This window comes from Megalops cyprinoides, chromosome 20 (assembly GCF_013368585.1).
Source record: "Megalops cyprinoides isolate fMegCyp1 chromosome 20, fMegCyp1.pri, whole genome shotgun sequence".
NCBI lineage: Eukaryota > Metazoa > Chordata > Actinopteri > Elopiformes > Megalopidae > Megalops > Megalops cyprinoides.
The window spans coordinates 14,809,175-14,953,353 of NC_050602.1; the positions used below are offsets into that span (position 1 = coordinate 14,809,175).

At 40.6% G+C, this 144,179-nt stretch overlaps 8 protein-coding genes and 1 long non-coding RNA gene across 11 annotated transcripts; 4 read left to right on the plus strand and 5 right to left on the minus strand.

Annotated features, from left to right (window-relative positions):
* Window positions 1-1,920: 1,920 nt before the first annotated feature.
* LOC118795693 (protein ENL-like) lies at window positions 1,921-14,395 on the minus strand. 2 transcript variants are annotated; one of them, XM_036554372.1, is made up of 12 exons: window positions 14,304-14,395; window positions 10,196-10,376; window positions 9,737-9,819; window positions 7,156-7,299; window positions 6,661-6,786; window positions 4,533-5,168; window positions 4,231-4,321; window positions 4,019-4,130; window positions 3,432-3,531; window positions 3,222-3,290; window positions 2,710-2,781; window positions 1,921-2,443 (listed from the first exon to the last, which is right to left on the minus strand). In XM_036554372.1, the coding sequence occupies exons 1-12, from the start codon at window positions 14,313-14,315 to the stop codon at window positions 2,315-2,317; spliced, it is 1,755 nt and encodes a 584-aa protein (XP_036410265.1). In that variant the 5' UTR covers window positions 14,316-14,395; the 3' UTR covers window positions 1,921-2,314. The 2 variants fall into 2 exon arrangements, with proteins under 2 accessions (XP_036410265.1, XP_036410264.1); XM_036554371.1 differs by having other exon boundaries at window positions 3,213-3,290.
* A 1,808-nt stretch (window positions 14,396-16,203) lies between these two features.
* Window positions 16,204-20,068, minus strand: LOC118795310 (alkaline ceramidase 1-like). Its single transcript, XM_036553716.1, has 6 exons — window positions 19,976-20,068; window positions 19,211-19,325; window positions 18,003-18,141; window positions 16,803-16,940; window positions 16,544-16,681; window positions 16,204-16,381 (listed from the first exon to the last, which is right to left on the minus strand). The coding sequence occupies exons 1-6, from the start codon at window positions 20,066-20,068 to the stop codon at window positions 16,204-16,206; spliced, it is 801 nt and encodes a 266-aa protein (XP_036409609.1).
* Window positions 20,069-24,283: 4,215 nt separating this feature from the next.
* Window positions 24,284-28,783, minus strand: LOC118795744 (acidic leucine-rich nuclear phosphoprotein 32 family member B-like). The gene is made up of 7 exons (XM_036554450.1): window positions 28,581-28,783; window positions 27,609-27,758; window positions 26,903-27,025; window positions 26,059-26,230; window positions 25,245-25,384; window positions 24,995-25,028; window positions 24,284-24,526 (listed from the first exon to the last, which is right to left on the minus strand). The coding sequence occupies exons 1-7, from the start codon at window positions 28,632-28,634 to the stop codon at window positions 24,420-24,422; spliced, it is 780 nt and encodes a 259-aa protein (XP_036410343.1). The 5' UTR covers window positions 28,635-28,783; the 3' UTR covers window positions 24,284-24,419.
* A 3,541-nt stretch (window positions 28,784-32,324) lies between these two features.
* On the plus strand, window positions 32,325-45,653 carry LOC118795981 (coiled-coil domain-containing protein 39-like). The gene is made up of 20 exons (XM_036554804.1): window positions 32,325-32,414; window positions 32,722-32,841; window positions 33,197-33,343; window positions 33,911-34,069; window positions 34,518-34,610; window positions 34,715-34,843; window positions 35,128-35,319; window positions 35,770-35,873; window positions 36,510-36,642; window positions 36,995-37,189; window positions 38,359-38,523; window positions 39,100-39,237; window positions 39,626-39,834; window positions 40,132-40,255; window positions 40,368-40,527; window positions 40,774-40,880; window positions 42,762-42,902; window positions 43,796-43,975; window positions 44,686-44,777; window positions 45,439-45,653. Exons 1-20 carry the CDS (start codon window positions 32,325-32,327, stop codon window positions 45,641-45,643), a joined length of 2,883 nt encoding a protein of 960 aa, XP_036410697.1. The 3' UTR covers window positions 45,644-45,653.
* Window positions 45,654-48,577: 2,924 nt separating this feature from the next.
* LOC118796156 lies at window positions 48,578-49,568 on the plus strand. Its single transcript, XR_005005841.1, has 3 exons — window positions 48,578-48,619; window positions 48,818-48,906; window positions 49,202-49,568. It is a non-coding gene; the product is annotated as an uncharacterized LOC118796156 (long non-coding RNA).
* A 2,903-nt stretch (window positions 49,569-52,471) lies between these two features.
* On the plus strand, window positions 52,472-62,740 carry eif2b5 (eukaryotic translation initiation factor 2B, subunit 5 epsilon). 2 transcript variants are annotated; one of them, XM_036554235.1, is made up of 16 exons: window positions 52,472-52,647; window positions 53,332-53,456; window positions 53,678-53,863; window positions 54,464-54,641; window positions 54,986-55,066; window positions 55,178-55,255; window positions 56,046-56,358; window positions 56,797-56,942; window positions 57,038-57,182; window positions 57,593-57,694; window positions 58,128-58,235; window positions 59,596-59,686; window positions 60,025-60,148; window positions 60,265-60,390; window positions 60,986-61,096; window positions 61,449-62,740. In XM_036554235.1, the coding sequence occupies exons 1-16, from the start codon at window positions 52,483-52,485 to the stop codon at window positions 61,518-61,520; spliced, it is 2,151 nt and encodes a 716-aa protein (XP_036410128.1). In that variant the 5' UTR covers window positions 52,472-52,482; the 3' UTR covers window positions 61,521-62,740. The 2 variants fall into 2 exon arrangements, with proteins under 2 accessions (XP_036410128.1, XP_036410129.1); XM_036554236.1 differs by lacking the exons at window positions 60,986-61,096; window positions 61,449-62,740 and adding an exon at window positions 60,522-60,627.
* A 105-nt stretch (window positions 62,741-62,845) lies between these two features.
* Window positions 62,846-65,388, minus strand: LOC118795970 (mitochondrial ubiquitin ligase activator of nfkb 1-A). Its single transcript, XM_036554792.1, has 5 exons — window positions 65,280-65,388; window positions 64,552-64,687; window positions 64,249-64,336; window positions 63,990-64,110; window positions 62,846-63,841 (listed from the first exon to the last, which is right to left on the minus strand). The coding sequence occupies exons 2-5, from the start codon at window positions 64,666-64,668 to the stop codon at window positions 63,343-63,345; spliced, it is 825 nt and encodes a 274-aa protein (XP_036410685.1). The 5' UTR covers window positions 64,669-64,687; window positions 65,280-65,388; the 3' UTR covers window positions 62,846-63,342.
* Window positions 65,389-72,908: 7,520 nt separating this feature from the next.
* On the minus strand, window positions 72,909-75,273 carry dnajc19 (DnaJ (Hsp40) homolog, subfamily C, member 19). Its single transcript, XM_036554785.1, has 6 exons — window positions 75,112-75,273; window positions 74,393-74,444; window positions 73,865-73,938; window positions 73,633-73,712; window positions 73,455-73,525; window positions 72,909-73,273 (listed from the first exon to the last, which is right to left on the minus strand). The coding sequence occupies exons 1-6, from the start codon at window positions 75,112-75,114 to the stop codon at window positions 73,203-73,205; spliced, it is 351 nt and encodes a 116-aa protein (XP_036410678.1). The 5' UTR covers window positions 75,115-75,273; the 3' UTR covers window positions 72,909-73,202.
* Window positions 75,274-130,158: 54,885 nt separating this feature from the next.
* LOC118795357 (transcription factor Sox-2-like) lies at window positions 130,159-132,133 on the plus strand. Its single transcript, XM_036553787.1, has one exon. The coding sequence runs from the start codon at window positions 130,749-130,751 to the stop codon at window positions 131,688-131,690; it is 942 nt and encodes a 313-aa protein (XP_036409680.1). The 5' UTR covers window positions 130,159-130,748; the 3' UTR covers window positions 131,691-132,133.
* The last annotated feature ends 12,046 nt before the right edge of the window (window positions 132,134-144,179 follow it).

Sequence of the window (144,179 nt, forward strand, 5' to 3'; positions counted from 1 at the left end):
AAAAAATAAAACGCTGTAATACTAAGCCTAAAACAAAACAGATTTGGGGAGGCTGTGTTTCTTTGTATAATGACATGATGCCAATAAAAAAAATACTAAAACAATTAAATAGAAACTTTAAAAAAGATTGGCAAAAAATCAATTAATACTATTTTGCAAGTAAATATTGTATAAAATTCTTAAAAATACAGTTTAGATAATTGCGTAAGTACTGAAGTCACCACAGCCAAAAGTGCAGAGGTATATAAATAAAACATTGACTGTTAGTAGATGAAGGGGGGGTTTTCTCTCAGAGTCCCGCCACAGAGAGCTGCTGCTGCCGCTCACTCCTTTCTGTCCCCTCTTGGTTACACAAGGGACTCGTTGAGCGCTGGGTCAAAGGTCAAAGTTCATGAACTCAGACTTGAGGAGTTAAAAGTTCACACACATACAATTATGAACCAGAACACACACACACACGCTCACACATGCTCACACACACACACACGCTCACTCTCCAGCTTGCACTCGCATTTTGCAGTTGTTGAGTTCGGTTCGTCAAGATCATCTCCCCAAATGCAGACAGGCTAAAACCTAAAACAAGAAAGGCTAGCTGGGCACTGTGAAGAGCTGGAGGCTGTGCTTTCTTCCATTAGACAGACACTTTGAATGGCCAACCCTCCGCTTGCCAACAAGAGTGGGGTTCATGTCGCTAGCCTAGCAACAGAGTGGATGCAACCATTAAAGCTATTAACATCATAATAAATAGGCATTTCCATGAACTGCACGCAGGAGAGGGGGCGGGGAGGGGGGAGAGCATTTCAAGTGTGAAGGGTAGACTGAGGGGCCATAGTGAGTTCAGATACCATCAGCGACTAGAGATAGGCCATCCATTCAGCTGAGGGTTAACCCATCTGACTTTAAATGTGAGATACTGAGTGCTATAGCCACCATATGTGCAAATAGGACTACAGAAGTACTGGCTGTGTCACAGGCTACAGCTTGCACACGGGCCCAGAATTCCAGTGCTCCTAGAGTTCAAGTCGACCTATGTAGTTTTGGGTCACTGTAAATAGCTTTAAAATGGAACACTCCATTCGATCCATCAGACCTACCCTCACAGGAGGCCTCATTATTATTACTTGCTGGCTCTTTTCAGTAACAGGCCTTCAAAGGATAGGGCAACCCCCTCCCCTACTTCACACACATTTGGAGATATCTGAATTCATCTGCATTGCCTAAGGAAGCCCCCGTTCTGAGTGGGGGTCCGGTTGCTCGCCTCTTGTGGTGGGTGACTGATTCTCAGTTATGTCAGAGGTGGACTGATAGCTCGTAAAGGCACACAGAAGGCAAGGGGGGGTCTCTCGCTGGCCCTGTAAGAAGCTGTATAAAAACAAAACATGTACATTCATGCCACACGATCCTTAACCGATCTCAGCCACCAAATGCCCCAAAACATCAATGCAAATAAAAGAAAAAAATACAAAAACATGAGCCACTTTAACTGACTCGGACGCTTATGGCTGTTTCTCACGGCTTCTTTCTGCTTCTAAGAATTTCGATAGGGTCCTCCACTCCCCCCTTCGTGCCCCTTATGTCTGGAAGTGGAACAGGGGGAAATGGGCCGGGGGGGATGGGGGTTTGGGGCAATGGAGCAGGGCTGAACTGGCTGGACGGAGAGGCACCCACTCTGGGCCCTCGGGGGGGAGATGGGGGGCTGTCTCACAGGGGAGAGCGGGCCCAGGCACAGCCGCTGCTGGAGCTAAAGCTTTGGTGCAAAGTGTTTTAAAAAGAAGTCATCAACTGGACTCTCTAAGGCGGACCCATGCACTCACAGGCGCACACACACACTCACAGGCGCACACACACACACACACACACACACACACACACACACACACACACACAAGAAAGACAGAAGTCCAGACGTTTGGGGGAAGGGGAGGGGGAACAGTACTGAGGTTACAGAGGAAGAGCAGAGGGGGTGGGCGGGGGGAGATGGGTAACCAGACCAGTCCACAGTGCAACCCGCTATGGCTATCCATTCAGCAGCCTGGCCCCTGGGCGTATCCTCGAGTGCAGGCGAAAACGGCCGACATTTCTCCATCCTTCACTAAATCAACAGTCCCATTTTCTCGTTCCTCTCCTAGCCCCTCTCTCTCCCCCTCCGCTCTCCTCCAGAGCCTCTCTGCAGTTTAGTGTGTCTGTCTCGTGCTGCTAGGTTATCTCCTGTCTGTCTCTCTCTCTCTGTCCTCCTCTCACCGCTTGGTGCCAGTTCCACGGAGAGAGGCAACGGAGGTGGAGAAAACTCCGCCCCTGGGAGGGGGACATCCTGTCACGTGGCGGTGGCCTCCAGGTAGCTCTGTAGTTTGCGGACAGTCGACTCGTCCAGTGAGAAGAGATCAAAGTCAAAGGTGGTGTTGGTGACGTTGAAGTGGCCGGTCTCCTCGATGAGATTCACGATCTGAGTGGAGAGCGCAGGAGAGGGAGAGCGATGTTTTAAATGGCAACATTTTCATCACCACAATGATTGTCCTATTCAGTGTAAATAACATTAGAGGCAACATCACTCCGACTACAAGAACAGCACTCAGCTCATTGTTACAGCCGGAAGTGTCCAAATTTAATGCTCAGCTTGAGACACAGAGGAACCACATGAAACTGGAGCAAGCATGCAGTGATTAACAGCAATGGTTACAAACTGAGGGTCAGCTGAAAACTGGTTCTGACCTGCTGTAGGACATTTCTCTCTCTCAGAGCCATCAGTCTGCGGTGCAGGTCCACTAGCTCCTCTGTGTAGGCCTGGGGAGAGAGAGAGAGGGCCACAAATCAGGCGTGGGTGGGAGCGGGGACAGTCGACCTAGGCTAGCCCTATGTGGATGGGGAGAGGCAACAAGATACGACACACTGGGTGGAAGAAAGCCACGCTGCACTGAAAAGCATGGATGAACACTCAGCCCACTGTGTGTGATCTGTGCACATCAGGTACATTATGTACAGAAGAATGAAAGAAGCTGGTGAGCTACAAAGTCAACCAAGGATGAGATTTACTGCATGTTTTACTCATCAGTTAGCTAGTTTTGCTTTGTATAATGCCTGCTAAAAGTATCCATATATGGCGACTACCTGCACCTCCTCTTTGAAAAACTGAGGGACAGTTGTGTAAAATGGTGGCCAATGGTGGTCATGTTGGCAAACAGGAAATACAATGTAAAAAAAAAAGCTTGATTTACCCTTCCTACCTTGTCGTATCCCTTCTTCAGCATCTTCTCTGGTCTGGTACATGGGTCTGGACTCTTCCTCCCAGAGACCTGCAGATGAAGGGTGGGGAGCAGGAGAGAGAGGGAGTGAGGTGGGAGAGAAAGAAAGGGAGAGGGAGGAGAAGTTTTGAGTACATATTGTTCTGAACTCCATGCCACAGAAAGAGCCTTGTTGTAGTCGTGGCCTTTTACCTTGTTGTTGGAAGAGCTGTGTTTCTGTGCAGGGGGCGGGGCCTCACGGCCCGGGGGGTGGGACTCGTCACTGCTGTCACTCTCGCTGTCCAGACTCATCCTGGGAGAGGAGGACAGGGCAGGTCAGCCTGTGCGGCCTTACTCACAGCACTGCTCCTCACAGGAGCGGGTGGCAGTGTAGCATAGTGGTTAAGGAGCAGGCCTCGTAACGGAAAGGTTGCCAGTTCAATTCCCTGCTTGTGCACTGCTGCTGTACCCTTGGGCAAAGTATTTAACCCAGAGTTGCCAGTAAATATCCAGCTGTATAAATGGATAACATCACCATCATCAACATTTTGTGTCTGCTAAATTCCAACAATGTACAAGTGTAATGAGATGGATGTCTGTGGACGTGTATGTGTGCGCGTTTGAGTGTTTGCATGCATGCACTTCTCTAAGCTCTGAAGGTCACACTGACCTGGCCCTCTCGATTTTGACAAAGCTGGTCTCAGTGTAATGGTTAGAAAGCCTGCAGTGCATTCCTGTGTATGATCATGCGAGATTGTGAATGTGTGAATGTGGGAATGTGGGGTGGGAGAAGGGCTGACCGGGAGTCACGATTGGGTGGGTTGGTTTTGACGGGTGTCTCCGCCTCCGAGCTGCTGTCGTCATCGTCCGACTCCTCCGACTGCAGGTCCTCCACCATGGAGCGCAGGGGCCCTGAGGAGAGGAGAGGGGTGGAGTACAGAGTCAGCCACAAGCCAGGGTCACTCAGTGACACACAGACACCTGCCGATGGAGCCAGACTCAGCGGCCATACCTTGGCCTTGCTTCTGCGAGGGCTCGAAGTCCGAGTCCGAGCTGGAGTCCGAGCTGGAGGTGGAGTTGGAGGGGCTGGAGGGCGCCGATGGCTTTGGGGAGAAAGAGAAGAATGTCGGCAAGTCAGCAGTAAACCTCAAGCACAAGCACTGTCAAGAACGTACATTGTACTAGATTGTATGTTTGTATCCTTTCATATTTGTAACACTTCATGAAAACTGCGAGAATAATTTCAGCCCAGGGAGGGAGAAAGTGCTGAATTCTAAAGCTAGCAGTCCAGCTGCAGGGAGTAACAGGCCTCACCTCTGACTTCGAGGAGGCCTCGTCTTCGGAGTTGGACTCGTCCGACTCGGGCGGCTTCTTGGACTCCTTTGCCTCCGACGTCTCCGTCTTCACCTTGACCCAGCGGCCCTTGTCCTTGGGTGGCTTCTTGTCCGAGTAGGTGGGCGGAGCTGAGGAGGAGGAGGAGACTCGGGGGGAGGTGCTGGAGAAGCCCCCGCCCCCGGCGCCTTTTGGCCCCTCAGGGACCCCTTTTTTCTGCTTTTTGACGCTGGATTTCGGGGACTCCACAGCCGAAGGGCGCTTGCTGGGCGCCTTGGTCTCCAGCGGGCCCCCTCCGCCCCCGCCCCCACCAGTCCCCCCACCTTTGGGAGACATGCCCTCCTTCAGGGTGAGTTTGGGCTCTTTGAAGGCCGCCTTGGGGGGGGCCTTGCCCTCGTCCTTTATCTTGAGCTCGGCGGGCTTCTTGGAGGATGAAGAGGAGGAGGATGATGACGAGGGGTCCCGGGCGGGCTTGCTGCTGCCTCCGTCACGGTCGCTCTCACCCTTGGACGCAGACTTACTCTCGGAGTCCTTGCGTGGACGCTCGCGGTGCTCCTTGGCCAACTTGTGGGGCTTGGGCCCCTTGCTGCTCCCCCCACTGCTGTCTTTACCGGGTTCCTGGAGGGTCATCCATTACAATCAACAGCAGCATTAAAACACAGCTCCCATACACACTGCCACACTCCCAGGCCAGCCGTTAAAACAACAGCCCTGCCGGTCACTCGCTAAGTTCATATCACTGGCATTAACCTTGTCCAGCCCTTCATAAACTTTAATGACCAGAAGTGTAATAAACCGCTGCTGTGTGAACCTGTGGGACTTACTGCATCCATTCTACTTACTGACAGTCAGAAAACTGGGGTCAAATTTGAAACAAATACTGGATTCTGAAGAAAAAAGCATCCTCTTACTTACACACAACTACATGCAACAAATGAACTTTGAGTACTTCAGTAACTATACCGCTCTCATGCAACACTCAGACTAAATTACAACAAAACCAAAGGCCTGGTTACGAAAAATCAAGCTCAGACGGGGGTTGGTGGCTTTGTTTTGCTACTGTCTGATGTGACGCAAATGGAAGATGGAACTTTTTTTTAAAATTAGATCAGACATCTTAGCAAAGAGAGACTGTCACCAGAACTAACACAACAGGGTCAGCCTCACTCAGTGCTCTGGCGCCATTCTGCTCCCCACAGTCTGTCAGTTCAGAAAGCAGTGAGAGGGAATCACCTAGCCAATTAAAACTGAGGGTGACCAGGCGGCAAGGACTCCAGGGTTACCACCATTACCCTCAGTGGAGCCTCTAGGGAGCTCTCTAATGACCACAGGTATTAAGCTGTAAAGATTCATTCTCACTCGAAAGGCCCGAACGTGAAGCTAGTCCTAGACTGCACAACACTGAAAAATCTAAACACTGCCTTATTCTAACCTTCTTTATATAGAATATTAACCTTTCAGCACCCCTACATAGTATTTTTAGCTGAAACTCTACCCTTCTAAGGTTCCACAGGGAGCTGTGGGATGACCAGGATTACCATTTCCCATGAAGTCTCCCTGGTCCCTTTTGATGTTAATAAGGAGGTCAGTCTGGAATGTTATTGGCAGACTTAAGTTTATGGGCGGATTTAGATTTCAGCCTGGGCACCCTATGTTCTGACGCTGACTAAAGGACCACATCCTTCATTACAGATTGAAAACTCGGTTCTTTTAATAAAAGGAAGAAAAAGATACAGTTTGTACATTGTGCTAGCTCAGCAGCTGCTTAGTTTTTACAACTGCTAACATGCTTCTTAAAGCTCTTACTGATGCACTTTTCAAATGACAGGTTGCGTGATGATACACTGTAGCGTGCTCACCTTTATGTTACAGTATAAGTACTTCTCTCATGTTCAAGTGTAATGTTTTGAGACAAATGGCGCAGGACGTACACGCTTTGTATAAATGATATTACTCCAACTATGTTCTTTCTTAATTTAGAGCAATTAATCCAGTGTTTTGACTTGCATCTGCTTTTAACGTAAAAAGATTGCCTAATGCCTCAAAGATTGTCATGCAGCAACCTCCTACACAGTATAGTCTGAGGTTCTGCGGAAAAGTCTAGGCTGACCTTTGACCCATGGGAGGGCTTGGTCTTCTTGGGGTCGGAGAAGGCTGAGAGCGGGATTGTGGGAAGCATGGGGTAGTCGGGGCTGGGCCTGGACACTGCCTCTTCCCCCTCCGGCACCACCATCACCTGCCAGGGAAGAACAACATTCAGGGAGAAGAGAGAGAGATCAGAGAAAAGGAAGAGACAGGAGAGAGAAAGCAGGGGATGTCTGAGGAGAGCCAGAATATTACTTTGATGAAAATGATGTTACATGCTGGAATAGAGTTTTTGTATTTATGCCTACAGTTTCTATTACTGTCTACAGTCCTACTAAATCTAACCATGTAGAGAGAATCACAGTAAATCAAATGCTAAAATCGCATCCAACAAGGAGCACACAGACCAAGGAATTCAAACCAGAGTATGCAGACACAACAAAACCACTTCCTTGAGATACAGAAAAAAACAGTCTTTTGAAACATTTGAGGGTGACACCCCTTGCCCACACAGACTCACCCCGCCAGCTTTGACCAGCTTGCGCCGAAACTCGCGGGTGGGGTTGTTGAAGGTGAGCTTCTCGCAGCGCAGGTGATTGACAGGAGGGTTTCCCTCCAGGTTCAGGAACAGGTCGTAGTTGAAGCACACCTTCTTGGGCTCCTCCTGCATCCACAACAAGGTAAAAAGACACGCTGCTTTAATGGCAGTAAACACCACAGAATTTAGTGTAACATGTTCTGCTCTGCACTGACGCTAGGGCAGCAGTGTAGCATCGTGGTAACAGGACTCGTAACCAAAAGGCTGCCAGTTCGATTCCCTATTGGGGCACTGCTGTTGTATCCTTGGGCAAGGTGCTTAACCCAGAATTGCCTCAGTAAATATCTAGCTGTATAAATGGGTAACATTTAAAAATGCAAGTCGCTCTGGATAAGAGCGTCTGTTGAATGTAATATAAAAAAATGTAATGCTCTGGGAAGGCTTTGTTAATGCTTCTCTCTATCATGCCCACTAACCAAGCATCAATTTGACTTCATAGAGCAGAAGTAAAAATCTCATATGAAGTGAAACAGATTCTGTTCATGTTGGTGAAATTCTGAGAGACTGGGCATGAGGAAGTCAAGACAGCAGAAACGGTGAAACGATGAAACCTCAAAATATGGCCACTCGTTTTCACTTCAGGGAATCTATACGTACACAGTATGCAACTATAGCACAAAGTGAGAGCGAACACAGCAGCACAGTGATATAAGTATTGCCCGGCTGTTGCGTGTATTTTTTGCAGCAGGGAAAGAGAGAGAAAGCCTATCAGGAAAGAGCCACGCAGCCTAAGCTACACAATAGCTGAAGCCACGTCAAATAGGAGGACTTTGGAAAAGCAAACACATCAGAGATAAAAATGCAGACGGAAACCCGCTGGTAAAATATGGAGGGTGCCCGACTCCCTTCTTTAGAACTCACCATCTCTCTGTCCTATTGCTCGCTCTCTGTCTCTCTCTGTCTGTCTCTCCCTTTCTCTCTCCCTCATGTGCAATGCACTCATATAGCTGTGGCGTACTCGGTTTCCTGTTCCCCTGTCTGCCTGTCTGTGCAGTCCGTCTGTCTCGGCCAGGGGAGAGAGCTTCGCTAGAGATCACAGGCTGACGCTGGCGGATTCCGCAATTCCTAATCGCTACATCTGACAGCTCATCCTGTGCCTTCCCTCATTCTGCGGGGAAAAAAAAAAAAGACCAAACCTCCCTTCACTCAACCACCTCTGACCCAATACACACACAGCAAACTGCAGATTCATGACACCTCTTCTTAAATGACATCACTTGGTGTGCAGTCCTGTGGGATTCTGGGAAATCTGAGGGCAGAAATGTGGCACACCGTACCACCTCCACCTTTGTCTGCCTAGAAGATGCAGGGAATGGTGAGAAAATGACAACGGGCTAATCTACCCCACCGAAATCAGCGAGTCCACCCAGCTGCCACCATACTGAAAAACACTGTCCGGTCCAGCGTTAGAAAGGCCGCAGAAAGTACAGTGCAATCCTGTGCCGCTCTGCAGACGCAAAGTGAGAACGTACAGAGGAGAGGTGAAGCAGGAGAGCGAAGAGGAAGCTGTGGTCAGAGGGAGAGAGACTCACACATGCTTGGGCTTAACCAACATGCAGGGTGACGAAACCAAAACAGACAGAGACAAAGCCCTGTGCCCTCACTGCATTGCAATGACCAGTTGACTGGACCTAGCGATTAAAATGGTGTTCCCCACTCCTGCTTGTGGGGACTCACTAGGTATGCTGGCATTCATTAATGCTCCTTTGAATGAATTATGCCTACTGTGCTGCTAACTGAATGTTGATCTAGGCAGCACATGTTTTTAGAGCTTTTGCATTTTGGCATGTTAGTGTATTTCTTCAACTCATCTTCTTGAATTTTAGGAGTGGTGTCATGATTAATTGAGCTTAATCCTAAACACTACAACAACAAAATGAACCATTCATCTTCACACAAACCCATACAAATGGTTATGGCATCAAGCGGACAAAAATGAACGGAAAAACATCTTTACTTCAATCTCGCACAAACACTTCCAGCAACACTTTTAGGTCACAGTGAACTGAAAGCAGGTAACCATCCAGAGATACTGACTCAGTATTCAATCATTGGCTGAATCAGACATGATGACTTGAGCTCAGCTCTCATCAATCCCAGGATGCATTTCTCCTCCACTGTTCTGAGCCAGGTCACTTCTGTCTGCTCTCTTTAGCATGAGCGCTGGCCAGGTTTGCCTGCCGTTTGGCAACTGGTCGTCAGCACACAGTGGGCGGAGCGTGGCCCTGGCCCCGGCTTCCCATCTGCCCCCACACACAGTGACATTTGACACCTGACTCAAGCCCTCCAATGCGCTTTATTACCCCTCCATCTCCCTCCAGTGTCACTCCAGCTGCCCCCTCCATTACTGCAGTCCTGGATGAGGCTGGCCCGTTCCGTAAGGCCCGCGTTTCCACAGAAGTGCACATGCAAATCACACCAACCGAACAGCCACCCACGCCTTCAGTGGCCAGGCTCTGGTTGGACGTACCAGAAACGGATGATCTGCGTTTTTAATACTCACCTTGTTCTTGAAATAAACTTCGATGGGCATGAGGAAGCCGGCGTACCCAGACTCCTCCACTTTGTACGGCGGCTCTTTGCACACTTAGAACACAGAAAGGACATTGACAGCAGATTAGTGACAGACACTTGAATCATGCCATGCTGTCAAAAAAGACAGATGCTATCAATTTTAAGAAAATGTAAATCAAAGAAGCAGGAAATTATGACAAAAGCACTACATATCTCTGTGTCTTCAAGCATCCAGCCTTCACAATACTCATTTTAGTAATGCTGGAAATTGTTATGCAGTAATGGTAATCATGTTTCACAACACTGCAATCACTATCTATGAATCAAATCATTTTAACAGTCTCCCTGCTACCCAGCAGAGGGTTTTTGGCATGCAATGACTTGGTTATGACAGTATAAAGAGGAAAGGGTGGCCAGCTGCTGCAGGAAAGCGCTCTGTCAGACCCACCTCTCTTGGGTTTGGGGAAGCTCTCATGTAGCCGGAAGACAACTTTGTCCACAAAATGCTGGATGTCACACATCTCAGGCCCCCGGACGAAAACCATCCAGTCGTGAGTGAAGCCCTCCGAGGTGACCTTCTTCCGCAGCTGAGCGCGGTGTCCCAGCTCCAGCTTCACCTGAACCGTGCACTGGGGGACAGGGAGGAGAGCGAGTCTGGGTCAGGACTGACATTACAGAACACGACCAATGTACTGAGAGAGTCTGGATTTGTACTGACACGACATAACACGAGAAACTCACTGCAGAGAGAGAGGGAGAGAGACGGAGAAAGAGAGAGAGAAAGAGGGTTTGGGTTAGTACTGACTGACAGTACAGAACATGAGAAACTGCTTGACACTCAGTACTGAGTCAGTACCGACATTATAAGGCACGAACAAGCAAACTAACAGACAGGGGGATGCCAGTACATACACTATGAAACAACAGTGACTTACTGTGACACAGTGAGAGAGAACTGTATAACTGATAATACAGTGGGGAATATTCTAAAAATATTCTACAATCTAGACTGGTGGCATCCCCAAGTCATATGAATAATGGAAAATGAGACATTTTCAATGGCTGGGTCCTGAACTGTAGTAAACCAATAGGATGTTGAAGGACCCTGCCATTACTTTGAAAATAAGCACCACCCTACCACATCTTCAGAGTCTGTGCCAACATGCACCTTACCAGAGCTCACCAGCCTAAGCAAGACCAAGGACAACGGCCAGCATATTTAAGTGGCCACACAGTAACATAATGGCCACAAGGCGTCAACCTTGTGTGCTACTGCATTTAGCTAAAGTGTGGCTAAAAGGAGAGGCATGTGTGCGAAGAAGAATACTGCTCTTTCTCTCTCTCTCTGTTCAGAGGAGAACACGACATGAGAATGACTCGAGTTCAAGACGGGCCCCCTCTCGTCTCGTGAGAAGTCAGAGAGGATCAGGACAGCGAGTCGGGCATTGATGTGAATCTCTCCAGTATTTGGGCGCAACCCTCCCCCCCCGTGCCGAACCCATCTGTGCCTGCACAGTAATGCCTCTTACCTTCACGTCATCGCCTGTCAGCCCTCATAATAAGGCCCCCCCCGGCCTCGGCTCCTTAAAATAACAGCGGCACCAGTGGAGGCGCGGCCTCTGAGAAAAATCCTGAAGCCGTTCAAGAGTTTGGCCAGCTATGCTTTTCAAACCAAGCACAAAAAAGAGCTGAGGACTTCTGCAAGGGCCTAAAGTATTTTAAACTACCGCTGAACATCAAATGTGACCCACTAAGGGTTCCCTGGTCTTCTGATACAGACATATCAATTTTTTTTTTGGACCAAATTAAAAAAATAAACTGGACAGACACTTGACTTACATCTGCAGATCACTTGTGCTGAGATATAAACTTGTCCTGTAGGTCCACAGCCTTATAAAAGAGGCTAGTTATTCGTAACACATTAGTCACAACCTTCTCACACATGCTGGACCGGTGACCATTTCCTGCCCGTGCAAGCTCAGGCTGAGCCAGAGTAGCTTTAGCAGCTCAGTAATGGACAGGGAAACCACTGACCCTCAGGCAATGTGGATGACTGCTGTCAGTACAGCACCTCAGTACAGAACATCCTGGTTCAGAGGAAAAAAATATAACCCTGGTTAAAAAAAAAAAAAAAAGAGCAGGCCCTGAAGCCACACATCCGGTTTCAACAAATCAAGAATGCCCTAGCAGAAATGTGCATCCATGACCAATCACTTCATATATCAAGAAAATAATTATTATTCATTACATTACTGTCATTTAGCAGTCGCTCTTATCCAGAGTGACTTACACAGGATACAATTTTTACATGCTATCCATTTGTACAGCTGGATATTTACTGAAGCAATTCTGGGTTAAGTACCTTGCCCAAGGGCACAGCAGCAGTGCTCCAGCTGGGAATCGAACTGGCAACCTTTCAGTTACAAGCCCTGCCTTACCACTATGTTACACTGCCAAGCTGCTTACAGCTATAATTAGACTACCTATCGAAAGCTGTAAAGGTTAACTGATGGTCTTTGTCTTGTTTTCCTTCCGAAGCAAATTAATTAATGGTTTCAATACAAAAAACCCTCCCCTAAATGTGTGTCATCTGGGGCCAGTGTGTGAAGACAGCACGTCTCTGAATGAGACACCACATCACAGAGGCTGCTGCAGAGCCTCAACCCCCTCTGCAATTAGGGCTACGGGAAAAATGGGTGTTTCCACCAAAGTTACGCAGAGGTCTTCTCAACCACTATCACAACCAGCGATGAACTGGCGACAGAGGTTGCCTCTCAGGTAACCACCAACCAACAAGGATGAACAAACATCCTCACTCCAACAGGCCTGAAAGTCTAGCATGTTCTCTCAAACTCGCTCACTGTAGTTGTGCCACCAGTAAAACCATTCATACCCACACCTAAAAAAATCCATAAACACTCAAATCATATGCAAAATTTTACATGGTCTAGCCAAACGTAAATGCTTCCTGAATGAGACCCTGCTTCACAGTACCCTAACCATCGAGCTGCTACTGCAAGCTACTGCAAGTGAAAGCATCAAGCCGCCAACAATCATCTGCATCTTCAGTTGCACCCATTTCGTTTAGTCAGTCTCAGAAGCTAAACGCACTAACAAAGAGTGAACATTAAGCAGGCATTAGGGATAAGTAAACGATATTGTTTCTCTTGCTGCATCAGGATTAAAAAGTAAGTTGTCCACCATTGCGTTAACTATCAAAGATAACAGAAATATAATTCTCAAACTGTGTACATAACAAACAACTTTAAACATGAATATATGAATGACGTGACTTTTTATTTCTTATCCGCTCTGTTTTCGATCCAGCGGCCCAGTGTCCGTCCCTTCCAGCGGTGCACAGTGCGCCCGCGGCCTTCCTTTACAAGTCGGTACCCCCCCTGCACACACACTGATGACACACACACATATGCAAAACCCGACGGTGCTCAAGAACCCACAACAGGACACGAAGACAGCACTTTCCTTCATTTGCAAATAAGACTTTTAACTGTTTCGATCTGAGCCAAGTATGCTCGGAAGCGTGCTCAGCGCCAGTGTTAGAAACCATAGGGTGCTGCTTAGCCAGATAGCCAGTGCTAGACTAGCAATCTAGCAGATTGTTCAAAACAGTCAGGCTCGTCAACAGCCAATGAGGCCAGAAAACGTCCACCTAATAAACTGACAAGCAAACAACTTGTTAAAGAAATGCCGGCTTTGTTCAAAAAGTGAGCTAACATAGCTAGTCATGTTTCTGTAGACGCACAGCAGGCTACCTACTTAGCTAAGTTAGCGAGCAGCAAATAAAAGCACGTTAAAAAACTTCAAAAAAGGTAGCAAACTTGTGAATATGTAGCTAGTCAGTAACCCTGACTGAAATGAAAACGACAGTACCAGGTCCTTCATTAAACTGAAAAAACAGGCTGGTCATCTATAGCTATGTAGTTTCTTTGCAATTATTACGAGTACATAGCTGCCCCGCCAATTCACTGCACAGACTAGCTGGCTCGTTGTCTCCAACAAACAGAATGAATTAACGTTATCTATGTAGTTTAGTAATCTGCATAAAATGGCCTTAACTGATCTACGAATGAAGGCTTATTCCATATCTTTTGGAATGGCCGAAAAGCCGTGTCTTTAACGTCACCCCCATCTCAAACTCTGCTATAGCCATCTAGCTAGTCTAGCAATTTTGCCCCGCCTCACTCTAACTAGCTAACGCTAGGCTAGTTGCATAGTTGAATCAGGGCAATGCTACCATGTTGGCTGTCTAGCTAGCTAACTATCCCCGGGCTTTTCGCACCGCAATCAGTGGAAGCCAGGAGCGCTATTAGTTAGCTAGCTAGCTAATTCAGTGGTTAGCTAACTAGCTACCTGTTTGAAACTCCCGAGGCCTGTCCAGTTTAGGGACCTATTTTTGTATGCTCCGATTTTATGTTTTCTGTCAGTAGAGCTAGCTAGCTGGCAACAAAGCTACCATCTGGGCTTGGAGGGTGACCCTCTCTCAATCTTGCCAGTGTGAGTTGAGATCACGCCAGGGTATAGTGGCATTGCTTTACCTGGTTCTCCATGATTCTCCGGCTTCAGCGATCGCTCTATTTATTTACAGCGGCGTTTGGTGAGGTTGTTCCCGACGCCTCATTGTGTGTCAATCCAGCAGCCGGAAGTCACACAGCATACCCCCCTCCCCTCTCTCCGTGCACCCATCCAAAACGGAAAGTTTCCGCGACCAATTGCTCCGTGCAAAGCTTCGGCCGCCGGTGATGAACTACACCAATTGCGGTATTGTCCAGGCGGGACTTCCTCCCACTGACAGACGGCAGTGGAATCCAACCTCTCTATAAATCAAACAGGGGGCGGAATAGCAGATGGCAATGATTACTAAGGATGCGCTAAAATAGATGGATTACTAACTTATGCGGTGAACGTCTATATATTTAGAACAGATAAAGTAATTTTACCGAGACTATATCTTTGGCGTTTTCCAGCAGAGAATGTTGCTTGTCATGGACGCACTTAGTCAGCGTTTGCTTGCAGAACAAAATGAAATTGCGGAAAATATGAGCTCCACAGATCTAGCATGAAACACAGTTGCAGAAAATAAAATAATCATTAGTGTATGACTGGGGAAGAACAAATGTTTTTGGATATGTAAAAAAAAAAAAAAAAAAGAATATTCCCTCAAAAGTCACTACACTCCAACACAATGATGAAAATCCTATTATTCTGTCACAAGCAGTGCATTAGAGCCACAGTTGCACTGAAAGCATCCAAACTCTCAAGAGCCAAACCTAGTGAAGGCCTGCGGGACAGGAGACATGGGCTTAGCAGAGCACGGCTGGGCCAGTGAGGAGGGGGCTGTGAACAGGGTCTTTGATGTGGAGTTAACAGGGTGCTGTGGATTGACTGAAAGCCAGGACAATGTCCCACTCATGCTCCTCTCTCCATGTCCCACATACTAAGTCTTCTTTTGGCCCTTGTCACAGCCCTACTCACCATTCATTAAAATAGTCTTTGGGCTTTTGCTTTTCTGCCTTTTTCCCTGTCTTGAATCCCTGTACTTTCAGGTTTGTAAACCCAGAGAGATATCGCACTGTTAGCGAACACAAAATTATATTACATCAAATGTTTTTCAGTTACTTGACAGAATTATCTTATCTATAAATGATCTTATCAATAAATCTCTCCACTGTACTCACTGATATGCGCATGGTATACTGCTGTTATATAACCAGCAAGAAAGTTCAAAAAGGTATCAAATAGCACTATGTAAAACATGAGCCATGCACCTATAAGCATCCTCCAATACAGGCACCCAATTGCTATTAAAATCATATAGTAAAACATGTACATCTTGAGTTTTCAGGTATAAATGAAGCAAAAAAAAATTCACACGTTGAAATTAAGGAGTCAATTTATTTGCTTTATTATTTTAAAATTGTGCATTCAAAATATATTGTATTTCCAAAACCTCTCTGATTAGTGATGTTTTGCCAACGGCTGTATCGATCGTTCCATAGTTGTACTCTTTTTCTCCACTAGGTGCCACTGTTTCCATTAAAACGGTTCTTTATATATTCTATATATCCTTAACATTCCATAATCATAATTTCAAAGTTTTATAATGTTCATAAATAATACTTGCATTCTATTTCTAAAACTCCCACTAAGAGAGAACACACACTCACTTACCTACTGTATAAATAATAAATACATGCATTTGCTCATATTCCAAAAAAAACACACACTACAGAGCTAACCCCCCTCCCATATCTGTCTCGCTCTTTCACACACACACACACACACACACACACACACACACACACACACACACACACACAGTCACACGTACATAAAAACAGGAAAAAGATCCTTTTTTCCCGAAGTCATACATTATCCAGTTCGCATGGAGAAAAAAACCTGTCTTCAAAAAAATCTTCTGACTCCACACATTGTTCTTCAGCAGGATTTCTTTGTCTTGGTGGTGCCCTTGAGGACGATGTAAGGCAGACCTATGGCCCAGCTATCCCGTGGCCAGTACTGTAAGTCTGGCAGGGAGTATGGGATTTCATAATGGGCATCTATGTAAGACATGAGGGCGCTGCCATAGGCTGTGGCCATCACAATCAGGATGTGCCTGGAGGAAGGGGTAGAAAACCGCATTCACTCATGGACCAATTACTAACACACAACATCACAGATCTCTGTGTCTCTCTCTCCAGCCTCTCCTTGTCACCTTTCACCCATTCCCTCCACTTTCACCACTCCTTCTCTCTTTGTCTCTCTTGCATTCTCTCACCAGATAGCATGCAGGTAGCAGAAGTTAATCTTTTGCCAGAAGCTGCAGCCGAAGCGATCGCTGATCCAGCAGGAGATGGCCAACACCCACAAGCCGATCGCCTGGAAGCCCAGGCGCAGCGCCCTCCGGTTTGTGCAGCTGTTGGGGTGAGGGGACAAGTAAGAAGCAGCAAGTCAGAGACAGCATGTTATAGCTGATAAATACTACACGTTTCTGTTGGCGAGGGGTTATTTGTGTGTGCAAGGGTCTGGTGCTCTACCTGCGCATCTCAATCCCGAGGGAGTAGACAATGTGTAAAGCGAAGCAGTTGAGAGCGTAGGCATTGATGGTGGGTTTTACGAAGGAGGAAAGCGTGGTGACAACGGTAATCACCAGAACTATCCGTGAGAAAGAGGACCTGCAGGGAAGAGAAGGGACCACATGAAGCCAACATGCAAAAAAACTGCTAAAACATACTGCAATACATATGCTGTGCAGTGCACAAATACTGAAAGCACACAATAGTAAGCCTAAAGAAGAATGGACAAAATACATAAGTACAAGTAAGTGGTACTGTGTACCTAGGGCTTGGGTTAGTGTAAATAGTGAACTTACACATATACATAAATATGAAATCTTTAGGTGCATACAAGATAAGAGCTGAGAAGTATGGCAGTTGAGAAACTCTTTGATTGAAACCGTGTCTGCTTTAGTGATTTAATCTCTGATTCATGAATGTTTTGAATATCCGTGCAGTCTATTTCATGGTATTTTATGGGTAATATGAATCTTTTTTGGTCTTAAAACACACTCTTTACCAAAACCAATAGTAACATTACCCTCCACAGCCCATTAAAACCCACAAAGCCACAACCACATGAAACTGAAAACCTAATTCATAGGTGCCAGTTTGGCAAGGCACCACCACTCAGCAAAACCTTAACCCCAAACAAAGACCGGATTTCGAAGAATCAGGATGATACATTAGAGACTACTCAATTCAAGTCTTCACCATAGCACAGAAGACCAGCCAACAGTTTTCACAATTACTCTAGTTGAGACAGCATTGGTTATTGTTTTATAAGAGAAGGTGCCCAATATATTTCTGACTAAACTTTTGACAAAAACAATTTCTTCTTTTGAATATTATCACTTTGATGACATTTTTTCTGCAGTCTATTTTTTGTTACTAATCTACACTGCTCAACTTATGTCAACAAACAAACAAACAAACCTTTTACTTCTGTCCACCCATCAAATGCAGAATAATTTGTCATGTATAATTTTAAAATGATCAAGCAACAGGGCCAAAAAAGACTCTTCTCCCACTCTGGTTGTAGACAGAAAGGAAGTAAATGACACACCTGCTGGCAATAACCTCTCTCTCTGTCTGGTGAAAACATCACGCTGTTCTTTGTATATCTCTCTAAAACATCATTATTAGTCTTTTAAAAATATGCACATATGGTCACGTGATTACCTGTCCTTGACAAAGGAGGGGAAATGCCTGCGAGGGAACCAGAGGGAATAGCCAATGGCTATCAGCCACAGGATGGCCAGCTCGTCCAGAAACTGCCCCACAAGGCTCAGGGTCATGTGGAAGTACATGGAGAAGAGACCTGGAGAAACAGAATGAGGGAGACGATGGAGGAGCCGACTGGGAAGCAGGGCTGCAGTGAGAGCTAATAAGGGAGGCAAAAGATCAGAAACAGAAAACTGCTGTCATTTCATTACGTTAATGGCATTTAGCAAATGCTCTTATCCAGAGTGATTTACATCAGTTAGTTTTTTACAATGTTATCCATTTATACAGCTGGATATTCACTAATGCAGTTGGGGATTAAGTACCTTGCACAAGGGTACAGCAGCAATGCCCCAACGGGGAATCAAATTGGCAATCTTTCGGTTCGGAGTCTTGCTTCTTAACCACTGTGCCAACAACTGCCACCCCTCATGTTTCCAGTTTATAGATTTTGGCCACAGATCTAGTAACATGTATTCATCCAACTGACATTTACTCACCCATGTGGCTGTGTTTACATTTTTTATGCAAGTTATCAAAACGTGATAAGACTAGCATGCCTCACCTGCTGTAATGCTCATGACTTGCATTGCCTAAATATGGCACCAGATAACCCAGTGCAATTTCCCAGAATGGAAATATAAAAACTATAGGAACATTTTAAGACTACAATTTCAAATGTGATGAGTTTCCCGAGCACCAGCATTGGTTAATGGTTTGTGAGTAGAATACTGGATTAACTAGCACTTTGTAGGCTCCCCAGAGTGAAGTGGTGGATCATAAAAGTATATATATGATTTGCCAGTATATCTGGCTGAACCTGATGTGCAAGGTGCAATGTTTTAGTAAGGCTTTTGAAATAAGGACAACAAATTATTATTGGCTTTATTGAATTTATTTTCCATAAATTTCATCAATATACACCTTTTCATTATTGATGTAAATAAAATGACAATTAAATGGAAACCAACGTTAATAACAACTGCCAAAATGAATTGCTACCAAATACATTGTTGTTAATAGTGATGGCATTCTTAAATTTACTAAATAATATTCTTCAGTCACTTGTCTCAGTAAGGAAAAAGTAATTTCAACAAAGACAGCCACAAGGCCAAGCTCTATGGTAATTTGGAACCAGCCCCTGGAAGGACATGCTGTGGACTTACCCACAAAGATCATCATCACCCAAACCAGGTGCACAGCCAGGCTCCTCTCCCGGGCATAGGGGTGCAGCAGGTACAGCATGATGGGGGACACCACGAAGAATATGATATTGCTCATCTGCAAAAGGACAAGAAGCAAACACACTGTCAATTGAAGAGCAAATAAAAGACAAGGAAGCAAGGGAAAAGAGATGGGCAACACACATTGATGACCTCATAAATATTGGTCAATTTACTCTACTGCCGATGAAGACCTCCTTTTTTATCTACAAATCCACTCAACGGATTTTAAGTATTGATGAATGCTAATGATGTCATTTTAATAAGGAAAAAGACATTGTAGACACTATATGTTGCATTACTGACACTCAGGATGTTAATCAGGATGTAAATCAGGATGTTAATTTGACTAAATACATACTGTCACCAAAAGATCTCAAAAACCAGAGTCTTTACTAAAAGACTGGATTAGATTTATTCACAGCAATTGATGGTGAAGCCTGCTCCATAATGGCTGACACTGTAACACTGAAAGGCATTTGACAAACAAAGGTAATCATATTTAGATATATGTCAATTGTACTGTCCATCCTTGGTCAATAGTGTCAGCTAATTCACAAAATATGATCTGTGTACTCAGCAGATGGCTTACATTTCATATCATTGCTTAAACATTTTTCAAGGCAATTGATACCTTAACGAAGGGTATATCTTCAGTGCCCTCCCCAAGACTTGAACCTGCAACCGTCTGTTACCAGTCAGTCTTACCGTGTTGAAATACTCAGCTACAGTTTCAGAGTGCCGGTAATTGTCTTCACACCAATCCACCTCTGAGCTCTCATAGGAAAATACACCTGCCATAATAGTTTCTGGAATCATGAAGGAGAGAGAAATGCATGTTTTTCCAAAAAACTCTCCTCCAATCTCAGTTTCCAGTTCAGGAGCCCTCTTTGATTGTTTAGCTCATGTGCCAAGTTTGCCCAGTTCTTCACAAATCACAGGTAGCACCTACTGGATTTTGCATTATGGCAGTCCCCCCAAGAGGCAGTTACAGCAGACAAGTACTCCCCAACTATTCTACTCTTATAAATATTTTTATCATGTAGCTGCTTATTTTTTTAAATCCGTGTAGCAAAGGAGCTTTTAAAAACTAAACTGTGACAAAAATTATTGTAATCGTTCCCTGCACCTCCGACCATTCTTGTTGCTCAGATTTATTAGATTTATGGGAGCTTGTCTCTAGCGACTATGACAATTTGCTATTTGACTTTTCTATGCCCAACAATAAAATTGATTGAACAACAAATTCATTTATCACTTGAAATTAATTTAATCAAAATTACAACTAAGAGTCATAAACAAGTTAAAAATGTGATGACAAATATATAATATATTCAGTATATTTAACTTATTCACTAGCACGAATACAACTCCTCCTGTCTTTACCAGAAAATGTATTACCTTATTGTCGAGATCTAAAATCCCGATTAGTATTTAATTAACAGCGCAGATATAATTTATTTAATTCGGTTGGAACAAAAACCAGCAAACACTGGTTATCTGGGACGAGGAATGAGACTTACTGTACTTTACTGGCTAATTATCTAATTTTTAATTATGCAAAAAACGGAAGACGAGATTATGTGTTTCGCTATAGTATATGAAATTCTGCTAACGAATATAATAAATATACATAAATTGGAAACGAAAGCTATTCAATAATTACTACAACGTTTAAATGTTGATTAGCCTGCATGTACAGTAGTAGCATCAGCGTTACTATTAGTTACCAAAAACAATGTGCAAAGTAGCACTACTACCCCAAATGTGCACTATAAACGCGTAACACACATATACACTGTCAAAAAAATAAAGAATAAATTCAATCTGGGAAACAGCTCAGCCTTACAGGACTACAGGTGCACATTTTAAGAGTGAAAGTGAAGCTTGTCAATGATTTCACTAACGTTTAAAAAGAATATTGTGATTTTACCTCCCAGGCAAAGTTCCGACACTCGGCAGGTATCGGCGCACCTAGAAAGCAGTATTAAGCAGTGGACAAACGTTTCCTGTTCAGGTACACAGGTGCACCTCTGACATCACACCCTAGTTAAGTATGTCGACACGCCAACGAATTATTGAACTCGCTGTCCCAGTAACCTAATCGCAATTAAGCTGTACACTCCCGAAGTTTTAGAATTGCGCTTACAAAACTGCTTTTCATCGAACGCTACATCGGTACCCAACAGATTAATTCCGATTTTTTCAGGTTTTAGAACATCACAGCATGACAGTTGAGATAAATACACATACATGTTTCACACAAGTTCATTCTTTCATTAAGAACGTTTTTAAGTGTTAAAATGCAATAGTTAGGAACCCTGGTGTGAATCTTTTCTCTACAGACAGAAATGTTATAAAATTTAAAAGAAGGGAGGCTATGTCTCATTTTTCATAAGATTGCATTGCTCAGTACTTCCTTTCTCACTAAGCTTATGCAGAATACCACATGTGAATCTCAGAGTAGTTCTGGAAATGGAGCTGGCCATAAAGAAGGGTTGTGACCATCAAGCTGATGGGCACATAGACAATCATGTCACTTTTGTAAGGTCTGACAAAAAATAAGGCTTTGAGGTGATATACTACCATCTTAAGTCTTTTTATAAAGCAGGGGGATCTTTGGTAATGGAGTAATGATGATTGACAAACTCACAACTACAGTCTGACAGTTTTGTCATAGACTTTGATAATTTCATTTCTGCACTTCAACTAACATTAGGCTTTAGTGTGGTAAAGACGACAGATGAGTGCATTGCATACATTCAGATACTCTATATTGCTGCAGGCTACAAGTCAAATCATCATCAAGTATGACAAATAATACTTTGTTTTTATAAAACCTTGGAAACCTATACATTGCTATGGAAACAACAGATGCACTTAACAGAGAGAGAATGAAAGGTGGGTCAGAGGCCTAACTTGTCTGCTGTTGGGTCCAGTAAAACCAGTAGCTCCTGCTCCTACAAAGGTAGACAAAAGGAGATATCCTATGGTGGCCAAACACAGCATACCATCTTACATTATAGCTAAAGGCAATAAACTACATCACTAAAGTAGGTAGCAACCGTGCACTGGGGCATTAATCAACAGATTTCTAGCTGACAAGACCTTTGTGAAAAAGTAGTTCCATTTTCATAGCTTTCCTATGAACAATGTCTTTTATGCAGCTCTCTGTACTACATAATGAGCACTTACAGATTAGGTTATCCAAACCAGATGCCCAGTTTTCGTCATACCCAAGTGATTTTGCACATAAATTTGGATCTTAGAGGATCTGCTCTCTTAACCCTTCTCAAAACTTTTGTCTGCTGGGTTCCACCAGGCAGCCCTGATGTCATATGAAGGTGTCACTTTCATGTCACTCAGCAATAACACACACACATACTTACTCTCAGGTAAGGTATAGCCGTGACAAATAGCAAAAGTATTCTTGAAACCATTATTAGAATTTATGGGAGAGATTCTGAAACCCATAAGTCAAAATGACTGACAACTACAGAATAACTGAACCAGGTCATCAAGTTCAGATCAAGTAAATCAGACCATTTTTGACTCAGAAGAACAAGTGAACAGGTTAGACAAGTTAGCGTTCAACCATGCTTTTGTGCTCATCAACTTACCCTTAGGTACTGCAAGACTTACAACAGAAATAACCGAGAAGTTTTCAGCCCTGGACACCTTGTTTTCTGTCAGGTACAAGTTCAACTAACTTGTTATAGGTAAAGATAAAAAGATGAATTTAGGGAGAGTTTTCATGACAACAGCTAATAGTTGCCATCCCTCACCATGAGGATTTCTATATGCATGAAGTTATTCAAAAATGTGAGATCTCACTTTGAATCTTCAGGACATTTTAAAAAATATGCTTCATGCATAAAACTGAATGAACCGTATTCATTCTGTCCAACTTAGCAGATCTACAGCTTCCAGTATCTCTTCTTTTAATGTACAGGGCTTTTGCCAGTGGATTTTCTACCAGTAAAATTGAATTAATAATTGAAAATTATGACCCTGGGTTCAGTTTGCACTGCATTCATCTTAAATCTACCAACAAGCAAGTGAGATGACAGGCACTCTTACGGTGTCAAGCTTCATTCAGAAATCTGTTCAATGGGGAGTGATAAACTGAGAAATCCTTTGTGCTTTTTAAGAAACCCTGATATAAACAGAAATGCCTGTATGACAATGTCATGTGAAAGTCCAAGACAAAAAAATAAGACTACAACTCACTTCTACACAACTGATCCGGTTATTTTAATAAGACATGCTATAAAAAATGTGACTAGAATTGGCATAAAAACACAGTAGAATGGCATTAAAACAACACGTTATCAATCTATACAGTATTATTTACATATTCGGTGCACTTGGAACAATGCCTGCATTGGGTGCAGGGTCTCACTGTTCTCCTGTATGGGACTGATACAGGACCACTGACATGGCCATCCTCCTCCTCCTCCTTCCAACCATCTTAATACTGAACACCACAAACATCAAAGTCATGCAGCTTCAATGAAAACTAGTGCAACCTTTCTGAGAAGAATGTTGTCCCCCATCCCACCCTGTCATAAAAGACATTAGATGAACGCAGTTAGAGAAAACTGTAGCCGAGGTGGAAATATTTCATTGCTGTCATAGCAAAACCTCATACCTCTTTTTTACCAGTTGGAATTTTTCTGTATGAAAATCCAAGCACATTTGTGTATTGTAAATGTTTCATCAATTGCCCATAAAGTTAATTTATTCATTCATTAAAAAAATGCTCACAAATCACAACCAAATAATAACCAAGATTCCTGAAAATGGTATTTTTGGAGGTACAAGCTTTTGCCATAAGGCAGATGACATTTAACAAATAGATATGACAACTTTGAAACAAGGAAACCCCTAAAGTTTTCAAAGATATGTACAAACGTGAGGGTGACCGGTGAGAGGTTTGATTTCAGCTTGTGTGGTAATTGTGTGTGGTAAGAGGTTTGATTTTGACTTGTGTGTGGAAGGGGAGCATTTAAAAGAGCTTCCCTTCAGCCTAACCTCCTCACCCCACAAACCTGCTCATGTCTACCCTGCTCTTTACTCTGCCCCCTCATCCCTTTGGTGAGAAAAAGAATCAATGTCTCTATACAGAGGGGCTGCGTCCAACTGATGGACCTCATTCTTCGTCATCACCATCATCGCTGTCATCATCGTCATCATCATCATCCTCCTCTTGGTCCTCTCCATCATCTTCCCTCTTCCTCTTCTCCCCACGACTGGTTTCTGAAAATCAAGGCAGAACACCACATCCTGACATTTGTGTCTTATCTGAGTTTGTGACTTATGACCACTGCACCAGATGCCAAAAAGGACCATGTAAAAGTACCATTTGGATTTTAAATATACAAAGTTAAGGCAGAATTAACTTCCCTTGTACTCCTAATAAACAGGTAGCAGTGTTGTGTAGTGGCAAGTAGCAGGGCTCATAACCAAAAAATTGCTGGTTCGATTCCCCATCGGGACATTGCTGTTGTACCTTTGGGCAAGGTACTTAATCCACAATTGCCTCAGTAACTATTAAGCTGTATTAAATTGATAAAATTGTAATTATCATGTAAAATGTAATTCCCTCTGGATAACAGCATCTGTTAAATGACACTAATGTAATTTAATAAATTATCACTGAGCCAGGTCGGCAAACATGAAATAATATTCAACACAAACCTTCTTCCTCTTCATCTTCCTCGTCACTCACTCCTTCCTCATCATCTTCCTCATCTTCATCCTAGAAACATACATGTAATGTCATTAACCTGCTGACCTCATTCAGAAAAAGCATGCATTTGGTATTCAATGTTGTGAACTTCTGTCTGGAGCTTATTTCCACTGATTTTCAAGACAGGTGAAGAGTTTCATTACTGTACGATTGCCTTTTCTGGTTTAGCGGCAGAAAGCTGGCACAAGCCTAGGATACAGTGAAGCCCCTTTCTAGTCATCTTACATCATCCTCAGCTTCAACAACATCGTCGTCGTCGTCACTGTCATCTTCTTCTTCATCATCCTCTTCATCACCATTTACTTCCACCTCTTCCTCATCCAGGTCTCCATCTCCTTCATCTTCATCTTCACTCAGCTCATCTTCTACAATAATAAAAGCAATCATTAGGACAAAGCTCAGATCAGTAATTTCAGTGCACCTTCACTGAGCCTGTTGACTAATAATGCTATATGTTGGTCATAACTGATTTTAATTCACAAGCTGCATAAAATAACAACCGCTGCATCTTTAGGTTAAGATTTTACATGCAGATCTTCTATATATCAACAAAACCCTTATGTGATACGAACACACTACCACAAAAAACTAAGCAGAAAGATTAGACTCATATTAGCCTAAAAAAATGTTTCCTGACCTTGAAACTCGTGTATCCCTGTTGGAGTTTTGCTCCAAATGAATTCTTTATTGAGAGTGATTGAGCTTGCCGGTATTTAACATCTTATCCTAGTCAAAAAAAGATTTGGTCGTATGTTGCAATTAAAATTGGGAGAGTATATTACTTCATTATGGTTGGTTTCATGTGCATAAGACTTATGACTGATCAATCTTAAATCAAAGTCAAATTACATAGTGAAGATATATCCTTATTTTTATTTTTTCAGTCATATGCATACAGGCTCTCCTGGACAAAGATTTGGAGGAGGGGGAGTATGCACTCAGCAAAACGACAATGTAACTAAAGCACGGAAAATCATCCGAGTTCCTATCATCGTCGTGGTCAGAGAGCTGAAAGTGCAATCTGCTGGCACTCTCTCACCATCGTCTTCAGGGTCATCAGGGTCAGAGTCCAGGGCCTCCTGGTCATCCGCATCAAAGCCATCCAGGTAGGTGATCTGGGGAAGTAGCTCCAGCACACTTTCTCTGTAGTCCAGCAGCAAGGTGACCTCACAGTTAAACAGGTCCAGGCTGCTTAGCATGCTAAGCTTTTTCTGCATGGGGACAGAGGGCATTGACAGCAAGTAAGGTGCAAGTCAGAATGCAGTGACTGGATGCAAGCCACACTTCATCTGACTCCGAGTGCATTCTAGACCACTTCCTTGCTCCCTTACGTGATGCCTCTGTTATTTGAGTGGAGATGGAGTAATCGCTCCAAAAATGCGGTCTGTCTCTAATATCTACACCACTGTCATTCTGTCTCACTTTCAGTGTTTCAGCGTTCTAAAATCTAACTGTACCAAACTCCACGTTTCACTAAGATGGTGAATTGAAACTTCATATCATTATTGATTAGTTGGGTCCAATCAATTCAATAAACTGAAGACAGCACATTTCCAGAGATGCAAATTGCAAATTAAAGATAGACAAAAAGGTAAAAGCTGGCCGGTGGGGGAGAGAGAATGGAAAATTATTAAAAATGAAAAAGAACAGTGTTCAATATCACCACTGACTTAGAATGGAGCAAACTGGAAGTTGTTTCATTCTTGTATGATTAGTGGAAACAAGACAAAGAGTAAGGAGTCAAATCTGTTAAAATAAGGATTGAGCCTGGGAAGCCCAAAGTCTTGCAAATACTCTCCAGCGCTATCCAGCTGCATTGACACAACATAAGCGTGCTGTGTCTGGCACATGTGTACACACATGCAAAAGCAAGGAGACATTACCAGGGGCTCCAGGGTACTGAGGTCTTTGATCTTGTTGCCGCTCAGGTTGAGGTGTGTGACACTGGGTGTAAGCTCCGCCAGAGCCTCAAGACCGCCTGAGATCCGGTTGTCACTCAGTTCCAGCTGCGAGTGATTCCAGCACATGCATCCAATCAGCCAGCCCAGAGGTGAACATAATGCAGCATAATGCAAAATGGTTATGAAATGTGTTTGCAAAAACCAAAAAAAATCCTGTATGTGCCAAGCAACAACTGGTTGTCAACTGCAAATACTACAATGAACGTGGAGGCTCAGAACGGCACACACACTTTATGGAAAATGGATGGCAAAAAAAAAGTTCCGCTAAAAACATTTTAAAAATTGTCTTATCAGATAAGTCTTATCACCCCAATTCTGCATGTACATTCAATATGTAAATGTATGTAGCTACCAATGCAACTTGACAAACACAGACACCCATTTACCTTCTAACATGTTAACTTTTTCCATAAAACTATATCAAAAGAAAAGAAAATGTATGTTCCTCAAATTTGAATAAAGAAGTGGACCAAGTCAATACAGGAATGTTTTCTTGTATCATTAATATATATATTTAGTACAGTCACAGTAAAGTTATGAAATTAGTTCCTAGAAAAAAACACATATTACAATTTAATGAGTAAAAAGAACAGAACTTTCATCAGACCATTTCCTCTGTATTTCTTACCTTTCGGAGCTTGGGTAGTTTAGGGAGATTATCGAGGGAGACTAGATTGACATTGATCATACTAAGGAATTCCAAGTTCTGAAATTCAGCAGTGAGGCCTATGATCTTCCCATCATCAGAACGACAGTTGTCCAAAACCAACTCTTTCACCTGAAAATAAGAGAGGAAAGAAACAAACGTCACATCATCCACCAATTTCGATTAGATGGGGAAAGCTGCCTTTTGATAGTCAAACCGTTGAAAAACAAAGACATTGCAAGCAACAGACAATTTAAATGACTACATCCAACGTAGAAATCATTAAAGTGGTAGTACACTACTACATAATGTAGGTGATAACTATCTGAACGGTAAAGAAACTAAACTCAATATCTACCCCTGGGTCCCAGGAGAAACTGGTCCTGTGTTACTGGTTAGTAAAACAAGTAATGTGGGTTAACGGTGACCATTCGCTTGCTAGAGCCTTGATATATAACATTACATCAATTATGTGACGATATCGATTTACAAATTCTTTAAAAACAAAGGATAAAACAACAGAACTCTGTGCTAACCACGCCTCCGTGGGAACAAAATATGAGAACACCTTGTTATGTGAGCAAGCTAATGGTAGATAGATTATTTTAACTGTAACGTCACCTACTTCTCCAATAAAGCAAACGGGTGGTCAGATTGTTGTATCGACGTTAGTTAGCGGGGGTCACCACAATGCATTTTTGTCGCCTCCAATCTGGTGCAGCGAGTCCCTAAAAGCTAACTCGATCGGCTATTCTGACCATGTGCGCTGAATGGCGAAAACAAACGCATGCTGCTTTCTTTCTCTGTCCCCTCCTGATCGCTTAAGTTACCTTGCTTCTGCTAACCGGCTACGTCTTACTTCGAAAGACATACAATAAACATTCTAGTTACACCCCAACCAAACACCATCGATGCGAAAAAGCAACTTGTAGCCAGCTAGCCGGCTAAATTTACCTCAGCTGGTTTCCTGTTCCTAAGCTCTAAGTTGATTCTTTTCTCCATTTCCATGTCGTCTGTTCGGTACTGATAACCTAGAAAGCGAGTTACAGGAGTAATCTAACTTATACTTCTGGAAGCTGTGTAATTATGGTCACAAATATAGTGACTAAAGTGGCAAACAATGCTGCCGCGATTGTCTGAAGCAGCGAAGCAATACCAACGCCGGCAAAGTTTCTTCAGAGTTGCGGCTACACGTATTTTAGGCGCCAAGCGGCACTACACAAGATGGTAAAGCAGAGCGTAGTCAATACAGCGCACACGACCGCCCTCATGGGTTAAAACTGCGCAGCGCAGCCAGCACACGCAACAGGCGACCGAGTTAAGGACTGGGATCCCATCACATGTGTGCCACCAAAAATTAATTGCTGGCGAAGTATAGCCTTTCCAAGACTATGGCCTTTTTTGATCTTTGTGCTGTATAATAGAGTTTCGTAGGGTTTCTTATAGAAGCATCCATCGAATTTAATTTTCACAAGCACAATTCACGGCAGCACGATAAATGGGCAAACCTTTGCACTTTCTGCCTTATCCTCTTGCTATGCTGATTTCTTCCCCTGCTTATAGGCTACTTGTACTTTTTTTTTTGCTATATTGTAGCAAATTCCCCAGTACGCACTTTGATCCTGTATGCACTCAAATGATAATAACAAAATGCTGAGTATATTTCAGTTATCCTAATCCTTATAATTTTGTCATCCATCCACATAACACAGTAATCAAAGTGATGTTTATTTCATACGTTACGGTTATTTGATTAAAATGTGTTTTGATGCATATGAAGTTGTGACGTGTTGCGTGTTGGCGTCTCAACAGTATTTCAGAACTTAAAATTTTGAAATAAAAGCTCAAAGTTTTTTTTTTTTACTTCAATTTATCACATTCGTATGCAATGGTCCACTTTGAATGTTCTTGGTTGATTTCACTCTTGATGGGAGAAGTATATTGCGAAGCCATAGACTTTATTTTCAAGAAATAAACATATATCTCAGGAAATAATAAATTATATTTATATACATTCAGCCCAGTTGATTTTTACCCAGATTTTTTAAACTTTAGTCAGCCTAATAGTATTCTAGCTGCGTATCTATTACTCTGAAAGGGGCGCAATACCCACGTTTCACCACTGAATGACGCTAATTAAATGAATGAACAGCAAAGCTCTGTCAAGTACTGGTAATTGCGGTTTCAGACTGCCCTTTGGTCAACTTACACAAGTTGCAGTTTTATCCATTTATAAGTTGGATCTTTACTTGAGGCAGCTGTGGTTTCAGTACCCAAGAACATAACAGCAGTGGCCCAATAGGGAGTCGAACCAGCAACCTTTCAGTTACAAGCACTGCTTCTTACCACTATGCCACACTGCTGCCTACTGTCAAATCTAAATTATAGTATAAGAAATAATAAGGATTGTAGCAATTACCAAGCAATTTGTAAAATTTGTCTTTCTACTTCATCATAGAGTGACTCGAAATGTATGTCTCCAGGAGCAAAACAAATTTAAGCTTACTGGGTGTTGTCAGAAAAAAATTCTTGTAGAAAATGAAATGTTGAACTCATATTCACACTTCACACATCATTGTGCTTTGGGGTCCTAAAGCACACATACAGATACACAAACAATTATGTAACTGTAGGCTACTGAGAGAGACCCTGGTGGTATATGAAGTTTAGCCTTTAGTGTTAGTGAAGTATAATTTGTGTGTTTGTGGTTCATTTTTATCTGTGGTGGTCCTTTCTTGCTCTGTCAGAGACACAGCAGCCAGTGGACTGACGATTTGACTCCAGTGATGAAACAAAAGCTTGTTCCTCATTTGCAGCTGCCATGTATAGTTACAGCGTAGACAGAACCAATGCCTGGACTCTAAGGTTCCTTGACAATGATGGTTGAGGCGTTATACCATGCAATGTTGCCAACTTATGCTTCTATAGTCACAGAATAGTCCAGTGTACCACAGGTTACTGACTTTTGAGTTTGCCATGTACTCTATATGAGTGTAAGTAGAGTGACCTGAATTCCTGCAGTCAGGAAGTTACCATGTGCAGGTTTTGCCAATTCTAAAAGAAAAAGCTAGTCAGTGGTGTTTTTGACTGTGGATAAAATTTCTGACAAGGTTCTTACTCTTGTCTGGTCAACTATTATCCTCAGTGTAATTGAGATGGATTTGATTGGGTTATCAGATAAAGAGTTTTGTCATAGGGGTTTTGTTGTGTCTCTGAAAGAATTATTGTCACTATGGAAGTTGGATATCAGTGTGACCAGTGGTGCCTTCCTTGATGCACAAAAGCATGTGCCTTTGTCCTGTTGCACTGTGGTAAGGGTAACCAAACTATTATTGTTGCTAATTATTTTGATTGTTCACAGCACTACAATGAGTTCCGGAGAATGTCTTTGTGTCCAGCGGTTCATTAGTGAATGAATATAGAGTAAATTGTATAAACCTCTAAGCCAGTACTTTTAAAAGTAAAAATGTCACATGTTTTTACACTTTGCATTACCATGGCAACAATGGCACCTACAGGGAGCTCATATCTAGAAATGAAAACATTTTACTTTGTCAATACAGTTTACCAATTAGTTTACCCTAATTCTTTGTTCATCTCCCAGCTCCTAATTCATTTGCCATGGGCCCTATGTGGTCCACTCTGTCACATGATCAATTTAGTGACTAGCTCAACCTGTGATTTGCATCACATAGCTCGTTTTGTACTTGGTTGCCTTGAAACATAGAATGACTCATCTTCCCAACAGACTCAACTATGTCCACTCTCCCCGACAGGTTGGTTGTTTATGAAAGATTATAACCTGTCATACAATAGTAGCTAAATGTATTATAATTCAACACTTATTTAGCTTTTTTGTTATCTTTGCTCTTTCATGGGCCATAAAATCACCAGGGATAAAAATTAAGTACCATAACCTGAAACCTGAATATTCAAAGAAAATTGTGACTTGAAGCAGCAGCACAGACCTTTTGTAAAAGATCTCATCAACAGCAAAGTGTCGTGTCACCCTTGGGAATATTCCTTTTCAGCAAAGTCACGCCATTATACTTGTGAGTAATGTTTTTTTTAATTTGATATGAATCAAGGCCTTTACCAGACAGCTTTGTCATTGCCATACAGAGAAGGAATTTGAGGAGGAACAACTGAGCATTTTCCGCATTTTTTACGAAATTGTTTTTGCTTATAGTCAATAACAGTCATTGAAAACAATTTTTGCTTTCATTTTTTGTGCAATTTCCAGGGGCAGTTAACTGGTGCTGTTACTAAACACCTACTACTGTTATCGAGTTTTGGATCAGATTTTACATTCTGACATGTTGTTTACTCTGTATCACAAAAATAAACCAGGCGTTCCATACGCACGAGTTTTACGCACCAGAAATAAGGCATTATTAAACGCGTTGTACAAAACAAATCCTCGGTGTCTTTGTAAAACAGTATGATAAAAGAAGGCCCGTGGGATGCAAGCCACCGATAACTACTAAGTGATATGAGCGCTTCGACATTAAGGTTCAGTAACTACTGCCCTCCACCGGAGAACATTGCATGTACATTTTCTACATCCGGGCAGGCCGTTGCTATGGGCGCTTTTGGAAAACAATGTTTAGCAGCACGGAGAAATGGACTTTAGTTCAGCAGCTATTTTCTAAATAGTATTGCGATCTGTCTTTGCTATTATATTTTACCACAAAGAAAATGTCAAGCGCAGTTTTATACGAGATAGGCTGGGATGAAGGTTTTGCAATTCCCGTGGCCAATGCAGAAAATAAAGCATTACAGGAACAGGTGAGTTACAGGGATGTTCTGTGCAAACAGTTTAACTAACAAACGTCTGGTTGCAAACTAGCTATGCAGATGTAGTTAAAGGCACATATACTAAGTTACATTTAAACACGGGCATTTAGTTGTGATTTGCGTCATAAATATTTATAAGTACGGCAACTAATGACAATTAACACTTGTATTTTTGCATCATCGACTGCTACAGAAAATGAAAATAGCAATGATACTGTGCCAGGCGATACATCTGTTAGAAGTAATCTGATGTGCGTGGTTGTTTCTCTCCTACCTCTGTCTCTTTTGAATTACACAGGTGCAAAGGAAACAAAAAGAAAATTCGAACTTGGAGAATAAATTCAGGGAGCACAAAGACAAGATCCAAGCCTTATCTGACCATCTGAAAAATGTCAGACAGGAACTTTCTCACACCCAGGTACACTTTTCCATACGTCTGAGATTACGTTCCATGAATAGATGTTGACAACTAGTGTTAAAGAAGAACATTTTGCATTTGAAATAGCTTATGTGAGCAAAATTGAATTATTACTAATCCCTTTTAGCAGGGGAAATTCAAGAACAGGTAAATCAGAAGTTTGACTGGACTGCACAAGCAACAGATGAATTAAGATGCTAATGAAACGCTGATGTTGGCAGCCAATGCCACAAGAAGTAACACCTTAACAGTTATTGGGTGATAACGTGAATTGAAACATGTTATGCTTAAGATCTCAGTGTGTGCTCTTTGTGTGTGTGTGTGTGTGTGTGTATGATTGTCTCTGTGTCTGCAGGCACTCTGCAGAGCTGTGGAGAAGGAGACAGAGTCTGAGACGCATTTCAAAGCTGTGGCAGAAAGAGAAATGGGCCGCTTACGGCAAGAAATCGCTCAGCTGGAGAATGAGCTGGGAACACTGAGGGAAAGGAAGAATGACCAGGAGGTGAATTTACACCTGTTTTATCACAGTTTAAAAGACATAAACAAGCTACTTTGTATACAGCGACATTTTGGCATTATTATCTCCGTAGCAGATACACTTTTTCATGGTGACTTGCAGCTATTTGGTTACAAGTACAGTTCCTTTGTGTCACACTATGGCTCAATTTAACACTAGTCTTCCTTACTCAGACTTACGTGTCATTTATCAGTGGTGCATTTGATGACCTGAGGGTTTTTTGTGACCAGTCTCACACTAAAGAGCAAAGTGTGCAAAGACTATATGAACAAAACAAGAGGAATTTGACACCTTTCAACATAGAAAAGAGGCACGTGAGGTCAAACCAAATGCATTTCTCATACAAAAAACCCTGTTGTACCAGGCAATGTGCTATAGAATTTCATCAGTTTTAATATTATTGTCCTGAACTGTCTATATATTATGGGTTGTAAAGAATTAAGGGGGGGGGGGGGGGGGGGGGGGTAACAAATGCAACACTTCATAGTTTCCTGCTATACCTGTGACAGTGAAAGTTAAATCTGCCTCTCTGTTAATTCTGCTTTCTCACAGAACAGTATCTTCAAAGCCACTCAGAAACTAGAGGAGCTCAAGACCCAGCTGAACTGGGATCAGCAGACCCTGGACACCTGGCTTCAGGAATCTGCACAGAATGATGAGGACACCATGGCCATTCTGAAATATGCCCAACAAGATGAGAGCAGGATAAAGGTGAGATATATGAGATGTGTGAGTTTTTATGGCTCTTTCACATGGAATTACAGAACAGGATACTATTATGCCAAGAAAAAGTTGGAAACATATCAGTAAGTAATAAAGACAGATGATCCCATAGATGTTCTTCTTTCACATGTTCTCATTTAATGTGACTTGCATAAATTGTGTTTTACATTTTGTGCATTTTACTGGAGTAATTCTGGTTGAGGACTTTACTCAAGGATACAGTGTGCTTCACTTAGCAACTGAAGCTGCAGTCCTGGGATTACAAGCCCAGCTCCCTAACCTCCACCTTGCCAGACTATGCATAGTGCTGATGTACAGTCTGTTGACTCATTATTTAGTAATTACTTAGTGTTGCTTTGCAGTATACACTGAACTATATAAAATAATTGAACTTTATAGTATACACTGAACATTTGTTTCACATTGGGTGCTCCAGGAGCTGACTCTGCGCATTGAGAAGATGACCATCGAGGCTAACCAGAAGCGCAAGGCCCTGGAAAACGAACGGACCGAGACAATGACAGCACAGGTTAAAAGACAGTTTAATCTTCAATCTCAGACCTAGATAGGCTGCCATTTCTCATTGTGTGTTGCCAGTGCATTGTTTACTCATCAAGGTTGTTCTGAAAACAGATTGGGCTTGATAAGACTGCGGAGACTTTGCGTCAAGCACACATGGAGCGCCAGGAGCTCATTCGCCAGTGGGAGAACACCATTGATCAGATGAGGAAGAGGGATCATGAACTACAGCAGTGTGCACTGGTAACCAGCAGAGGGTGCTACATAGTCTGCTATCACTGAGAAATGTCTGGAACAGGCTGCATACATTTACGTTAGTTACATTTACATTATTGGCATTTAACAGACACTTATATTACATAGGTTACAATTTTTTTTACCTTTCAGTTATGAGTCCTGCTCCTTATCACTATGCTATACTATGCTACACTGCCACCCCATGCTTCATACATGTCAGACACACTATGAATTTCAAATTGGTGGGGGAACAAACACTCACAATGTAATATTTCATGGCTTTCCTATAGTTAATCTCCCAGATGAACCAGGAAGTCCGGGAGAGACGGGGCTTGGTAAAGGAAAAGAGGAACTTCCTGGACAGCCAGGTGGACAACAACAAGGAATGCGAGAAGAAAATCGCAGCTGCGGAGCGGCTGGCAGCCAAACTGAGGGCAGAATTCCAGGAGCTGGAGAACAACCGCACTCGGCTGCAGGATGAGGTGACGAGCTTGCGCTGTAACCTGTCGTGGGTGCATTCCCCTAGTCATGGGAACCGCATTTGCTGTATTTGTGGCTTCTCCATGTGTCATCCACGTACCAACAGCAGTATGCATCCCTTCTCAGGCAGAAACTGAAATCTTAGTCAGCAAAATCTGCTGCATACATATGATAGATAATAGGTGTGGAGAATTTTAGTCAACCATCTCTGTTTGGTCTACTTCTATATGAGGCGGGCCACAATGCAGTAGGTTTCCCAGTTCTCTTTAAACCATGAGTGCTCTCAGAACTAATGTAAGGGAAACTAAACTGGTTCAATAAAGACAGTGGTCTACTGAATCAGTACCTGACTAGGGGGAAGGCATGTAGACACTGCAGTTCTCCTGGACTATGGTTCTGTCAAAAGATTCTCTCATTCTCTTTGTGCATAAAATTCTGATTCCTTTTTTCAGTTGGAAAGCTTGAGGGGAAATGTGGACCAGGCGACCACAGCTGTAGAGGCTACGAGATCCAAGCTGGCTGGAATGAAAAAAGAAATTCAGGACAAAACTAAAAAGTAAGCAGACTTTCATGTGTTGGAGATCAGTGGTAGCTGCATAGCTGCTGAGCGGATCACCTGCGTCATAGCTGCCTTTGTCTTGTTTAACAAGACTGCACTCCCTGAGAGACAAAACCAGAATAATGCTGTTCCCACTGTGGAAATTCCCCTCATTTCATGTGATGAATATCATTGTCCCCAACAGCCAAGTACTGTCACATCAAAAGACAGAAGTCACAGAACACTATCACATTGTAGTCTAAATGTGCTTTCCTATTTTGTGGCTAGAAAGCATGAATCACAGTCTTATTAGAGACCTGTCTGTGACCTTTGGGCTGCTAACTTCTGCATCGCTTGTTGGTGATACACAGCCTAGATAGGCTAATGGAAGACAGTCATGACCTGTTGGAATGGGGTTGAAAAATTCTTCTTGATGTTGGTATTTGTTGTTTGTGTGACTACTTTGGTAGCTTTTTAAGTTATCCATTTTATAAAGTGGGAAGAGTATTAAACAATCAGCTCTGACCTGAAGCACGTGTATCACATCAAACCAAACACTTTCCGGGTGCCTGCAAGGAAAAAATCATTGTCTTGCTGAAATTATAAACATGTTATAAATGAAAACTCAGTACAGTGTATGATGACTGTGTGCAGGTTGGAAAACACCAAGCTCCACAACGCCGCTCTGGAGGAGAAGCTGGAGAATGTGACGGAGTCGGCCGTCAGCGTGGAGGAGAGGGCTGCGCAGTTGGAGCAGATGCTGAAGGAGGAGGAGCAGACCAGCAAAGTCAGTCTCCAGTTGTGCGCACAAACACAGCGGCCCTGCAGCCCCTCAGGAAGGGGAAAAATTACAGCATGCTCCTCTCACAGGCAGCACATGTCACTGATGCGCTTTTTGTGTTTCTAAGCCATTCATTTTCATAACAAGGGCTTTTTCCTATTTGAGATTAATCCCCCCCCCCCCAAAATAATAATTGTTTATGTGTGAGTTGTATGTGTAGTGTAACATTAGAATATTGCTGTTGTTACCTTTACAGAAAAATGAATATGAATCTTCATAATTTTCCTGCAGTTGTGTTTTATAGTGCATGTCACATTTGGGTGCTGTTATGCATGGTTTAATGTCATCCTCTTCTCAGGAGATCGAATCTCAGTTGCACCGGCAGCAGACGATACTGTCCCGCAAGACGCAGGAGTTGCAGACGTTGAAATCCAAGGAGAAGACCGTGTTGGCTGAGATCTCTGGGACCCGGGCCACCTGCTCCAACCTCAGCAGCCGGCTGAATAAGATGGAGCAGAATTCTCTGAAACAACAGGAGATGATTTACAGCAAGGCAAGAGACCAGCCTTTTCTCAGCAACTTCCTTGTACCCTTCCTTGTTCTTGAGCGAAACCTGTGAGTGCCTGTAGAGAGAGCGAGCCAAGAATGCCAACTTGATTTTCCAGTGACCTGTATCATTTCGAAGCATGCCGAATGAATGGAATGTGTGACATTAAGTGAATATAAGCATGCTTGCTATACGATACCAATCAGGATACAAAGGTCAAGATGGAGAGTATATCAGGAAATATTAGTATTTCATGTGATGCGCATGTGGAGAAGCTGGCAACAGTTCTCACAAAAATAAGTATAAAACAGCAACCATTCAAAAATAAACTCAGTAATTTATTTTCAAAACCAACAACCAGAGAAAAAAAAGAAACCAGCTGCAGCAGAAAATGGGCCTCCCTGCTCTCCAGCCATACACCTGTATTTAATTGGCCTTTAAATAGGCAGGTGTGGCTCCTTAACCAATGGGCTGGGTCACATACACAAATACAGTTATCACTTGACAACAATCCTGCCTGGAATGGAATTGACCAATGAGCTCAGTTATTTAGAAGGTTGGAAATGGAATACAACAATCCTTATACATCCAACAAGTGACAGTTTGACAAACATTTTAGAGGAAAGGTGAAGGTTCTCCTTCACAACGCAGTATGATTTTCAGTGACAACATACAGTTCAACACTGTATCGACACTCATAAATATAGTTTCTACAAGCAGAATGTAAACTTTAATGCAACCACAGTTGTGCATGTTGTTTGACAGTTTGAGTAATTTGCTCCTCAGTCAGAAAATAAAATTGAAGTAGTAGGAAGACCGAAAAATTACTCAGCTCTTGTTAATTTACTGTGATGCTAATATTGAGAGGAGGGTTCAGCCTGAGTTTTTAAGCTTGGAATTTATTAATAATGATGTTTTTTTCCTTATTTTATTTATTTTGTCTGCTTGCAACTGTTCTTGATAGCAATGTGCAGTTTGCATTTGTACGTAAGTCTCATGCTTTTAAAGTTGCTAAGAATGAAGACATTCTCTATGAGTCTTTCATATTAGTCAGTAGCAGTAACTGTAATTTCACTAACATGATCAGTAACATTCAGTAGTGTTCACAACTAGTGTTCAAGTATTCTATTTGAGTGCGTGAACTTGCTGCTGACGACTGTATGTGATCACTACAGGACTTCCAGATCCAGCTCCTGGAGAAGAAGCTGTCGCGACTGAGAGGGGAGGAGAACACGGAGGAGGAGAGAGCCCTGAGGGAGAAGGAGTCCGAACTGGCCAAGACCCTGGAGGAGGAGAAGAAGACCGCCAAAATGCTGGCGCAACAGCTGAAAAAGCTACAGGTGCTGCATAAATTGTTCCCGTTTCACTTAATAGCACTGCATCTTCAAGTGAACACCGCTCAGGTGTTCTGCAGAAATTAGTTTTTAAACCCTAAATCAGTGCAGCATACACAATATTACAATTACAATTGCTTCAGTGGTAATTTCTTACAGCATATTTGCAGGAATGTAATAAGGAAACATTTTCCTGCATATGATTACTTGTTTACCTGCTAATTGGGATTGCTGCCATTAGAACAGCGAAAGAACATAATGGAAAAAACTGATTAGATGCGTGTCTATTATTACTCATCATATTCTGTTCAGAAGCCTAATTTGAATCCATTGGAAGATAACGCCTTTAATTTTCACACATCTTATCTTAATAGGGTTTTCAAGTCAATCATGTCAAAGGTTATTTGAAAAATCTAGTACATAATACAAGGCTGATTTAAATGTTTTCAAACCTCCCCAATGAAAAATCCATCTTAAGCTCCTTGTTACAATATCACGAGTGAGGCGGTCTTAGATTTTGACCAAGACCTTTCCTTTTGCCTTTTTCAGTTCAGCATTTTACCATGTTATCCTTGGTTTCAGGATGAGATCCGCTGTGCAAGGAAAGACACTGAAAAGACCGGGGCTCAGAAGAGAGATCTCACTGAGAAGATTGAGGAGCTGAACCTCTTCATCGACACTTCAGAAAAGGAACTCAAGAAGCTCCGGCTCAAAAAGCAGGTGAAGTATCCTAAATGAGAAAGTGATGCACAATAATATGCTCTCCATTCTCCCCAAGGCATGTATGAGGCCCTTAGGCTGTCACAATATGAAAGTAAAAACTGGTTGTGATTGAATGTGCATGTACCAAGCATTTCTAATTCAGTGATGAAAGGCCTGTTGACTTGGTGTGTGATTGGTACCTCGAATGCAACACTTTCCCTCAGGTTGTTTTATTCTGTGACTTTTTCCAAAAGGTTCAAATGAATACAAAGCTTTAATTGGACAAACATGCAAAATTCCACTTGTATGGTGACCTGTTGATCATTACAATGAAAACAGCCCTGGGTGCACTTAAACTGTGGGGCAACTGATCCAGCTGTGCCTATGATTATCATCTGCCTGAAAGGATACCATGGTGGAAGACAACATTCTCAAACTGGAAGTCAAGCATCTGAGGGACCTGCTGTACGACAAGGCAGACAGCGTCCTCTCCCTGGAGAAACAGAGGCTACGGCTGCAGACGGCCATGAAGGAGAGGGAGGTGGAGATCAACATCTACAGGGAGATGCTCCAAAAGCAGGTCAAAATCGCAGAGCAGGAACGTCAAAGGCTAAGGTAAACCTCCCACAAATTCATTTTCAGGAATTCAAGTAACACCACCTGCCTACATATTTAAACAGTGACTGGTTGTTTTTCTTAATTGTCATTTTTTGGTTTTAAAAGTTAATGTAAAACAACCAGAACAGTTCCTGGCGGTGAATGAATAACTACCCTAACATTACAAGGTCAGGGTTCTTACCATGCTTACAAATGGCTTTCATATCATAGTATCAGAATTATCGCAAATAATCAGAAATGCTCATATTAGCCTGGCAAAAATGACTTTTTATCTCCCCCCTGTGTGACCTTAAGTGCTGAAGTGCACGAGAGACTCTCAAAAATTGACAAGATGAGGAGGAAGTACGAGATCTTGACAGTTTGCATGGCAGCCCCTGAGGGAGAGGAGGAGAAGTCTCCGGCTTATTATGTGATCAAGGTGAATGCCATCCAAATAGGCAACACGCCAAAAATGCTGTCCAAATATGCAGCTAATAACCATCAGTGACGCATTGTTGAATGTGTGATTTAGGAACCTTTACCTTTACCAGGCTGCGCAGGAGAAAGAAGAGCTCCAGCGCAAAGGAGATGATTTGGATGCCAAAATTCGAAAGGCAGAGAAGGAAATCCAGGCTTTGGAAAACACCCTGCAGGTTGTCAGCAGTCACAACGCAGCGTATCGCAAGGCGTTCAGCAAAGTCACTGAGTCAAGTATGTAATGGCATTTTTCAGGCACCCAGCTTCCTGGAACTGTCACTCAACACTCTTGACACTTGGAGTGCTTACCGTCCCTCTTTAACCTTTACAAAATGTATGTGCGTAATAGGTGTTTGCAGTTATCGTCTACGGCAACATTCTTTCAGTGTTACTTATGCTGCATTGAATCAGTCAGAACTGCAATGACCCAGTGCACAAGCTTCATCAATGCATAAGAGTATTACGTCATTGTGTGTCCAGGTGAGGAGTATCAAAAGAAGCTAAAGCTTGAGGAACAAAAGAGGGCCATGGATGAGAATTATCTCTACAAGAGAAGGCAGATCAGAGAACTCCAAGAAGACATTCAGGTACACCTGTTTCCGCAGCATATCCACTTGATCTACGTATTGCTTTTTAATGCTTTTTCCCTTTTTATGCATCCCTCGTTTTGGAATCACCAGTGGTCTACTTGTCTCCTCTCATTGCAACTATCTTTGCACTCACACGGGAGTGTAAAAATGAGGCAAATAGCCATTATGTGGATTTAATTGAGAACAAAACCATCCCATAAATAGCAACAGATAGTAAGCACCCTAGGATTGTTTAATGAGAAAATAAAACACAGGAAATCTACATGAAGGCATACTGTGCCAAGCATTTACCAAGCAGACGTAAAACTCAAACTGACACTTTCCCAAGGGCCCATTTTCAAATACGTAGGGTCATATCTAAAGGACAGCATGTGTTCTGCAGGTAAAAACTGGGTTGGGAGATGTAGAAACCCAGTTGTAATGGGTAAAATTTGTAATGAACTGTCTGTCACCTTTACCCATGGTACATTATATTATATTATTGGCCTTTAGCAAATGTTCTTATCCAGAGCGACTTACATAGGTTACAGGTTTTTTTTTTTATCTGTTAGCCATTTATAGAGCTGGATATTTACAGACACAATTCTGGATTAATTAGCTTACCCAAGTGTACAACAGCAGAGACCCAGCAGGGAATTGAACCAGCAACCTTTCAGTTACAAGTCCTGCTCCTTACCACTATGCTACACTGCCACCCATGATACCTTTGTAACCTAAATAAATGAGCTGAGATGGGATTTTACAAACTGAGTCCAGTCAAATTTAGTATTTTGCTGAATATACTAAAGTATATTATGTGGGTGCCTTATAGATGAATGTATATTTTACAGCCTTTGAAAAGCAGATGTTAATGTTTTTGAGCACAATGCATCATCATTCAAACTTAGCGGACAAAGCTCAGTAAAACTTAATTTCACAGGTGTAACGTTGTCTGCTTTTGTTCAACCTTGTCCTTGAACTCATACATTACAGATGGTAGACATACATGTCTTTGGCATATAAATGGACATAGATAGTGAGAATGATTAATCGATTGATTCATTGATTTTGTCATTGGTTCAGCTCTGACTTTTTTGCCATCTTCATTTCTTCAGCCGTTCCCTTTAAAGTACAAAGCGGCTTTATTTTGCACATGATTGGATTCCAATTTCTGCTCTCATGTTTCACTTGCTTTCAGTGGTGTCTTGTGATGTATGTGTCACTAAGTGCAACAATAGAGTGTCCCTTTGGAGTAACTGATAGTATTTTCAGAGCGACTGGAAGATTACCTGCTTTGCTTAGTAAATCAGTTAACTTTACACTGACAGCAACCACAGCGTACCAAGATATATTTCCATTGTGCCCTTTACTTTAATAAATCTGGCCTCTGGGTGAATTTTGTATTGAAAGTTCTCATTAGATATACATAATTGAAGACACACTATCAAGTGGTGCCCTTTAATAAATAAAGAGTACATAAGGAATAGAATAGTTTTGGACAATATGCACTTACAAGATATCATCTTTGGGGCCTGAACAGCAATCAGCTGTGAATTTTGACAAAGGAAGATACTGTGATAACTGCCTTTCAGCAGTGATGCATAGTTATGTGGTGCTTTCGCTTTGACGCATTTTTTTATGACAAGATCTAGATCAACAGGTAGTGGGAGGGCGGGGCTGCAAATCACACTCGGATTCTTCCCGTAAACATCAAAAATGCTCCTTAATTTATTAGTCTGTCAAACATACACTGTGTCTGGTCCCCATGGATTCAGGAAACAATAAACACTGGGGGTGGAGGGGTGGGCGGGGGGGGGTCACCTTTTCATGCTTGTTTAACAGCTTATTGTGTTCTACGCTGCAATCAAAGGAAGCAACGCACTTTTATTTCACTTCCAGGGTATGAACAATGCTCTTGATGGCCTGCTGAAGGAGGAAGCCGTGCAGCACAAAAAGACTGACGAAACTCAGTCTCAGCTCCTGTCCCTGGACAAAGAGCTCGGCTCTCAGAAAGAAAAGCTTGACAGGGTCACCAAACAGGTTTGCCAACACACAAATACACACACACCTAACTTTATTTTTCTCCTCTGTTTATGCATACATGCAGTGAAATGCAGGGGAGTGGATGTGATTGAGGGATGACATTCAGTGAGACTGATTTAGGAGTGACAGAAATATAACACTTTTACACTTGGTGTGCATTACACTTGCCACACTTATATCGATGTCTCATATATCTAGTATCTCATATATCTCATATATTGAGTTACAGCCTCAGAGTTAGTGAAGCCTACTCTGGATGTTGTCCCATATGCAGTATTTCTACAATTAAGTAATTCTACAATTGGTTCTGACATACAGGTGCACTGCACAGATATATTTTAAGACATGAAACCAAGCACTCTAGTCCTTTTTTCCTAAAATGACCTATATTTATATTTATATTATATAAATATTGGCTGTTCTTGAACTAGGTACCTGCATTGTACCTAATTCAAGAACAGCCCACATTCATAAAACACTCCAGTAAAGCAACAGTGGTGGCTTTATCAAATGTTTACTCGATGTTTTAAAATCAACCTGTACCTTTTTTAAATCAACCTGTACCTTTTTTAAAATCAAATGTCCCTTTTGCTTATTTTTGTTTGCAACTCCCTGTTACTTGCATGACCAAATATGTTTGTAATTTTAATCACAATTAATCCTAGTGAGAAAAAGTGAATTACCCCTAAAAGATATTATGGAAAAGTCAGTGTCAAAATAGCTTTGGAAAAGAGCTTTCACACATATCTACCAAAAGCTAACTAGGCATTCAGTTTGCCCATCTGTCCATTGAGAAAAGTCTTACTGAGTTTGACTTGCAGAAATGTTTTCTTAATGCAGTCTCTTTACTAAGGGGGGATCATTTGCCTAAATTTTCTCTCTCTTAACAGTGTTCGAAACTTACCAGGGAGATTCGGTCAGCCAAACAGACCAAAGGGAAGACCTCGGAGGAGCATGACATTGACCTTCGTGAGCTGAAGGACTTCAACAAGATGGTCAACAAGGTGCTTCTGGAAGCAATGGATGAGCATCCTGACCTGAGATCAGTGCTGCAGACATACTTTCAGGAGGTATAAACAATGGCATCTTCAACTGTAGGAATTCCATGAATGCCAGTGGTTCAGACTGGAATGTAGTCAAACTCTGATCCACATCATGAATAGAACACAGAATAGAATAGAATTAATTAGCAATATGTACACTTAACAGAGGATAATAGGTTCTACCCAAAACCAAAGCCACAAAATGTACAGTACTAGTCAAAAGTTTGGATACACCTTTATGTCTTTGTTTTATTTTTTATTTTCTTAATTTTATTATTTTTCACATTTTAGAATAAAAGTAAAGACAATTGACTACGATTATGAAATAACACAAATGAAATTATGCAGTGACTAAAAAGTGTTATAAACAAATCAAAACTATTATCTATCTTAACTATAACTATCTCATACTTTAGATTCTTCAAAATAACCAATTTTTTTATTAAAAAAATGGCAATGAATTCATACATAGGAATCTACTTCAGTATTTATATTTGTCTATGAAACAAATTTCAAGCATTTAAGCATAAGTCTCTAGATAAAAATGTCTTTAAATGCATGTTTGTTATTATCTTAATCAGGTGTGTCCAAACTTTTGACCGGTGCTGTATATAATGTGTAATATATATGTAATTTTCAGGAAAAAGTTAATCCCATTTAACACATGCACACTCTTTTCTCAATCTGTGTAATTTAGAGTGAATTAGTGAAACAGAAAATTCTACATTTTTTTGAAGGCCAGCCTGCCCCTGCCAACGTCAGTGTCCACGTCAGCCAGTCGGCAGGGCTCAAAGCCTTCCTCAGCTCGGAGTTCTGTGTCGTCTGCCAGGTAAGACCTAAAGAAGAAAAGCGACATTCAGTCTAGAAGCTTGCACATTTTGTCCTTAACTTTGAATGGCAAATTGAAGCAAGGAAACAATTTTTACCCTTTATAAATATCTTTCCATTAATATCAGTGACCATCGAACATGTAAAATAAAGTAGTAGAAAAAAATGTTTAGACTAAAGCATTAAGTTGAATGTGAGTCTTACTCTAACCACAACCATATCAGCCCTTACAAATCCATTTTTCATTTGGACACCTTTCTTTCTTAAAAGAAGGTCAGACTAAGAGTCCCTGTCCGTTTCCATATGTCTGGTGTTTCTGTGTGCCAGGCCAGCTGACTCTTCCTGCAGCAGTACCCCCAGGGCCGACGTGCCCCAGCCTACACCAGCGTCCATGCCAGCCAGTAGGCAGGGCTCAAAGCCTGGCTCTGCACGCAGTTCTGTGTCCTCTGTCAGGTAAGTACTAGAGACCTCCTCCTGAAACACCATGCAGCCGTACAAAATAGGCAGTTACTAGGGAGCCACCTTGAATTAGGGCCATTCTCATTTAAGGAAGTTCAGATTAATACGTTGAGGTTGGGCTTCATGTCTCATGTCTCCCTCTGTGTGTTGGGCCCTTGCTATGTCTATGATGTATCTATATCTATGGTGTTTTTCTGTCTCAGGTCATCTGGCTCTTCCTGTGGTAGTGGACCCAGGGCCTCAGCCCTGCAGTCTCCCCATGTGACGACGGTCGACCTGGGGCTGCAGCTGGCAGTAAGGAGCCCTCCCCTCAGCGCCGCTTCCTCACACGACTCCAGTCGCGGCAGCTCCGCCGCCAGCAGCACCAGCAGTGCCCGCAGCCAGAAGTCCCAGCGCAAAAGCCCATAGAACCACCACTGTCCACTCAAAGAGCTCAAACGCTACTAAAGACATGGAGCCATCAGACACATTGAGCTGGGATATTTTCTGTATTTTACTTAATGCATGTGAAGACCTTTCACCACAAGGGGTGACAGCATGCATTTCAACTGAAATGTGCATCTTAATAGTTTCCTTGTTTTAATTTCCGTGTCTTGTTCTATACATTGCAATATCAGCTATAATTGTATAATCATGTAGTTGAGCGAATGGAAGGTAGTGAAAACTGTTATACAACCAATGCAATATTCCTTCATACATTCTTCCGTATTCCAATTTGCTACTGTACCTATTAGGTGTAGTTCAATCCAAAGCATAACTGAATGTAGTTTGCCTTTGTTCAAAACTAGCTGGTTTCATCCCATGGCATTTTCCCAAAATGTTTGACATTTTTGCGGTTAAAAAAATCACTGACTGACTGAAAATTTAAATGAGGGCAGATGTGATTTTGGATCTGACAATGATCAGGAAAGTCTGTTCAGTTAGATGAGGAGAGGGAACTGGAGATGATCTGTTGAGGGTTGAATCTCTGTAGCCACCTGCTTAGTGTGAAACTCAACAGGGGAATGGTTACCTCCTGTTGTGTTCCAGTAACACCACCACACAACATGAATCACCAAGGAGATTTTTCTCATGGTCATTGCTGAGTCAGATGCTGAGTTTCCATTGTAATTTAAGTAGCCGGGGTGCTCCGCTGTTTAGATACTGTAATGATGGAATATCCTGGATATGCAGAGCCTGTGATAGGTCTTTTGCTGCACTGGCTGCCCGTGTTATAGCCTCACATTACTTCCCATTCAGTGAAGGTCATTACCATCACAGACCCTGTGTTCTTTATGCACCATCCAGTGATGGTTTGTACATTCTGAATACTGAATTTCAGTCTGACCCAGAAAAATAAATAGCAACAGCAAGCAATCTATGCAAATGAGCTAGACAGTAGTATGCCACAAATATAACAAGAGTTTTATTTTTTTTTGTGTGTTGAAGGTTTTGTCTTGAAAACTTCCTGTACCATGAAGGGGCCATGGTACTTGGTACTGTTTTTCTCAAATCAACTGATAGACATATGGAACATACAACTGACAGCCTGTGTGTGAGTGAGCTTTCTTGGCACTGTATCTTGAAAAGTCAACAATCTTCTATTAAATAATCTAGTATCTACATTATTCAATTATCTATCATGTTTTGTTGAAAATCCTGTAAAACTGGATTGTCACTTCAGTTATTCAATAGCAGTGAGAAAACCTGTTAATTGTTGTCTGGGAAGGAGATGGACTGAAAGCTGTCAGATCGTATCTGTATGTGGGTATGTCTGCATGAGACTGTGCATGTGGGTATGTGTGCTGGCGACTGTGTATCTGGTGTACTTTTTAAACAAGAGAAAAGAAAATTGTCAGCACAAACAGTTTGATAATGTACAATAAATATTAATATGGTGTCTGAAATGGATGACAAAATCTATCATATCATTAAATGTCTGTTTAGATACTTTAAAAAAATTATTTATTTTGCACGTTGTGTTCTCCATATGCCTTCCTTGACAAAGATTTGCCAATAAAAATGAATACAGCAAAAGCAAAAAAAACACCATAATATATCTTTTGGCATTTGTATGAAATATAATTTAAAAACAGCGCTGATACTTTGAAGATATGAAACAATACTTCCTTAGGCCCCGGCTAAGCTAAGATGCCAATGTACGTATAGATAATATAGTATGCCTATTTTGTGTTCCGAGAACATTTTACCTTATCTATACTTCGATCTTCTCTCTGCTGTTGGTTGTGCCTTCTAAGATTTCCGGGAGTGCCTCTTGCATGTGAAATGGCAACGCCCTCCTCTGGAGACGAGTATATGAAACCTACTTCCTCCTACTAAAGAGCAGATGTTCCTTTGGCCTCTCTATAGTGACAGTCTCTGTTTTCACAGATCCACAACAAAGCAAAATGTTGTTTTTTCTTGTACTTATAGGATATTTTTCTTTATCCTATGGACAAACTACACCAGGTAAGTCTTACAGCAGGTCCTACATTTCAGTTTTTTCTAGGATCTTAATACATTCAAAGTAACATTAAATGTATTTCTTGACAAAGTAAGTCTGGGGAAATTTGTCAATATTTTCATGAAACCAGAGATATGGTCTTAAGACAAAGAGATGGAATTGAATGATGGAAATGTTAAAAAGATAAGTTTTAAAATCCAAATTCCTGTTAGCTAGTTTAGGATAGTTATGATTTCCAGACTGATATTGAAGCCATGATTAATAAAGTTTATTTCACTGTTTTCAAGCGTTTTCAAATTTTATTTTGTGTGGAGAACCTAATCTTAGACCAGTAGCAATAAATGAAATTGAACACCCACTGTCTGCAGACAGCAAGAGTTTTAAGTGGGTTATGAGTTCAAGTATTACAGGGTTATAGTTTCCCATTGAGAAAGCCTTTGATTATAAAACTGGTAAGAGTCCTATGCACAATTTTATAAGCATGTAAATATCTCTACCAAATCTATCTTTCTGAGCATTAAATGATGTGACTTAAGTCATTGGACTTAAGTCATTACAATTTTACAGGGATTCCAGTGATTTACTGTATTTTACTGTAATGATTTAAGTAAATAATTATAAAACCATTACAAAATCCATAGAATTCAACAGATAGAAGATACATTGGCCAACACTGATTTTGCTTGCGTATTGATTTCAATTCAATGTTCTAATTCCAGGAATTCCAACAACAACCTCTCTGCCACCTGACACAACAGCAGCTGCCCCCCTGATCACAGCAACCGCAACAACTGGCTTCGCCATTACTCCTACTCCAGCTTACACAACACAAACAACAACACCAACAACAACAACTCCAACAACAACTCCAACAACAACAACTCCAACAACAACTCCAACAACAACTCCAACAACAACAACTCCAACAACAACCGTTCAAGGTAACACCACCATGTCTATATGTATGAGGTGCAGTTATCCTAACTGCACTAATCCTGCTTGCCTAACTCCGCCTTCCAAAAAAACTCCAGATTTGAGTGTAGAAACATATACCTTGTTGTTGATTGTTCTTTTTTTTGTTTGATTTTTTTGAATTTTTAATATGCATCTTCACATCAAAAACATCCTTTTTCTTCCAGTCTCTCTTCCAGTGGTTTTTGGAATGCAGGTGTATGTCACATCCACAGTTGAACTTAATCAAGAAACAATTCAGCCGTTTATAACCCAGGTATGTCGACAGCAAAGTTCACAAATGTGCTGGCTAGACTGGCAAATGGGGAAAGCAGTGAGAAAAAAAATTCAGAGGATAGCCTCAGATGATGTGACTCTACCTTTCATAAACACTCACCCTGCATTGTTATTTGCTCATCATAATTCAATGATTCTGTTTTGGGTTTCTCTGTTTAAATGGAAATGTTGAGGGTCATGGTGTTGGGGCCTCTCTAGATCACTTATTGTTTTAATTATGATTTGAAGAAAAAAAAAACAGAAATGTTAATATTTTTCTTCCATTTTTCTTTCAGTTGTCATATATCATCCACCAATATCTGATTGGACCCTATCGTATCACTGTGAAAAATATACGGCAAGCTTGACATCACATGTTGTTTTCTCTTGGACAATCTCACATTCTATAACTTAAGAAGCCACAATGAGGTAATTGTGCACAGCAAGCCATTTATGCAATTAAAGTGAGACTAATGTGGGCGGTGGTGGTATTTTAAACTCCTTGATTACTTTTCAAATCTATTAATTTGGACACATTTAATTGGCCTTGTAATGCTGTAGTATTATATCAATAATTATTATGTGCTATGTACAATATGATAATACTTTATTGTCAGATTTCTCTGAAATTTGTTGTGCATCACAAGTAATACCTTTCATGTCCACTGTATTAATGGAAATAAAAAAAAGTTGCTGTTCATCTGTCATTTGTTGTCCATTAATACATGCACTCACTGAAAGTTGAATTTGAAAGACTGTGATGATCAAGCTTTTATTTTTCAAACATGCCAAATCTGTGCAAATTACATAAAAAAACAAACCATTTAGGTTGTTATGAGTAACCACATGAGTGACTTGTGTACTGTTCTGCACAGTATTGTGGTAGCAACACATTTTTGTTGACTTTTGCTGATGATGATGGAATTTTATGTGGACAAGTTGCTGGTGGATGTCTTAGAAAATGAAACATTTATTCAGAGTTGATTTTTCAGTGTTGAATGATGAACCTGTTATGTTGAAAATGTGGTGTTGAATGAATGTTGAACTTCAATCAGTGTGCCATGACACAAGCACCATTTGTACATTAAAGTTGAAAATTTAACAGTTAAGATACACTTATGTCCTATTGTGCTGGAAGTTGCTCTGGATGAGAGTATCTGCTAGATGAATGTAATGTAATGTAAAGAGGATGTTTACCCTCAAAATGTTCCCCTGTTTGGACCTCCAACACTGAATGTAAATAACATCAGTCTTCTATAAAGTGAAAAGTATAATACACCCCCATAAAAGTGTTGGAAACAGAAAGGGAAAGTAACTCTGATATGAAACTCATATGAAAAATGCTGTTTTTCATATGGCTAACTTTAAATTACATCTACACTAGCTAACGGATTGTGTTTGGTGTAACTGACGCTATTGCTATGCTAGCTGAAGTGGAATTACAACCAGCTCCATGCAAGCTAGGACAGCAATAAGATAGCTAGATACATGTTCGCTAGACTAATTGTAGGTTGTTGTGGTGGGAAATGGAATGAAATGGAAATCTTTGCTCAGGGAAGAGGTTGGTAGCCAGTTCCTCCTTGTGCAACCTTGAACTTCAGTTCATTACCTTACATCACATGCATTTAGCAGACAATCTTATCCAGAGCTAAATCCAGTACAAGAGAACAGAAGTGCATCCATTCAAGTTGGATGAGCAATAGTGTCAGACCAGGCTAACAACACTCCCAGACCAGTGAGTGTGAGCACAACACCATTAAAGCCTTACCACAAGTTAACTTGTACTAAGCTGACTAGACAGCCTAAAAACTAAGGGGAGCCATGTACACATGCTACCATACACACTGCAATACTATATTTAAAATAAACCACAAATAACATAAGTAGCAGGTATTAGTGTTGGGGACTGAGGTGGAACTGAAATGTAGTCTGAAGAGGTGGGTCTTCAATCTGCGTTGGAAGATGGTCAATGATTCCACTGTGAGTGACCCCATCAGGATGGGACAGTCAGTTGCCCCATTGTTGCAGAGCACAGTGATCTTGGTGGAACGTGGGATTTTAAGACCGATCGTAGAAATAAGGGGGTTGTCCCATTCACTGTCCTGTATGCCGGCATCAAGGTTTTGAACGTGATGTGAGCGATAACAGGAAGCCAGTGAAGTGAGGTGAGGAAGGGTGTGACATTTCTACCTTTAGGGAGGCTGTAGACAAGTCATGCAGCTGCATTCTGGATTTGCTGCAGAGGTTTGACGCAACAGACAGGAAGACAAACGAAGGGGGTGTTACAGTCGTCCGGGCGTGAGAGGACCTGAACTACGAGCTGCATAGAATACACAGTGAGGCAGCGGTGGATCATTCAGATGCTGTACAAAAAGAATTTTTGGATCAGCTGAAGAAGAAGAAGAACACAAAGACTATCTGGAATATTCATGCTTCTAAATTGTTCTGGAATCAGAATTTATGTATCAATGTGATGTCCTACACAAGCAGAAAACTTACATTCAACTGACATGGTATGTATGTAGTTTCAAATCAGATGACTCCATTAAAGTAGTAGCACCTCCAATAATTAGATAGTAAACAGAAATGCCAGATTACCAAATAAAAAATTCCACTTACTTGGGTTATTGGTTATCAAAAACAACCAACCTGATACCTGTGTCTGGAGTGCACTGTATCTTTACAGCCAATTCAGTATTTTGTTATAATTTGACATTTTAATTCAGATTTACCAAATTTACAATATTATACACTTTTGTGCCCAAATAAACCAGCAGAATGACTGAATAAAGTTTTTTTCCCCACGCAGTTTCATTGTGTTGTCATGTACTTCCTACTCTGTGTTGATTTTGAATCTTTTATTCATGTTCATTGATATATGAGAATCTGTTCAGTTTCAGGTAATTTATCCTTGTCAATGCATTACAATTATGGAAACGTAGACAATGCAATAAGATGCATTTGTTAACATTATTTTAATCCCCAATGGTTGATTTAAATAATTTCAACAGACGTTTCAACTTTATTTCGGTGAAACCATTTGGTTTATTTTACCTTAGTCCTTGCACGTAGATTCAACATTACTTCGATGATCAAAGTGATATTGAATCGACACTAAAGATCAACGTTTATTCATAACTGGCGCTGATTCCCCGCAGATTCAAGGTTTCTTTGCTATGACGTTATTAACAATACAGTACTTCCATTTCGACGGCACAATAAGCACAGTATAAACTGTCACCGGACTGAAAAAACTGAAAACGACAATGACAATAATCCTTGTGTTAATAATGCTCCAAATACACCTGTCTCACTCAGAAATTATCGTCCAAATTTGAATAAATAATATTTCATCTAAAATGGATTATTATCTAGAATTCTAGATGAACTAGTTAGCTGGAAATCAAATGCTGTAGTAGCAATGGGGGTGCTCAGATCGAATTTCACGTAGCTTGCTAGCTGGACAACTCTAAAGGGTTAAATTATAAAGGCGTTTCAGTTAAGTGGAAACTGGTTTGTCCCAGACTGTACGCCGTAGTTAGCGGACGGACAGGCAAACTGAAGACGAGTGACAAACATGGCAGGCAGAGTTGGGAAGCAGAGTCGTCCCACCTCTGGAACTGGAAATGCCAACAGAAAAGGTGCTGCCGACCAAGAAGAAGAGGAGCAGCCTCTTCAGGCTGTCCTAATTGCCGACAGTTTCAACAGGAGATTCTTTCCCATTTCAAAAGATCAGCCAAGAGTATGTGTGCGGCGTGAACATATGCCGTGGGTGCATGTTGGTGGTGCCGATTGACTGTTCACATTTGATAGTGTACACATTCGCAAGAGTAACTGGCTAGCAAACGTTAGCTATTTCCCGAACTAGCTGGATGCTAGCTTGCAAACGTTAACGTTTTTGTCGTGATGAAAAAAACACACTGTGTATCTGTTTGCATATGTGATTACTTTTGGTAGCTAGCTAGCTAGCTAGCAGTTTAGCTAGCTAAGTTGCTAGTTCATGGCCAGCTAATACAATTTCAGCATGTTGCTGTCAACATGCTTTCCCAGTAGCTAACGTTGGCTAGCAGCTTTAAACTGATTATTGTATTTAATTAGATTTTAAGATGTGATTTAGCTCACTGTACCACTTGTTAGCGAATCTGGTGTAGTAGGTTTTCATACAGATACCCTAGCTTTGCAACTAGTTCTCTCCTTTGCCCGTTGCTACCCACTTTATCATCAGACACAACCCGCATTATGCAGATAAATTAGTTAATACCTGATAAAGACAGATATTTGCCATACACTGAAACGACCTTCACAGTAACTAGGAAAAAAACATGATTGGTGGTAGTGTGCGCATCCTTACCATTCTTTCTCAACCTGACTGACGTGGCTAGCAAAATCAAATTAAAATAATTGTCATCATATTTCTGTCGTTAAGGCTCTTCTGCCGCTAGCCAATGTGGCTATGATCGACTACACCCTGGAGTTCCTCACTTCCACTGGTGTCCAGGAAACCTTCGTCTTTTGTTGCTGGATGTCCAATAAAATAAAAGAGCACTTGCTGTGAGTATCCGTCTTTCAATGCCTGCACGAGCGAGATAAGTGTGAAAGTTCCGTATGAGCAGAACAAATCAACAGATTTTGAAATCATTTTATGATAGTTTTTTATTTCAGCATTCTTGTTGTGTACGCCTCTGTTGAGTATGCGTCCTGACTTGATCACTTCCTTCCTTAAAAATTCTTGCTGCTTCAAATCTGCTACAATAAACTGTCTTCCTCAACAGGAAGTCGAAATGGTGTCGTCCCACCTCCCCGAACACGGTACACATCATCACGTCTGACCTGTACCGCTCCCTTGGGGACGTGCTGAGGGACGTGGACGCCAAGTCCCTCGTGCGCTCCGACTTCCTTCTGGTCTACGGGGACGTGGTGTCCAACATCGATGTCACCCAGGCCCTGCAGGAGCACCGGTGAGGAACCGTGGGAGAGTCGGGCAGCTCAGCCGGGGGATCAGCGGAAAAGATGATCCATCAGAATGCTCTGTCACACCTCTGTGACTCAGTCACAACTTTCAGAAAAGTCTGTTTCAGATAAAGACGGCATATGTACCCTTTGAATAAATTACAGATCATTCGGTGATATTAGGAATGACTCTAACTGAACAAGTGAATGAATACATACGCTTTTGCTGTTAGTCATTGCTTATACAGAAAGAATGAGAGTCTCACACAGTCCTTGGGGATGTTGTCCTTCATACAGTTATATAGAGTCTTTAATTTACATCAATATTCTTCAATCTAAAATGGATATTAGCTAGATGGACTCGTTAACTGGATATGAAATATTAGCAATGGGGTTGCTAATATTGAATTGTACAAGTATTAAATGAGTTGCAGTGCGCTTCTCTGATAGCAATACGTTTTTCATTAAAAGTTATGCTATACATATGGATGAGAAAATGACAGTGTCACTTTTCCTCATTTTCATTTCCAGCAATTAGAAATGTATTCAGTGATCTCTGTGTTGCTGCTGTAAGGGTCTGGCATGTTGCTGTCACTCTCTCCTGAAAGGCACCGCCGTAAAGTGGAAAAGAATGTCTCGGTGATGACAATGATATTCAAAGAGTCCTCGCCTGGCCACAAGTCCCGCTGCGAGGAGGACAACGTCATCGTCGCCATGGACAGCAAGAGCAGGCGCGTGCTTCACTACCAGAAGACTCACGGGCTGAAGAGACTGCAGTTCCCCATGGTCTGTTAGTCCCTTTATTTAGACATATTTCTCCGGGGCCTATCCCCACCATGTCTTTAGTGCTACACAGCAGACAAAGCAGTTTTCCTGAGTTTAGATTAAATTTGAGTAAGATTTTTAAACTTAGTTATTTTCCGAAAACTCAAAACTAATCTATTTGTCTATATGTCTATAGTTCTATAAAATGTGTGCATGCGAAAAGGTATTGAAATAAAGGGTTTCTCAAAGAGTCCTTTGTCACATCTAGATAGAAAGATCTTCATGAGTGGATAGGAGAGTAGTACTGCTGAATGCCAGTGAATGTCATGTCAGTAAATAAATTGGATTGCTCTTTGTATTTGAAGAACATATTCCACAGTGGGAGTGATGAGTTTGAAATACGACATGACCTTCTGGACTGCCACATCAGCATCTGTTCCCCGCAGGTGGGTCTGTGACTCGGTCCTCAGCGGTTCCTCTGAATAAATACACGCGTGATAGGTTCAGAAGGGGGAAGTGACGGTACCCAAAATCTGAAGAGAAGTTTTGTTTTCCAGGTTGCAGAGTTGTTCACAGACAACTTTGACTACCAGACAAGGAATGACTTTGTACGTGGGATCCTGGTCAACGAAGAGGTAAAATATCGCATAGCACCTCAGTCATGTAGTCACAAAAACATGGAATGAAGTACTTTAAAGGACAACTGTGGTTGTTCTCTGAAAAGTAGTCAATAGCTGACCTTAAATTCTTTTGTATGGTGTGCATTATTTTTCATGTTGTCTTATTGGAATTAAACCAATTCTTGAAGCTTGCTTTTAACAAAAATATGTATCCCTCGGGCTTAGATATAACTCCCCATTGGAGTTAGACTTATATTTAACACTGTCAGCTCTGACAAGGGTAAAAATGGGGATCAAAAAATGATCAAAGAGCTGTTGAAAGCATTACTTTGCATGTAAGACAGTTCTAGACTTTGCTTTGAGAAAAGGTTGCTTGGGGGCATATTGAAACCTAACTGCAAAAAATTGAGATGCTACTTGCCTTGAGAATGTCTGGTATTTTTAGGAGACAGTGTCTCCACAGTTTGGTATTGGTAGTGTGAATTGGGTGATGAAAGGTTGCAGCCTCTTCAGCAACTACAAGACAAAAATACTTGGTGTAGGTTTTTCAGAGTGTGTTTTAATGGCATGTGGGACCATGTGCTGTGTTCAGTTGACAAAAAAAGGACTCTTCAGTGATGTGTTTGGTCATTGGCCTGAAATGTAAATGGCATACTGTTAAAACTGTACTCCCCTTTTTTTGTGAAGGGCCAGAGCAGAGAGGAAGCCATTCTTTTTTCTGTTAAGATATGTATGCACGTGGGTGCTGATGTGTGCTATATGCTCTGCAGATTTCTGCCTCTCTAAGTTTTCTCTCCGCTCTCAGATCCTGGGGAACCAGATCCACCTGCATGTGACGGCGGATGGCTACGGGGCGCGCGTGTCCAACCTGCTGATGTACGACGCCGTCTCCTCGGACATGGTGCGGCGCTGGGTGTACCCCCTCACCCCTGAGGCCAACTTCACCGACCAGGAGGGCCAGGGCTGCACGCACTCGCGCCACAACGTGTACCGCGGCGCCGGCGTCAGCCTGGGCCACGGCAGCCAGATGGAGGAGAACGTGCTGATCGGCCGGGAGACCAGCATCGGCGCCAACTGCCACATCTCCAACAGCATCATCGGCAACAACTGCACGATCGGTACAGTCTGCGCAGTTGCCCCACCCACGATTTGGCAAAAAAAATACATTTCACTGCGCTTCATACCTAAAACTTAATAAGCAGTATGAGGAGCATGAGCGTGCAGTGAAACTGGTTCAGCAACAAGGAGATTAGAAATCGCTACAGTGCCGACATCTTATTTGATGGGCGGCAGAGTAGCTTGGTGGTAAGGAGCCGGACTTGTAACCAAAAGGTTGCTGGGTTGATTCCCCACTGGGGCACTGCTGTTGTATCCTTGGGCAAGGTATTTTACCCAGTAAATCTCCAGCTGTATAAATGGGTAACGTGCAAAAAATTGTCACCTATGTAAGTCGCTCTTGGTAAGAGCATCTGCTATATGCCAATAATGTAATTTAATGTAAATGCTTCCTTGCAATTGCTAAGCCATTTTTGGCAAATGTGTGTGTCTCGTCTCAGGGGACAATGTGGTCCTGGATCGGGCCTACATCTGGAACAACGTCCGCATTGCCAAAGGATCGAAGATCACGCAGTCTGTCCTGTGCGACAGCGTGGAGGTGAAGGAGGGAGTCACGCTGAACTGCCAGTGTGTCCTGGCGTACAACGTGAGTGACGTTTACACCAGCTGTCACAGCTGTATTACTATAGAGCAGTAAGCCAGACTAGGACTGGAAGAGCTGTCTGTGTTTTGTGCTTGCAGGTGGTTGTTGGCCCGAATATTTCTCTCCCGGAAGGCACCGTGGTGTCGATGCATCACCCTGATGAGGAAGAGGAGGAAGATGAGGACGAGTTTCTGAGCGACGATGCTGCAGTCAGCAACAGCCAAGCCAAAACAAAACTCAAAGGTGCTTGAATGTATTGCAGTATAACATGATTCCCCTCTTTGGTATTACTTTTATACGGATCGGCACACCCATCCAATATGTCGGTGTCCCTAGACGGAAACTTCATTTTGTAGCAGAAAGTTATTATTTAATATATTTACCATATTTACTTATTTTCAGAAGTGATGAGCCCACTTCAGTCTGTTAGGTGGCACATGTCTATCATAAAACACCCCACATCACAACATTTTGATTGGTTCAAATTATTTGTGGCATGACTGAGGGACTGAAATTTCCACCCGCTGTGGAGTTTGTGAAGGCTCCGTCTCGCGTGACGGAGTGCGGTGTCCTCCAGGTGAAGTGTAGGTGGAGGAGATGTGTTTATCCAAAGCGTCTGTGAGATGAGAGAAGGCCTGTTTGTCTGGTTTCAGCCTTCAGTGCTGCCGAAGTTGGCACAGAGGGCAGAGGCTTCATCTGGAGGGCGAGCAGCCTGCCGGAGGCAGAGGAGGATGAACTGGCACAGTCCCTATGGGGTAAGAGTGCCAACAGCAGAACCTCGCCCCTGTCCTGAGTATTTCACCAGGAGAACAATCAGCTGTCATTCACTGTTTGCTGTATTATGCAGTTGGTTAGCAGGTTTCTTGTGTGCTATACATAGCTTACATGTTTTGCATAGTAAGCATTTCTGTAACTTAATATTTAATTAAACGATTCAATGAAAGGTGTATTGGGTATCAGGTTATGTCCTCTGCTCAAGAGCACAGCAGGAATGCTTCAGTCAGGATATGAACTTTTGAGTCTTCTGGTTCAAGGTCAGGTCCCTAACCTCCACGTCAAACTGCTGCTCGCATTCGTGACTACTGTGTACATCACAACAGAAAGCGAGTTTCGTCTCAAGTACAGCACTCTACCCACGGCTGCTGTTCTAATATATTCTCTTTTGTTGTCGTTCCTGTATGCCTCCAGGGCTGGAGTTGAACCCTGACCCGGAGAGTGACAGCGAGAGTGAGATGAGCGAGGGCTCGCATGACCCGGGAAGCCGTGGAGTGTCGCCCGAGCTGGACGATGTCAAAGGTGAAAGCCCACGTTGTCCTCAAGTATCAGGAGAAGCATCTCGCTGTTGAGGGGTTTAGTGAAGCTTGGTGGCCCTGTATTTATTTCTGAGATGCAGTGAGAAGTCAGGGAGATTGTTGTCAGGCGCGTTGAGACGTCTGAGAATGTTTGTTTTATTTATTTCTGAGACATAGTGAGCTCGAGGTGCCTATTTCTGAGTGTCAAGGTTAAGTTTCCCCATATTTAGAATAATTTGGGAATGGTAGTCATATTGCATATGAAGTATACTGAACATGAGCCGAATTTGGCTGAAAACACTTTGAGAAATGCATGCAGCATCACATGCTTTCTGTTGCCACATCACAATGTTTCAGTTTCATAATATGCCACACCTTTGAAAGACCACATTCTATGTACGTACTAAAGCGCAGGGCTTTAAGATGGCCGCTTATTGATATCAATACTTTGGGTTTCAGAGCTTTTCTTTCAGATGTGTTTCTACTGACTTATGATTTGTATGTGTCCATAACTTAAAAAAGTACTATGGATCTGTACTCTTCAAATGAAAATCTAAGGACAAAGATTGTTTGGGTCCATAATTGTGATGGTTATTATTTCCTTTCAAGAGAATTACATTTATGAAGTTTGTTCTGCCTTTCCAGTTACCAATGCCAAGCAGCACCATCTACTGGACAAACATGGTTTTACAATATAAATGACTCTTCCAGGAAGAGGACCACAAAATGTAAATGTAACTCTCCACAAAAAATAGCCATCATGGTTTTGGACCCAAACAATTTTCTATTTGCAGTTTGAGGAGTACTGCTCCATACTACTTAGAGAAATTACATACTACAGAGAAATGACATTATATGCTGTTTTGTTTCATTTTTTAAATTATGGGGCTTACAGGCTTAAAACTGGACTTTTGGCTGTCAATTTGAATTTCTTGGGCCCATAAATATTACTATACCAAAGCAAGTCCAAATCTGAGCCACAATTTGAAATGTTTGATTTTTACAGGAAATATCAGAAACAAAGATTACAATAACAATTTACTTACAGTACCAGCTAAAAGTTTGGACACACTTTCTTTATTTTAGCAAGATTTGAGATTAGTGGGTGTCAGGCCCAAGTCTTTTGAGATAAATTGACTCATGCATATATGTACTGGCTGAAATGAATTCTGGAGAAGTATGGGGAATCAGACACATAATGTAGTTGTGCAGACTTCAGTTTTCCCTGGTGCAAAAGTATTTATTTATGAGATACAGTGAGAAGTTAATGAGACAATTCTGTGTGCCTGTGAAGCGTCAGAAAGAGGTGAATTATCTATGAGATGTGATGAGAGATCATTGACACTGTGCATACATGTCTTCAGTATTTCAGACAGAGGTACTGGGGACATTACAGAGAGGCATGGAGGAGAACATTAGCTGTGACAATCTGGTGCTGGAGATCAACTCTCTGAAGTAAGAAATCACTCCCTTAGAAAGTTATCTAATCATGTGAATCTGAGTTGCATTGATTGTGAAATGCAGTGTCCATTACAATAAATCTAAAATCAGTCTAGTAGAAGCAGTATAGTAGAAACTAATCAGGTGCAAATAATTTGTGTTGAATTTGGTTTGATTTGATTAATTTAATCAATGGTGTGACTGAGATTAATCATGAGCCTATGAGCAGCCCCTGGGAGGGGAAACCAGCCCTGGAGTTTTCAAAAGGAAAAAAAAAACATACGGTGGTCACACGTGGGTCTTTTTGATGAACCATTTCACGGCTGACGAGGACTTGTGTGCTTTTCTACCAGGTATGCCTACAACATCAGTCTGAAGGAAGTGATGCAGATCCTGACAAAGGTGGTGCTGGAGTTCCCTTTCCAGCAGCAGGGCCCCCAACTGACAGCCGCCCAGTACTGCTCTCTGCTGCTGCCGGTGAGTGCCTCCTAGTCCATGCCCTGCCTGCTATACCCCATCCCTCCCTGCCCCCTAAAACTGTCTGTCGGCCCCCCACACCCATCAGCACCAACACCTCCCTGCTCTCCTTCCAGCTGCTGAAGAAATGGGCTCCTGTCTTCAAGAACTACATTAAGAGAGCCCAGGACCATCTGGACTGCCTGGCAGCCATGGAGGAGTTCTTTCTAGAACACGAGGCCTACTGGGGAGCCATGGTGAAAGTGAGTCACCTGGGGGCACCCCCTAGTGGGGCACGGTCTGGACATGAAGATGTTAGATTGACAGGAATCACGGGAATTTGACTGAGATCCTGTAAAATCTGACTCCTGTCTATTTTCTGTACATCCTACAGGGCCGCTTAAAAGTGGACGTGACCAACCTACTGCAGATTTCTGCCTTGTTTTGCTTAATTTGTATCTTTCCCTACAGGGAGGGCTGCCTTATGTATATGTGACAGATTACCCCAGAATTTATAGTATTCAAAACCAAAACTCTCATTGAATTGTGCAACTTTTATTCCACACTCAAAATGATCATGACATCTCTGCAGTGTAAAGAGAAAATACAAATAAAAGGTTCTCAGTAAGAACAAAGCCTCATTTAGGGTACATTATATTTGTCCCTTAAACGTAAGCATCTTTATATCGTGAAATGATATTGTGCTGTGAAAACGTACATGAATGCATATGGAATGATTTTAACTAGTAGCTGTTATAATTAGCTGATATGGTTCTCTGATCATTGTGTTATTGGACATAAGAGTTGTTTGTAATTGGGTGCTTTGCTGAATGTGTGTTGTGTGTGCTTTGGTCCAAGGTCCTGATGAGTGTCTACCAGCTGGAGATTTTAGACGAGGAGGCCATAATGCGCTGGTTCTCTCATGGCGTCACTTCAGATAAGAGCCGCCTACTTCGCAAGAACCAGGGGGTGAGCCAGAGCAGGCACTATTTGTGGAGTTCAGAAATGTAGAATGAACCTCCTCCTAACCAGGGCTGCCAGCTCGATGGAGTTGAAGCTCTTTTGATATGTTGCTTATGGCATGAGATTGACATTACTTGAGTAGTTTACTGAGGGCAAAAAAGTCATATTGTTCTCACATTTAGATTGGTTGCATTTCCAACACAGCCTCTGTTCAAGTGTAACAAAAATAATCTTTCCATACCATTTGTTTACTCATCATTATCTGCTCTTTTGCTTTTTGTGCTACATTCATGTGATGTTTATCGCTCAGAATGGGAGAAAGCCCCACACTCAGAGTAACTCTCTGTCCCCTTCCCAGCTTTTGAAGTTCATCCAGTGGCTGGAGGAGGCAGAGGACGAGTCATCGGAGGAGGAGGTGGATGCCGCGTAAGCTGGGGGGGGGACGTCTTGGGAACAGCCCCTCGGAGTGGTGGCCCCATACCTGCAAAGCGAGAACTGGGGTCACGTGGGGGTGTGCGGGCAGGCCTGTCAAAGGAGCCTGTGGCGTGTGGTATTGGCTTGCATTCAGTTCTCTTCTTGTTGGGTCATTGCTTTTTTAACTTATTTTGTACAATGCAGACTAGCTTATTTCAAACAGACATGAAATATGAAGGTAGAAAGGGCTCTCTGTGATGATCTGATAGTGAGCCCTTTTCCCACAAATGAACAAGGTGATCTTTTTAGTGAGCATGTTGAGTAAGAATGGTTATATTATAATAACTGCATTGTAAAAATGTTAACTCAGCAAAAAAGGGATACCCTGCTGGCACCAAATTCATAAAGATACAGCAAACTGCAAGATAGTTATTTTTGTCATTGCCTTCTTAAACACTGAGGTCCAAACCTAAGGCTGAGGTATGAACAACTCAACCAAATACATTTTCTGTTTAATGAAAATGTAGAGTTATTTAAGTCTGGTCTTGAATGAACTGTGACTGTTGGGATAAAATTAGACATATTATGGATTATTGCTGTGGTCATCAAAGCATAACTACATGCTTTGCTCAGACAGTTACTGCCAGTGGCATATTACAATTATAACTCCCCTCGGTGCCTTTTTGGATGCTATGAATTTTAATCTGTTTCAGACAACAGTTACCCGTAGGCCAGTAAAAATGTCTTGCAGTTGATTTTTGTCAGTTGCCTCTTGATATGTGTGCAAAAAGGGTGAATTGTAGGTCAGGTTTGGCTAACTTCACTCCTGGACAGGCTGATATCTTTCAGTCAGCAGCTGAATGACACCCAGCATAACACGATTCAAGCTCCTGATTGATTCTTCATTCCTCTTGTGAGATGCAGACCTCAGTTGTTGTGAAAACCAGCTCTCCAGGACTGAATTCAACCACTCCTGCCCTACATCATTGCAGTTCATTCATACTATAATATGTAATGTCAGTCCCCTGAAAAACAAAATTCTAAAGACAGAAAACTAAAAATTAAATAATATCATGGAAAAGGTCGTGTTCCAGATGTATTAATCCATGGATCTACAGTGTGGATGGGTGGTGAAAATGCAAGTTTCCATGGGTAAAATCAGCAATTATGTTACCATGCCATACCACAGTACTTTGCCACTGTCCTTTGACATTGTAACCTGAACATGGCGCTCACTGATGCAATAAAATTCTCAAAAATAATGTTAGAGCCATCTTCGTTAATGTTTTTTTTTTAAAGGTTTTATGTCAAATTATTTAAACTCACAAATGTGGACTGTAATTTGATTTATTCACATTCAAAGCATTGATTGGAATCAGTACATATTTGTTCAGACATGCCCACAAAGTCTTGTTTATGCAGTATCCCAGAGTCCCTTACAATTCCTAGTATGTAGTGCAGCTTAAGTTTCCCATTCACCAGATTGGTCAGTTCTGGGGTGATTCATAACATTTATCTCCTGATGGAGTGAATATAGATACCATAATGGTTGTCTTATCACCTGAGATTATAACCTTTGGTTGGTTTTTGCAGCCAGATCGAAACAGAAACAGACATAGAAAGGAAATGCAGAGGCAGAATGTTGTTTAAATTTGGCTTTACCTCCTGGTTTTCCAGTGTATACTAGTAACCGTCCCAAGTCACAGATGCTCTGACCATGTGAACCACACACTGGGACAGTGGTATAGCGGGACATTACACCACTGATAAACAAAAATGCTAAACTGTTTCAGGTTGTGTTGCAGCTGTGCACCAACACAACTGATGTTACTAGAGGCCTAGTTCCCGGGCCTGTTGTTATCCCGTCCCCGGTACACCCTGTAGAGGGCCCAGGCAAGCAGCGTGGCCCCTGCGAGGCCGAAGAGGGCTGTCAGAACCTTCCACATGGTGGCCGTGTTCTGATGCATCTGCAGAAACCCGCGATAATCAGTGGGTACGAGGAGGTACTGCCGGCCATCCTGAGGGGGCTGCAGCCTCAGCACGTGACCCTGCTCCAGGACCAGCTCCCCGAAGCCCGTCAGCGTGGCCCCCACACGCAGCAGCTCCTCGGTCTCCTCCAGGGCGACTGGCTTCTCTCCACTCATCTCCTGCACCAGGATGTTAACCAGGTCCTCCTTGGCATGCTGCATGCGCCGGTACACCTGCTCCATGAAAGACCCCGCAGCCTCCAGTGGAGACTGCACCTTCACGGACACCTTGCTGAAGAGGGCCCCTGGGTACACCAGGCTGAAGGGCACCGCATTGTTCGTCTCCTTGGTGTTGATCTCCCTGGGAGTCCTAACGTATGGGCAAGCAGAGCAGACTCCAAAGCCTTAATGGTTCTACAGTTCCATCAGTTGAAAAGACAACAGCCAGAAAACGGGATATATCCTCAGAACAAAATCTTTGATTGAAAGTCACTGTTACGACAGAGAGCTATACTGACCATATGTTTGTCTTCGAGTTCCAGAATTTCCAGTGCTCCCGCACAACCACCTTCTGTACCACCCCAAAGCATCGTGGGACATACTGACTGGCCAAGGGCTCACCATCAGGCTGAACAACTCCTAAAAACAAATTCATCTGGTTAGGTTTAATTATAATACTTATTCTACCTTTACAATCATTACAGGATTGAGCTCGTTAACAGGTGAGACAGTTTACTGATTTCTCAAAGTAGTTCTGTCATTCTATAACTTTATTACCTTCTATTGCAACATACTGCAGCCGTTTTCGTGGTGAAGCCTTTACTATCTTTACCAACTCTTCATCGGGCTGAAATTTCGGTGTTTCCTTATTTTTTGAAGGAAAACAAAATATGGTTATTTTATACACTTGAACTATTTTAATTATTCACAGCAATTCCCTTGTATTGTCTAAACTTATAGCGAGGCACGTCACAATTATTTTCTTTGTGAGCAATGAACAGAACATAGAAAACTATCCGAGTAAATCAGAAAAATAGCAGGGTAGAATGTGAAGACACTGACTTTATCTACATATCTTACCTTGATCCTTTGTATTTCCAGTTTCTTCTGTTGGTATAAGTGATAAAACAGGCCTGAAAATGCAAAGCTGGACCCCACACAGATGAGTGTTAAGGGGCTGATTTGACTGTCATCCATTGGGCGTAGTGTAAACAGGCTGCAAAGGAAAGAAGTGTATCGTTCAAGTGCAAATTAGCAAGAAGGCTTTTCTGACTATTAGCCCCTTTCCCGAATTTCATATCCCAGGACGAATCGTTTGAACTTTAAATGGACGTAAAAAACCTAAAACCTGATTATAATTTTTAAATTAGTTGTATTTTCTGACTAACTCGATGTATCAGTGAGTACAACAACGTGGTAATGGTAGTACATAGATAATTCGGTTGATAAGTTCTTTCACTTGCACCACCAAATATGCTTTCGTCTTGCACAAGCTCTCAAAGGCAATCATTTTTGCGTTAATAATGACGATTGTTTTGAACAACCTCTTCCGAACTGAAACGATTACCTCGTTTTGTAATTACAGATAAAACACTGTCCAGTACTACGAACGTTATTGTAAATTAAACCATGGTAATTCATTTACAACTCAACATTAATTCACGCCGACTAGCTAGCAAGCTATTAATCTGGTGCTGGATATCTTTGGTTACATTAGCTAATTGTATGAATAACTAGCTATAAGCATGTGATCGTTGTAAATGTAATAATATACGCCTCGACACAGATTATAAAATAACTTATTTCACCTCTTATAATTTAGAAGATAAATGCGTTCCAATGCTCCCAAACATTGGGTTCAATGAAAGTAAAAGTAGGTCGTGTGTGCTTTTTTCGTTTCGTTTCCGTGTTTCTCTCGGCTACTGTGTTTTACTATGAGAATGAAATGTGTGCCAAAGTTTACCACCAGGGGAAGCTTTTCAAACTAGTTTGTATGACCGGGTTACCGGGGTTAAAGCTTTGTCGTCACCAGACTACTCCAGACAAGTGGAAACCCGATTTTTCCGTCTTTCTACAGTAACTCAGCGTGCATGTTTTTGTCAAGTTGTGATTGTTGTAAAGCCAAATGCAAGATAGACTGAATATGATGGGACAGAGTCTGCAGGATGCAGAGTCTTAGCAAGACAGGTGCATTACCTTTAGGCGGGTTCCAATCACCGCAGAATGTAAACAGGTCAGGTGCTAATGCTTAGAGCTGTCGGTTTCATGTCGGCTCTTATTGTGAAGGATACCTTATAGTCAGCAGCTGACTGATACCCAGGATACCATAATTCAAGCTTCTGATCAATTCTTCATTCCTCCTATGATTTGGAGACCTCAGCTGTAGTGAAAACCAGCTCTCCAGGACTGAATTCAACCGCTCCTGACCTAAATCATAAATAAAACTGTAAAACCACTTTAAAGGGTAAAGCAGGGGTGTCCAAACCTCTCCTGGAGGGCCACTTGTCCTGCATGTTTTAGATCTCTCCCTGCTCCAATACAGCTGATTCAAATGATCAACTCGTTATGAACTCCTGAAGCTGCTGAATAACAAACTGATCATTTGAATCAGCTGTGTTGGAGCAGGGAGAGACCTAAAACATGCAGGACAAGTGGCCCTCCAGGACAGGTTTGGACACCCCTGGGGTAAAGCATTAGTTGGAATCAGTACATATTTGTTCAGACATGGCTACATCTTACAAACACTGTAAAAGAGGGACACAAGTGATAAACATAGTCTTGTTTATCAAGTATCCCAGAGTCCCTTACATAGTATGTTGTGCCACTTAGGTTTCCTGTTTACCAGACTGGTCAGTTCTGGAGTGATTCATTATGTTTATTTCCTGATGAAATTAATATAGATACCAGAAACCATAATGATTGTCTTGTAGTTTAAATTAGGCATTACTTCCTGGTTTTCCAGTGTATACCAGTAGCCGTTTCAAATCACAGATGCTCTGATCATGTGAACCACACACTGGGGCAGTGGCATAGCAGGACACAAAACCACTGATAAACAAAAATGCTAAACTGTTTCAGGTTGTGTTGCAGCTGTGCATCAACACAGCCCATGTCACTAGGGGCCTAGTTTCCGGGCGTGTTGTTATCTCATCTAGTCAGCTAACTGTATTTAATAGTTGTAAATGCTGTATACGTCTCAACACAGTGTTTACCTCTTTAATCATTCAGTAGATAAATGCGTTCCACTACTCCCATGCATTGGTTTTCATGAAAGGAAAAGTAGGTAGTGTGCTTTTTCAGTTTCTATTCTGCATTTCTCCCACAATTTCACTATGAGAATGAAATGGTTTCAAAGCTTACCACCAGAGGAAGCTTTGCGAAGTAGTTTGCATGGCCGGGTTACGGGGGTTAAAGCTGTGTCGTCATCAGGCGACTCCCAGTAAGTGGAAACCCAATACGTCCATCTTTCTATAGTAACTCAGTGTGCATGTTTTCGTCAAGTTGTGATTTTTAAAAGCCAAAATGCAAGACAGTCTGAATATGGCAAACCCTGGGCCAAGGAGTAGAATGTGGTTTGAAAATTAGGACTTGAAGTGAAAACCTAACTGCCCTGCTTTTATTTACTGGCCAGGGGAAATATCTCCTGCAATGTAAATGTAATTGATACCCGATATGTCGTTTGCATCTCCGATTTGGCTTGGGAATCACTGATAAGTCTTCAGGAGGCAGAATCTTAGCAAGACAGGTACATTATCTGTAGTCGGCCGCCAACCACCGCAGAATGTAAACAGGTCAGGTCCTGATGCTGAGAGTGGCTCTTTCATGTTGGCTCTTATTTTTTTTTTAACTGATTCTGTACCCCATATATTATATAGCTTCTTGGATTTGGTAGAAGCTTACATGTTTGGTGTTACATTGTCCTCTTTTGTAAACATTTTAAGAGAGGCCTGGATGTCACTGGAAATATTATAACAAAAAAATATTAAAAATTCATTTCATATTTTCATTTTACAAGATAGGCAGGTAGTTTCACCCCTTATGCTTGTTTGCCCCACTACAAGACAGGAAACATTCAAGCATTCAAGTCTGTGTTCATTGTTCATAAGTAGAACATATTTATTTTTTCAAAATCAGACCCACAGCAAGAGAATAACCTGCCATTAAGCAATGAACATTCCAAGGAACAGCTAATCCATTTTAACATTCCCACAACAAAGACTGCAGATTTTGTCAAGCTTTTACTTTTATGTTAATTTAATAAAAAATGGTGACAATGTTTACAGGTATAGAAAAATACAAAATGGCAATAAAATATGCGACAGCAGATTTTCTGAAAATAGCTGACTGTGTCTGCTTCAGCCCTGCATTGGCTAGATCACAAAGAGAGATATGGGGACGTGACTCTTGGCTTTCCTTCAGATTTTAACGACAGCTATGTGCTAGTAATTTAAATACCACCCTGGCAGTGGGCAACAGAAAATTAAACTCGTTTTTATCTGAAAGCCACTGGATTTCTATATATCATTAGCATGCATAGAATTTGCACACTGCTATTACTCATACTGATGGAATGTAAGAAAATAATACAGCAGCTCTGCTGATGCACAAGTGAAATTCTCAGATAAAAGCACCATCCGTTTGCAATTTTCTGCTAACAGAAACTAATTCTGGAAAGCCTCTTATTAAAGATGAGACTCATTTGGTTTATATTAAAGACTGGCATAAATGACATTGGGATTTCCCAAACAGATTTGATGAGATGCGCTGTATTCTGTAATGTTATTAGTGAATTCATATTTCATCCCATTTTAGGTAAACCATTTAATGATTTCCATTGCCTATTTAAGAAGTAATGGATGAAAAAGGTTCAGGTCCAAATTTCAATTTTTGGTAAACAGATAATAACAGTTCTAAATGGAGAAATGCAATCCTTGGACAGAAAATGGACATACATGCTTAAAAATGAGGAGAAACTAGTGATTTCTACATTCTTGCACAGACAGTTCTTTGGAAAATCCCAGAATCCCATGTTACTGTGATGTCACTGCAAGGGTACATGTAGGAAATGTTTATGCAGAGGAGGGCCTTTGTCCCTAGCAATAGTGATACATCGTTGATTTCTGCACAAACCTATGCTTGAAAGAGTAGATCAGATGCATCAGTTATTGTGGAAAACTTTCAAAACCACCATGTCATGCATTTGCACTGCTTTGTATGGTCATATTTGTTTCTCAGTTGCAAAAATAATTTTCATGAAAACTGAATATAAATGAAATCTTAATCACGATATTAAATGGACACGTAATATATTTCCTGGTCATTGATTTTTCTAGGACAACTGAACAAAGCCTAACACTATAGTCAGTCTGTGCAATTATTATATTACATTCACTTCTGAATTACTTTATAATATAGCATTGGTAATATCATTCTCATGAAGCTGTTGAATGTTTTAAGAGGTCCCTATGAAGTTATGCTTTCTGTAAAGTGTGACCAAGTATTCAGTTCAGCTGTCTTGCTTATGACCAAGCCATTTTTTTCCTTAGTGTTTGTTAATGGTTTAGCATTACATGGGACAGGGACTTCTGGCATGTTGTTTGGAAATTTCATTAAAATAAAACTCTCAGTGTGATCAAAATGACACTTTCTTGAGCTGTTCCCACAGTCCATAAAGATGCCGAGGACAGTCCCATTTCATTGAAGGAGAAGAAACAGTGGAATTAGCCTGAATCTAATTACCAGAATTACCAGCCACACTATCTAATGTGAAAACATCCCTGTTTTTTCGCTCTCATTCATTTTGACTGCTGTAGCAATTAGCTTTGGCCTCTCTAAAATGCCACCCTTTAATCATCCCAACACGGATGTGATTTGCCAAGCAGTTTAATCTTGGTTTAATGAAAAACTAATGGACACACCACAAATTACTTTTTCCTGTCAGTGAAAAAAAAATCTTCTGCTTTTGAAATGATCAAGAATATCCTTGATAATGGCCAGGGCAGTCCTCTCTGCTCTGATGTACCGAGCAAACAAGCTCTTTTACCAGACTCTCCATTCAATAAAAAGCTAGCTGCAATTAGCAACAAAGCAGTGAAAATCTACCATAGCAGCAGGACTGCTCTCCAAGACACAAGCCATCCGGCAGCCATCATTGTGTTAGAGTCGGGTCTGAAGCGTCAGGGTTGAACAATGCAGTCTGATAAATTACTCTCTCAAAACAGCTGTACATCTAATTTTCAATTATAGCTATGAATGGCCCACAGACCAGAAGAAAACTGCACTCGCAAAAGAAAGTGGAAAGCATGTGGGTGTTAGCTCTCTTCCTAATTTGGCTTTGGGTGTTTTGTGTGATAGAGTATGACCTTTGACAATTTATGGAAAAAAATGTCAGTTTGGAGTTTTTGAATGATCTTTTCTACTTTTTTCATAATAACTGAATCCCCATTCTCCCAATACCTATGGAAAGCCATACTATAAACATGGCTAACACTGATGTATCAATGAACAATGTGGAGGTAAAACAGATAAGGATAAACTTCTCTTTGACTGTCGTGAGACAGACAACAATGTGCAGATTCTACTCCCAAAACATGCAAGTTTTACTTCTATTTTGGTGTTGTCTTATTGTCATTATACTTCTCTATGCCATGTCCTGTAACAGTCTGACAGTTTCACCCCAAAGGACTGATTTCTGTACTGAAATTTTAGTTTGTATGAGAAAATGTGATGACTACTGTTGTTGTCCCATTTACATAATAGACAATTTCAAAAATGTTCCCCTTTTTTATATATTTGAATTTCTCTTGCTGTTTCACACATACATTTTAAGCCTATTTTACATTTTTAAATATTTTAATACAGCTGTGCTTACATTCTTGGCTAACCAGTGGTCGGTGTTATAACAATACTTCAACATATGAATTTTAATACAATGAGAGGTGGTGCTGATGGTGAGAGTATTGGGCTACAGATCTTTTGCTTGGAGTCTGAGGAAGGGGCTGCACCTTGCTGGAGGCTGCGGTTGCTGACAGCCCTTTTTTGGACATCATACGTGGGAATATACAGGGAGGAGATGGCTGGAGGAGGGATGTTGTTAAAAGCTGACACAAGAAGGAAATGGTGAGGGGTCTCTTTACTTGAGGATGGTACAGGTTTGATGATTGGGTGGGGATTATCTAATAATTCCCCTCCTGAATCTTTGCTTGTAACTTCAGTTGTACAAACATGCAGTGGGCATGGACATATATAATATATGGACATATATAACTGCTAAACTACAACTACCACCTTTGCTCAGTCAAGGTATAAAAAAGTGTATGGTAGTAAGGAGTATGGTTTGTACTCCAAAGGTTGCTGATCCAACTCCCAAGTGTGCCATTTCTCTTGTATCCAGCTGTAAAAATGGATGAAGTGTATACAAAGGAGGAATGTAAGTCACTCTTGATATGAGCATCCGTTAAACAAGTGTAATATAAATATAATCCCTTTATTGAACATTCAGCTCTAACAACTTTCTTACCTGCAGACAGTGGGACAATATATTAAGGTATTAAATACATATTTTTGAAACAATGGACTGATCTCTTAAATTTGATAGTTTAGTATAAAAATGAAAGACCTTTAAATCTACAAAAAAGTCATACACTCCTCAGAATTAACAGTTTGGATTAACTGAAGTATCTTTACAGTTTTGTGGCATTTGTGTGTAAATACTTAACCAACAGAGGTCACTAAAGCACATCACTATCACTCCTATCACCACATCTGACAGCAGCATGCTAGTATACAGGTGACCATCCATGCTTGAAACATTAATTCAGTCACCTATTGCCATTTGGCATTTCCACCTGAACTCACATCTCATAAAAATATTTATATTGAATTTCTGTTATCCACACACCCATAAACATTAATTGAACTCTTGTTGTTTTGTTCTTTCTTAATTTATGTATGTATCATGCTTATTCTTGAGAAGTCAGCATCCACTTATGAAATGCTGTGGTTTTATGACAATTTAATTGTCCTGCAAGGCTAACTCATTATGCTAAATCTAAAAATGACATTCTATCAGCCATTACCAAAGTCTGTGGATATCTAAAAAATGTACAATATTAAAGACTTACTTAACACTACATTGCAGCATCTGTAAAAACAATTAATAACTTAATAGCACAAATTCCAATTCTGGTAATAAAATAGATTTTGAATGATTTCCATAACTAATGGAGATGCATCAAATTTAATCAGTATGTATTAATCCAGAACACGTTGTTGCATCTGGGACTGGTCACCATTAATAGAAATGTATCTGCATGGTCCTGGCTCTTTAATGTCAGCATTGGTATCAGATTACAGTCTGGGCCTGAACCCCACAGCAGTAGGATCCAAGGACAAACAAGAACTGGAGAGTCTTCAGTTCCTCATTTAAAAGGCATCTAGGACCATTTTCCTAAAGATGGCCTTTAGTACTATAGTTTTTTTTTTTCCATTTAACATTTGTATTGGATTTAAATTTGACATGTTTTTAATTGCACATTAAGAGCAACGGCTGCTCAGACTTTGCAGTTAACCACCACAGAACAGCCTTGACCATATGGCACCCTGCGTATTATACAATGTAGTGTTACAACCATGCAGGGGAAGCGGTTAGGAGTCCTGTTTTTCTGTTCTCAAAACAAGCATCAATTTGGGAACTTCTACTGAACTGAGCCCTACATATAAGATGGAAGTTGTTGCATAGGGCTGCAGTGCCCGCGGGCTTTTGTTCCAGTCAGGCGCTTAAACTGCCTCATTTAGCTAATCAGTGTCTTTAACTGAACAGATACGGCCTCCCACTCCAATGCTGAGAGCATTTGAGACAGCTGGATACCCTGCTGGACTGTGGCCCTCCAGGAATGGAACAGAGTAGCCATGGCAACACTTGAGCTCATGAAAAAATAAGTCATATGCAAAATAAGCAACTCCTGCACATTACATCCTCTATAAGACTTGTTGTATTTGCAACCTGGCAAACAGACTTTCATCAGAACATGTTTAATCAGCCTGCAAAATAAACATTATTCTGACTTAGCAAGTCATAGTTTACAGGTTGTGTTCCTGTTCTTTGACTTACTTTGATTAGTCATTGATGAGTGCTTTTGTTTGATGTGAAATATGTTTTCATTCATGTAGCTAAAATAAAATGTGATTTTCCATCTTTTCAAGGCTTTCTTTCTTTCACAAATGTGCTGAGATATTTCCCACTTCACTTGCATTCAGCATCAGTCATTCTGAATCATCATGATGAACAACTCAGTCATGTCCAGTGATCTAGTTCACTGATTCTCAATCCTGCTCCCAGGGCCCCCCCAGCTCAACTCATCAGTGGCACTTTTGATTAGCTGAGCACACCTGATTTAATCAAGTTAATCATACTAATTTCAATCAGGTGTGTTTGGAGCAAGAATAGATAGAAGATATGCAGGACAGGGGGCTCCAGGAATAGGATTGAGAAATACTGATGGTTAATCATTTCTGAATGGAATCTTTTCTCCTCAAGTATGCCATAAGCAAAAGAAACCATCAGTAACAGATTATTTATAGGATGAAAAATTAAAGACCAAAACCAATAAACAAACCTTGATATTTATTGTTACTAAAGGGACACTAGATATGAATTTCACTGAAGGTTGACTGTGGCAAAAAAGGATTAAGCCTCTCTGATAATTTGTAGTGCAATGTAAAGTGAGGATCTATTTCTTAGCTTGCCCATCCAGTAAATCCTTAGCTTCATTTATTTTAGCAGCAAGGTATGGTGATCCTCCTGCAAAAATGGGGGAGAAGGATAAAGAGAAGGAATCAGTTGATCAATAGGAGTTTTGGTCCTATTCTATCCTGTATGACAAGTGGTAAAAATAAGATGAAATGATTATTTCCAACAACTACTTCCATATTCTCAAAACTGACAATCATGCTGATTACTGTTCATTCACAAATGGACGTACCTCTGTCTGGATGATTTAATACCATAATTTTTCTATGTGCTTCTCTTATTTTGGCTTTGTTAGCAGTGGGGCTGGAAAAGATAAAAAATGTTTAACATGTAATTTAATTTAATTGAAAAAAGTACAAAATCTGAAAAAAAAAAAAAAAAAACTTCAGTTGACTGACAGCAGTATATACCTGACTCCTAGAATAAGTGCAGCTTCTCTTTTGGTCATTTTTGGGTCAAATCCACCTCTGTAGTACCCGGCACCAAATGCCTGGAAAAAAAAAATGCAACCCATTTTTTTTTTCCAACCAATTGCTTAACAGTCAAATGCTCTTATTTGAAATTATGGTGTACGTTCGTTAGAAAACAAAAACGCCAGATGAGTCAGTTTATCAAAGTGTTAATCATGCAGAGTGGTCTCACAGATTTGGGAAGATTCTGTATAGCCTGCTTCACTTGTGGTTCCATGTGTTTCATGGCCTGTATAGCATAACGACCTGCAGCAATACAAGAGAGAGAGACATCAGCTGTGCTCTGAAACCATTAGTCTATTTAATGATTTTCTGCAGAACAGTGGGTTGTTTTTATGCCTCATACACAGGCAATCACCTGTCCAAACAGCAGACACATTTTAGGCTAGATGACTGAGTACAGTCTACTTTCTGACATGGCCTACATTTGGAGTCCTGCCAATCTCAGTCACATGCACTTTGGCCTTTATAAAGTGTTACTTTTGTCCTGTGTAACGGAAGTCACTGATAGTGGTGACAAATGTACAATAACTTAAAAAGTGCAGCTTGCTTTGCGCATATGACTGAACAGACAGGTGTTTACAGAAGTATGGTTTTAATTGCTGTTGAACTTGACACCGTTATGCGTTTTGATAAAAACGCATGAAACTGAAATAAGGCTTATCTACCACTGCATTTATATTTCTTTCAAAAAACAAACCTGCAAAGCCTGCAGCTGCTATCGTCAGGCCCACTGCCACCATAGTACTGGCCTACGAAATGGAGAAAAACATGGTTTCATTACAGTGCCTTTAAACTGACAGGACAAGCAGACAAGTGAATGTTATTACAGTTAACTATGGTTAAATATCAGGGACAACAGTTTATTAGATATTATAACACAATATAAGGCGAATCAATACTTCCTTAATAAACCAACTTCATTTCCGTGGGAGTCGGAGCAACGAACCAAACGTTAGCTAGGTAGCAATTCATTGTAGACAGTCATCTTGCTGCTGCAACTATTGCAAACTGTGCAGATGAAGACAGCTCTACAGATTGTCTTGAAATTAAAAACATGGAAAATGCTTCCTGGTCATTCATTAGCTAGGTTAATGTTCACTTGTCACAAGACCAATTACCGCGCCAGTACCCACAACGTGGCGACATGCAATGCCTAGCTAATCAGGTACCTAATACCTATCCTACACAGCAATCAGACGTCGAACTGCGTGTGACAATAATAAAAAAAAAACACACAAGGCTCATTATGTTCGATTCTTAGCTAGATAATGACGGAAAGAAAACAACTACTATAGCCCCATTAACTTAGAAGCTAGCGAGCGAGTTAGTAAACAGTTAACGTTAGCTAACCGCTAGGTGAATGTTTCCTGTACCAGCGTACACAAACAACTAAAATGAAACGAAAGAAACACTTACCATGTTTGCACTAGGGTATGCTCTTCTCAAAAACTGCAAGCATAACGTTATATCACAAATAGCTAGCTACATTCCTCAACAAACCGAAAGTTCCCATGCCTTTCAATTTTGCTAACTTACAGTCAATAAGGTCACTTAAACGTTTTGCTTGCCGTACAGTGAACCGCAATGTCGCAGTGACAAAACGTAGACTATTTGCAGCAAAGATGGTGGATATTTTGAAAGATGTTTAACCCTATTTTCAACCTTAACTAAAGGCATTTACCGCTGGACGTACGGCTAAGAGCTTGGTGAAGTTCACTGAGAGGAAGGTAAATGGGAGAGGCATTTTTAGAAAGTGGTGGGGACTGATGCTGTTTAATCTAGTTTTATCTAAATGTTTAATCTAACCAAGATCACAGATGTTTTCAGGTGTATAAAAATAGGAAAACATTAGGCCTAAAGCAAATGTTAATTTCTATGCAATCATACGGCTTTTTTTTTTTTTTTGAATTTTTTAAATCTGTAACATGATTGTATTTTCAGTGGTATCCATGAACCTTTTACCAAGTATTTGTCCTATTCTTCCATGTAATTCAACTTGAAATTGTCTTACTTTTGTAATTTAGATTTGTTTCTTGAGTTTAGTTACATTACACTACATTACAGTCATTTAGCAGACACTCTTATTCAGATTGACTGCCAGCACAAGAGAACAGAAGTACATACATCCAAGTTATATGAGCAACAGTAGCAGACTAGGCTGACAACACTCCCTGACCAGTAGGTGCATGCACAACACCATTTATAAATGCTTATATAAGCATCAAGCAACTTGTTATATATTATTTGCATATTTTACTTGAAACAGATTGTAAATGTTCTTGGTTTGTTTGAATGGTGTATACATTTTCACTTTCTTTTAATTGTTTTACCTGGATCTGTATTCTTCCTATCTTTTCTTCTTTTTGTGAGAACAATATGATATGATTTTGCTCCCAATAACCTCAGGTGTTTCCCGTAGAGTGGAGGGGGAGCATTCCAAGATATTATTCAATTCCATAAATATTTGCCAGTCTTCCTCAATGAATTTGTCATTTCTTTCTCCTGTAACAGTGATGTGTTGAGAAACAATCTAGTGTGACTCTTTGGTTCATGGCTGAGGTCCCGTTGCAAGCTAACAAGGGGCTGATCTAAGCTTGCAACAAGGTGAACTTGGAATAGGCCACAGATTTGTATTGAAACACAAGTGTTTTAAGTACTGTAGCAGCATTAAACTCGGTGTGGTAACATCAAGCATTGCAGTGGAGAAATTCTTCCTTTTCAAAATAGCCAAGGTGTCATTTTTCTATCTCGCTAAGCTTACCCATCTACATAGAGTTCATCCAAGGAGACGAGCTTGCCTTTCTGTCCCTTTGCTGCTGCTTAGTAAATTTCCTTTGGAAACTAATCATTCATTTCTTAGTTGGTTCTCCTTAGCTCTGCCTCCTTGTTTTTGACAAACACCTTATGCTGGTGATGTTAGAATATGGCAACATTTGGCAGAGAATCCTGTCTGATGTTGTCACTACAGCCCTAATATACAGTGAAATGTAATTGGTAATAGAGCAATAGAGAATCTGGAAATTACATGCAGTTATAGAGAATACATAGTTACAGAAGTTGAGGAATGTGATTGTGGCAAAAAAGAACTGATTTTAAGTAAGAAACAGGTATTATTGGAGGAAATTCAGACCACCTGTAGACTGTGGCTCTCCCACATTGAAAACACTGCAATGACACAATGCCATGTTTAAAGGTCATAATTGTTGTCCTCATTCATCTGCATAAGTCCACAGTTTTTGACAGCAAGGATGATATGGGAGTTGTAAATTATAGTTGACTGGCAGAAATCAGTAAAAGTCAGGTTTGATGATAATTCTGTCCTTGGAGGGCCAGCCAGTTGGTCTGAGCCTCAACGATTTAGAAAACCAACCATGCAGGCATTCTGCTTGTGCCCATAAGTCATATAGAATTACAGCACCGGCTGGATGTGCAATGTCTACATGCAAAAACCCAAAGGAAGCCACCTTTTTTATTGAGTTTATTAAACCAACCATCCAACCAACCAATTTAATTCTTTTGTCAGGCAGAGTTCTACTTCATTGATTAACAAAAGAGGGGATATCATTATTTTTCAGCCCTTTTTTGAAAAGCTCAAAATGTCAAGCTTTTTAAAGCAGGATATTTCAGCCTCTGAGGTGCCGGAGTAACCTTTTGTCTACAATTAAATATTCTGGCATAAATATAAAAGAAAATTAGAGATGGGGAAGATGGCCTCACGAGAGATCAGAGAGGTAGATTTCCACAGTGATAGTGCAGGCAGCCCGCGACTAATTAAAATATGCCACCAAGTCTCAAAGCATTTGCTTTCAGCTGCGGAGAGGAGAAGCCGTGTTAGAAAGTGAGGGAAGAAATATATCACACCACCCTGTTTCCTCCTGGGCATCTCAAGGTATTTCCGATTTGTTTTGGTAATTGTTTGTTGCTGAGAATATGAAAGGTGATTCCTTGAGGGAAATGCATAAGAAGAGGGCTATAATAAAAGTTATGCAATTGTTTATGATCCAGGCTGAGATAATTAACTTTGATAGTGTGGCATGTCAGTGGATGAATTCTTGGAGCGACTGTTTGTGCTGCATCTCAGGATTATTGGCTGAAAGTTTTTTCTTTTTTTTTAGACTTGTGCTGGATGCATATTTTAAAAGTATTTCCCTCCATTTGCAGCTTTGGCATTGGTTTCTGTAGCTGGATTATATGAACTAAGGAATATTTGTGAGCAAACATATTGCTCTCAAAGTCTTAGAAACAGATTTGTGTGCATTTTAATACCATAATCAGTTTCATAAATCAATTGCTTGGTTGTGAAAAATGCAGAGACTGTTGCAATTCTATTGCTTAATGAACAATGATTACCTAGTTGCTATTTTAATAGGAAGACTAGTGAAAAAACTGTCTCTACTATTGTTATATAACTTACAGTATCCTGAGATGTGTATTAGAAATGCATTTTGTAATATCAAAAATAGTACATAATAAGATGATATAATATACTTTAAAACTGTACATTTTGTGTCTATTTCTGGAAAATTCTATTTCTGGATTTCATTTATGTATTCATGAATGAAATTATTTTTCAAGGGTTATGGAAGGCAAATGTCTTGCTTTAGAAAGGAGCATGAACATATAGGACATCTTTTCTGTTTCTGATCACACAGATACGCAGTACACAGAAACCTTAGTCAATCCACAGTTAGAGGACAGAGCTGCACTGTCTGAGTACAGGAGACACCTGAACAGGGCAGTTATGGGATTACATGAGTACATGATTTAGGTACATTTTACCCATATGCCAGCACGCAGTGCTATATCATGAGTTTCACTGCTTTGCTGTTTACAATGGCCACTTGTGTGTAATGTGGTTGTAATGTGAGGAGCTCAGAAAGTAATTAAAGATGAGACCTGAAACATAGGATGCTAGCGCTCCATCCATTGCTGGCTTTACTGCGGGAGTTAACTTACCAGATGGACCTCACCAGATCTACCAGATGACCAGACTCCTGAGATCCACAGACAATCGGAAGTTACAGTTTCTAAGGCTTCATTGTATAAAGTTGACTGGGCCTCTCCCTGTCTCCAGCCACCAATTCATAGGTATCCATTATGTTCCCATCCATTTGCTGGTGTCTGTATGTGGTGTGTGTGTGTGTGTGGGTGTGATGTGGGGCTCCTACAATATGTTTCCATTATGTGTGAAGAACTCATATCATGAGTTCCATAAGCACAAAGCATAAGCACAAAAAACTGACTAAGAAAAATGTTGACATGAAAAAAAGTATGTACATATTTATCCTCTTATGACTGTTGAGTGGTGTGATACCTCACTAAAGTGACAAAGTGGTGAGTCATGCCTGAAGTAATTAATAATACTCCAGACATTATACATAAATATTAGTGTTTACCTAAATTCCTACTCAGCATGTTATTATAACTGCTAATATATTAGAATAGGCACTGGCAGTTGGGTCAACCCGTACACAAATATATCTCTCCAGTCTCCAGGTTACTGTGGTCTTCCAAAGCATCCCCTGTAGCTGCCTGAGTGATTACAGAAAGTCTTCTGCTCATAGATGCAACAGTCTTCACTGGATTCTATTTCTATTGCAGGTGAAATCCCTCAAATAATACATGAAAAGGTGTCTGTATTCATCTTACCTTTACATTCTCCAAAAAATGACTGATTCTGGAGTCTGTGGTCTATATTCATTGTTACCACAATGCTAAATTGCAACTTTAAGTAAAGTTCATAGGATAGAGTTCCTTTTTTCTGAGAAATTTCTCACTGATTCTAGTGGCCTTTGGCTTAATCCATGTTCTCTGTGTGCTCTGGAAAAGTGTGCCAGTCGGTACAGATAGCGTGTCAGTATTATATAGCAAAACTACAAGGATTTATCATTAAAATGCAAGGAGTATATTATATACTTTCATTTATCTGTAAGTTCATTTATGTATAAACGCAGAGAAAAAGTGTGCAGATAAGGGGAATTTGTGTCATTAGCTTCTGCTGTTAGTCTTTCTTCTTTAATTTATGTTGGATGTTTAACCTATTGAAAAATAATATATAAAACCACTTAAGTGCCAAACAAATGTAATATTTGAATTTGATTTGTTGATTTTTACATGGTAAGAGTTGTAAACGGAAACCTGCAAGCTGTTGTTCTGATGAACTGAGAATGGGTTGAGGAGGCACTTGCTCCATGCAGCTTAAATTGGAAGGTATCACTCACAAAAAATGGGGTGGTCTTTCTAGAGCAATTTTCAGGAGATTTCTTTTCCTTAAAGATGTTGTGTGCCAAACACTAATAGATTGTACTGGCAGCACCCTAAGAGAGAAAAGCAAGGAAAATAACCCGTAATGTCTATTTGATAAACAGTAGCAGAAATCAATGCATTGGGTGAAAGTTAGCGATGATGATGCTGATTATAAACTTGCAACCTGTAGGCTCGGTAATTGCCTGTCACCGGTCTGCAGGATGTGACAGGAGCATAATGCAAGAGACCATCTGTTTGAAGTCTGCAAGAAATGTGCCTGGATGTGTCCTCAACAATTCACATTACTTCCTTTACACGTGAAGTTAATATCAGCTTGAACTGATTTTCTCACCCTCTTTAAAACTACCCACAGTGAATCTAAGCAGAATTTGTCTGACTAATTTACTTTTTGCTCTCAGGTGCTTGTCCAAGAGGTAAAAAATGACAGGGTGGTTTTATGCCTTAAATGCAATGAAAAGATCTCAATATGCCAACAGGCCTCTAAATGAATTAATCAGAGGATAGCGTGATTTATTTGCTTCATTCACTTAATCGCTACCAGACAATAAATGAGACACAAACTTGGTGATGTAGTGTCAGAGAATTGCTGCACATTGAGTATTGAAGTAAAGAAACTGCACCACATGGATGTGGAGCCAGTTAACAAATACTGTTTAAAGAAGAGTTGCTATCTGTGCACTAATTAAAAATGACTGGATTCAAGACTTGCTATATAGCAATACGATTTATTGAAAGATTTGCATTATGAAAAAAAGAAGGCAAATAAAGCTTTCATTATAGTAAACTGCAGGAATGAAAGGGAAGTAAAACTTGGTGAAGCCACCTTTTCCTCAACAATATTTAGATGATAAATCCAGTTTGTAGTTTGTTTTAGTGATCCTATGGAAGGCACTACTATATTGGCGTAAATGCTGGCAAAATCTGGTGAGAAATTATATGGACAGGGAGGTAAAGGGTAGAAATGAGCATGTAGATCTTCATTATCACCACTTTTTCCCTGACAGCACCCCCTTTAGATGACAAAAGGACATGACACAACAGTAATTCAACCATGCATCATACAATAGTACCCCATCTGTGATTTTGCCAGTAAAAATACACATACAGAATTGAAATGAACGGTGATACTTGTTGAAAATAGCAGTGTGGGTTGGAATAATTTTAAACCATGCTATGAAATGCTGCCTGATATGAATCAAATAAGCAATATTTTTAACTCCCCCCCCCCCCACCACCACCACCACACTCTGAGATTTGAACCTTTTTTCTCCAGGTGAAATAATTCTGAACCTGCACAATTCATATATGCATTTATGATTAATTTAACATGAGCTCTACATGAAAGAGGGAAAATATGTTACAGCTCTTATGAAATGAAATATGCAAAAATAGTTTTGTGTACATACAGTCAAACTGCAGTTGTGAGCCTCTGCTTGGGGATTGATGAGAAGTCACACGTGGATGTGTCAAATGCTGTGCCTGGTAGCATTCTGAGTGATTGTGGCAGGCCTTATCTCTAACCCTCTCTTTTCCACTCTGTAAACCATTTATGGAAACAGCTGTAGTCAATACACCATCTTGACCCATGTTAATACCTTGCTGGATTTAAATTCTATGTATTATTCATTCAAAAAATTCAGGGTATTTTTCATGACTCACTGGAGGTGAAATTAAAATATCCATGTGTCGCATACGGTCAGTTGGTTTATTTCATTTTGGATGGAGTGGGGGCAATTTCACAGATAAGATGAGACGTTGCTGCTCCCCACACAAGTGTCCCATTATTTACAGAAGCGTTGTTATGCCTCCAGAAGAGTCTGCAGGTTATTTAACTGCCATCACAATTCCCTCTACCATCACAACCTAAATTGCAATAAATGTGTCCACGTAGCTTCCACATTGTGTCACTGTGCATTCCTGTAGGTTAAACTGACAAATTATTCCAACAGATGGCATCAAAACACTAGTCAACAATTTGCAGTGATCAGCAGCTCTCCGTGTACCCACAGAGAGGAGACATCCGGCTCACATCAACTTTCTGTTGCTGTAAAGCAAGTAATTTCCTCATATTTTGCAATACACATCCTAGATATATTCTTAGAAAATACACTGAGTTTACATTCAAAGTCTGCATGTAGCACATCAATAAGGATGACAGTTTCATTAATGTCAGTTGGTTAGTTTCTTTGGAAATTGGCTATTCTTAATAATTTTCTTAAGGATATTACAGGCTTATTGTTAGCAGTTCTGCATACAGTCTGATATTTCTTATTTTTTCTGCTATTTTGTATTCCTCTGTCCTTTGTCTAAAAATCCATTGCTTTTATTTATGCTTTTTAAAGAAGGGAAATACAATGAGTTGGGCAAATGCATAAAGCCTGATCATTTCATTTTGAAAGGCCCTAATTTTAACGTCTGAGTTTTTTTTTTTTTTGACAAACATAATTATGCATGTGCCGTCTTGTTGTTAAAGGTTTGACACAAATGTTTGAAAAAAAAAAACAATCTCTGAAACATTTTAAAATATAAAATTTAATGAAAGCCTTACAACAAATAGTGCGGATACAACATGAATCAAAACAGGAATACAAGACAGAAAATGCATAAAATTCAAACAGTGTGGGTGGAATGCTTGAACATTTCAGTGGCACTGACCGGTGCTCGTCAGAGTTGGGAGCAAGATGGGATATGGAAATAGTACCAGCTGGTGCTGTGTTTTTTGAGTACTGCGGCTTTTCCTGGAAACGGAGCACCGGGGCTCGTGCACTGTAGGAGGTGACAGTGTCAGTCAATAACAAATGCATGCTTGATGACCTCATCAGAGCACGCTAATCCTGGCCGCCCCAGTCGTTCATAGGGTCTATTGTGTGGGATAGGTCAGTCGTTATATTGGCTCTTTCAAGCCCAACTCATACAGACATTTTCTGATGAACTGGAGCAAAAGGGATACACAGTAATAGAATATAGATTGGATCACATTAATCCAATGACGACTGAAATATTCAACATAGACTGAGTCTAATAAGGATCCTTTGATATTTTTGCAGCATTTTCATTTATTCACATCTGAAGAAAATTTAATAGATCTCTGAAGATGGTGTATAGGAAAAATCCTGTTCATTTTTTGAGTGGATGATACTTTAATGTATTGTAAAACAATTACATTTAGAAATTTGAATGTGTTTTTTTTATTCAAAAAATAAAATTGATTTCAATGCTTTTCATTCTTGATAAAATCCTCTTTGGCTAAAAGTGTCAGACATGTTGACAAGAGGAATCATTCATCTGACCATCACCTCTGAACCACAAGATTAAATAATTAGGATTCTGGTCAGATATTGATTAGTTTTCCTAAGCTGATGGGGAAAGACAACAAGTCTTTTGTACACCGTAACCAGGAAGCCAAATGTTTGAAAGTGCATGCAGGGTTTCTTGGAGAAGAAGTAAATCTCTCTCTTTGATGCCCACTCATCACAAAGATATTTTAAAATTCAGGAGTAGCAGCAATCTTTTTTTTTTCCTCTCACCATTAAATAAAAAATTCACAGTAACAAATGGTTACTTAGAAAAATTTAAGGGGGCACACTGTTTTTTTTTTCTCTGACCTTTATTTATCTTTCTCTTTGGCAGGCACGGCCACTTAACCAGTGTCTCAGAGGTGCTCTTAATATAATGATGGGTGTCTTTTTTCACTAATCAATTGTGACTTGAACACCATCCCAATGAATGTCGCCATCCATCTGCCTCAGGCTTACTGCTTGCTCTGCTGGAGCCCAATATTTACAGAGAGCTGATCCCAGGTCCCAGGAGGGCTGATGAGGGGAGTTCCCACAGCCCCCCCAGGCTGGCCCGCTGGTCCTAATCCTCTATCCACCAGACTTGGATTAATCATCAGCATCTGTGTGCCATCATCACAGAATCAACCAGGCAATCACTTTGTTGAACTGCATTGCTTTATGTTTCCCTGACTGATTTTTGGAAATGGCAGTTGTACATTAGGCTCATTTCACTGTGACAACCTCTACACTCACATAGCAGTGCTGGACCACACTGAATGTAATTCTGATACACCTGCCAACAATAACTATTTTTTCACACTACATGTCCCATAATGCACCAAGAGAACAAATGAAAAATGTAACTATATATCTTCTGTTGTCATGTGAGTGACTCATAGGTGCAGGACAAGAGAGAATGGTGCAATGCCCAACGAGGCCAACTGTGTTACACCTCTACACACTCCAGGGCTTTGCCAGTGAATGACACAGCTCATACTTGAATCTGGGTCTAAGTTGTAGGACTTGCTTGGAATGTGTGTTGTAGCCAGAAGACCAATCGGGAGGCCGGCTGCTGGCTTTTAGATTTCAGGCTTTTAAGCCGAACCGTCCTTCACATTTGGAGATCCTCAGAGGTGCAGAGCTGTGGTGGCTCTAGTTTTTCGATGCTCCTTACTTCACCCCATGTGTGGAGCTTTAATTTCCCATAATTATCTAAAATATATGATAAAATATACAGTATAATAAGGTGCACTGTGTAGTATTTGCTTAATACAAGTTAATTAGTAATGGAGCTGCTTTGCTCACATCTGCTGTGTTACCCATCCAGACAGTTGTCTTCCCACTGCCTCTGAAATTAGACAAAAGTCTGACCCCATCATCTGTCACACTGTCAATGTTTGTGACGGCATCTGCATTTTAACACCAGAAACATCTGGGTGACATCTGGGTGATGTTTCTAGACTGTGGCATACTATGTGGTGAGGTGTTAGGCCAGTCTCTTTGGAGGCAAATATGTAGCACAGGGTTAAAGGCTTTAACTGTCACTTAAAACCCTCTACCAGGCAATTGCAGCCAGCTTGCTTCCAATCGACTATTATATTGTTCCTCTGGGAGAAACCATGCCCTGGTGTCATTTTCCCAGAAAATATGACCGGCAAGGGGCTTGCGAAGCCAGGGAGCAAGCTGCTTCCTCTCAGCCAAATTAATTTACTAATATAGTACCTGTTTGAGAACAGATAGGGCTGGGAGAGAACAAGGTTTCCCAACACAACGGTGGACTCATTCATCAACAGATTTGAACTGAAATATATTGAGCTGGAGCTGTGATCTAAAGATGCTGAAATGGCTTTTGGCCCCAGAATGTGAGCAAGTCAGAGGAATACTGAATAATGTTAGTCACACCTGTGATTCTGTCTTTCTCATTGCTCTTTTCTGCCTGTGTCTCTTCTCTTTGTAACTCTAATTAAGTAGGACTTTTTTCTCTGACTGTTCCCATTTCATTTTCTGGTTGTTTTTTTTTCACACCACTGTTGTAAAAGTCAATGAAACTGACTGTTTCTTCATTATCATGTAATATATCTTTGGTGTACCTTTTGCACTTATCAAAATGACAATATTTGTTATTTGCGTGAAAACAATTTTCTTGTATGGGTGTTAGGAGTGGGGTGAGATAAATAAGCAATGATGGATTAATATCTGCTGAAATACAACCCCAAAACTAGCCTGTAAATTGATTTAAATGAATATTAATATTAATCCTCAGTTCTTTCATTTTTATGACAGTGACCCCTCACGAATTAGTGGCATTTTTCAGATTCTTAAAAAACTCAATTCTGCTTGTAAAAATGCTTTCCTGCATTCACTCCTTAAAGTGATAGATGCAGTTTACTTTGAGAAACGTGTAATTAGTTTGTGATTCTAGTGAGTTAAATGAGGTGTTTCTTAAAACATTGGCAATTTGCTTGCTTCTGAAGGCATAGACTACTTGAAATATTTACAGCTCTTTTATAACAAAATAAAGACTTGTCTTCTGAACATAATGTCATGGATACATCAACACAAATGTAGATGTCCTTTTACATGGCATAATATAAATTCTACGTCCGGGTATTTTTGGATTAAACCTTCTCTGTTCTTAAGGTAGAATTTTGTCAACCAAAATGTCAGTCGGTGATTAAATGCTAAAGTGATGTGGCAGCTTGACAGAGCAGCTGCTTTTGGTCTGAGCAGCTCAAAGCAGGCCGAGCAAATGTTTGCACAACATCTTTCCACAAACATATCAGTGCTGTCCAATAGCATTGCTTCTTGACCCAGATATTAATTTCAGGGGTCTACTTCCTTTCGTTAGTCCTGACCTATAAGCTAAAATTGATTCGTCAGATGTGTTACTTCACACCTCTCATAATTGATTTCTCCCTATCTTTCATCTCCTTTCCATTTAATGGTTGTTCATGGTTGTCTGTTGCCTCGTGAGGTTTCCATGAAAGCAGTGTGAGGGTGAGGACTGTCTTCTCCTGGTTTTCAACCAGATATTTCTATACATGGCCTGACTGAGGTTGATCAAATTTCCTGCTACAAAATTTTTCAAAAACTATATTTCTACAACATTATTTTATTTTATGTATCATTTGTATATAACAATACTGTTATTCATTTTTCAGGAAGTGCTGAGTCCGCGGAGTGAGAAGCTTCATTGCTCTGAGGACATATATATACTGTTGTATGTGCACAGAACTGAGACTCTTTGTACTTCTTGTGGTACTTGCTTGGGGCCTACCATTACGCCCATTTCATGGTGTGAAATGGAAATGGAAGGACTCATACATCTCAACAAAAGTATAAAAATGCCTTTGGGTCCTCATTTTCTAAATCCAGTCTATGGTGTTCCACTGGAGACACATGAATTCAGGTTCAATAATGTAATCACTTTTTGCCTAAAAACAAATTGGACACCAATGGAAGTCCAATTGTAAGTGTTATAAAGTATATTTCCGCTACAATTATAGCTAGCTGGGGCTGTCAATTATATTTATATATAATAAAAGTGTATTTAATTAGTGGTATGTGTGTGTGTGCCCACATGCACGTGTGTGTATGCATGCATGCATGTGTGGGCAGCCGCATGGCAGTTCAGGGTAGGGTTTTTAACCCAAAGATTGCTGGTTTGATTCACAAGTGGGGCACTGCTGGCGTATCCTTGAGCAAGGTACTAGATCCACATTACCAGAGTAAATATCCAGCTGTATAGATGGGCACATGAAAAATATACTGGATAAAGCTGTCTGTTAAGCACATAAACGACAACAAATAATTTTATGTAAATATCCTTGTACAATAAGTACATAACAGGAAAAAAAAATGTTTTTTTTTAATATGACAGGTGTCTAATTAGCACACAGGCATTATTCAAGCCACAGTTAAGCAACAAGGATGCAAATTTCTTCAATGGACATAACAGAGGCTATTTCCTCATTTTATGTACTCAAAACTCAACACATTGTGATGCTGAGAATACTTTCAGAGACACTTGTGCAATCAGAGCTATTTTTTCCGAGTGAATCGTGCAGTTGAGAAGCGCTCTGACAGTAAGACGTGCTGCGTTGTATCTAAACTGTATGGATGCTGAGCGGGTTGCCTTTAAAAAAAAATTAAAAGTCCCCTCACTGGGGACTTCAGTTTGCTGCACTGATGTCATGAACTGTGTTTACAGGGTTCACTCGCGCAGACAATATGTATACGATTGAAGCACGTTTTTCCGCGATCTCTGTGAAAGTGCAATCTCGTTCTCGAGTGGGTAAGAAACGCTCTGATTTTCTTTTCGATTCAAGCGCCTGTCACTTAGCCCAGGCTGAGTTCCAAGCTAGCTCTCCCCCCATTATATCTGTTCTCTGCTTTTTTTCCCCACACACCTGCCTCAGCTGCACAGATGTGCGCACGCCGAGGATGCAAACATCAGAATAAACCTACAGAAGGAGAGAGACGATTAAAGACAATTTTATAAGAAAAAAAGACCATCTGTTATATGCATTACCTCCATTGACAAAAAAACCTTTCACTGCATGCCAGATTTTTTTTTGCTAAGGTTCATGAAATATGCGGGCCTATATTTTCGTAAAGCATGGAGTGTTAGCTTCTTGTATTAAAGGTGGAAATGTTCAAGCGTTCAAAAAGTCCTTAGAGGTAACGCAGATGAAATTACCATATGAAGCGAAGCGTGATGGATCAGCTTGTATAAGTTGTATAACCATGATTTAAGCCAATTTTTGGAACAATTTGTAGACTTAATGCGCTAAAATACAAAACTGAGCATGTGCGTATGACATGTTCTTATGTTAGATTTCTCATAAGTTAATTCAGTACAGGCATATTCCTACATTTTTCATGTTGATAAATTTATTCTGCTGTGCCGCCTCGACTTTTATGCAGTTCTGCCAACAAACATCAAGTTTGGGAATGTAAGTGTCACTCTGGTGATAAGATCACTACACCGGCAATGCTATGTTTAAGTGATACCACAAATAGCTCCTCTTTAAATCTTCTAAAAGATTCAATTTACAACACTTTGGAGTGTAGATAAAAGTTTGTAGTGATGCCTGACAGATGTGCAGATGCCATAATTTAGCACTGTAAACAAGTGTGTTATGGGAGGATATAAGATCACATTGGCATTTACCATCGAAGATGGCAGCATCTACAAGCACACCCCAATTACTGAGTTTCATGTCGTTAAAGAGAACATTATGCAACATTTTTTCCCCGTCTCTTCACTGTGCTGTGCTATTACTGTTAAAATCAAACAGCTGGCATTATCTGGTTTGAAGCAGGTGCGAAATGCTTTGCATTAGGAGAATAACTGAATATCTGGTGTACATATGAGTATGGCATACATGTATGAATACAACACGTACATTGCTGATCAGACGTTTTCTAGCTGATGGTCATTTAAAATAACCATACGTAAAGGATGAGCATTACTGCTGTATTTGAGCTCTAAACACAAACAGCTGCATAGTCCTGTGTTTCGCATCATTTATTGTTACATATAAATCAGTTTTATGCATGTATCCCTTCATCGCAGTGGATGAAGTGGCCACACAGGTAAAATATAGTAGGTAAAAACTGTAAAGAAAAAAAGACAAGCACAAATGAAATAAAACACTACAGAGCATGTAAATGTCAAGCAGGCAAATATTTTATTGGATCTTGATCAGTGCATCAGGATCAGTCCTTGGTTAAGAATATGACACGTTGCTTTAACCTTGAACTGTGTATGACGACAAAGTGTCCACTCAAAAAAGACCCTTCAATAAATAATGACTCTCTTCACAAGAGCAGAAGTATGTGTGGGACACATGCTACCTAATATGGAATACCCAGAAGAAGAAAAAGAACGATTATCACTACAGTCTCTCTGTTGTGGAATTAAATTATGCTGAGGTGAGTTTACTTGAGCCTTTCATACAACAGCGATCCTAATTCTAAGTACTCACGATCAATCTATTGGACACTGAAAGTTTAGCTCCCAGCACCAAAATCAAGTTAATAATTCATTTCATAACTGTAGGGAAACAGAGGGTGTATTGTTCTTCCCTCTGTTACACCTAATATAATTTAGAGGTGCCTACCTTTAGTGAGCTGCAGACAGTGCTGTCAGCTCTCCCACAGCAAGCTGACAGTTCATTCTTCACATATGGATGTTACAGGCCTAATTGAAGGCTTAATAGAAATATGATTTAAAAAAAATCTCAGTTGCAACGATGAGTTAGTCTCACAAAAATGAAACAAACCCCTCTGTTAGATTGTAATGCAGTGCACGTTGCACTTTTTAGTAAAGAATTTAAGCAAGTGTCCAGTTTGTGTAATAATACTGCTTTTCCATGCAGATTTATAAACAAGTAGATATCTTACGACAGCTACGGATATGTGTGCAGGAAGTCTTGAAGTCCTGTGCTGGAATTCAAATCTTGTAGTCATATTACCTAGAGGTTTGTGAAAATTACATCCAACAGGTGTTTTTTTCTGAAATTCTGAGCAGCTACAATTTGGTGGTACACAATGGGTGTCTTACAATTTTCTTTCCAATATTTGCAAATGGAATTTGGACTGTTTCCAGCAGTTTCTCTGTTATTGCTCTGAAAACTGACAGTTATGACTTCTTCTATAGATCATATAATAATATTCATGCAACTGGCATAGGCACCGGATCACAATGGCCTCCATATCTGTCTGCAATAACATAATTTTGTCATTTAAACTCATCTACAAATCCCATTGCGCATGTCATGTTATATATTTGTGTTTGCATATTACACACATTTGTTATTACACCAGCCTCATGTTGGACATTGCTCATTGTAATTTTGCCCTGGCCTTGTCAGCCTGTATCATTGAACAAAGGTGTGTTTTTATGGTACCAAAAATTGTCATTAAAAAAATGTAAATGCACATATAATGTACTGTTGCAATCACTTTCGGTACTGGCATATATGTTTTTTGACTGTGACTGAATGACCGCTATTTTATTTTGATTGATACTTTAGCATATAGAGGAAATACCTTATCCTGTATCTTTCCTGATAAATATCATGATTTTCCTCCTAGCATTTGAGGCAGAGTGTACAGGGGGAAGATTATCAGGATTGAATTTCATTAAATGGCAGAATATGTCAAATTTAGGCCTCTCTCAAGGCTCTTCTGAACAGAAGCTTCAGTTGTAAGTGTCATCTTGTCAGGTTCCACCCTTCTCTTTTGGCGCTTTGCAAAACGCTCTAATTTCCTGGCTGAGTGCAATGTTTATTGTGAGGCTGAAATTGAAAATTGTCGGTAATAGAGTGAGCCTCAATCCCGGACCAATTGTGAATCTAAATGACTTGCTTCTTTTCAATAGCCTTGAGAGAGGAGTGCTTTGTTCGGCCCGTACCTAATCAACCCGGGCTGACCCCGTGCTCGGCAGCCCTCACGGATTAATAATAAAATCCTTGCTTCAAACAATGATTCCGAGCCGAAATGGCCGTCCATTTTTACCTCGAAAATGTGAAAAGCATGCGAAATTATTATTTTGTCCCAGCAGCTAGGCGTGCTGTAGCGCAACACTTTTTTTTGTACTTTTGATCTTTAAGCTGTTTTTTTTTTCCACATTTTTTTCTGTGATGTCATAGGGTCCTTTATTATACCCCCCTAAACAGCTTGGCAAAGTGAAGGCTGCGGTGTGCTGAACAGAGGATGGAAGTCCCTCTACATTTTTAGGATTCACAGAATTCTGATACAAAAAAAAAGAAATCTGTCATGGATCCTCTGGTTCCTCCAACAGGCAGGATTAAAACGGGATCCGATTAAAAAATTAAAAAATTTACTGTGCACATTTTTTTTCATTATTTGTCAAACCTACAGTAATGCATTGGGTAGCACAGAGAGCAAAAACGAAAAAGAACATTATTACAAAACAATACACCACTAAAACATCCAACAGCACGATTGGAGAAAGAACCAATCCACAGCGTGTGGCAGGACATATTTCACTGCATCGTAATGTTCCTGAGGAAGGAAAATTCAGGGCACAGTTCATTCCCACATTAAAATCCATTGGACTAAAGTTTATTCTTTCTCTCCCCTCTCTCTCACTCACTGTCTTTGTATGCACTTGCTCCCTACCACCAGAGGGGAGTGCCCTGTCATATTCGCCGGAGGCTGCTCCTATTGTGTGCCATACTAATACCCTGTTAAATTATTCACAGGTACTAAAAAGGATGGATAATGCGGCATGAAAATTTAAATATTGCCCCACCAGTTCAGATAATATTTTCACGACTGGTCTTCATGTAACCCCTGAAGCTACTAAAATCCAAAGTGAAGACTGTCTCGGTGTTTTCAGCTCAGAATGGAGACTCGGTTTCAACTCAGAATGGGGAAAATGGGACGGCTGTATCAAGGAATTAAAAATAAAGGCATGAAGAACAAAAAAAGAGAAAATGACAGATTTGAAATAAACACCTCATATTCTTCATGGATTCACAAAAATGAGTTACTGCTTAGAAAATAGGGCTTGGAGCTGATTCTGTACATTAGTGCGGGAATTCCCATTGTGTTCCATGTGCAAAAAAAGTGAGTGTCAGCTAATGAATGGTGGAGAGGAAAAACACTTTTGGAGGGTGAGCCCTTCATTTTCAGACAGTCAATGCATCAATGTCAGGAGGCGGCTAAAGCTTTTTGTGTGTAAAAAAAAGTGTGAAAGCAGGGTTCTCTTTTGTTTTTATAATTCTGTTTAATTAAGAGAGAACTTTACTATGACTGTAGTGTGCATTCTGGTGATTGTATGAGTATGTCATTAAATTGTACCTTACTGCAGAACATGCCCATCGCCAGCACCATCTACGACAACAGTGAAATAGCATCAGATGAGTGATGAGGGCAGAAATTTTGTTTTGTCCTTTCTCAGCAGGACTACCTTACCAGACACATACAAGCTGAATTTTTTTCTTTTCAGAACTTCACTATATGGCAAAAACAAATGAGATGACCAATAACCAGGTGAATTCCTATCATTTATGGTTCAGTATATCTCTACCCTTATATCTCAGTTCTGAAACTTATATGCTTGTGGGGAAATTGCATTTGATGATGTTGTCTGTATCAGATGGTGCAACTAGCTGAGAAGTTAAATAAAGTCGTAAATAAATAAAGTAGCCACACAAAGTATCTACTCAAGTGTACATTTATGTTTAATGTATATTGTGATGAATTCAGCCAATGTCATAGAGTAGAACCACACTGTACGTCAACTAAACTGTCGATTGGCAGCATGATCCATTTCCAGAATCAGCCATGGAAGTCCATGCAGACGAAGGAGATGGCAGAGAGAATAGTGCTGATGATGAGAAAGGTATCAAACACCAAACACTATTCACAAATGTAAAGTAGCCATAATTTCAAACAGCATTTGGAGGCTTCTGCAAAAGCAAGATTGGAAAAGGGCTACAATCATATTGTTGTATTGTTGGCAAATTGCAGGTTAAAGCAGATGCCATCAGCTTTTCTCAATAGCAAACGAGTGGGTAGGTGTTTGGATTATTCTAAATGAAAGCATTTTGTGCTGGAAAGATTTGAATGCTTCTGACAAAGTATGCTTTGCAGAATGGAGTATATGGCAATTTCTTGAATTTTGCGGGATAAGTAGAACTTATGATGTAATGGAATGTTTCAGGTCCCTTTAAATTTGATTTTGGGCTGTAATTAGTATTCAAGTTGTGAGTCAGTAACAAAATGCAGCATGATACAAGGTCTTTTGTTCATAGTTTAAAGCCATTTTCTTACCAGTGTGATAATAAGACACAATTACTTTAAAAGGTACCATAGTCTGTCATAGTCAAAACTGACACATTTTCATACAAATAAAATACACCTTGTCAAAATGTCATTTTTAAAATATTTAGATTTGAATACCATGATGATTTACCTCATGAGTATGCTTAAAGCCATGAGTATTTCCTGGGAACTGTTTATACAAAAACAAAACCAATTTTATTGATCATTTCATCTATAATAATGTGTAAGGATGATGAATGCTTGTGGATTCATGCTCAATTCATTGTGCTCAATAATGTTTTCTTTTGCTGTGCAATTTTTAATTTTTTGTTTCTAATTAATACATTGTGAACCAATAATAAACACTTTTTAAATAAATAAATTTTAAAGTTAGCTCATTTTAAACAGCTAGCTAAGATAACATCGACACCAAGTTCGATGGAATAAATCTCTCCTCAACTCAACAACCTATGAGTTTAAAAGATTGAGCAATATTTTAGTAATTTCTGAAATATTAGTAATATTAGTAAATCAATAATATTCATTTCAGTAATTGCAAAGTAATATTTTATTTATTATTTTGGAAGGTACCCTCTAAAAATGCTCTAAACAGAACTAGAAGAAGAAAGAAAAGAAGAAAAAAGGGTGATTACGTTCAGTTTGCCATTCAGAATAGTGTGACTCAGTATAATTTTGCTATTTTTATTTTACTCCTGTTAGAAGCATGAGATTCCCCCCAGCTCCCTCCCTACAACTTGTCTGTTGGGCCTGGAGAGGAGCCTGCAGAAATCACATGGTCGGAGAGCAGTCCTTTCATTATGCGGCTGAAACAATGGCACCTTCATGCCTTCACTAATTATTATTCTGAGAATGTACTAATTTGTTGCTTCCAAACCGACTGTCAGTTTGGGGGCCCAAACAGGGCGGTGTGCCAGCCACCACGGTCATGTAAAAGGACTCTTTCATTGGGAATAGTGTGACAGGAATGACCCTGCGGCGTATGTGGGCAGGGGTGATGGCACCGTTCCAGCCTCCTCAGTCTGGTACCCTGCTCTGGCATACTGACTATTACAATGAATCAATCCATGGCTTCAGTAAATGTCAGAGCAGACTGGCTGAATAATCACTGCTGTTGTCAGGTTTCAGGGACTGCTGCTGAAGTGGTAGCTTATTCTTCTCTTGAAAATAATTTGAATTCAGATACAAGCTTATTGCAGTGTCCTTCTGAGTGTAAATAATAATCAACAATATTTTAATTGATAGAGCAAACGGTATACTTCTGATTTGTAACAAACAATAATCTTACAAATTAATAGATTATATATTAAATAATATATGTAATTAAATTAATAATATATTATAATATCGCTTTTGCTGAAAATCTATTCCCAAAAAGTAATTCTACTATCAATTTGACTATCATAAGATGATTAAGTTTGCCTCAGCGGTAGCAACAAAGGTTAGATGCAACAAAAGTTGTAGGATTTAAGTGTTTTAAGTGGTGTGTGACTGATGTGATTGTCACAGGAACAAGTGCTGTAACTCCCTTATTAGTTCGCGAAAAACAAAAAACAGACAACCAGAAGATTCAACATATTTTTTGTACTTCATTTTTATTTTGGCAATACTGTCAGTCTGATAAGTACAGGGAACTAAAAAGAACATGTTAATAAATATGTTCTGCCAGTGCTTTTGCTATAGAAAAGATAATTCGGTTTACACCTAGCTATACAGAGGTGATAGGTTCATTCTGTTCTATAAATTGCAAAATAATTCAAAACAGCAAGAAACAAATCATGAAACTCATTTGTGCTGATCAAACTTCTCCTTTGATAGGAAATTAAATTGTGCATGCCGTGTGTGTATTAGTCACTTATGAATGCTGTTTTCCATCTGGTGTTGAATGAAATAGAATTGAATAGACCTGTCAAAACATTGTTGCTTTCAGAGTGGGTGTCACACTATACATGTGTATAGGTCCTATATGCACATACAAATATGTTGACATATTCTAGTGGGAATCTGTTGTAAAGTTGAACTGAACATTTCTGTGGTGCAAACTTCCAGCCCAGCGTTTTTTTTTCCTCATCTCCGTCAAAGGCCCCCTCAGAGACAGATGATATTTGGCACATGACACAGAGCCATTTGTTGATGTCCCCTCTCTCTGGGACAAACATTTCTCTAATGAGGCCTGTGCGGCCACCTCGGTCGGTTTGCGAAAGCTTTGGATAATGATGGAGCCGGGTTTGAATCACTGCTCTGACCTGTGACACAGTTCCTGCCTTATTAATATGCGGGGGCGGCCCCTCGTGTGAGAGAGAGGACTCTGTGCTGGTCATTGTTTCGCGGGAGTCTGAGGATGGCGTTTTTTGGCAGCAAAAGCCCCGCAGCTCAAACCACATGGCGGGCAGCCTCATTATGACATAACTCCACATTCATCCCACCTGCTATTAATAGTTTGTGACAGTGGCTACAGTCCTCTCCACAAAATGACATCAACTACTACAAAATGTATTTTTTTCCATTATGTATGAGACATATATAAAACTTTATGTTTTTCACATTTATACATATACTGTACACATACACACACATACACAGAGAGAGAAGAGAAATATTACTAATTTATTTGTAAATTAGCCTAACTTGTGCATTAAACCATTGAGGCTAGGATAAATATCTGTGACATTGTCCCCTTCAAGGTGAATATCATGAGATGTAGGCCTTACTTTAGGACTTACTAACAATGTATTGGGGTGGACAGTTGGTAGTCCTGGCCCATTGTGACTCACTGAATGAAGCTCAGGTTCTTGGGTTGATGGACACTTCAGAAGCTGTGCCACCACACGTACCAGGAAAGACACGCAGCAGCTGGCACAAATGCCCTCTTTTTTGCCAGTCGCAGTTGCCATGCAACACAACTCGTTACAGAAGGGTCAGCCAATTAGGCAACAGTCAGGTGCTTGCCACAGAGCACAGCGCTGCGTGTGTGGCTGTCTGTGTGTGAATGTATGTGTGTCTGAAGAGAAGAGGACAGAAAAAACGGGCAGAGAAGTGGGCAGAGATCACAACGCCTGGGAAAGAGTGTTTCAGGCATTGTGACGGCAGCATTAGTCAGACACAGACAGCCTCCCCCATATCTTCTCTGCAAATAAATGAAAATAGACAGACGTCCCTTGTCACATGCTAAATGATCCAACTCTGCTGTGCTGCCACTGAAAGTCCTAATTTAGATGAATCTCTGTGTCCACAAAAACGTGACTACAGAAAGGCTGTTTAGAAAACCTCAGACATCTGTAATGCCGCCTAATTGGTTTGTTGATCATGCCACGAGTGGACACTGAAATGTACATTCATGGCACCAGGCTTTGAACAGGGCTCATTTGTAGAGAAGGCATACATAGGAGGGAGAAACCGAAATGATTTAATCTTTGCTAAAGAATTCAGCAAAAATATGAAATTGTTGAAAGCCTAGGAAATGACATGTTTTTGTGTTTTCCAGTAGAACCTTTGCAAGATGAGTTTCCCCCTGGGGAACCTTTAGATGAAACTATGTTGTACATGCTTTCATCTGATTCTACAATACAGCTCTGAATCCAATACTATTCAAACTATCACCTTACAAAACTTAGATTGAAATAATGAGTCACTGTAAACCTTTTCTGTACTTTTTTGAATAGGCATGAATCAGAGTTTGAGTAATAGTGACAGGGCCTCTCCACATCACATGATTATGGTGTGTTTTTATTTCCAAATTGCTCTTTATCTTCTTTCTGCTCACAGTTTATGGCAAAATACACATCCAGAAATCCCTTTTCTCTTCCACAAGCTAAAATGTGTGAATTGAATCACTATAGAAGTGACTCTTCAACATTTTAATCAGCAAAACCGACCTGTTGTACATGCTGAACACTGACACTTGCTAGACATTTGTCCAACTAGCTTATATTATGAAAAAGGTCTGTGTTTTAAGTGTTATATTTTTAGTTACCTAGCTTTTAGTTACCTTGCTTAATAACACTGGAGTCACTAATCTTGGTGGAGGATATGACCTTCTGAACTTGGCAATAACTTAATTTTACATAACTCTGATTCACTTTATTTTGTATCCTATTTTCTATAAACTCACCCCCAGTGTTTGAAATACCTAAACCAACCAGCATTTACTTATCATAATTATTCAACAAAGTTCCAATATGAAAATATGAGTGAAAATCATAGTTTGATGAAATTGTGGCCGTTTGTGTATGTAGCCAGATCACCCATGTTCCTTCAGAACATGAAGAAAAGTACGGTCATCCATGTCCCCTCACTTGAAATAAAAGCTCTCTGGTCGCAGGTCTGGTTCTGTATGTGGTTGAAGTGAGCTAATGTTACAAGATAAAACATTTTATATTATATGTAGAGAGATTTTTAGCCTTTATGTGAGGAGGTGACTTAAATATACTGTTGTATTGCATTGCTTACCCTGTGTGCTGGGAATAGGTGAAGACAAGAGACATATGCTTGGCTGCAAGAAATGAATGACAGTGAATGACATATTAAGTTTTGGAGTAACCTCTTCCCTCTGACATAGTGGTAAGTATGATTTAGCTTTTTTGGAGTCAGATACGTTAAGAATAGGAAAACTTTCTCTAGCAGCTAACATTGCTTTCATGCTTTTATTGCTTTTATTTATAGTGTCCAAAAGGATGGGGGTGGGCCATGTAATTTTTTTGGTTTTTGGTGGAAGGGTCATGAATAGTATTTTAGAGGCTGGGAGGATGTCTTTTTCTAAAACTGGATACTTGTTGGTCCTCACATTCTTGGCTGTCCCTCCCCCAAATCATACAGTCCCTTATGTATGGTCATGGACTTCTGTGCTGATTTGTATGAATAAAATTCAAAATTAAAGTAAGCACTGTAACAAAAGGAAGCCAGCATGAAAACAGTAAAATGCCCCAGCATACCCAATCCAGACCTGCAAAGCAAATGAGAAGGGCCTAATGGCATTTTCCCCTCTTGCGTGGCTACCCGGTCGCCATTGTCCACCTGTAATTCCTACTCTGTTGGAAACATTTAATGGAACTTTAAAGTGCATTTATAATTCAATTTGTCCGCCTACAATGTAAATTGTGATTGATTATTAGCATGGAGGAGGAACTAAATAGGTTCCATTGGCAAATTGGCAGGAGGGGCCCCTGTGACCATGGAGGGGGGCGCATTGACTGGAGAGGTGGGCCATTAAGTGTCATTTTGCTGCCGCGTGGCTTTTGTGAGCCCAGGGTTGTGGAAAGAGAAGCACCATGTGGGCAGGTGCACGGCACCAAAATTGCTGCAGGCAATTTGCATCCTCATCCGCTAAAACTCTATTAACATATCAAAGGGCCCGCAAGCAGCATCCTGCTCGGCGAAATGTGCTGCAGCTTCAAATTGAGAGCAATTAATGCAGGATGGATACACTTGTCACATGGTTTCGGAGTGAGATGCATCTAGGTGACATGTTAAATAGTATCTGGGGAAGCTGGCACTTGGGAGAAATATATATGTGTGTGTGTGTGTGTGTGTGTATGAGAAAGAGAGAGAGGGCGAGGGAGAGAGAGTTTAAGAGAGATCTTAATAGAGAATCTTATTAGCAGCATTATCTGATTGGTTCTCAAGTGGTTCTCATTTGCATAAAGTTGGGATTTCGCCATCTCGATTTCGCTTGCCTCGGCGAATTCGTCCCGATTTCGCCCAACCAGAGAAAATTTTGTCCCCATACAACCTGAATGAGAGTGAAGCGAAATTCGCTGCAGTGGAAGCGTACCCTTACGTAACTACATACCTGTTCCCCTTTTATTACAGACACAGTGGGTTGAATAATACAGCTTTTATCTGATTTGTGATTAGATGAGTTTCAGCACCAAATGCAAGCCTACTCAGAATACATTTCAATGCCACTCAGTGACTATCATGCTTTATCCAATGTGCTGAATGACGTCAACTTTCTCATGAAAGTATTTGTGTGATGGACGTGTTTTACTGTATGCCCACAAATGTAATAAATATTGTTCTAAGTGGCTGCTGTGACCGATTTGTTATGCTGTCATTCTGGTGTCATCCATGGCCTTTTTGGTTGAATTTGGCAGCAAGGTCAGAGTACAGAACGGTTTAATCAGTGCCATTGAATTTTTTTTTCTCCTTTTGGGAAGTGGTCTGTTAGTTTGCCTTTGGAAAGAAATCTTTTTCCCATGATCCTTTCTGAAGTGCTCTTGGTAGTCACAGCTGCCAGGTGTGATTCGTGCTGCTTTTCTGGTCTCCACGTTTCTGCCAAGTATTCCTAAACTTCATTGCTCATTCCCCACTCCTGCTGCCAGATCCCAGGTCTCCTCCTGAGGACAATCAGCTGTTCCACACCAGCCCGCTCTTTCATTTAATAAAGCATCTTGTATGGGTTCCATTTTGAAGTCAGCTCTGTTTCCCTCTGAACAACCTGCTCATTCTGGTTGGGTTTGTTGGTGAGTGAGTGAAGTCTGTGGTGTATTCTTATCAGAACCTAAAATGGCAACTTGATATTATCTGGGGAAAAAGAAACCTATGAGAAGGGTTTACAAAGCCATACTACAAAAACACCAAATCAGTTGCCCTTTTAAGTTTGATTTATAAATGCTAACATCCAACAAAATATTATCCCTGGATTTACTGTTTCGTAACCACCATAAGTGACTTTCCAAGTGATGTCAATACATTTGAGCTGATTAGCAACACTGCTAGATATTAAATGTTTCGAAAGGAATGGAGATATGTGAGAGTAGTTTGTGGTGAGCTTCCTGCTATTATTTAGACAGCACCAGCTGAACAATGTTCCTTTTTCTTAATAAAGACAGAAAAACATTTTCCAGACAGTGCATCCAATAAAGGCTGACATGAGCTGAACTGAACTGGCACACTTAACTGGCCTCCATGACTGGTTTTCATCACAGACCACATTTAAAGACCTGCAAATCACACAGTATCAAATTAGCACATCCTCCTTTTAGAGGAACCCTTAATTTTTTCCCAATTCACATGCAAGTATTTTGGCTCCACAATATTTGTTTACAGCATTTTAATTTAATGAGAAACGACAATAATGTAATGCAATTCGGATTAAAAGTGCTAATTTTTTACTCAATAAAAGTGAAGCAAAATATGACACATTCACCATTCAAAAAACATAGTTATAATGCGTTTATTAAGGACTAAGCTACAAAGATGCTGGTAATACAAGAGTCACATTGAAAAAGAGGCTTATTGTGAATTTAAACTTGATATTTAAAACTTTGCTTTCATCACTGATGAAACATACATCACGTGTTTATGTCACCCATGCTCTGCTTTCAGCCAGGGAGACAGCAGGGTGGGGTACTAAGAATAGGACACTATACGACAATGTGTGAAAAACAGGCACTGATTGGCATCAGCAGGGATGCAGCTATTGTTACCTGTCAATCTCCAGACCTGTCAGGTTGAAGACTGCAGCAGCGTGTGTTGTGCCACTTGTTTCTCTCCTTGTTGGATGGTCTTTGCTGAAGCAAGGGCATTCAATTTGATTTAATGACATCGTCAGCCCCACAGTAAAAAAAAAAAAAAAATGTCTTGAAATACATGTGTGCTGAAACGGTGGATACAAGCAAACAGTAGAATTGTCAACACACACCACATGAGGCCAGTTTTAACCATTGGTACTCTAAAATCAGTTAAAAAGTCATTGTGCCTCATTTTATTTGTGTTGGTAACTTTTTAATTTGAAGCCAGCTTGTTACAATTGTTAGCCAATAAAGCTATGTTGACAAATTTAACATTGGTATTGTCTGTCTGCTGTTTTGCATGTCTTTATCTATATGTATTTGTCTTTCTGTATCATGCAAGTAAAAGCCGTGTTTAACATGGGTATGTTTACCCTTGATGTGTAGATTACTTTATTGAATTTTACGTTTGTTTCTCAAGAGTATCTCTCCCTCACCCCCAATTTGCATTAGTCTCCAGCCTTCCCCAATAGTGAATGTATCCTCACCAATCTCCTGCTAATTCAGGAACATTACCACTGCATTTGGCGAGAGACCACTGTATGTGTTTATCTTTGTCATAATTAAGTACTTTTAATCTCCTGTCCTTTCACTTTCTCTCTTTTTATTTATCTCATTCTGTCTCTTTTCATCTCTTCCCCCCCCTCGCCCTCCCTCTCCCTATTTTTTCTCAAACAATGTGTGAGGCTCCCGTGTTATGAGGTAGAATGTATAATTAATTACCCGGCTCCTTCTAATTAGGGTTGAATAAGTTGTGTCCCTCTCATCGCCGGCAACGTGGTGTCGGGTAATATAGATTTATGCTTCATTAACGGCAAATATGCAGTTCTTCTGAGAGCACTCCTCTTGATGAATTTGATGAATGTGAGAATAATTGGTGAAACAGATGAGGACTAAATTGCCACTGACAATATCATGCTTTCCTGCCTGAGGACCTGGGAGGTGTGATGGACTAACACGGCAGGGCCCATGCCCCTTTTCTAATTAACAGTCTTTTGCCAGTGGACTGGTAATTGTTTTTGTCACAGTCTTCAGGGAGCGATCATGGTAATAAAGTTAGCTAACAAGGCAGAGTGCTTGACTTATCAGAAGGGGGAATATGAAATTAATGTAGGAGTAAGGTATGACACGAGAAGATACAGTATCAGCGAGAGGCATTTTACACGTGACTAAAGCATAAAATAACCATTCCAGTGATTCTTATTCTCTTTCTTGGGCAGAAGATCATTTTTTCCCTTAGTCCATTTGAAACAATTCCTTTTCCCTTTGCTCCCTTTATTTCCTCTTGTCATCTGTTTAGACTGGGCAAGTAGTTGTGGTATCGTTTGCACTTTCGTTTAGGTGATTCCAAGTGATTGTGAAAGCAATTCGTCTACTCTAATTTCTCAAGCAATGGGAAAAAACATGGGATGAAGTTGCATAGAGATGAAATGACAAAAATAGCATACATCAGTGCACTTAAACACTTAATTAAGCGAAAATGTCTGTTTATGCAAAAACACAGTGCATGTTTCAGAATGCAAAGAGGAAGGCAATCATGTTTTGCACTGGTGTAAAAGAACTCATTTAGACATGTTCCGAATGATTGTAATTATTCATTTCAAGGCTGATTTACATTTTTTGTTACATCAGTAAGCTTGTAGTAGACATGTCACATACAGAGTTGGAAATTGCAGTAAAGCCAGAGGGTGTTTTCAGCAACATCAACACACCTTAAGGCACTGCGTGCAGCTGCCACTGCACATTGCTTTGATCCTGGTGTACAGTTAGTCCGGTTTCACCTGGGGCCAGTGCTAGCTTATCAAAATCAACACAGCTCCTGTTAATGAGATAAATAATACAGGCTTTCAAGTCATTGTTGTGGAGGCCCGGGAGAGCCACAGGAACCACAGGTCATCTGACAGTTGGAGTGACAGCTTGATGGTGTTCAGGGCATTATGGGAAATGACTGTCACCTGATGGCCACAGTGGCCGAGATGATAGCCTTTGTTGTGATGGCAGAGACAAAGGTGGCAAGGGGGTAATTAGCAGCAGAGTGCCCCAGGGAGTGTGACACTTGTGACTGATTGTATCCGGATTAATAACGTTGACTGAAACTGGGCACATCACCAGAGGGCCGTGGGTCTGATTCCTAGAGGGGGCACTGCCGTTACATCCGTGAGCAAAGCACATGACCTGCACTGCTGCAGCATATATGCAGATGTATGAATGGATAGTACGTTAAATTGTTGTTTATGTGAATAATTGTAGAAAACTGTCTGCCCGGCAAAAAGGTGGCTTACTGTAAATAATTTTTACTGGATAAGTTTTCTCACATACATGTAAGTCTTTACTAGGTGTGCACTACTTTCTAAAATAATACCAAATGTTTAAGATAATGCTCTCTGACTAAGTCATTCTAAATGAATATAATTCCTAACACTGGTTCTAAATTGCTCTGGGCAAAGTCAAATCTGTTTACTGTAGTACTACTATTTTTTATTAGATAATTTTCCTTAAAGAGGACAAATAGTTTCTTTGAGTGCCAGTAAGGAGGCAGCTTATTTGTCCCGCATAGCCTCAATACAGTAAAGTAGTAAAGGTAAAATATGTGTTGTATTAGTAAGAATTAAATTAATACAGTCAGCACTGTTCTGTTCTGTATAATTTTAGCTTTATATACAAATAATTTTTTTTTTTTAATTATGAAATTGCCCTTTAAAAATATAACAAGTGCCGTGTTTTGTTTTGCCCTTGGGAGTCTGTCATTGCCATCTTATTGCTATTCAGACCATTCCAGTTCAGTTCTAATTTTGGAGATGTTCATTTCATTTGGTTTGGCGACGGCATTTCCCATGGGGCTGTGCAGACATGTTCTTTCAGCGCATACTGCACGGCACTGACAGACCTCAGTTTCTATTCATGATTGCATTCGACTGTGAGAGTGTCTTTCATCAGCACTTACATTTGCAACAATCTGCAGTGTTACACACATGGAACCTGTCATGCAGGAGGTGGGCATAGCATGAGCTTGGCCAAGCAATAATGAAAGTATCTCCTATATAAAGGCACAAGCTATTTTTAAAATTGTTTCACGACATTTATGTATAGAAAGTGTGTCTGGTTCTTCTTCCATGGTGGTTGGTCTTTTGTTTGACAGCATGAAGTGTCTTAGCATTCATGTACATTTGTTTTTGTATTGGCATGCTGCATTAATGACATTGCACAACTCTGGTCACTCACCTCTGGAAGAGTTAATGGGGGATGAACCTGACTTTAGGGTTAAAAATGGATGTGTGGGGAAACAAACGGGCTGTTGACAATTGTCCAATTGTTGCGCACAATTAGAGTGAAGCTTTGAAGATCAGACCCTTATGGTGAGTAACCCAAAGCCGTTGTAACTCTTGACACGGCTGTACCCAGTAGAAGTGCCATTTCTTTTGATTTTCTTTCATAACTGACTTTATCATCAGTCACATATCACCTCACTCTACAAGCCAGAAAAAGTATAGGGAGGATTGCAGCATGGGGGTGAGGTATAACAGAATTGTGACATACCTCCTGTAGACAATGATCCTTGAGAGTAAGAAACAAGCTATATAGTATAGTAGTATTCTTGTACTCCCATTTCCACAGTAGGTAATCAGGAGTGATGAGCCCTCCAGACATGTTAATAGTAGCCAAGAGATTACTGTGGTAGTAGGAAAGATGTTATTTATATGTTATAAATAAAGAATGTTCCAAAGTTGTACAACTACAGGTCAAAAGCAGCAGTTTGGTAGTGAAGCCAATCAGTTGTGCCCCTGGTCTCATATCCAGAAAGTTACAGATTCAGTTCCTTCCTGGGTCACTGGTTTTGTATATTTGAGCTAGGTGGTTATCCTGAATTTCACTGGGGAATTCCTACCTTTATACATGGGTGATGTGTAATGAATGTAGCTGTACAGTATACTTTCTCATTGAGAAGGGCATGTATGTATGAGTGGTATATAGAGCAAATATGGAGTGTGGCAGAAATTGCTATTCTTGCTAATCTTGTATTATATTTTACTTCATTTTATTTAGCTTAAACTGGTCTGACATCTACATGTTCTCTAATGACAATCACCATTGTTATTATATAGTCACTAATCCATGCATACACATTTGTGTAAAACCTAATATATAGCGTCTGTTGGTTCCTTGTTGTGTTTTAAACATGGTATTGATGGTAATGCTCAGGGTCCAGACACACAATAGGCTGTCCCAAAGCAGCCACCCATGGCTTTTTTTCTTTTGGTTCAGCATTGGTGAATGTTGTGCAAATCCATGGCAGCCAACTTCTCCTCCCCTTACCAGCACCTCTTTGTTTTCTGTGGGTAGCTTGGGGGAGGAGGGTGTTCAGCTAATTACTTGACACTGTCTCACTGTGAAAAACAGTACAAGGTATTCAACATGTTAAGTAACACCTTAGAAAGGTCACAATTTGGACTAATTTGTTGTATGCAAAGACAAAACTATTCTTAAGTACTTCAAAATTGGATTAGCTAAGCTTCTTAAGGCATTTTAGTCATAATGATTGTAAATAACAATAGAATTACAATGGATTGGGATAGAGAATTAGAAATGACAAATTAATTATTGTAGTAATAGTTTACAGGAATGGAAAACACTTACATGCATTTAGGCTAAGCACATTTTTTGGATAAAATAGTTAATGATACTAAATACATAACAACAGTTTAGACCTAAATGAAACAGCACACGTTTCACTGTCTAAAAGGTTTAAAATATATAATGCAGCTTGAAATATCTGTGTATGAGGAGTCTCACAAAGGATTAATTATTGCTTCAAACTGAACCGTTGATATGATGACAACTGGCTTGTTTTAAAAATGGTTTTGTTTTTCTGCACCGTGGATCTTATCATTGCTGTCATCCTTTCAAAGATGTATTTTCTGTTTTATTTCACAAAAGTTAACAATATGAGAAAAATCCCACTAGAATCTCTCAAGAGTCTCTCAAGGTGTATGATCAGCTCTATCAATCTGCTTTGTCAGTATTCACTTACACTGTCAGGTAATGCACATTTGCACTGTTAGATCATACTTTGAACTACGTGAAGCGCTGTGGAGCCTGGAGAATCTGGACTGTTAACAGCCTGTTATTGTTCCCCTACTGAGTGTGGTGAGACCCCTCACACCCCTGGGAAAGTTTATAAACAAGCACCACAGTTTGTTGTGGTATTTCACCCCCAGGGGTGTGAAGTGTAAACTGACACCTCTCTGCATGTTTGTGCTTGTGTTTCCCACAATTTTATAGCTAGACAGTGCTCCTAGGACATGTCCACATGTATGCCTAGAATTGAAATGACGATTACTCTCTAGGTTCGTCCACAAGTACTGGTAGTGTCAGATATGTACTCCTGTGAGGAAGCAACCCGGAAAGCATTGTGACAGAGATTAAACCAAATTGGGCGACCATATACTAGCAGGGAGAAGGTCATGCGGTCAAAGTGGGGGTGACGTACAGAACGTGATTGGCTGGAAATCTCCCACTGCTATGGAAGCCCTGTAAGAGAGTTTTTTCAACAAAAAAAGTATAAAACACGCATCCACTGCTGTCACTTACCAGGCCTTACAGCGCTTTCCTAGCATAATCTTTTTATTCTCCCTTCTGTTTAGCAGAATAACTCATTATGTTTCTGTTTTGGCAATGTATTTAGTGTGTGAATGCAACTAATATGTCAGTGTTGGTTTGCTGTACAACATGAAGCTGCTAGGCATATGGTGGAACAGTAGTTCTAATAGTGTATGTGGGATCAGCTCCTGCTTTATGCAGGTATGAGCAATTACAAGGACCATACTGGCGCGTTGTAGACGGCATACTGCAGGAGGTGCAGTGAAATGGACTTTTAAAAACATCGCACACCGCAGGCCTCAATGACAAACGCTTTGCAACAACAAGGGTACTGCCTGGTCAGAACAGAAGCTGCGATTTCATGAAAGGGGATTCTGGAGGGAAGCCGATGTTCTTTCGTTTGCACTCCGGGTGCTCTTATTAGGGGGTTTGAAAAGGGCTGCAGGAAGGTGCCTCCGCATAGTGAAAGCACTGCTAAAAAGTGTTTTTCTAGGCCTCAGTGTCCTTGCAGACCCCCCTACTGCTCCCGTCCCTTTTCAGTCCTGACTTTCCCAGGCTTTTATGGCCCTGGAAGGAAAAACAAATAACTTTGGTTTGACATTTTCTATCTGTGAAGTGTATAGTCATTCAGCTAAAATGACGTAGAAAATACTGTCAATGTAAAACACCTGAAGTCAGCATGTTACAGCATGTAACATTTTATCAGTTTTTTTTTTCTGAGAGTATAAATTGTGTCTCATTTCATTCAGACTCATGGTTTTAAATGCACTTGCTTGTTTTTTAGGTATCACGTAATGCTGAAACACTCAAATTACAATCCCAAGTCTTCATGACGGTTATATTTTTATAAACACCCAAAAATGCATTGCTTATTTGAATATGGATTATACTAATTTTGTCAAAAAAGCATCTAAAAAGCCTGGTTACAAAGGAAAGCCCTCAAGTTCAGCCACATAGCTGGTTTTCAGATAAGGCTTATCTGTCTTTCACAAGGCCTCTGTTTTCAGTGTAAAAGAATGGCCTTTTCCAGAGAAAGGCAGGCTGAGAAAGGACCCAGTACCATCCCTCATTCAAGGGCTTTTATGCGGATCTAAAGAAGCTGTCAGGTCTATTCTGCACTTGGCAGAAAAGGCCAAATCTACAGTGCAACGGCAGTGACAAAGGGAAATGTCTTTGTTGGCCTGCCAATTGTGCAAACGTCACAAAGAATTTCAGCAGCATGCAATTTGCTCTGAAGGCTTCTTACTGTAAATAGCTTCAGTGATGGTAATGTCCTCGTTTTTTTGGAGGGGTCGTGAAAAGATAACCATCAATCAGCTATCAATTGGTCAATTGCGGTAGTGATGTAGAAAGAGTGGCTGAACAATCACGACTCTCTGGCCAGCCTGAAAACTCAGGGGTCCTGGGAAAAACTGGCAACTGGAGTAGCCCAGGAAATGGGTCGGAGTTGGAGGTGTTCTTGCTGCTGGCTACAGTCTGGGGAAGCTGGTAAGTCCTGATGGTTACTCTTAGATTTTAAGAGACTGGTCGTGCATTATGATTGATATTGATTTGTTGAACTGGAAGATCATGACAGTGGTTTCCTAACTGCAGACCAGAAGTTAACAGTATTTGCCAGATAAAATCTTTAACCAAATTGTTGATCACACAACGCTGTCTTAATATTTAATGTTGAGCTTTTGCTCATGTGTTACATGTTTAATAATTCATTGACTGGATGTGACACGCTTCCTAAAGTGCAGTTTATTGTAGATCTTACTGGAAATGTATTTACAGATTTCTCTTCCTGAAACTGCTCTGTGCCCAGCTATATATTGAGGAATGTACTATATATTGGGGAATTTTACATCAAAATTGGTACAATATTTAACAGCTGTTAAGTAGCTATTTAATAGCTGTGTGTTTGTACCCAGACTGGTTTGTGTTTTGCGCTTTCAGAAGTCTTATCAGAGGGTCTTTCCTGTGTGAATCTACATGAAACTTTCTGCACGGAAGCATCTTTCTTCTTCCTGTATTTCACAGTGATTCACTGAAATTGATTTTGGTTTCTGTCTGCTCAACGAGAGTGGGAACGAGGAAGGATTACAGGCCCGCAGAAAGGCTACGATGTCGTCAGAGTGTAATCCAGCCCATGGTTTCCTGGCAACCACATTGTCTATTCTGTTCCGCTATGTGAAAAATGTTGAATATCAACAATGGCTTTCAGTGCTGTATTGTTGAGTTTTGTATGAACTAATCTTGCTTCACTAAGAAAAAAAAAAGACCTACGGCTTGGACAAAAAGTCTGCAGCCGTCGCATTCCTGGCTGCCCCTGCAGTGAGGCAGACACAGACAGGGGGAAAGACATGCGAGCCTTGCGCTCTGAAAGTGCAGTGCTGTCACCCTCCACCATTGATCCTTTACCCACCTGTATGGTTGCCGGGTCTGGGAAAATTTCCTGGATGTATCCAGAGGTCAGGACCCCCCTGCATGGCACTGGTTTCCTGGGGAAAAAAAAGGTAAGACATTTGTTGGTGGTCAGGCTCCACTTTCTCAATGCTCGTCCCTATGGCCTAGGGTACAGGCTGTGGGCACGGATGGGATTACGGTCAGCGTGTTCCAGCCAGGGAACCCACTGGCTGTTTTGGATTTGACGTAAGCTTCCAGAGGAAAGGTGACTCTTGGTGGGGGGTGTATCTGGGGCAGAGCGCTTGGCGACTGCATAGCTCTCCATTGACTTGTATGTCTGGGTAGAGCACTACATGCTGGGACCTTTCTGATGGGGTTACAGGGGTTTCATTAACCTGTAGCTCCGGAGTTAATGAATGAAATTTAATGAAATTCAGGGGTGATGCTGGTGACAAATTCTCTTAATTATTTAATTTTTCTTCACTGGATCTATACAGAGTGATGGGCTGTGTCATTTTTTCAGTTGATAACAGAAGTGGAGGGAGTGTCTTCAGTGAAGAGGTTATAGAGGGTGTGTGTCGTTTAGATGTTCAATGGCATTGAATTTAGTCCATTTGGGTATGTCCAGGACATTCATTTATCTATAAGATATCAGCAAAATTTGACATCCATTTCAATATATACACATATATATGAACATATTTATGCACTACGCTGAATTTTTTTTGAATGTGGTTACATTTTTTCCTCACTTATATGCTGTTCTGTTTACAGTTTTGGAGAAATTCCTGTAAATCTTTTAAATCACGCACAGTCTTGTCTGTCATCTATGGCCAGTTTTTTGAGTGATTCTATGACTAACACTATGATGTGCAGCACTGCGGTGTGTTGGAGAGTGAGATTAGCTGTGGATGTGTGCGACACTAGCGTGGGGCTTGTGTCCCGCCTGTGGTGCAGAGGCTGCTGCACACTGCAGGGATGGTGGCGGGCGGGGGGGTGGGGGGTGGGATGGGGCGCTGCGATGCAGGGAGGGGCCGCTCGCGGTCACGTTCAGGTTAACCCTCTCCTGCTGCCTCGGCAGTCATCTCGCTCCTTGGCCTCGCAGCACCGAGCTCAAAGCTTTAACCTGCCCCGCACATCCCCACCAGCCAATTATAGGGTGGAACTGAAGTAGAAAATCTGGTGCAATCTGGCAATTAGTACGAAAGGGCCTCCGGTGTGGTGCGAAGGCAGGGAGGACAGCGGCCCGGCAGGATGGAGAGCCAGCTGTGCATTGAGCATGGACAGTGGACTTTAGTGCTGCTTGGTTACACCTTAAAGATGCAGGCTCCTGCCCTACAGGTCAGAGTGGGAGAAAACTGCATTGCAGAGCTTTTTTCTCGGGGTCCCTTTGTGTGGGCGAGTTTTCTCCTCCGCTCGCCCGGCCTCCGTTTTGGCCATTACGCACACACAGGGCCGATGCGTCGACAAAAGGGGCCAAGTTGTGACATTGTGGCAGCATGAGGAAGTGACATTTTTCAAAGGGGGTGTTTATGTATTAGCCTGAGAGTGAGCCTCACGGACAGTAAAAGGCTCAGCCTTTTATGTGGCTGCACGTTGCGGTCCAAAAAGCACATCTGTTTCGATGCTAGTTTCGTCTCATTTCATTTCTTTTCTTTAACACGGACATTAAGTTAAGGGAGAAGATGTATGTTGCCGCCAGCAAGCCTGAGACTACTGCAGACTTTTCAACCCCTGAAATGTCTAAAAACAGACATGAAAAAATAAACTTCCGTCAAGCTAAGTACTCAGTTGCTAAAAATACTACTTGGGTCGCATCATTATTCTATCTCTCCACTTCTTTGTCAATAATTTAAAATGACCATGTTTTTAACTTGACTTTCCTTGTGTCAATTATATAGTATTATATTTTCCTTACTTTACTGGCCTAGTACATACGTAATATTAAACAGTTCAAATCAATTTCAGAACATAATTTTAATGATCTGGTTCGGTTATTTCAATATAGACGATCCGTTGATGTTCAAAATTAAAGCGCATTATCAGTTTATTTTGGAGAGCTCAGGAAATTATTTGTGCTCATCATTTCATAATTATAAATCTAAGAATTGCTTTTAGTTTGCTTAGACTCTGATCAAAGAAATATGTTTTTTCTCAGTAATGAGAGTTTCTGGTCGTCCACCGTGAATGAGAGACCAGAGCACATGCTAATAACCTGACACATCGGCGGTGGGCTTCCATAATACCCCGTTCCGCTCTGCCAGCTATTATAGTGTTAATTAAGGCGCTACAGTGCAAACAATGGGGGTGCTGAGCAGGCCCTGATAATGCGATGCATGCTGCTTCCATTCAGGTCCTCTCCTGGCTTCCCTGGCCTAACCCCGGAGGAGCGCGCTTTGTTTCACTACCTTTGTGTTCATTCTCTTCACACTCTCCTTCCCTCTCGGGCGCTCTGAGGAAAAAAGGCTGCCCAATTAGCGTCTCAATAAGCGCAATTTGCGGAGGTGTTTTTCTGTGATGTGGCCATCTTCCCTCGGCGCACCGCGCAGACGTGGACAGGAGAGGTGCTGGAAGGAAACAGGGTTATTGCAGCTGGCCCAGGTTCAGCTGCATTGCAATTCTTCTGGGGTCTCTGAGTTTACTCAGGGTCAACTTGGGCTGGGACGGTGATAAGCATCTCGTGCCTCACTTTCTGACACAACTCTCAACAAATGGCGCGGACTGGCATAAACAGTCCTGAAAGAAAAGGCCTGACCTTGTTCTATATTGCATTACATAGCAAAACCTCATAATATGGGAAAGGTTTATATACTAGATTAGAAAACTGCTATTTGTGTTTTTCAAGAGATTTACTGTATACATGGCATTTCTCTTCATGTCACTTCTTTGTTATCTGATTTCATGCAGGTAAAGAGCATCTTTTTTCATTCCATTTGCTTAAAAGACACCCTTATCCAGAACTACCATAGCTTACAATTTGTACATGCTGTTCATTTATACAGCCAGATATTTACTGAGGCAATTCAGGCTGAGTACCTCGCCCAGGGATACAACAGCAGCGTCCCACCCTGGAATCAAGCAGACAACCTTTGGGTTATAAGACCTTTTCTTTTCCACTTTACCACAATGCTATATTAAGCAGCTATTCTACAGATTAGTTAAAACATAAAACAGACATACCTTAAGCTTTGCAAAGGGATTATTTCATTTACAGTTGTTTTATTAGTTTTGTTTTGAACTAATTAAGGTAATTCACAACATAGAGTACTACAGGTAATAAAACTAGCGAGTTCAGAGCTGGCTGTCATTTAAAAGAACCTCATTACCAACCTTGTTTATAGACTGTTTCTGTGTCTGTACTTCTGTTCACACCAGTAACATCACAATATAAACCAACATACACATATCTATACAGTATATACAAAAATATATCCATGTGGGATCATCTCACAGGTGAAATAACATAGTACAGTCCTTGTTTCATGCCTGATATTAAAAAGACGTTCAACAGTTGCCTCATTCTTTGGTCCCTCACATGCTCCTGTCTCCTTCCTCTGAACTTGTGGCCAAGTCTTTTGCAGCTGCTGTCATCTGTTGTTGGGAAAATGGCTTTGCGCCACACAGCTAGGGCATGCTAATTTTTAAAGCTAAAGTGGCATACACCCTGATTGATCAGTGCACGGGCACATACCTTCCACACACCTCTAACTTGTCATTTTCCCGGACCACTTATTGCTTGTGCTACTGTCTGTGCCAGGTTCCATGCATTGTTGAAGTACCGCAATTGCATTAGCCCCAGCTCTTTCCACTTGCTCCCTGACTATGTGGTTTGTGTCAGACGGCTATGTTTATGCTGTAAAAATCACATCCTCAAAGATTTTACTGTAGCAGTAGTTAGACTCTGTCATTTAAAATACATTCAAAGTTACCACAGCACACATATAACTGAGTCAGTAGACATCAGGCTATTATCTCTTATGGGCACCACATCACAAAAGAGACCTTACTAATGTTAATGTAACATTACAGGGATCACAATGTAAAAGATAAAGATGGAAGTGTAAGTCAAATTCAGTTTCCTTTTTTGTGCTTTGCCATAATCAATTTAGGTTACTGCACACTGTAGATCCCTAATCCCTGACACCATCACATTAGCAGTTTCATTAATTTGATGGTATGATGACAGTAAAGGATTTGAAAGGCACTTTATATCTCTCTGAAACGTATCACTAAAATACTTTACAATTATGATACATTTAAAATGTATACCAAATTGGAGCTTCACATTCTAACTAAATTGTATGAAATTTTATATTTGGATCTTGAAACAAGCCCCAGTCCTTAGCTGGTTGTACCAAGCATGCATAAGGTCCTATACGTGGCCTTTACCAGTCAAATTTAGGATTGGCTGACAAAACGCTTTCCTTTACTTTTATTTTCCCAAAGAGCAAATGCACCTTTTTGACAAGTATCGGTAGCATTTATTTTATTTGTTCATATTTCCTCTCTGATTCTGACAATGCAGTTGACATATGCACAGGTAACATAGGCTGGAAAATCCAGCACAGAAAATAAATGGACCCTGATCTGGGCGCAGTTCTCAGCCCTGCTACTGTTTATCCACACATTGTGTGGGTATTATCCGGAGCTGACTGACACAGAGTCAATCAGGAGCTGCTGCAGGAATGCATTGTCTTCATGTTCTACAGAAATGGAGAGGATAAATACAAATAGGATTATCGAAAATCACAAATCCGGTAAAATAAATCATGTGATACCTTTTTCCAAGGATTTGTTCTCAGGGATTTTCTGATTATGGAGTCTGAGTGTGGCCTTTAAAAAAATTAATTCAAGAATGTTTTGACTCGATATTTAATAAGGCCACTTAGATTCTTCACATTAAGCATGACAAAACCATTTCCTTATCATGTAGGGCTATTAAATTAAATCTTTGCATGTTTATTTTCAAATGTTATTACAATAACTTATACTAATATAATGAAGAGTAATATACCATTCAGTCATGCCATTCATTTGTTCCCACATACAGTATTTAAACTAGAGATTTCACCTCAGTTTTCTTTCTGAAATATTTAATGAAAAAAGAGTTTCCTTCTAGGCTTATCACAAATAAAATCCAGTATCAAAAAACCAAAATGAAAAATCTGCTTTGCTGTGCTCTAGTAATTATAAAAGACTTATATATGAAATAGGACCCAGGTGCTTCACCGGAATTTTTAGGAATTTCAGAAGATTCACGTTATCCCCATGAGTGGGGCTGGCCATAGTTAATAGGACCTGCAAGGGCAAGATCTGCCGAATCGCTACCACCGGATGGACAGGAATGCTAAATAAACCTATACTGCTCTTCTACATTAAGAGGCAGTAATTTTGATTGGGTTAAAAAATGCATTCTCTGATAATTGCTGGTATTTTCCATACTGTCTCCAGACAAATTTCTTCCCCAGCTTAGTTTGCTTTCCACCATGTTTCAGATTTCCATCTCTGTAGGGAAGACACCCAGCATGGCTGTGGAAGCAACCTATGACATTTCTTGCTGGTATGCAGCACTGGTATGAAATGTTGAAAAATGGTGGCTGCTATAATGTTACTGCCACGGGTGAGCTTTGGTTTGCGAGCTGTGTAACAGAGCGTGAGAGGAGCATTGCTGTCAGCGGAAACACCAATCCCACTGCTGCGCAGGTGATGATGAGTGTCAGGCCTCCGCTGGTTGCCGGGACAATGAGATCGGTCGCCACGGCGAACGCTGTCAACAAGGTAGGAATTGAGCTGAGGAGGTGGAGGTAGGCTGGGATATTCAGCTCAGTATCGCAGAAGAGGGTGCTGCGCTGAAGCTACCAGAGCTCTAAGGCTGCGATCAGGTGGCCGAACAGACATTGAGTCACAATAGATGTACCCACACCGTGGGCCCCTGGGTGTAAAAGGCAAAGGAACAAGTTACGCTCTTGCACTGGGTCCAGGGAGAAGAAATCATGTTTTGCAGTGGATGCCTATATTCTCATTCACATCCTAGTCTCGTTCACATCCAGCACTCTTTAACACACGGCAGTCGTTCGCTGCCAGCTCTGGTACACATGACATTTTCATGAGGGTGTGTTGTGTTGTGTTTTAAATGACAGAGCAATATAAAGTCTTTGGACCAGTCAAGCATAGATTGAAGAGTTTTTGTCATGAGGGTCTTTCAGTTCATTTGTAGTACCCCTGCTTCAAACTGGTACAGTTCTTTTTTGCATTTTGTTGCTTCATGATCAACAGAAGCTGCTTGCGTACATGTATGCTTGCATGGAAAAAAAGATGCTGCTCTCTTTGCTCCCCATGCTATCAGTTCAGGAGGGTGACACAAATGTGAGCCCTCCTCCAAAGCAAGTGATGTTGCCACTGCTTCTTGATGCACTGCAAGCCCCATGCCAAGCTTGCGCAGACAGAAGTCGGAGGAGGATGCTTCATGCTTCTGGTGGGAACGGCACAGACCTACCTACCCCTATATCCTTGTAGGAATGAAATCACTTTACTCTACTGCTGTGGGTAAATGACAAGGCCGGGATCAAACCCAGCCCGTATGGCTCAACGTGTGCTTGAACTAAGTGATTTTACTCATTGAGCCACCGGGGGGATCCTATTCTTGACTGTCCCTTGTCATTTTGATTATCTGCCAATGAGGTAAAATGTATTATATTGAAGCTATGAAAATATGTACACAAAAGACTCTAACTAGCATATTTCTCTCTCTGTGCTGGAGAGCACTTTTATTTTATGCAAGGATGTGATCATGTTTCCTCCCAAAAACTCCGGGGTAGCGCAGATCACTCCAAGCAACAACACAGACACTTGCCTGTCCCTGTTTTCGAGATGGAAGAGGTTCCTGTCAGAGTTCTTCAATAACTTTCATTTCTCTCTGCTGTCAGATTGAGATTGCTATCCAGAGCGCATTATCAACATAAAAGGGAAATAATTACCCTCACTTCAACACAAAAAAGGAGAACCTTTGAATTGGACACAAGTCACCATTAAATTGCAAATAAGCTTGAAATGTATGTGTGGGATTACAGATATGAATCAGGGCTCCATACCACTCTGCACGCTTGCCTGAGAGTGACTGACATGGATGGCACATTGTTGTTAAAGCTATGCATTTTCTCATTAATGAAACGTATGTTTCTTTGGAGTGTATCTCTCTGAAGATGAACAGAAATAGTTTTGCCTTTATATACGATGTGTATTTGGAATGAACCCTATTGAAAAAGACGTGCTCTCGATCAAGAAGATGAACTCTGAACGCTGTGTTCCTGTCCGTGCTCATCCACTTCTCCCTCAGCACTGCAGTAAATGATATGATATCACTCCTTGAGCTGCAGATGTAGGGCCGCTCCCTCTTTGAAAATTAAAAGCACATTAGCGATATCCATCCCCCCAGGCTAAGGCGCTTTTATGATTTCAGATCCGAGAACTTGATGATATTAAGTGGAATATGGCGTTCTCATTAGTGGCAAAGTGGCCTTAACCGCCTGTGTGAGCGAGTATGCAGATTTTGTGTGTGGAAATCTCCCTTTAATCCCTTGAAAATCTTGTTCCTTACTTTAAAATTGCAAGTTCAATCAGAGAGGGGGCAGAGAAACCCCCGTCTCTCTTTTGTGATGATGCCCAGAATGGTGAAAATGATAAGTGAATGAAGCCTGCAGAGGCGTCCAAACAGTCATCTGCCTCAACATACAGTAGTTACAGCAGTTATAAATGCCACAATAATTTTACTCACTAAATGCAAAACACCTCAGACTAATCTATCAGACAGCTATTGTGCTTGGTGATGGAGGGCATTACAAAAGAGTTGAACATTTTCTTTAAAAAAAAAAAAGGTTAATTTCCAATCAGAGCTTACTTTGAACGTTCTTTTGAAGGTTGCCCCCACATGATTCCTTCTAATCCGAGAAGGGACCAAACATCGTGACGGTGTTCAGTAAATGCCATGCCAGCTGTTTTCAGGGAGTTTGCCAAAGGCATCTGAAATGATGAAATTTAATTAGCGATGTAAATAGCAGAGGAGGCACAGAAAGCAGAATTGTATTGATATATTTCCAGAAATGAGTCATTTTAAATTGATTTGCCGTATTAATCAGTCAGAATATGTTCTTGATCGCTGAGTTAATAGGTTTCTGTCCCGTTTTAGGTATTCATTGACATAGGTGAGTGCTCCTTAATTACTGCACCGACTCCCCCCATTCATGCCTATTAATTCATGTTTTTTGGCACTGTCCCAAAAGACTGCCTTGCCCTGTGTCTTCTAATTACTTCTCTAATTGAATTTGTCCACTGGTCTCCGTGTGTGTGTGTGTGTGTTTTCGGTGACTGTGCATGCTCATAAGTTCATAGTGACACTCTGTGTCCACCCTCTGCCAACAGGATATATGTCATGTCCTTCTTTCTTATTCATGAGACTACATGCCATTATTACTGGAAATTAAAGAATTAATTGGTTTTAGCTTTTTTACCTTTGTACATTGGTTAGCACTGACATACATGGGCCAGTTCACGTTACAAATACTGGAAAATGTGTGAACCATTACAAATGCATTTTAATGTTACTAAATTAAATGTAATTTTGTATCACATCAGTATTATATTTTATGTAATTTTATTAACACTGTAAAATCTCTATGAGAGATGAATTAGAAACTAACAATGAATCACTAGTGGCCTTTCATTCATGCCTCTAATTGATATCTTTACAACACAATGTTCATTTGCTTAGCCATTTCCTTCATGTGGAGTATGTTAGATGTTTTACATTTTTACTTATTTTTAGTTTATACAGTAAATGGTTTAATACTTTGCTCAAGAGCCCAATGGTGGTTCCCTGTCCAGGTTCAAACCTCCAAACTTCTGGTTACAAGCAGAGTCCCAGCCACAATTCCCCACTGCTGTTTTTCAAAATAAACCCCAAAGTACTTGGCCCATTATAATATTATGAGGACAGAAGTGTAACTTAGTGTAACTCCTTGCCCCTACTGCGTACTGTGCTGTACTGTGAGGACCATCTCTGCTACCACTGTCTCTCTCTCTATCTGCCTCTATCTGCGGAGGCCAGGTGGCTGCTCACTGATGAACCTGGAGGTCTCATTGTCCTCTTGTCAGGGCCCGTTATCCCGCCGATTCACCCGAAATTCTCGCCCCGATTGACAGTGCGCCTTTCAGAACAACCCCACGCCCCCACCCCCCTCCCTTGCTCCCATTGATCTGTTTTCTCCTCCTTCCCTCCTCCGCCTTTGTTTTCTTATCATAGCTTCAGGTTATTATGTGCAAAGTATTGACGGGACTGGAGGACCGAGGTCGATGGAGAGCTAATGCATCCCTTAATCTGGCCTTTGTTACCGCCACGCTGCTTCTCTCAGGTCTCGGATGGGATGGGGGGGGGGGGGGGGGGGGTGATGGGGGGAAGAGAGGTGCAAAGCTGTTGATCCTGGTTTTATTTGCCGGGGAGAGAGAAAAAAAAAATTCTGCGCGTCAATCAAATCCGCAGCCCGTTGGAGAGCTGAAAGACGCGGGGACTCGGCTGAGGGAACTCGATAACGGAGCATTGTCAGACCGCGGGCTCACTTTTTTGATAAGAAATTACATTCCGCAGAGGGCGATAAGAGCGTGAGGAGCGGAGGCTTTTAGGGAGAGGGGGGCAACACGCGTGTTGCACGTGGGTGCGGGGCGCAGGTGTAAATAACACCGAAGGAAAACAGCGTCACGCGGATCAGGTGCAATGCAGAACGCTAGCGCCTGATTGGAACGGCGTCCCCATCGGTGCTGATGCTTTCGGCGGCGCGAGCAAAGTGCTGTGTAATGCCGTGCTTTACATGGGGTTTAGCTCTTCCGCGTTGCTGAGCTCTGCTGGAGGCGATGAGCGTGGCGTCGTCTTTATTTGCACTTTTCGCGCTGTTTATGTTGTGTTATCTGTGGAGAGCAGCCCCTCTGCTCCGACAACATGACTCAAATGCTTTGAAGACTCAGCTAATTCAAGGCAAGGGCCTTCTGCAGGCATTTTAATTCATAGCCTTCCCCCTCCACCCCCCCCCCCCCCAAAAAAAAAACAACATCAACAATTTCCAATGACACAAATAATTTCAATCAGCACTGTATTGATCCCAGCTTACCAAACCGAGAAATGCTGCGACTGAGGGCTTTGTTTCCCCGTTATTAGATGAACTGACCTCAGTTGCTGTGTAACTGATCCATTGCTTTAAATGTGTTTCAAATTGGAGGGTGCATTGTGGGTGTCCCCTCATTGATCAGTGTACACTGTGTTCATGATACATGACCGGAGCATACTTTTACAGTGTGAATTGACTCTTGTACGTTTAAAAGGAATAAATACTGAGGTTAAGAATCATGATAGATAGAATCCTGTTTTAAATCAGAAAGCAATAAATTGACCTGAATCATGTGATCCATTGTATTTCTATTAAGTGCATCTTGATAATGATAGGATAAGTTAACTTGATCATCAGTTCGGCGTTACTCCATGGCCTCCTGTTACATTACAGAACAATATGTATATTAAACACCCCATTATATTAAGTTGGTTATCTTTCATCAAAACCAATTAATTTGGGCATTAACGTCTGAATGTTTTAGATATTATTCGCCATTTGTGACAAATATTAAATATATAATTAACAGCCAATAAAGCCATTAATGATAAATATTAAATGCATAATTAATAGATAATAAAGACATTATTAACCATCCATGACAAATATTATAAGTATATACTATGAAGTATGCTACAAAGTATAGTACAAAAAAGTGACTAAAAAGTCAACTTTAGTTGAGATTTTTTAATCTGTTATGTTAGAATAAACTTACCGTACCGTTTTCATCATCTGGGAATTCAGGCGGATGTTGACCTACAAAGTTATATCTGAAAGAAAAATGGAAAGGCTGAACTGGCCTGAGGGCAGGAGAGGGGTCGTGATGGTGACCTGTACACTAACACACCCTATGATGGATTAGTTTTTGTGCTCCTAATCACTAGAGGCTAAAAAGCCAATATAGGGGGGGAAAAAATCAATGCAAGAGCGCTTCTGAGTAGCCTGGCGAATTACGTGCGCTCAGAAACTCCATTGTGTGTCCACTATACACTCAACACAGAGCCACAAGATGGAGCTGTCAAATGGCGTATGAATTCTGTGCTCCTTAGCCTCACCCTGGGGAGATTGCATCTGGCATCTGTATGTCTGCCTGCTTGTATGTCTTCTGTCTGTCTGCATCAAAGGGGGTGCAGTAACAGCGTTCTACCACCAGAGGTCTCAAAAGGGTGAGGGTCTGCAATCCATGATTTCTTGCTTGTGTTGATTGTGAGAACGGTTAAGAAGGGAGACCAGGGAGTGTTCCTGGGAGGGTGTGATGGAGAAGTTGTACTTTGGAGGATGTGTTTTTGGACAGACCTGGATCCCTGGGCAACAGTATCTCTCTAAGACTGGCCAGTGGCATCACTCCTGGCCCTGTCACATCAGACTCAGTGTAATTTACATTAAACTACTTTACATTATTGTCATTTATCAAATGCTCTTATTCAGAGTGACTCACATAGGTTGCAATTTTCACATGTTCTCCATTTATAGAACTAGATATTTACTGAGGCAATTCTGGGTTAAGTACCTTGCCTAAGGGTACAGCAGCAGTGCCCCACAGGGAATAGAACCAGCAACCTTTTGGTTACAAGCCCTGCTCCTTACCACTACACTGCCACTGTACTAAGACACATCTCTTAGTCTGCATTTACAATGTTTATAATGCTACTATACTGTCATGTTTGGAAATTACAGAGGGCTTTTGGACCTTGTATAGTTGAGAATTTATTATTGATAAAGCAATGGTTTGTAAAGGAGGGATTAAATGATTTGAGAGCATTTGTACCTGATTGTATTGGTAATTTATGCATATAATGCTAAGATGTGTGCATGTTAGATTTGAATTCCATCAAAATGTGATTTTGCTAACTTCAAACATTTGTTACCATGTTGATTAAATTGCAAAAATAGAACAAGAATAGCATTCTTTTGAATAAAGTAAATAATACTACTTCAAATTCCACTTCCAATGGCAGGATGAACTCACACACCTGATTAAAATCAACAACTTCACTTTGATCTCAAAAAAGTATTAGCTATTTTTTTAATATAAAGTTAATTTTTTTGCACAGAACAAGTAACACTGGCATTTCGTTGTGAGCCAAAGTTAATATTAGGTTTATATTGATTGAATCTGGAGATCAGCGTCAAACACAACATTGAATTGTGTTTTCCCAAATGAATAGGAGAAAGTCTTCAGACTATGAGACCTACATCAATTTTCATATTGATCAGATATCAATTTATAGTGCATACTAAATGATTTCAAGCACAAACAAAATGGAAGTTTAGTTTTTTTCTTTATAATTGCATTTTAACAACGTGCTTAAGAGAAACCTCAGGCAGAATCTCTGCTTCTAGCCTTCCGGCAAGCTAATTAAATTCACGCTAGTAATGTGATCAGGGGTGGCAAGCGTATGATGATGTTTTTCAATTAGCATGTATTTGTGCTGAAGGGTTACATGGCACCGTTTAGCGCAGCAGATGTTAACAGTAGGAGGCAAAAAGCTGTCAGCTGAGGGCTCTTTAACACCGGCCCGCGTGGCAGACACAAGGATGACAGATGTTGCAAACTGTTGCGCGCACTTGTGACAGGATGTCTAGTGTCAGAGACGTGCTCTGCACTCCGCTACATCTCTCCTCGAGTTCTCGCCATTCCCGCTGGCGAGAAACAGACATCCGAGGCCTCAGAAATTCGAGCCTCTCTTTGCCTTTTTTTTTTTTTTTTGCGGACGGGCAATCTGGGGGCAATATACTTGGTCCCAGGGCTCTGTATTTTTGTGGACTTTGAGGACTAGTTGTGAAATTCAACAACTAGTGTTTAAATGAGAGAATAAAGCAAGGAGGTGGAGAAATGCTCATAGAGTCACAGTGAGCATATCAGCGGAGACTTCCATGTCTGGACTTTCCGTATTTGTCCCGTCGTGTTGATTCTGCCTGGTTTCAGCTGAAATGCTGAAACGCGTCACCTCTTTTCTCTGAAGGCATGTAAAGCACTTCCTGTAACTGCACATTCCATTTTCTCCTGTGTGTATTTCAAAGATAAATATCTCCATGGATCGCACCCATGCTGGAGGTTTGCAGCCGCATCACAGTTCTTGGCAGCAGCGTGCACATGGATGCGTACACATGTGCACATGCATGTGTGTATGTGTATGTATGTGCTTGCATGTGCATATGTATGTGCATGTATGTGAACAGCACATATTCTTGCTGTGATATTAGCATCACAGCAAACATCACAATTAAAGAGATTGACAAATATCAGCCATTTCCCATTGTTACATTTAGTAATGATCAAAAACTGTGGTACATTTCTTTGCAATATACTTACCTGAATGATGTTTTTCATCATTCAGGTAAGTGTTTTCTTTTTCTGAATTGGTTTTCTGTGGTAAATTTTTTAGATAGTCACTGTTTGCTTGGTGTTCCTGAAGGAATACAGAGTAAAGCTGTTCATGCGTTGTAATGCTCTCAATGTCTGCTTTGCCTCACATGAAAATACTGATATGGTCAACAAGGAGCAGTCTAAAGCAGCCTCTATTATCCAAATTGTCTGGGGCTTTGCAAACCAGCACAGGATAACCATTTTGATCCCTTGCATTGGATCGCCATCAAAAGAGTTTTTTTTACCTCTATGGAAAGCATCAGCTCAGAGATAGCATTCAGCATGAATATCTGGAGGATAGCTCTCTTTTTCCAGGCCAGTGAGGATGAAACTGGTCTCTGCTGATCTTAAAGCTGATCTCAGGTCAGCGAGCCAAGGGATAAGAGGGCTGTGTCTCACCTGCAGTGGCCTGCTGCTGACCATCCCTTCAGGATGTCTGGAACCAAACAAGAAACTAGGCACAGTCGTTCCGATTTCCATGACAACCTCTGTGTTCTGCCTTTGATTTCCATTTTGTTTTGTGCAGATAAGGGGGTCAGTACTGGTCTGCACAGGGACTGTGTGAGCACAGCTTCTGTTTAACAGATCACATTTGTCCCTAACTTTGAAATATGGCTGTTACATTTTCAGATTCTCTCAGAAATTTTACTTTCACTCGGTTTCAGAAACAGACTGGCTTAAATACTTTGCATTTGCTTTGAAATTAAACCTTGGTGAACACACCAAAACACCTAACATGCACCTCTTGTGCTTTTGAACATGAAATGAACAACAGTATAAAATCTTTCCACTTCTGATCTGCACAGAGGTACATTTTAGCCTTTGGCCCCACGTGTTCTCCACAGTTTACAGAATCCATCGAAGGGATGGGATTGCAGTTGTGTCCCTGGTCTATGATGTAAAATGCATGGCACATCTTTTTTTACCACTAGTGTTAAAGATGACAGGCATACAACGTAAGTCCGTCAGTCCGGTCTGGCCGTGGTCAAACCGTTGACCGAAAGCCTGTTCGCGGGTGACGGCCGTACGGTGCCCCTCATGAGGGGCCCGCGCCGCCGTCACGCCTGACACCGAAAATCCGGAGTGTACCTTCTCATGCTGCGCTCCTTACTTGGCTGCATTCTAAATGACTCTCCCCACTTGATTACAGAGGATGAGAGGAACGCCTCATTTCTCTTTGTTATGGGCTCAGCTGTCAGTAATCCCTCACAAAGGGGCCCCGGCTCTACGAGCCGTAGGATTTGCTGGGGGGGGATTATAGCTTCGCGGATAACGGTGGGGCAGTCAGCAGAGACGGAGCGTTATTCGAATTCAAATTGACCGGTAAACAATAAGCATCGGTATTTCTCTCGGTGTGGAGGACTGTGCCATAAGCAAAGGACATTAGATTATCATTTTCCACCACTTATCTGTGTTTTTTCCCTGGTTCTTTTGTAGAACACTTACTCTGCCATATTTGTCCACGAGAACCAAATCCATTTCAATTTTTGTCGATAATATATCAAATTAAGCTGTATTTCCTCACGTACTGTAGCTCAATATATCTAGATGTCCTTGGTCATTTGTTAGTATTGTTTCTTTTCCTTTTATCACACTGTTTAATTCTTCCATGTTCTTTGTGAACGTGCTGCACAATATCTTGTTTTTAAAAAATTTTGCTTTTAAACATTGCATAATATTGTGTGCACTTGACAGTTAGCTGTGATACCTCTATGACTGAGTAAGACAGGGGAAGTAGCTGACATTTATGTAAATAAGTCAAAGAGGGGTAGAGACCACTGACTTGGTCATTCCCCAGAATGTCCTGATAAATTTTCCTGTGGTTACCTTTCAAGTACATATTGGTGCTTTTCAGAAAACGTAAAATGGAAGCTAAATGATCATTATGAGGTATACTGCTGGTAAACAAGAACAGAGTTGTATGCAATATTGTCTAGTTAATGAGCTGTTTAATTGTCCTTCATCTTATTATGAGTAAAGGCAATGGAGTGAATGATCAACATTAAACAAAGTTTTCTACTTCTGCATGCCAAGACCTTCAAGATTCCCTGTAAATTCTCTCCTGACACATTCAGTTAGAATACAGTATAACTTTTGCAAGACACAATCTGCAAGTGTATGATGTGTTCTTTGTTCTGTATACTCTGTTCTGTATACTCTAGATTTATGGGAAAAACATCTTTGTCATTGAGAGAGTGGAAGCTGTGTCTTCCTTTTTTGTTCTTTGTCTTTGTGACAAAGAAAAATGCCTTGAATGAAGACAAATGATTTCAGAAGAAATAGTCTGAAAATTGTATTTCACACCAGAAAAAAAAGAACATTTGTCTGTTGTATGTTGTTCTCTATAGAGTTAACCTGGAGGAAAAATGAACAAACTTTGAGCTGTCTTTAATTCTGCTGGTTGACTAAAGGATCCAACTGGTGTGCGATTGCACCAACAATAATCTGTGATTTGAGAGCTCCTGCATACTGACATCTCACATTGTTCCTGTTTTGTTCATACTGGACAGATATGTGTCACTAGAAAATAATTACCACTGCGTTAGAGACCATGTTCATGCTACAGGTGGAACTTTGAGTACTGTGCGTCCAGTTCTGCAGTTGTACACCACTTGAAAGCACCAAAAAGGTATTGGCCTATAATGCCTATAATTTTCCTGTCTTCAAAATCTTATTTAAACTATATAGTTATAATAAAGTAATCTGACTGTTTAATGAAACACTTGCACTATTTGGCCATACAGGGTCTAGGCATTACTGAGACCATGCCACACTTTGATTTGAGTGCACCTGAGATGAGCGGAAATTTGAGTCTAGAAGTGGCCATGTGTTATTGGACTCCCTTTAACGGACAAGATGTTTTGGTATCAATTTCAAAGCATGAAATCCTCTGTTGTAGAAATATAGTGAGAGACCTGGCCTGTAACAAATTGTCAGTTAAATTAAGATGTGCCAATACTATACTATCACTAAAGTGTATCTATCCTATCCACTACCTTACTTTATTTGACATTTAATGTGCTTTGCACAATTTTTGCTCAACAGAAAAAAGCATGTTTTCCCCGGAATCCGTTAGTATTAAGTTTCCGTTTCTTATTGCCGACTGTCAGAATTGACCACGAGCTCATCTACAACCAATTCCAATAATATGTACGATTTGGAAACCGACGGGGCTCTCAATGATCGGTGACGTATAACACACCCTGTTTATGTAACCTTAACCCCGGTGTTGGGTATAATTGTCTTGATTAACTATAGGGTTAATTGAAATGTCATCAAAAGCAAACTGTACCATGATCACTGGCAATGTGTTCCTTTATTCATACGATGGCAAGTAGCTCTGTGTAAGGACTTCTGATAATGCAAATTATGTGAGCGTCATGTTATTTTATATTCGTAGTAATTCCTACATTAATATAATAATAATAATAATAATAATAATAATAATAGCACTAGTGGTGGTAGTAGTGGCAGGAGCATAATTTTTTAGACCGATATACCCACGTTAGATTTATTTGAATTTTGTGTCCTAGCAACGTCTTTTCTGTAAAGGAGAGAAAAAAAAATCAAATGCCTATTCTATGGCTTCAATAAACAGAACCCATTACCTCACGGAAGCTTTTGTTGGCCCCATTCAAGAGAGAACAAAATGGTTATTCAGAACGCTTTAGATTTTTATTGAGGGTAGTATTCACAAAGAGCAGTGTTGTTGTATTAAAAAGAACCATCTGTACCAGAAACAATGGCTTCAAATTATCTTTGAATACCCACCGAAACAAATAGAAAGCTTTTGCTCCTCGTTGTGCTCAGTGAGGGTATAAAGCGAACTTGGTAGCTGACTTTTTGGTGTTCTTGACACATTCTTCAAATCCGCAGGTTTTCGATTCTCTGCTGTAGCGGACGGGTCTCCTTTTTCTGCGGGTAGGGAAGCTAAGGCAAAGGCAAACGTTTACGGAACGGTCTTGGTAAATGCCATCTTGACAGACGCCGTGGCATCCCAGAGAAGCCAGCGGATTGTTGGAGGCTGGGAAAGAGAATGCTAAAAAAGGGATGCTACTCTCCAAGACCATACGGCAAAGTGATTTAGGACAGCGGAAACGTGACCCGAGTCCGACAGATTTAGTAAACTTTCCTGCCGGTCCATATTAAGCAGAGAGCACCCGATCTGCCACGTAAGTATACATGCTGTCTTGCGCAGTTAGCGGTATGACTGACATACAAGCGTATGCATTTGACGGAGTTGACGGGAGTTGTCAGTGTAGTGTTACATTTTGGAATCATGTCTGGAATGGGGGTTTGCAGTATTTCCTCGGTAACTCGTGCATGCTGGGCACCAAAGTTGTGTAGTGGATGGTTAAAAGTTTAAAGGATACCAACGGTGGCAGTCTGAAGATAAACTCTGAAATCAGCTGTGCATACAAACCTGGATAAACGAAATACATGTAAACGGAATTTAAAGGACATTTTTAGATAACACAGTATGTGAATTTTGATATACATACAGCATATCGAACATTAAATGGCAACGCACTAACATTCATATATCTGCAAAAATATTAATGTTTGAAAAGGTAATATTTTACCTGTGCGCACACAGAGACGCTCAGAAGGAAACGTGGACCACATCTTGAAGCAACGTATCGTCCCCCCACGGCAAAGCAGTGTTATTGCACTCTTTGACCTGGTTTAGTATACGGTGGTTTGCTAATATCCCGTTTACCCCGACCTAAACTCTGTAACACATCTGAAGAGATTCACAGATTAGTATCAACTGTTAATTCGACTGATTGCACAACCCAGGAAAAAAATTCTCCCACCCACCACCCCTCTATCTGTAATTTTCACGTAAAAGGCTCCATGCTGGAGATACATGGCTTATTGATTTAATCATTAGAGGATATGTTAGTGGCTTACGTGTGATGTGTGAGCCAAGATTTTTGAAATCAAAGCAAATTTTGATCAGAATAGGGATAAATGGTGGACATGACACATGGTGGTGACGGAAGGTAAACCATTCATTGTCCAGTTCTTGCTATGGATTGTTTTTGTCTGAATCAGATACTTAGTTGACGAACATGTCAGAAATTGTGCACTTTAATTGCGCACACCCAGTTAGAAGCGCTGTAATAACCTAGGTTCCTTTTAAATTCAAGATCAGGGTATTTGTGAGACAGTAAATTAGAAAAAAGGAATATTTTACTGGTAACAGTTCATATTAACATAAAGACAATGTACTACAATGCCGATCCGCGGGAAACACGGGTAATGAAACGAATATAATCCATTTCAAGATGTTCCCTGTCTTGTTTTTAAACCATAGCAGTAATTACAAATCGATGCAAGTTTTAAATTACCGGTACGTCTACAAACTTTTAATATTTTGGTTCATTGGTCAGACCCCTACAGTGAACAAAGTATACTCGCTCCTGTTTCAATAGTGTGCATGGTATACATTCGAGAAAATATCTGGAACATTATAACAAGGAGATTGGTCTACTCTAACAACAAAAAGTATGCACCGTTATTTATGTTTTTCCAACATTCATATGCCATAATACCTTATTTATAATTCACACGCCTGAATTAAATTTAAATCTTAATGTGGTGAGTCCCCGGCTGTGTCTTAATGTGCACTTTCAACATAATCGACATATTTAATATGAATGTAGGTATGGTAAAGACAATCCATGTATGGCGGATTACTTTTTCAAAAATGTAATGTCCCCTGAGAAATGAATTCCTCAATGAATAGTTCCTGTATACCCACTTTGTAGGCTCTCTCAAATATCAGTGTACGTTGCAGAGAATGGACAGAAGCAGGTGAATTCCAGTGGTGATGGAACTTGACTTTTTACCAGGAGGCCGCGGGTTCAAGTCCCGGGTAGGTAGAGCACTACCGGCAAGCAATGTCTTACTTGAAGAGATAGCGGTATAAATGGAGACTACGGTAAATGTAATTCGACTTAGATAAAATGATCTTCCATGTAAACGAATAACGCCAAAATAGGCTAATAATAATAATAATAATAATAATAATAATTACTGTCTTTACTGAAGTGGACCAACGGTCAATGTTTCAAAAGAACAAATAATATATTTGCTGTTTTTTTTTTTACATTTATAAATGCAGTGGATTACATATTGCATTGACATGACAGAGTAGCTAAAGACTTGTTTCATCAAATACTGGTGGTCGCCGCTCTCGCATCTAAATACTAAGAAATTACAGTTAATAAGGACATCTTCCTTACTCCGTTGGCGATCCGCAGCTTCCCTTCATTTCCATAAGGAGATTAGAGGTGAAGAGGAACGCACTCAAATGTAGATCAAGAAAAGACGCGAATTCAAGAGGCGTCCTAATAGCTTGATACTTCTCACCAAATTACCCCCAGATAAGATCTGTGATTTCGATACACAACTCTGAATAAGAAAATAATAATGATCTTACTCACACCCAGTTTGAATGCACCTTGTGTTTAAAACGTACCGTTTTAATTGCTCCCGAAACTAGTCTTATTTTAAATTACGGATCACCCAGTTATAGCATTGTTACTGTGTCCACGCTTTGTTGTTTTAAAATAATATCCGTCAATAACATGCAGTAATTACTCACGTTTTAAAAAAATCAATTTACATTGAATGCAATTAAGATGTCATGGATACTTTTTCCCAGTTTATCACGAAAATATCAAAAATATGAGGAAAGAGTTCGGAAACGTGCACATTTGAAAATATTTTGTTTTCAATCCGTAATTCATTCGCGAATCAAATTTGATTTTTACAGAGCACCATTTTACAGTATTACTGTGCTACAATAAAATGTAACAATGAAATCATTAGCTTACTAAAGCCTAACTAAACCGACAATTAGGCGGCGAATAATAACAGGACATATAGACCTAACGTTTAATAAATCCTACTTGCATTTTCTATGAATTAGTGTAAACGTATTTACAAAACTAAACAACCACTTAAATCACCCCTACTTCTGAGAGGTATTATTAATGTTCAATAAATATATATTCAATAAATATATATTCTCTCAATTAAATACAATAAAGCAGGTCCATAATTATAACCTATAACATGCCTCACATATGTATCGTTTATTTCTTTCTCCAATGAGCGCCTTAAATCACTTAGGACAGATTAAAACGTCTCGTTTGACGATATATTCCCAAAGATATTGAAACGTTTGTTTCGTTCACAACTTATTGACCAGTAGACGGCACTGTTGCTGCATACCAATATCACACGTCCTACGCTAACCGATTCTTGATGGGTTTTAATTATTCCATAGTTTCTATATATCTTACATACATATTGAATAGTATTCATTGAATGGTTATTACTGAGTATCTGGTAGCAGTGTTTTAGGGCTTTGATAATATACCGAAAATAGCAATCCTTCAAAAGCAGTCGTACTGGAGATAAATTTATTTAATCTATTTAGCCATTATCATTTCTGTTGACTCTTTTAGTCAAACCTTTGTCATTTCGGAACTCGCGGAGAAAGTTCTTGGCCTATGACAAACAGTTTTCTTTCTTATCTTTAGGTGAAGGGCATTCGAGCAACAAAGATCCTAAATAACAGGGTGGAAGTAAATGTATACGGGCTTTTGTTTGGCCGACATAGTGACAACAGTTGGGACAAAACTTGTTTGTGCTTTCGCATTCAACTTAATCCGCTGAGGCCTTTTCATATTAACAAAGAAGAAAGGTCTAAAGTTACCTTGGAGATCGACAGATTTACCACACTGCAAAGTTTTCTAACTTTTCGAATCATTAAAATAAACAATGTATGAAAACGGCAACCTTTGCCGTTTTTTAAATTTACTCCGACTTTGACAGTGCTAAATATATTGCTGTCATCAAACGTTTTGAATTAACGTTGTATAAATCAGTAAAGGCGAAGGGTGGGAATAAGGAATTTAGTCCAACACCAAGGTGTTAACTATTTTAAGTGATACAGACACTACAAACACTACACAAAACTAATACAAAAAATGCTTCGCAAAACGTTCGTAGTGTGCTGCTTTTGTGAACAATTGAAAAAAATTCTAGAAAAGCTTCTGGAAAAGGTTTATCTGCTCTTTGTTTCCAAAGACATAAAAACACGTAGGTCTGTTCCATCTTCATAGTACCTACATCTACATGTGGTGCAAAACCCTAAAGAACAAATACTCATACTATTTGCACAAGAACATGAAATACGTCCTCACGACTTCCAACATTAATAAATATGAAGCGCCCATTGGCTGCCTTTAAAGTAGCCTCGGCCTCTCAGTACCACCGCGAACCGCGCGTAACCCCGCCCCTCCGTGCCAATAAAAGACGCAATCCTGGCCGAGGAATCAGTCGCTCTGTGATTGGTTAGGTAAAACCCATTTATTCCCTGACAGCCCTCGTCACATGAATGGTTGTCTATTAACTTGTTCAAAAAGTATCTGGAGTTGACAAGGCTCCTTCGAAGAGGAGGAAAAGTAGTTTGTTGTTTCTTAAAGACCAAGAGAAAAGTTTGTGTATCCATAAGAGGACCAGCCTGGTAGAGGGGAAAAAAAGTTGACCATTAATCTGAAGTTGCTGAGAGCAACAAGAAATAGCAGCGAGCGGACTCTCGTTTGGGGTTTTTTTTGTTGGTGAAGCAGGTTACTAAAAATTAGTCGCAATGTATAATATGATGGAAACCGACCTGAAACCTCCTGCCCCACAAACAAACCCTGGGGTTACGGGGAACTCTAATTCGTCTGGAAACAACCAGAAAAACAGCCCGGACCGAGTCAAGAGACCGATGAACGCGTTTATGGTTTGGTCGAGGGGGCAACGCAGAAAAATGGCACAAGAGAACCCAAAAATGCACAATTCGGAAATAAGCAAAAGGCTCGGGGCCGAATGGAAACTTCTGTCCGAGAGCGAAAAGCGACCTTTCATCGATGAGGCGAAGCGTCTGAGAGCTCTGCATATGAAGGAACATCCGGATTACAAATACAGACCGAGGCGGAAAACCAAAACGCTGATGAAAAAGGACAAGTACACGCTGCCAGGTGGGCTTCTTGCGCCCGGCGGTAATGCTATGAGCGCCGGGGTGGGGGCTGGTCTGGGCACGGGGGTTAACCAGAGAATGGACAGCTACGCGCACATGAACGGCTGGACCAACGGGGGCTATGGCATGATGCAGGAGCAACTTGGCTACCCGCAGCACCCTGGTTTAAATGCTCACAACACGGCGCAGATGCAGAGCATGCATCGCTACGACATGAGCGCGCTTCAGTACACCTCTATGACCAGCTCGCAGACCTACATGAACGGATCTCCCACGTACAGCATGTCATATTCTCAGCAGAACACCCCGGGAATGACACTTGGTTCTATGGGTTCGGTGGTGAAGTCGGAATCCAGCTCCAGTCCGCCCGTGGTAACTTCCTCGTCTCATTCAAGGGCTGCTCCATGTCAGACCGGAGACCTTCGGGATATGATCAGCATGTACTTACCAGGGGCTGAGGTACCAGAACAAACTGCCCAAGGCAGACTTCACATGCCCCAGCATTACCAGACCGCACCAGTACCCGGCACGACGATTAATGGCACACTACCATTGTCACACTTGTAAATGAACTTTTCTCTCAGAAACGTGACTATTTTTGTACAGAACACTTTTGGAGAGGGAAGAGTTTATAGAACCGAAGGAAAGACCATAAACTTATTTTCTTTCCTTTTTAAAGAAATGCTCTGGTGGAACGAAAGAATTGTTTTTCAAAGGGATACCATATTTTAAACGGAGAGCCCCTCTTTGTTGTTTTAATATCAAGTAACTTTTGTACAGTATTTATCAAAGACTCCACAATCAGAACGATTGTGAACTATGAGTAACTATAATTGTTACCTTTTATTAGAAACATTTCTGCGAATGAGATGCAATGAAGTGGCAGAGTACACATATGAGTGGAGTGGCTGATAACGCACAGCAGAAAAAGGGAAAAAAAAGCGATATAAACCGGTAAAAAGGTTTCTCCTTGAAGGTACATAGTGTACTAAACCTTTTTAGTTTTGTAAGGAAAAGTAAAGATTAAGAAAAAAACATTTATCTTACAAGTAAACATAATGCTTAATTTATATATTCGTTTCCCGCTTTTCCTCTGTTTAAAATACGAAGTTTGTGTTCATTTCTTCTTATGGTTTGTAATATTACTGTAGATTTATTGTGATATTTAGTTTTTATTTTCAATTTCCGTAGCTGTATTTTCAAATTTGGCTTAACAGCCGACACTCCATGTACATATATTTGAACTAATAACATCCTTATAACAGTGACGATTTCTGCTTGATTTTTTTTTTTTTACAATATGCAGAGTTTGAAATGAATAAATTTTTGAAATTTGTATACATGTATATTGTTTGAGTTTTGATTTCATTTATTATTTCAATATCTTTTATTATTGTCAACTCATGATTATTGGGTTTGTTTAATTCAACCTCTAAATTTTAAGGCAGGGCATGCATTTCTAAAGTTTCTAACATTTCTAATGAGACTTGATAATAATGAGAATAATGATTTCCTATTTACACTTATCATCAACACTGAATGTTATCATTTAGGCCTACACATGACATTTACTATTTATTTGGTTAATGTTATTTATTATCCCAGGAAATTGTAACAATAGTTTGTTTGTTGCATGATTAAATATTTCACTATCATTTTTATTTCTCTTTCTCTGGAAAAGAAGATTCATTTCACTATATAATACTGTAATCTGTACCATTGGTGGTGCATGTATCTCACTACATAAGGCTGTATACTTATATATTAGATGGGCATGGAGGTGAAATGTTGTTTTGACAGAGACCTGTATTGATATTGTGTGTTTGGTGGAAATGGCTTTTGCTTCAAATGATGACGAAGAAACAAACTTTAAGTTCAAAAGTTTGTTTCCTGGTTAACCTTTAGATTCAAGGCTAGAAATGTAACCCTCTAGAAATACTGAAGATTACATTCCGGTGGCTGTCACTCCACGTGTATCTGCGTTAACATCACAGCGATACACACGTATAGATGATCTGTTCTTTTCTTAGTACAGGAGTGGAAACCACGTCTCATACAGTAATGCATTCCATTTATCCTTCAGGGCAGCATATTATTAATTTGCTTATAGTTTTATGAAGTTTGCTGTCAGAATCACAGGGGCCTACACTGAGTAAATATATGCGGGTAATATTTTCTTTGTGCGTCAAAGCCAGTGAAATCGTTTAAGTATTTAGATGGAATTACGGAGTTGTTGTTGAAAGTGTAATGCATCTCAATGCAAATAAACATGCACAGAAAACCGTGTAGGTTCCAAAACGCATGGGAAAGTTATTAAAACAAAAATAAGTCATAGGATAAAATCTGAGCCATAGGTTCATCAGGTTTAAATTTGAACACATTACTATTTTAGCTGTAAGGCATTTAAACAAAACATGTAAACGTCAGTTTCATAAGTGGATAGATTTGGATATATTTTCAAGATTGTGGTTTTATTCCCCGAAGCAAAGGCACAAAACAAAATATTTAATGGGAGGGCGCAGTAAATGCTTCAGAAATGGAGCAAAATTTCTGGAGAAAGTATCATTTTGGTATTTGTTACACTTTCGATATAGCAATATATATATTTTTATAATTCCACTTATATTGCCACGACTCTTGAGGTTTTTTTTAGCCTAATCTTTAAAGTCTTTAGCTTAGACAGCGGGTTGTCAATCAGGTGTGATGTCTGCTAGAACAAACAATTCACAAATGCACAAAATTATATTTTGCTGACTTAAACATATATGTGCATATACATGAATATAATTGGCATTTTCTTTTTAAGTCATCCACATAATTCTGACATGCATTTTTCAGCAACCATTCTTTATTTGTACGTCTACATCAGTTGCACACATTTCACATGTGTCTACGCCTAAAATGATGGTATTCCGTGTGACCTGCACATCGTCTTGAATCTGATTGGCATTAAAATATTTTGCTCAACTACAGAGTGTAGATTAGCATAGTTGCTTGCCAAAGCTGGGGCGCTTGTATTACACGGCGTCTCAAGGGAGAGGAGCACACATTAACCGCTAAATGAATATTTGACGAGGGCTCATTCTCGAGTATTATTACTACAAACGTGTCCCTGCTGGACTTTCAAAAGGGTCAGGGAGCAGTGGTTCAATTAATTATTTACATAATCAATGCAACTGGTTGTAATAGTTCAACAAGGTTGATAGAGGATTGAAGTCAAATGTAGGCTGCATCGTCTAATGCGGATAGACATTTTATAACCCCTCAAGTCTGCACACATAATTATTATCATGACAGTTTTGCTTGTAAACAATTAATGACACTTACTTTTGCTTGAATTTTATGTCATGTGCAGATCAAAAGACTTAAAATAAAATCACTTAATTATAGAAACGTCTTCAATGTTTGAGATTAAGGGACAATTTTCAAATGTCCAGTCATGGGCTATCAAATATTCATTTGTTTTTACAGTTTATTTGTGTGAAAATGCCTTCTGGGCGAAGTCCTTGCTCTGAAAAAGAACAAAATGATCAAAGCTGAAGGGAACAAGAGGTTTCTCGATGTTGGTTGGGGTCTTTCATGGAAATACCACACGGGGAAGTGAAGCAAAACTTGCGCGTCACTACTGGTTTCTTATGGTCGCGACAATCCATTCTGCGATCATACATCACACATTTCGCTGAATTGTGAGCCACTGAAAACTGGCTTAAAGTTGACAGTTAAGGCTGCATATGGCAGTTTTGGCCCATATAGGTCACGGGACTTAGAGGGAGGGAAGCGTTACCACATAAGAATGCAACAGGGTAAAAGCGCTCCTCCTTAGTTTAGCACGGCTGTTCTCTTTGATAAATTTGGTAGTTTAAATTCAGCTTTTTTCTTGTGCAAATGTATTTTGCAACTCAGGGACGAGTTGTGGTTTTGCAGTGACAGGAACCTTTGGGGTTGGTTTGTGCTGATTTAGAAACCATTGAGAAAAGTGGTGAAGAACCAAATTCTTCCAAAGGCCACTTCTCTCACTAGACCTTTGGTATCCTTGTGTTAGCGTCTAACAGTGACGTCACCAGGTTTGGTCCACAAAGAACATGAGATTTTTCTACGAAGTCTTGTTTCAAGCTTGAACTTGACAAGCGTGTTTTGAACACAGAAAAAAAGAACCTTTGGGTCGACATGACTATGTACATTACATGCTTACTTTCCTTGCATGCAGACATAACCCACCAGTTGTTTCTAAGCTTAAATACTAAAACAGCATAAATATATTGTACACGATTATACTCGCTCGTATTTTATTTTTAGATTGACATTACCTTTCTTGCAAGTGTAAGAACATCCACCTCACTAGACCCGTAAGTAAAAACACTTTTACTTACACCTATTTAATGAATCTGTATATTTGGAAAATATTATTCAACTCTACTTTCCTGAATGTCACCTTGAGCCTCCATGAACATCATTAATCTGAATATTAGGATTCAAACATTGCTACTGAAGGAGGAGCAACTTCGAAAATAAATGACTTTTCCCTTTTTCCTTTTTTTTGCTGCGTTTGCGGGTGTTTCTCGCGGGGCGGGGGATTCAGCACTGTGAGGTTGTGTAGAATTCAAACCTGTAAGAGATGTCGTCTATTTTAACAGTCTTTTTGCTGAATGGCGGCCGATCCCTGAGCCAGTGCAGGTGCAGGAAAGCTGGGGGAGGGGAGGTGGTGGGGGGGGGGGAGGGGGGGGTAGGTCCCTCCGTTGGTCATCAAAAATGCGCATTCTGCTCAATAGACCACACACTGTCAGCCAGCACAGCTCCATCTCTCCGCTTTGGCGCAGGCCTCCGTTAGTGCAATGCCATGCGTGTCTACTTTTCCCAGCTCTGTACTTGTCTGGGGTTCAGCTAATACACACTTCCACACAACATTTACAACCCAGGTAATATTTTAGCGTGTTGATATGTTGTGTAATCGCATCCATTGGGTCAGCTTCAGCTAAATACAGTGAAAATGTTATTTAATGTAGGATGTGGTGTTTTCCAAACTACAGGCACTCATCTTTTACTCTAATTGCGACGATTATTGATTACTGAAATAAAGGCTCCCAGCATTCCTGTTTCATTGTCTAATCCAGTGCGATTTAAATTGGTACCGCTGTTCAGTGGTTTCGATAGTGTCAATTTGAATCGACAACGTGCAAGTTGCTCCTGCTGTACACCTCTAATGGAACCATATGTCTCGATTTTGTCACCCGGTTGCCTAGTATCCCCCCATTATTTCATTCATTTACCACTTATTATTCATGTATTCAATTACGCACAATTTACAATATTCGTTTAAAGTTGTGTCATCATGGAAATGTATGTATTCCTGGAAAAAAACCTACAGGCCTGCAACTTCCAACGTACTTTACAATACAGTGAGGGCATGAGACAGGTTGCCTAGTTTATGTTTTGTATGACTGGATTCCTTGATGTTTTTGCTCTGTTTGAAATTCACGATAAAATGCTAACTTTTTGATTGAGACAATTTGATTCGGAATAGAATCTAATAATATTTTGCATTCATATCATAAAACCTGTAGATAGAATAGACTAGTTACGTTGTAAACATATAGGAGCGAATAAACAGTTTATGTGATGTTTGTTTACTATGGAAACAGGAACAATGATGTTGATTTCGCCACCCTATTCTTAAATACCAACATTGTTTACTGACTACTTTGTGTTAGTACAATCTTAATCGGTCTTGAACAGCGGGTCATCGGCCTTTTTTTACTGGACAACAATGCAAATCACCATCTCGTTATTATTTAACGCAAAACGTTCCACGGGATTAGCTCCAACAGAGAATACAATTTATTGTCATGTGGCGTTGTTCAGAGGAAACAATGTGGATCTAATTGTGGAGATTTCAGAAGCTGCTTGCTGCAAAAGAACAGCAACGATATGGAGCTATGAGCAGACGACTAAACCCCTTTGTTTCTTTTCACAAATCAAAATTACACACGGGTTGTCATAACTTCGGGGAGTTTTTTTTTTCGGGCTCATCCTAGCAGCTTGCTAAATTCTGCTGGGCCCAAGCGAATCTTTTGTGTGGTTGCTTGAGGCCTTCATTAAGACAATTTACAAACCGAATGGTTTGCACCGTGTTGATTTCAAATATTTGATAACATCATATTACTCATGGTGACTAGTTAGTGCAGATGCGGCGAGCTTCATGTTGCTGCCATAAACATCGTTCATTAATATGCGTAAAATTTCCCTCTGAGGCTTGGAACACCTGATCAGCAGCTCAATACATCAGCTCGTTGGCTAAAACAACTGAGCAACAGGTGATGACAGAAAGCTCAATAGTTCACAAAGATGATTTTTTAAAATGTCGACATGTGGTTAAGATTTTGTTTTTGTCTGTGGTTCACTGGCTCTCCACGGAAGGTTTCCCCTTAGGTTGGCCTAACGGAAACAGTGCAGAGAAAATGTCCAGATTTTCCTCAGTTAGCTTAATGTGCATTTAAACAAGTGTTATTCTTCTTTGTCTTCTACAAGATTTGAATGCGGAGACTGCAGATATTAACAACAGGTTTTGCAAGAAACGAAAAAAGAATGACTTGTTTAAATTCGTTACTCGCTATTAAGGTCAAGCCACATTGCAGTGCAACTGACTAGATGCCTGGCGGTGATTGAAATGCTGACATACGTGACAATCATTAGGTCATGATCATTATCCTACTTTAAGGAAACCTACAGTATTATGTGGTGCGTGGGGCAATATCTAAATGTCGGATATGCAAACCCTATGATTCCAAAAACACAAATCATTCATCTCCCCATATCCTTTAATAAATTCTCTCTTTGATCGAATTATTAATTACTGCCGAAATCCATAATCAGAATAATTTTCCAAATGTACACTTGCGCTCGTGTTTATTTTATTGTGTTCCATGTTAAAACGATACTCTTGTGTCTTAGGTGGTCGCCTCTATAGCTTTACTTAATCAATTTATTAATTTTAAATATTACTGGAAGTAAACTGTGGAAAAAAACAGTTTGTTGAAAAAACAACTAATAAATCCTCCGATATCGCACATGTTCCGAAACCTCACAACGCCTGAAGACTCTGACCTTCTAAAAACAGTGGGTAAATGATGTTTGTATGGCATGTTTTGTTGCAAGGAATCAATTCACTTTAAATTCACAGTTTTATCTATGTCGATTGTTTCACAGTTATTTATACGTGATGGAAAGTAGGCCATTCCCAAACAAATGTCAGTAAATTCTTGTGGCAGCGCTTCCACGGTGCAGATGGGTAGCCATTGCAGGGAGCATGCAGGTGGATGTTGGACCGTTGCCACTCTGGTATAAATATAGATTACAATAAACCCCCTTTTGATCACAGCCTGTAATGGCTGAAAACAGCCTGTGACGAAATGCCCATCTTTTGTCAATTGTGTCCCCCAGGGAAAGTCTGTTTAAGATCCGCCCTATAAAAACAGCCGTTTTAGTGCTGTGCGTGTGAGCGGTATTCCACTTGAGAGAAAATAACAGCCCGACGGGAGCGAACAGAAAGAGCAGAAATCTTACAAATGCAGGAAACCGTGTAGCGATAGAACATTCACACGGAGGCAGATAAATTCAGCAAACCAACTGATTCACAAAATGGTGTATCCCATAAGTGATTGCAGTCTTTCATTGATAACAACAATAGCTCACATTTTCGGAAAACTGTGGACTTTCTAACAGCACATTTTGGCTTCGTGTTAACCCCCATGTTTAATTACATTATTATGGTGTTGGTCCAGTGTAACCACAAATGATTCGTATTTAAGTTTTACCTGTAGTAAAAAAGTGTGACAGCAATAATGGCCAAGTAACGAAAAGGCACACTTCCTTACATTTCAACCATAGACCTAGTGAATACGCCTAGTTTCAGTTGTTGCTGGGAGCTTTAGGATTTTATAAGTAGGCCTATATACAAAATGACACAGACACAGGGAAATAGGCCTAACGACGCGTTGCGAAATGGTGATTGTCTGTAAAACTTTGCTTAATCTTGTCCGGGGCAAGTATTTTAGATCAATCCCTTCTTAAACCTCAATAGTTCGTTGCCCCTTTTAGTTAAAAAAGATAGGCTTTTGTGTGCTTTTAGAATAAAAGGTTTACAAAAGTTGGTCTGGTTTCAGAACGGACCCCACAAAGGCTCTTTTTATTTCCCAGTCGCGACCCGAGTCGTCTGAATAGAGGTAAGAGGAGAACTCAGCCCCGAACGCGTGGGCTTGCTTGCAGTCCAACCAGCTGAATAAGTACTGTCAAATTGCTGTGTGGATCAACACATTATACAATGCGGTTTTTAAATAATGTGTAATACACGTGATCACTATTTTGATCGAAACAAACAAGATTCACGAATTTAGGCTAATGTTTTGTAAACTCTTTGAAACTTGATTTTAGCACAGTCAGTATGGTATGCTTTTTCATCTCTGATGAAAAAATGACAGAGATCCACACATAATCGTCAAAATACATTACAAAATACAAATTACCTCATTGGTTGCTTTGTGTCTAACCACCCAGCAATGGGCGTTTTACATTCAAAAGCGTCTGTTCTTTGAGTGGTAATAACAAAACAAAACCTATTTTGACAGTCTTAGCCATCAGCTTGGTAAATCGGATTTTACAGTTGTTTAAAAAAGAAGATAGGCTATAACTTACCCTGACTTTGCTTCAATTAATACTTTCTGGTTCCTCATGGGTTTACACCTCGAGTTTAGAAATTAGGCCACTGAACGCCTTTGGAAATGGAAGGGCTTCATTGGTCAAGTGGTTTTATCTTGAGGTTTAAATCTCCTATGAAGTCGCTGCAATTATCTCAGTATATTTTTCATACATGGTATGAACGACAGAGCCACTTGGTGAATTAAGATTGAATGGAGCGATTCTTTTCCAATCTGCAGATGTGTACTCCGCCAATATTGCGAGCAGAGTTACGTTCCTTAACACATTGTTACGCTCAACATCAGCCCACGTTTCGATGCACGTGTTGGGTACCGATTTTCACACCTTAATTAGGAAATTCAAAACGCAGTGTATTTAGCCCACCTGCCTTGTCAAAATTCCCAGCATTAGTCACACCCAATAAAACTAGATAGTGTAATTACAGGGACTGCGCACTAAATTTAAATAATCTGAAATGGGTATGTCGGTTGTAGCCTATTCCAGTAAATCCATCACTTTACTTACAGAAGTACCTGATGATTGTTCACCATCTGGTTGCCTATTCATTCTAATAACAAGGTACAACCCGAGATGTAATGAAACACGTTTATGTGAAATGTCTTAAAAAATCAAAACCAGCCAAACAAAAATGAACATGGACCACTAATTAATTACTAATAACTCATTTCTAATTTAGTGTCCCGCAGGTTTTAAACTTATAACGGGTCTTATTCCGGCAGAGGGGTGACGTATGACTTTTTCGGTCACGTCCTCTCAAATCCGGTTCTTGACCAAAAAGGAAATGGCAACGATGGAAAACGCGTTGTAAAGAGTGATGAAAAGAGCGTGTATTCAGATAACACTGTAACTCTGTCTCAACCTGAATAAAACACCGGCTTCATGGTCTCATAGAGCGTTCAGCACTTTCTGGAGTGGGAAATTGGCCTACTATCATACAGGCGACCTACCTTTTTCGAACTTACGTATGTTTGATAAAGATTTTTTTTCACATTTTACCCATTGAACGCAAGCACTACAAATGTGTACGTTTGTGGTTTGTTGATCATTTTCACTAATAAAGTACTGTTCATTAATAAACTACTCCTTACGCTCCTGCAAGTTTCCACTACCCACACAACGCGTCTTGTATTTCTCATCCCTCAAACACCTGAGGATAAAATGTGACAAGGCTGTCACGTGCGAGCTCATTCAGTTTGTATTGCGTGTGACGTCTCGCTGGATGACAACTGAGTGAAAAGGAAATGCGTTATTACGATTACCGTGGCTAACAACCTAGTTGTTTGGGGGCGTAGTGATTTACTACAGAAAGAGTTTCTAATATAATTTCATCACCAGATGGAATTCAACCGGTGGTGCACACGAATCAGATGATTATGGGGCGCACGTGTGCCAGGGTAAGTTTATAAATATAGAGTACGACTGGGGCCGGGGGGACACGGTAGTGTCTCGAATCATGATCAGTGCTGCTGTCGTCATTGCCTCCGATTGTCAATACGGGGAGTTCACACGCGTATCGAGTGACTGAAGAGAACAAGCCAGCCATTTTAATCAGCCGGTTATCTCCCCATCGTTGAGATCAGAGCTCTGTCACTGTCGAGCTCATCATTGTGTCCCCTCTCCGTGAAATGACAGCTTTCAGAAATGGTAATCTGGGGGCAGGATGAGATTTCACTTTGCACTAAAACCCCTCTCACCAGACGCACAGTGAAGCGAGGACAGTGATCCAAACATGCAATTTTACCTATACGCCGCAACCCGGTCCCAGACTCCCAACCACTGAAATCATATCCTTGAATCAGAATACAGGTCTTCACAAACACGGATTAGGATTTGTTTTATTCTGTATAACAAAGGTGGGTCATGTAAACTAATTTAACAAAATTAAAACAATTAAAATGAACACAATGCCTTAAATTCACCATTGTAATATAACGGTCATATACCATGTGCTGTACATAGCTATTTATCATAGCTTGTCTTCGAATAAATTGACTGAAAAGTATATTATTATTATTGTCAGTAACGTGTAGTCTTGCCGATTTGATACACATATGTGACTGAAGAAACAATGCGGTTCGCATGACACGGTTTAGCTGCCTTATGATGTCTGATCTCCAAACAGAAAAGCCGCAGAACTGGCAAGGTGCCATCTCAAGTAAACGCTCAAGCAGAAGGAAGGGGATCCCCGACAGCTGGAGTTTTCTTATCGATTATCTGACATGGTGGGTCATTCACGGTGCTTTATGAAGGAAGAGCTCACGTCAACCACCATACATCCTTCATTCAATCAGACAGCCTAGCCCTGTTATTACAGTGGATTTCAAATATTTAAGGTGGGCAGAACTCATTGTTAACTTTGAAAACTGTGATATGGCTACTCTTTGCAGAGCAATTAGACAGTTGTTAATGTTGCAGCATTTTAATTGGTGGACCACGCTGAATGGGATCACCATTCATCGCCATGGGACCTCCCTCCTGGTCCATTGAGTACTTGCTGCACTATATTATAACTTTGCTTTACCACAGAGGGGTGTGCACATACAAATTGAATGCAACTGGACCACTTTTGATCAATTTGGTTGGGAAAGTGAGAAAAAGAATAGTCTCAGCCCAGGCTAAGATATTCTTGACGGTATGGTAAATACGGCCAGGATCCTTATCAGTATAAACACAGTTATTCCATTACGTTCTGCAAATGGAGGAATGTGAACGACATAGATTGCTTTGAGTGAGGGCATGGTATCCCATCTGCCAATGGGTTTGCAGGGTTTACTCCATACCTACACAGCATTGAGAGGTTGGCTGTCCTTCAGAAATAACCATAATGACCTTGATATCTGAGTCCTTTCAAAGACTACACCATCATTTGACTGTTAAACCTACAGAATTCAAACACAGCCTCATACAGCCATACAGCTAATGTTCAGACACTCCATGCTGCACATTCTTTGTGTTCTTGTTATTGCTGTTGTCCATCTTCTTCTCCATCATAATTTTCCTGCTGCCACACACAAAACTCTTATGAACCCTTCAGCACTAATACTTTTCACCATAGGTCCCTTCTATATTCACCTAATAGCAACCTTGTGTATCATATAACAATATTGGCACTTGGCCTACAAATATTTCCCCAAAAAGATGGCTGTCAACCGCTAATGTAGTAGTATAATATTAATCAGAGTAAAATTACATTTATTAAAAACATGTACTTTCATTTTACATTACGTTACATTATTGTCATTTAGCAGACATTTTAATCCAGAGCAATTTACAATTTAATTAATCTACTACACAATATTAATTTGCTTGTGAAGCATATAGAGAAATGGCTTGAAATTTCAGATAAATACCATAAAGGCTGAGGGTTTAGGGTTCCATGTCCTAAATTACGGAAGGAAAAATTCAAGTCAATATGACAGCTCTTGCAAAAACATTTTATCCTAGCTGCATCTCTACAATTTTAAAGGTTTACTCCTTTTAGTGACTTCTCAGAAAGAGGTGTTTGATTGTTTGAAGGAACTTCTGTTCTCAAAATTGAGCCACAGCAACCACTTAAGTCTTGAAAGTACAATAAGTTAAAAATAAATGTTGAAGTTATCTAAATGTAGATAACCCATGTAGTTTACACATAATGGAACTTTAATGATAGTTGAATATAATACCACAAGAATTTTGGCATGTTGTCACTAAAAAAGTGTACTTTTCTTCCATTGTGTTATATATTGTGTATTAGATCTTATTTCCTGTTGTTTTTTTCTGTAAAGTTACACATTAGTGTTGGCATATATTGTATATATATATATATATATATATATATAAATGTAAAATTGTCAAAACTGATCAGATGGGTTTTATAGTCATGTTTAGCATATTTTCCCCAGTGACATACACATTAGTCTTTAAGATGGACGTTAAATTTTTTTTTGTGAAAAATTAGAATCTTGAATGATCACCATTGAACAAAATGTGCACACAGTAAGAAAGTAAGAGACACAACATTTGCATTATTACATAGTGAGCTGTTCTGTTGCCTTTCATTTTTTTTCTCTTCTTGGAAGAAAGATAAGCTTGGGGTGCCTAGTCACCGTGGAAACTGCCAGAACAATTCAGTTGAAGTTTGAAGAGGTCAGCTTGCAGGGTCAACAACTCCGGCCTCTTCCTGCGTCAACTTCTGTAGGACCCGGGCCTGTGGAGGGAGAGTTAGCCCAAGCCTGGCCCTGGGTGGTGGGCCACTCTGACTCTGATATAAATTTTTTGAGTCAGTTTGCAGCCTGGGCTCCCCAGGTGGCCTGCGAAATCGATTTTAACCCCCCTGACCCTGTCTAGCAGAAGCGCAGCTGATGG

Coding starts and splice junctions, on each gene's coding strand:
- LOC118795693 (XM_036554371.1), bottom strand. Junction 6,787..7,155: donor AGCTGGTCAAAGCTGGCGGG/GTGAGTCTGTGT, acceptor CTTCCCTGGCAG/GTGATGGTGGTGCCGGAGGG. Junction 2,782..3,212: donor GATACGACAAGGTAGGAAGG/GTAAATCAAGCT, acceptor CTCTCTCCCCAG/GCCTACACAGAGGAGCTAGT.
- LOC118795357 (XM_036553787.1), top strand. CDS start 130,749: ATGTATAATATGATGGAAACCGACCTGAAACCTCCTGCCCCACAAACA.
- dnajc19 (XM_036554785.1), bottom strand. Junction 73,713..73,864: donor TACAGAATCTTCCCAAATCT/GTGAGACCACTC, acceptor TTTTTTTTCCAG/GCATTTGGTGCCGGGTACTA. Junction 73,274..73,454: donor ATTAAATCATCCAGACAGAG/GTACGTCCATTT, acceptor CCATTTTTGCAG/GAGGATCACCATACCTTGCT.
- LOC118795310 (XM_036553716.1), bottom strand. CDS start 20,068: ATGGCAGGTGTATTTTCCTATGAGAGCTCAGAGGTGGATTGGTGTGAA. Junction 16,941..18,002: donor CCCTCCTTTGTCAAGGACAG/GTAATCACGTGA, acceptor TCTTCCCTGCAG/GTCCTCTTTCTCACGGATAG. Junction 16,382..16,543: donor TGCTACCTGCATGCTATCTG/GTGAGAGAATGC, acceptor CCCTTCCTCCAG/GCACATCCTGATTGTGATGG.
- LOC118795981 (XM_036554804.1), top strand. CDS start 32,325: ATGTCAAGCGCAGTTTTATACGAGATAGGCTGGGATGAAGGTTTTGCA. Junction 35,874..36,509: donor ATTCAGGACAAAACTAAAAA/GTAAGCAGACTT, acceptor GACTGTGTGCAG/GTTGGAAAACACCAAGCTCC. Junction 39,835..40,131: donor CAGGAACGTCAAAGGCTAAG/GTAAACCTCCCA, acceptor TGTGACCTTAAG/TGCTGAAGTGCACGAGAGAC.
- LOC118795744 (XM_036554450.1), bottom strand. CDS start 28,634: ATGGAAATGGAGAAAAGAATCAACTTAGAGCTTAGGAACAGGAAACCA. Junction 26,231..26,902: donor TCAGTACCCTGGAGCCCCTG/GTAATGTCTCCT, acceptor GTCCCCATGCAG/AAAAAGCTTAGCATGCTAAG. Junction 24,527..24,994: donor AGATGATGAGGAAGGAGTGA/GTGACGAGGAAG, acceptor CTTGATTTTCAG/AAACCAGTCGTGGGGAGAAG.
- LOC118795970 (XM_036554792.1), bottom strand. CDS start 64,668: ATGGATGACAGTCAAATCAGCCCCTTAACACTCATCTGTGTGGGGTCC. Junction 64,111..64,248: donor GCAGTATGTTGCAATAGAAG/GTAATAAAGTTA, acceptor ATTTGTTTTTAG/GAGTTGTTCAGCCTGATGGT. Junction 63,842..63,989: donor AACTCGAAGACAAACATATG/GTCAGTATAGCT, acceptor CCCATACGTTAG/GACTCCCAGGGAGATCAACA.
- eif2b5 (XM_036554235.1), top strand. CDS start 52,483: ATGGCAGGCAGAGTTGGGAAGCAGAGTCGTCCCACCTCTGGAACTGGA. Junction 58,236..59,595: donor CGAGCTGGACGATGTCAAAG/GTGAAAGCCCAC, acceptor ACATGTCTTCAG/TATTTCAGACAGAGGTACTG. Junction 60,149..60,264: donor ACTGCTCTCTGCTGCTGCCG/GTGAGTGCCTCC, acceptor CTCTCCTTCCAG/CTGCTGAAGAAATGGGCTCC.